The 144,179-nt window shown below is 43.5% G+C and overlaps 1 protein-coding gene across 1 annotated transcript; it reads left to right on the forward strand.

Annotated features, from left to right (window-relative positions):
- The first annotated feature begins 341 nt into the window (after nt 1-341).
- On the forward strand, nt 342-104,017 carry LOC143769022 (uncharacterized). The gene is made up of 16 exons (XM_077257624.1): nt 342-389; nt 15,752-15,862; nt 25,223-25,337; nt 27,226-27,312; nt 30,231-30,383; nt 51,619-51,673; nt 53,502-53,553; nt 54,058-54,149; nt 65,861-65,998; nt 77,072-77,125; nt 78,004-78,144; nt 84,719-84,786; nt 85,213-85,267; nt 85,488-85,551; nt 85,641-85,714; nt 103,868-104,017. The coding sequence occupies exons 2-16, from the start codon at nt 15,760-15,762 to the stop codon at nt 103,889-103,891; spliced, it is 1,275 nt and encodes a 424-aa protein (XP_077113739.1). The 5' UTR covers nt 342-389; nt 15,752-15,759; the 3' UTR covers nt 103,892-104,017.
- Nucleotides 104,018-144,179: the final 40,162 nt, after the last annotated feature.

Here is a 144,179-nt window from a genome sequence, read left to right on the forward strand (position 1 = left end):
TAAATAGAAGAAATGCCTAGACATGATATACTGTTAAAATTGGACATTCAATTGAATGTCCAATGATTTTGTGTTTCTCCTGTTTTTGCAATTTTGCTGTGGAGTACAAGTCCATAAAGTCTTCTTTTTCTTCTTTTCTAACAGTAAAGTTATTACAAATCCAACTGTAAGAGTTTGCCAAAAGGCTAGGTAAACATGACATTTACTTATCTTTTTTATTGGAACAGCATCAATGGTCATAAAGATAATCATAACTTGATATTATATATACTTCACTGAACAATTGTTTGCATTTTTATTCCTGTGTATATATTAAATGAAATAGTAAATCTCTTGTTCCAAAAGAGATTGGCACAAGAGAAAGGCACAAGAAGTCTGGCCCGTGAGAGGTTGTATGTTCTTGTTTAGTTATTTGCTATAGTTTTTGTTATCATACATAATACAAATTAATTTAACATAGTAGCTTACTAAGCGGCTTTCTGTGAATAATTGTCTATAAATTAATTCAAATAGTAAAGTAAATCATAAATCTAGTTACAATTGTTTCGTATTTGGTTGGACTTTGACAAAAATAAATATTTAGAGGGTTTTTTGACTAGGATCAATGCTGTGAATGAGCATGGTCCTGGTAGGGTTCTTCAAGACTGTCAGGGAAATAGAAATCCTGGTTATAGCAGAGATTGTATTCCTACTATGATGTAGTGGACCTATACTGTAATATACTGGGGCCACCAATGATCCTGAGAACCAGGGCACTGAAGAGCCATGTGGATTTCTACTCCATTTGTTCTTATGGGAGCGAAAAAGACCAAAGCCCAGCTGAGCACAAATGCTCCGCTATCTCTGGCAGTTCCATTAAGAGTTAATGGAGCAGCAGTTTTGCAGTGCCTAGTTTTTGAGATGAGAGGAGGTCCCACTGGTCAGACCTTCATTGATCTGGAAGTTATCCCTTATCCAATGGATAACATATAACGTCAAAACGTCAAAAATTGAAAATGTCCTTTTAAGGGCTTATTCACACGAGCGTACAACATGGCAAAGTGCTAGCTGATTGTTTTATTGGATAGCAATCAGCCCAATGTTATTCTATGGCGCAGAGCAGATCTGTGATTTTTTTTCTCTTGACGATTCGCATGCTGCGAGTGCATCCGATGATCACATCACAGACAACCATATATGTCTATGGGTGTGTGTGAAATGCCAGACTGCACTGGAATATCATCCGAGTACAGTCCGACATACGCGAACACAGAGAATGGAGAAGATGGAGAATTTAAGTTCATCTTCTTGGCACCTGTGCTGCGATTCTCTAATGCGAGAGTACCGGATCACATTAAGGTGACACTCGGCTCAAACTCTGAGAGTTTGATCTGAGTGACATGAGCATAATCAGCTCCATTCTCTTGTATGAGAGAATTTATGGCCGTGTGACTCCAGCCCAAAGAAGAGGGTGGCAGAGATGAATGAAAAACAAGTGGCAAACACAGCAACAAATTGTGACACTAAGGGGTCAATTCATCCATGTTATTACGCTATAAAACTGTTGTGAAACCTTTGAAAAAAATGTTTAGCATCTTTTTTTGCTATTTTTTGTGTTTCCGCATCGGTTTACACAACTCAGCTGTATATCCATGCCCACCTGACCAATTCATTAAAAATGTCTGTTTTGTACACTGGAAATGCTACTCAAGCCGTTGATTGGAGTAGCAGTTCTGGCGAAGTGCACACAGAATATCCCTTTCATTGACTGTTCTTTTCTGGCTTTACTGGAACCAGAGGAGGGAGGAGATGAACTAGTAGGTGGAAAAATGTACCGAACTGCCCTGTCTTGCCCATGTCATTACACCGAGCACCTCATCAGCAGTTTTGAACAGAGACCAATTTCTGGCAAATGCAGCGAAGGATTTCAACTCTAAAGGTACAATTTTTATTAGGGCTGTGCTATAAGGTGCTATGATTGGATCGAACAGTCACAGTCTCCAAGTTTTCTGAATGCCTAAACTTGTTTGAAAGTGGTGTAAGACTGGGATGCTAAAATAACATTGCAATTTTAAATATCTACTGTACCTTAGTAAATATTCCAATAATTTAAATATTATGGTAGTGTAAGCTACTTTACAATTCATTTATGGAAAACAAATTTTATTCTTATAATATTACACACACAATATTATAATAAATATATATGGACAAAAAAAAAAAGGTGATTGGAAAGGCGTGCCAACAAGGCCACCAGCAATGATGTAACTAAATGCTGGGGAGGGACACACAAAGTCCAGGCGTCCTAACTGCCCACCCACGCCAGGGTATGACCCTAGTTCAATAAATATAATCGATAATACAGAAAAAATAGAAAAAATAGCACCGATGATCAACGCTCCGTAACAGAGAGGTAAATAGTACCCCCATGGAGTTGGTACCCCAAAGTAACAAGGAGCCTATTCTATAAGTATAGTAGTGCTACATGGGAACAGGGCATACAGTTGTATCAAACACCGGCACCTCCAGGACCTAATAAAAGTGCATGCATACTGACGCTAATAGAGGAACATTACCTTGGGACACGCCTCCTGACGAAGCCCGCAACGGCGAAATGTACATCGAGGCTCCCCTCTGCTCACACCACGCCGGCACTAGGCTACCACCATGTCCCAAGGTAATGTTCCTCTATTAGCGTCAGTATGCATGCACTTTTATTAGGTCCTGGAGATGCCGGTGTTTGATACAACTGTATGCCCTGTTCCCATGTAGCACTACTATACTTATAGAATAGGCTCCTTGTTACTTTGGGGTACCAACTCCATGGGAGTACTATTTACCTCTCTGTTATGGAGCGTTGATCATCGGTGCTATTGTGACGCCCGGGAGACCGAGGTACCCAGCACCAGATCAATGAGGTCCATCTCTTGAGGGGGATGTCACTAGTGGCTTGACCCGGTGCTGTGGCCTCAGGCGATGCACAATGCAAGGGATATCATGAAGGAACAGACACTTACTTGATCAGCAGCAGGTCCTCTCAGCTGTGATGACCCCGATCCTGGATCGATGGCTATTGTCCAAATGAAAGACTGAGGTGCTGAAACATTTAACCAGTTTACTTCAACAAAAAGGGATTTGCAACCAATACTGTCACCGGAGTCTGTTTAAGAACTCTGAATTACTTTGACCCTGCCAGGATTTCCACCTCTTATTATGCGCAGTTTCTGTATGGCCCTGCTGCTGTATGTGAACTGGCTGCCGACCCAATCTGTCTCTCCTGTGCTCTGGTTCGACGGACAACCCGAGTCCTTTTTTGTCGGCTTACCCCCTCTGGGAGTACCGCTGAACTCTGTGTCTGTTGCTGCGTCTTACCCTAGTGAAGCCGATATCACCTCACTTCCTTCCGGTTGCTGTATTATATATAATGAATATAGCCACAGATCCGGTATCCATCTCTGCGCCTATTCTGGGTAAAGGTTATTGCTACCCGGTTCTCACAATGTCCTTTTTCTCTATTCCTCTTTTCCTACTATGGGTATTACGGGCCTATAATCCGTCATAGGGCTGTTAGAAGTTCAGTTATACGACCTCTCACTTTCAGCTCCTCAACCCAACTGCCAGTCCCTCTCTCAGACCAGAATAGATCAAGGGGAGTCTCTGGAGCTCCCCCTTCTGGCCGGAGATGGTAGTGCAGTCTTGTTATTTTAATATTTGTATTTGGTGTCAATAACTATTTTGGTGGCAAATACCCCTAGGGGCGCCACATTCCCCCTTAGTTAAGAACAGTACTCCGGGACTGTGGGATGATAACATTTTGAAATAACAATTGATATGTACAGAGTCTTAAAAATGAACAGTTACAAAAACCACTCAAAGAAACAAAAAAAAAATGGAATTCTGTAAAAAGTCACTTCAAATAGCGTCCATTAATACAGTTCTATCCTTGAAGGTACTAGGAAGTAAAGTTCACAAAGCAGTCTTTCCAGAGCTTTGATTTAGTGTTTCCGGGCTGATAAAAAGTTCAAGAATATGCAAGAAGTTCATACAGGTAAGTCTCTGTAGGTACTGGGCTTAAACGTTACAGAACGATAACAATAACTATAGTCTTATAGTTGGTAATCCGCATACCTGGCCGGCAATTGACCCTGGGTACTACGCTGGGATCTACGTAATAGCGGTGTCTCTTTATGTGGTGTACTACTGTCTACTGCGGATATAATATCTGCCCTCTCTGCTAAAGATAATTCCACCACTATGGGGTTGGCAAGTCCACCGTGAATGGGATCACTCTGATCAGGAATCTGTTCTTCCTGACCTGGAACCTCTTGTAGTACGGGGTCAGCTTCTTCCTGTCTTGGGACTTCTAATATTGGATTCGGTGTTGGATAAAAGGCCACCATGGGAACCACTACTGCACCATGGTATGTTAGTAGGGTTTTGGGAAAGTCTCCTATACAGGTGTGATACATTTCCTCCTCTTTTTCCTTTACTGGTTGAACCTGTATAGGTTGAATAACTTCTGATTCTGGCTGGACAACTTCTGGCTTTTCAATGTTTCCGGACATAATTTAAGATTGTCTCTTGACACTAGTACAGATGTTAAACCTCCGTTTTTGCTAATGAGACACATTTTAGGATTATCCATTCTTGTTGGTAAAACTGTGTAGGGTACGGCTTCCCATTGATTATCCAGTTTATTGGTTCGACGATTCCTCTTGAGTACTTGGTCACCCGGTCTTAATGGAGTTGCTAGAGCATTCTGGTTGAAAGTTCGCTCTTGTCTTTCTCTGGTTTGCTGGAGGCTTCTTTCCACACTCTCTTGCACTTGGCGATACTGCTTTTGCCGTACGACATCCCAATTGGAGTCTTGAACTTCTACGTCTGGTTTCAGAATTCCCATTTCTAGATCTATTGGCAATTGGCCGGGTCTTGCACGCATAAGATAAGCTGGGGTGCAGTTGGTAGAGCTCACCGGGACATGATTATACAGATCCACCAAGTCAGGCAATTTCTCTGGCCATACATTCCTTTCCGTTTCAGGTAAAGTCTTTAGTAGGTCTATCACAATATGGTTCATCTTCTCACATAAGCCGTTTGTTTGCGGATGATAGGCCGTCATCCGGATCTTTTTGCAACCATACATATTACAGAATTCTCTGAAGATTTCTGATTCAAAGGCTGTACCCTGGTCAGTGAGAACCTGTTCCGGATATCCATGGGGTCTACAAAAGTATGTTTGGAATGCTTTGGCTGCTGTTTTTGCAGTCAGATCTTTTACAGGTACTACTACCAAGAAGCGCGAATAATGATCCACGATGGTCAAGGCATAGACGTAACCGGACCGGCTGGGTGTCAACTTCACGTGGTCCATGGCTACCAGTTCAAGTGGTTGTTTGGTGATTATGGGCTGCAGTGGTGCTCTTTGGCTCTTTTGATCGTTCCTCCTGAGGTTGCACGGGCCACAGTTTCTACACCACTGTTCGATTGATTTTCTCATCCCGACCCAATAAAATCTTTCTCTCAGAAGTACTTCTAGCTTTTTCCAACCAAAGTGACCAGCACCATTGTGGTAAGCCTCGAGGACCATCTTCACATCTTGTTTAGGCACGATAATCTGCCAAACCAATTCATGTGTTTTTGGATTGGTGTATCTTCTACAGAGTTTCCCTTGATACAGGAACATTTTGCCTCTCTCTTTCCAGAGTTGATGCGTCTCTTCTGGGGCATCCTCATCGGGATATGCACTTTGCTCAGTCAATAGTTCCTTCACTAGCTTCACAGCCGTATTGCTATCTTGGGTGTCAGCCCATCTATGGTGTGCTAACGGATTAAAATTCACTTCTTGTTGTTTCTGATAGGTATTTGACTGACGATGTTTTACCTTGGGCTGATGAAAGGCTGGTAGTTCAATTTCTTCAAGCTCCCCCGTTTCTTCTTCTACATCTCTCAAGTGTGGCACCCGGGATAGAGCATCGGCATTTCCATTTTTGCGACCAGCTCGATACTTGATCACGAAGTTGTAATTAGATAACCGGGCTATCCATCACTGTTCTAACGCACCTAATTTAGCCGTGTCTAGGTGGGTCAATGGATTGTTGTCAGTATAGACAATAAATTCTGCACCGGTCAAATAGTGTTTGAAACGTTCAGTCACAGCCCAAACTACTGCCAGTAGTTCCAATTTGAAGGAGCTATAATTTTCAGAATTTCTTTCAGTAGGCCGAAGTTTTCTACTTGCAAAGGCGATGACTTTCTCCCGACCTTCTTGCTTTTGTGACAGCACCGCTCCCAATCCCACATTACTGGCATTGGTGTAGAGGATGAAAGGTTGATGGTAATCCGGGTACGCCAGAACTTCTTTTCCGGTTAGTGCCTTCTTTAGTTGTTCAAAGGAGTCTTCTCTTTCGTCGTTCCACTGAAAAGGAGGGTTTCAGTTTGAAGGTTTCTTCGTCTGCCCTATCAAAGCATCTTGCAGGGGCGCTGCCAATTTGGTAAATGCTTTTATAAATCTACGATAGTAACCCACTAATCCCAAGAATTGCCTCACTTCTTTTGCGTTGGTAGGTCTTGGCCAATCCCTTATGGCAGTTATTTTCTCGGGATCCGGTGCTACTCCCTCCGAACACGATGTGCCCTAAGTATTGTACCTTTGGCTTGAGAAGGTGACATTTGGATGGTTTGATTTTCATACCATACTTGGATAAGGCTTCGAACACCTCTGCCAGGTCTGTTAAGTGCTGTTCATAAGTCTTTGAGTAGACGATCACATCATCTAGGTACAGGAGGACGGTCTCGAAGTTCTTGTGTCCGAGGCAACATTCCATTAGTCGCTGGAAAGTACCGGATGCGTTGAAGAGTCCGAACGGCATGCGATTAAATTCGCTTAGATCCATTGGTGTGGTGAATGCCGTTTTTTCTTTATCTCTCTCAGCCACAGGGACTTGCCAATACCCGCTTGTTAAGTCTAAGGTGGAAAAATAATTAGCAGATTTCAAAGCAGTCAAGGACTCTTCTATCCTAGGCAAGGGATAGGCATCATTATGGGTGATGTTATTAATCCGCCGGTAGTCTATGCACATTCTCATGGTTCCGTCCTTTTTTTTGACAATCACCAGAGGGGCCACCCAAGGGCTACAACTATCTCTTATTACCCCGGCCTGTTTCATCTCTCTCAGCATGTCCTTCGCGCATTGATAGTGAGCGGGCGGTATGGGTCTATATCTTTCTTTTATCGGGGGATGGTCACCGGTGGGGATTGTATGTTCCACCCCTTCTATCCGTCTGAAGTCCAATGGGTGTTTACTGAAGACCTGTTCATATTCCGTCACTAATCTATACACCCCTTGTCTTTGATGGGTAGGTGTTGTATCTACACCCACGTCTAGCTGTTGGCACCAATCCTCCGATTCTCCATCTGAGCCGTTATTTTCCACCTGACAGGTCGATTCTAAGGGCTCAACGGTTGTGATGGCATTGTTGTCAACAGTATATAACTTTGCCACTGTAGCGTACCTTGGCAAAGTGACCTCTTCCTCTCCACAGTTCAAAAGTCGTACCGGCACCCGTCCCCGATGTACCTCGACCACCCCTCGTGCCGTGAGTATAGTGGGCCTGCTGTCGGTGTACGCTGGTTCTATTAAGGCTTGATAGTCTCGTCCTTTAGTACCAATGGCCGCTCTACACCATCCAGCATTTCTGTTTTTGGTGGGATTACAATAGACGTTGGATCACTCACCCTCACACTGCCAATTTCTCCACCTGCAACTTCTATCTGTTGCCTTAACATTAATACTTTTATTTCCCTCCGGAGAACTCTCTGCTGGCAGGATCGGGCAGTTTCAGCAATTTGTTGTAAGACAGAAATAACATCGGAAAAGCAGTTCTCTAACACATTCATTCCTATCAATACAGTTGGTTCACAGTTCTGTCGGTCAACATCAACGACAATTATACCCTGTTTCTTCAATTCTGCTTTACCAATCTTTATGGTCATCTCCCTGAATCCTAGTTTCGGTACCAACTTACCATTACTGGCCCATATATCTAGTTCAACATCAGAGGGTCCATTATCAATATCTACCTCAGCCCAGTACCTCTTATAAAGGATATATGGTATAGATGAAATCTGGGAACCTGTATCCAGCAAAGCGTTGAGGGGAATTCCGTCCAGCACGATAGGGATGATGGGTCGTCCTCCGATGTACCTGTCGTGCCAGGGTGTTGGGCCTTGAAAATTCATTCCTGCGAAGCGGCCCGCATTCCCAGGGGATTCCCATTTAAATCACAATTTCGTGCAAAGTGGCCTGGCTGCTGGCAACGGCCGCAAATGGGCTGTCCATCCGGTTGGTAGCGGTCACGGTGTCGTCCTCTCCATGTCGGGTATCTCCGTGACCTCATCCATGGAACATCCTCTCTACGGTTTGCCAACTCCATCTTGGGTTCTCTCATCTCCTGCATGGTTTTAGCCATTGAAGCAACAACATCAGTTAAAGAGTCAAGCTTTTGCTGAAGATCCTCATTAGTAATGGGCCCCAGGGACTTAGCACTGGCACCGGACGTAGTTGATGTCACTGGCATTCTCCGTTGCTGAAGTGCATCTGCCATGGTTTGTGTGAGATCCTGATCCCGAGGTGCCTCTGCCAGCTGGAGACGTATAGCGCTCTCCTTTAATTGGGCAAATGTCAATTCAGGGTTCTTAAAAACAAGCATGCTCACATGCCCCCGGTGAGAAGGGGTGTAGAGTCCCTCAATAAATTGGTCTCTTAGCAGTTTATCGGCTCCTGTGTTAAAAATGGGTTCAGCCAGTGTAAGTGATTTAAGGGCTTCCTTCAGGTTTAAGGCAAAATCTCTCACGCCCTCATTAGCTTTTTGTTTGCAATTAAAGAATCGTACTTTAGCTTTGCTGCTGGTAGTGGTTTCAAATGTAGCTTTTAATCCAGCAAATAAGCGTTCAACAGTACCTTTTAGATCAGTTGCCCATGCCGTGACTTCTCGCTTAGCATGGCCACTTAACTGCATCATCAGGAGACTAACACGCTGAGCTTCACCCACGGGGAACATATCAAAATGAGCCAGCATCTTTTCCCTGAAACCGACAAGGATATTAGGTTCACCTTCATACATTGGAAGCCATGGGCCACCCGGGGTATATGGCATCAACACCGGCATGATGGGCGCCACTCCTTGCACTGCTGCGCTGCCAGGCTCTCTATCGACACTCTGTCTTTCAGCTGCATTAGCGTCGTCGGGTGCTGCGGCGTCTCCGTGCTGCGACATACTGTACCCCCTTAGTTAATCCAGACCCCTCCGGTCCCAGCTTCCGTCTAGATAATGTAGATTCGTTCCTCTGTGCAGCAGGATGACAATGACACGCCCCCTGATGGCTCTAACTGCCGCACGCTCTGTGATGGTGGATTTTGAAGTTTTTCAGTTAGACTGGGGCTTGGGTAATGACGTAGCTCGATTAACAGTTTTGTGCCTAACGGTTATGAGATGATTACATCAGGGGATGGCCATTTTTACCCCATTATAACCAATGGAGAAAAGTCACTTTCAATAGTTTTCAATGGGGAACGGGATTTTCTTTAACAAAGTCAATTTCCAAGATTTTTCATCCAAATTTTCACAGTTTCAGACTCCAATTACGGCACACAATACACGGTGTACGGGCTGGCCCAATCCTGTTGTGACGCCCGGGAGACCGAGGTACCCAGCACCAGATCAATGAGGTCCATCTCTTGAGGGGGATGTCACTAGTGGCTTGACCCGGTGCTGTGGCCTCAGGCGATGCACAATGTAAGGGATATCATGAAGGAACAGACACTTACTTGATCAGCAGCAGGTCCTCTCAGCTGTGATGACCCCGATCCTGGATCGATGGCTATTGTCCAAATGAAAGACTGAGGTGCTGAAACGTTTAACCAGTTTACTTCAACAAAAAGGGATTTGCAACCAATACTGTCACCGGAGTCTGTTTAAGAACTCTGAATTACTTTGACCCTGCCAGGATTTCCACCTCTTATTATGCGCAGTTTCTGTATGGCCCTGATGCTGTATGTGAACTGGCTGCCGACCCAATCTGTCTCTTCTGTGCTCTGGTTCGACGGACAACCCGAGTCCTTTTTTGTCGGCTTACCCCCTCTGGGAGTACCGCTGAACTCTGTGTCTGTTGCTGCGTCTTACCCTAGTGAAGCCGATATCACCTCACTTCCTTCCGGTTGCTGTATTATATATAATGAATATAGCCACGGATCCGGTATCCGTCTCTGCGCCTATTCTGGGTAAAGGTTATTGCTACCCGGTTCTCACAATGTCCTTTTTCTCTATTCCGCTTTTCCTACTATGGGTATTACGGGCCTAAAATCCGTCATAGGGATGTTAGGAGTTCAGTTATACGACCTCTCACTTTCAGCTCCTCAACCCAACTGCCAGTCCTTATCTCAGACCAGAATAGATCAAGGGGAGTCCCTGGAGCTCCCCCTTCTGGCCGGAGATGGTAGTGCAGTCTTGTTATTTTAATATTTGTATTTGGTGTCAATAACTATTTTTGTGGCAAATACCCCTAGGGGCGCCACACTATTTTTTTCTATTTTTTCTGTATTATCGATTATATTTATTGAACTAGGGTCATACCCTGGCGTGGGTGGACAGTTAGAACACCTGGACTTTGTGTGTCCCTCCCCAGCATTTAGTTACATCATTGCTGGTGGCCTTGTTGGCACGCCTTTCCAATCACCGTTTTTTTGTACATATATATTTATTGTAATATTGTGTGTGTAATATTATAAGAATAAAATTTGTTTTCTATACCTCTTTTGCTTGGTTGCAAACTTTGTATACATATTTTGCATATACCTGCTATTCCATCTCGCAACCCAGTGTGTTTTTTATAGGTTTATATGGTTTGGCTGAGAGGTATGCCCTCTGTTGGCCGAGAGGGCAATTTTGGTTTAGGTATCCTTTACAATTCATTTACCTGCTTTGGTTGTTGGTATTGGAAGGTGGTGCCATTAGGACTGCCCACTGAAAACACAGATATCAGCTTTTCTCATAGGAATGCTATTCGTATTTTACATGGATGTCTCTCGTACCCATAATAGTGAATGGAGCTGTTCACATATCCATGGTTTTTCATCGACCTAGCAGTCTGTGCAGAATCACAAAAACACGTCCAATATTAATCCAAGTCTCGGATCCAAATCGGCAATACAAGTTTATGGGTCCGTAAAAAATTTGGACAGATGAGTGTGGTCCAATATTCACACTCTGCTAGATAGGAAAAAGAGCCAAATTTTTAGTTGTTTCCAAGTATGAGAAAAGTTGATGAATCTCAGATCAAATTCTGATCAAATTATTTTGCCCAAACAAAGTATTCAAAGACAAAAGACATAAAATGATACCACTTTATTAATAATTATAAAAACATGATTCCACAGAAGAATTATAATATGAAATATACATACATACAGGAAACAGTTGATGTCACAAAAAAAATTATTATTAAAAATTTTTTAGCATACAATGCAATTAAAAAATAGAATATATGTCAATAAATGTGTAGAAGGGGAAAAGGAATGGCAGACTGAGTGGTAAAAAATAATATGAAGATATAAAAAATGAGATAAAATGTGGAGTAATGCACCAGCTAAATTAATGACTATATCCAATTAGACATGACAAAGTATATACAAAAGTGAAAAAATATAGAGTATTAAGTGATACAAATGTATACAAAAGTTATAATGTGCACATCAAAATATAAATTAATCAATCAAAAATATATGTGAATCATAAATAAAGAATAAAGATTGATATCCAAATGAAATAGTCATAGTGGGGCATAAAAGAAAAAAATAAAGCCCAAGAGTATAAAATTCAAGTGAATAATCTATGCGAACAAGAAAAAGAAAAAGCCAGCTCACCTAATGAAACACCAGTGCACGGAAGTCCATCCTGGTCAGATGTAAATGCAGAGCAAAAACAAAGAGATTCACTTCCAGCTCCTGGGATAAAATTCAAAGCTTCTTTATTTGATAAACATTACAATTCCATAGGAAATTCTGGGACAAAGAATATTGGACAGATGAAAGAGCGACGCGTTTCGATCAACAAAGTGATCTTTGTCAATGCTGAATAATCTATGCGCCACAGTAAATAAATCAAAGATATAAAATTAATGACATTTTTATAATGTACATGTTCTGACCAAAATAAATGAACCAATGAATAAAGCCATATATCAAATATAAATTAATAAGGAAGTATAATGGCTATTATGCGAATCAGTGATACTGTGATTAAACCAGCCAAAGTGCCAAAAGTGAAATTAATCCCAGTGTAAGTGAATAATACCAACCAGCCTGAGATTCCACTGTCCCTGCACACACCACTCCAACGCAAGTTTCGCTACCGCTTTTTTTTTTCAAAGTCTGATCCAAAAATTCTGTCGCTTTTTCTCGTATGTAGAAATATTGATGTCTGAATGAGCCCTTATATGAAATATTTTCACACCAAGCAATATACAGTATAAGCCCTCCCTCGCATATTTCATAACAATTGATAAATATTAAAACATCGTGAGAAAAAAAGAAAGAAAAGAAAAAAGGGGAAGAGGAGAGGAGAAGGGGGGCAAGATGTGGCTTCCTCCTGGATTTGCTACTCCTCCTCCATCCTGCTCCTGCATGTCTTTCTGACTCCTTGGACACAGCCAGCCTTCATATTTTACCAGCCGACAGCTTCATACCGAAGGTCCAGTGAGCAACGTATTTTGTAGACAGCGCAACGCTGCACAATCAATAAGCAATAACTGACACAATCGAGCAATTAACATTATATTTGGAAAAGGCACCATTATTGGATTTGAGCTATCTTTACGCGGAGCACAGTGTTAATATTCACTGTGGGAGCACGCAGATTAAATTACATTTTCAGCAGGACCACCACTTTTTATTATCACTGTTTTTTTTTTCCTTGGATAATCAACGAACTAAAAATCATTAATTGTACTTTGTCTTAATAGGTCTGCTTTGCATGTATAATTAAATTTCTTGCTTAACATTTTATAACATTTTGATTCTATTTTTGTATTTACTTTGTGCCGAGTGAGCAGCGTGACAGATTCTCTCTCAGGTTATCCTTATCTTCAGGACGTTAGTATATACTGTATATATATATATATATATATATATATATATATATATATATATTTATAATTATAAATATTGTTTCCCCATAATATGTTTATTAAAATTACTTGGGAGGCAAAGTTTTGAAACATTTGCTTAGAATCGGGCCACCATCTAGTAGAAACATAAATTTGTTGAATTTGTGATGTTTTTTTTAAAACCTAGACACTGCATGGATGGTCTCCACTGCAGACATAGGATATTATAATGAGGTTATGCGGAATTAGTCAGTTCATCAAAACATAGTAGAACAACAATAGTCAAGTATGGAGGACATGTTGGACCCCATTAATTCACCCCTGGGCTGCGACAAAAAAATATATACAGTATATATTGAAAATATAGAAATAACAAAAACAGGCAGGACTCTAAATATGGTAATGCTAAAATGTGGGTTATTTATTGACCCTATATACATTTCCAAATTGTACAGTAGTTTTACTAAAGAACATAAAAACATACTAGCAGACGGCTACATCCTACAATATACAGTCATATGAAAAAGTTTGGGCACCCCTATTAATCTTAAGCTTAATGTTTTATAAAAATTGTTTATTTTGCAACAGTGCATAACGCCTTTTTGTATTACCAAACAACTCAATCTTGGTTTCATCAGTCCACAGGACCTTCTTCCAAAAAGAAATTGGCTTCTCCAAATGTGCTTTTGCATACCTCAGCCGACTCTGTTTGTGGCGTGCTTGCAGAAACGGCTTCTTTCGCATCACTCTCCCATACAGCTTCTCCTTGTGCAAAGTGCGTTGTATAGTTGACTGATGCACAGTGACACCATCTGCAGCAAGTTGATGCTGCAGCTCTCTGGGGGTGGCCTGAGGATTGTCCTTGACTGATCTCACCATTCTTCTTCTCTGCCTTTCTGATGTTTTTCTTGGCCTGCCACTTCTGGCCTTAACAAGAACTGTACATGTGTTCTTCCATTTCCTTACTATGTTCCTCACAGTGGAAATTGGCAGGTTAAACCTCTGAGACAGCTTTTTGTATCTTTCCCCTGAACAACTATGTTTAATAATCTTTGTTTTCAGATCATTTGACAGTTGTTTTGAGGAGCCCATGATGCCACTCTTCGGAGGAGATTCAAACAGGAGAACAACTTGCAAGTGGCCACTTTAAGTAGCTTTTCTCATGATTGCATACACCTAGCTATGAAGTTCAAAGCTCAATGAGGTTACAAAACCAAAAAAAGTGCTTTAGTAAGTCAGTAAAAAGTAGGTAGGAGTATTTAAAACAAGAAAATGATAAGGGTGCCCATACTTATGCACCTGTAAAATTTTGTTTGAATGCAGATTGCACATTTTCTGTTAGTACAATAAACCTCATTTCAAGGCAGAAACATTACTGTGTCCAACAGTTATTAGATATATGAAACTGAAATAGCTGTTGCAAAAAAAACAATTTTTATAAAACATTAAGCTTAAGATTAATAGGGGTGCCCAAACTTTTTCATATGACTGTATCTGATTGACCAATATTTGGAATAAACTCTATCTGGTTCTTGACTACATCACAAACAAATAAATGAAACCACACAAAAGCAATGATCTAAAGTCAATCTGAGGAGAGTTTAGCTCCAGCTTTAACAAGTGTATAAGTATTGCTCTCATGTGGAAGTTTGTTGGCGTTAGCATCTTACAAGAATACATTTGCCTCCTGTTGTCCTTGCTTGGCTATCTGCCATTAGGTTTATATTAATCAAAACAATTACATTTTTAATCACAGTCATGGGTATCATGAGTAGCTTAGGTACCATTTCTAACAAGGAGCAATTTCTGGATGCTAATTGTTGGAAATGCCAGCTAATAAAATTTGCAAACTATTGCTCGGTAAGTGCCCAAATTTGTGGTGGCAAACTGACTATACACAAGTAGCAAATTGACAGTGGTTTGCTTTATACTTTACCCATATATTGACATTATCACTACGATTTTGTGACAAGTAACACTACATAGGTGGGGTACAACAATGTTCTATTGGTTGATCCAATTAATTGATCAAATGAATAATATTACGAATAGTATTACCAAATTTGTTACTTATATGTTGGAATATTTTGTGAATAACAGATGCATCTTAACTGCTTTCCTGACTTACACAAGTTCAACTTTAGCTCAATTTAAAAAAAAAAAAAATTGGATAGAAAAGCAGCACAAGTCTAGATGTATTTTTGAACTTGGTATAAAGGGGTTATTTTTATAAAACAACTGCTATACTCACCTCTGATGCAGTTTCTGTTCCAGCGATGTCAGCACTGGTTTTCCCAGAGCTCATGTGACATTGTTTTGTTGCACAATCTCTGCACTCGCTCTCCACTGCACAGAAAAATCAGACATCCAAAGAAAGTTTGAGCTGCGGCTGGTGGTGAGAGTGAAGCGGCCGCTGATTGGCTGCAGGGATCGCATGACACAATAATGTTACACAAGCCCTGGGAGAGCTAATGCTGGCACTGCTGGAATGGCATTGGCACCAAATAGGGCTTCTATTATTTTAGAATTGAGGAACATAGCGATTGCGAAGGGGTTGTCTTAGTAGTGAACAACCTTTTTAAACAATATTTTGTTTCTCATCTAAAACAGCTCTCAAGATGATGAAAATCATAGTGATTGGGCTTTTATATAATTTTCTCCTACAAGCATCTTGTGAACCCATGGTGAAGATGCAGCTTTGCAATGATATGTTTATAAAAGGTAAATGTTACCAGTGTCCTTATATGTATGTATATAATGTTACTTGTGTCACTTATACCCAATAAAGATATACTCGAATATCTGTAAAACACACATCTATATCTGAATATAAAACTTCACTAAACATTAGATACTTGCCCGTCTTCTTTAAGACCTCTTTAAAAGGATACCTTTTAATTTTGCTTGTAATAAAGGCATAAAATTGTAAGAGAGTGTGTGCATTGGAGTGGATTTCTTGGGAATCACGTATGTAACCCAGGCAATGATGCGATAAGTGAATTCACGCATAAGTTGCAATAATAAATGTATATGTGTGTGCTAGCATTATATATACAACTATATATATATATATATATATATATATATATATATATATATATATATATATATATATATATATATATATATATATATATATATATATATATATATATATATATATATATATATAAATATATATTGTGGTGCAGTGACCAATGTTACAGCCAGGGGGCGCTGTGTGTGTGCTTCAAGATGCGCTTGGAGGCATAAATGTGATGAGAATAAGTCCGGCAGGATTATAAATGGCCGGTATGTGTGTCGCAGAGGAGGTCACTCTGCGCTGTCAATCTGCAGTTAAGTTGGTGTGCTGGGACCTGTAGTCCCACAAATAGTTGTCTAATGCTAATGGGAGATTGGCAGGGCTAGTTATGAGAGATGGGAGGGTCGAACTAGCCACACACACCCACACTCCCACCCATGGGAGTGGTTACAAGTATGTAATGTAACCAGGGTGTGGGTCACATGTGCCTGGGAGGTTCCTGTGCAAGGTCCTAGACGGTCAGTGTTGGATTGTCCTGGTATGGACTGGAGTCCTGGAACCACTGTGAGACCGTGGACCTGATGGAAATCGTGCCTGAGTGCTTAAATCCCATGCTAAGCGAGTGTCCCCCAACACACTCAGGTAGCGTATCACCACAATATATATATATATATATATATATATATATATATATATATATATATATACAGTACAGACCAAAAGTTTGGACACACCTTCTCATTTAAAGATTTTTCTGTATTTTCATGACTATGAAAATTGTAAATTCACACAGAAGGCATGAAAACTACGAATTAATACATGTGGAATTATATACTTAACGAAGAAGTGTGAAACAACTGAAAATATGTCTTATATTCCAGGTTCTTCAAAGTAGCCACCTTTTGCTTTGATGACTGCTTTGCACACTCTTGGCATTCTCTTGATGAGCTTCAAGAGGTAGTCACCGGAAATGGTTTTCACTTCACAGATGTGCCCTGTCAGGTTTAATAAGTGGGATTTCTTGCCTTATAAATGGGGTTGGGACCATCAGTTGTGTTGAGCAGAAGTCTGGTGGATACACAGGTGATAGTCCTACTGAATAGACTGAATTTGTATTATGGCAAGAAAAAAGCAGCTAAGTAAAGAAAAACGAGTGGCCATCATTACTTTAAGAAATGAAGGTCAGTCAGTCTGAAAAATTGGTAAAACTTTAAAAGTGTCCCCAAGTGGCAAAAACCATCAAGCGCTACAAAGAAATTGGCTCACATGAGGACCGCCCCAGGAAAGGAAGACCAAGAGTCACCTCTGCTTCTGATGATAAGTTTATTTGAGTCACCAGCCTCAGAAATCGCAGGTTAACAGCAGCTCAGATTAGAGACCAGGTCAATGCCACACAGAGTTATAGCAGCAGACACTTCTCTATAACAACTGTTAAGAGGAGACTTTGTACAGCAGGCCTTCATGGTAAAATAGCTGCTAGGAAACCACTGCTAAGGACAGGCAACAAGCAGAAGAGACTTGTTTTGGGCTAAAGAACACAAGGAATGGACATTAGACCAGTGGAAATCTGTGCTTTGGTCTGATGAGTCCAAATTTGAGATCTTTGGTTCCAACCTCCATGTCTTTGTGCAACGCAGAAAAGGTGAACGGATGGATTCTACATGTCTGGTTCCCACCGTGAAGCATGGAGGAGGTGGTGTGATGGTGTGGGGGTGCTTTTCTGGTGACACTGTTGGGGATTTATTCAAAATTGAAGGCATACTGAACCAGCATGGCTACCACACCACAGCATCTTGCAGCGGCATGCTATTCCATCCGGTTTGCGTTTAGTTGGACCATCATTTATTTTTCAACAGGACAATGACCCCAAACACACCTCCAGGCTGTGTAAGGGCTATTTGACCAAGAAGGAGAGTGATGGGGTGCTACGCCAGATGACCTGGCCTCCACAGTCCCCAATCGAGATGGTTTGGGGTGAGCTGGACCGCAGAGTGAAGGCAAAAGGGCCATCAAGTGCTAAGCATCTCTGAGAACTCCTTCAAGATTGTTGTAAGACCATTCCCGGTGACTACCTCTTGAAGCTCATCAAGAGAATGCCAAGAGTGTGCAAAGCAGTCATCAAAGCAAAAGGTGGCTACTTTGAAAAACCTAGAATATAAGACATAATTAATTTCAGTTGTTTACACTTTTTTGTTAAGTATATAATTCCACATGTGATAATTCATAGTTTTGATGCCTTCAGTGTGAATGTACAATTTTCATAGTCATGAACATACAGAAAAATCTTTAAATGAGAAGGTGTGTCCAAACTTTTGGCCTGCACTATATATATATATGGAGTGGCTTGCGAAAGAAGTCACTCCCTTCACATTTTTTGTGTTTTGCTACTTCACAATCTGGAAATTCACTGTTTTTTTATGGTTTGCATCAGTTCATGTAAAGAACAGGCCTACGACTGTGAACATTTGGTTTTCTTTTTTGTGAAGCAAACAACAAATAGGACACAATAACTGAAAACTACAGTGTGCATAACTTCTCATCCCCCAAAACTCAGTACTTTGTAGAGCCTCCTTTTGTGGAAGTTGTAGCTACAAATCACTTTGGATAAGTCTCGATGACCTTTCCACATCTTGCCCCTGGGATTTTTGCCAATTCCTCAACACAAAACTGCTCCAGTTCCTTCAAGTTCGATGGTTTCCTCTGGTGAACAGCAATCTTCAATTCTGTCCAGAGATTCTCATTTGGATTGAGGTCTGGGCTTTGACTAGGCTACTCCAAAACATTTTACACATTTCTCCTTGCACCACTATGTGGCTTTAGCTGTATGCTTTGGGTCATTGTCTTGTTGGAAGGTGTCCAAGTCTCAAATCTCTGACAGATTGAAACAGGTTTTGCTCATAAATATTTTTGTATTTCGCACCATCCATTTTCCCCTCGACTTGGACCATTTTCACTGTCTCTGCTGATGAAAAAGATCCCCACAGAATGATGCTGCAGGGATAGTCTTCTTGGGGTGATGAGCTATGTTTGGTTTGGTGCCAGACATAGTGTTTGCCTTGGTCACCAAAGAGTTCAATTCTGGTCTCTTCTGACCACAGCACCTTCCTCCATACATTTGAGAAGTCTCCCACATGTCTTTTAGCAAACTCAAAATGAGCCTTACAATTTTTGTGTGTAAGTAAAGGCTTTTTTTCTGCCTTTTCTTCCACAAATGCCACCTCTATGGAATGTACGGTTTATTGTGGTCATATGGACAGATACTCCAGTCTCTGCTTGGGAACTCTGCAGCTCCTTCACGCTTACATTTGGTCTCTGTGCTGCCTCTCTGATTAATGCCCTTCTAGCCTGGACTGAGAGTTTTGGAGGTGTCCCTCTCTTGGCAGGTTTGTTGCTGTCCATGTCCTTTCCATTTGATGATAATGGATTTGATTGATGGATTTGTATGGTAATTTAATTAAAAGAAAGCTGACTGCCAATCATTTTGCATATACTATTTATTGATCTCAATAAGGGGCCAGTCGGTAGACTACAGGGTTAAGGCCCCGTCTCACATAGCGATTTACCAACGATCACGACCAGCGATACGACCTGGCCGTGATCGTTGGTAAGTCGCTGTGTGGTCGCTGGGGAGCTGTCACACAGACAGCTCTCTCCAGCGACCAACGATCAGGGGAACGACTTCGGCATCGTTGAAACTGTCTTCAACGATGCCGAAGTCCCCCTGCAGCAGCCGGGTAACCAGGGTAAACATCGGGTTACTAAGCGCAGGGCCGCGCTTAGTAACCCGATGTTTACCCTGGTTACCAAAAAAAACAAACAGTACATACTCGCCTTTCGGTGTCCCTTGCCGTCTGCTTCCTGCTCTGACTGAGCCGCCGTACAGTGAGAGCAGATCACAGCAGTGACGTCACCGCTGCGCTCTCACTGTACGGCGGCTCAGTCAGAGCAGGAAGCAGACGGCAAGGGACACCGAAAGGCGAGTATGTACTGTTTGTTTTTTTTGGTAACCAGGGTAAACATCGGGTTACTAAGCGCGGCCCTGCGCTTAGTAACCCGATGTTTACCCTGGTTACCAGTGAAGACATCGCTGGATCGGTGTCACACACACCGATTCAGCGATGTCAGCGGGACCTCAGCGACCAAAAAAAGGTCCAGGCCATTCCGACACGACCAGCGATCTCGCAGCAGGGGCCTGATCGCTGGTACGTGTCACACATAGCGAGATCGCTACTGAGGTCGCTGTTGCGTCACATAACTAGTGACTCAGCAGCGATCTCGCTAGCGATCTCGCTATGTGAGACGGGGCCTTAAACCTATGCGAGGACCTAGAAGGGACCCAAGTAGCGAGGTGCAAACTTAGTGGACTCAACAAGCAGCCTGATGTTACTGGCGGAAAGCCACACTAAATCACCAGAAGCAAAGGTCGGAGGGGGCGCCGGTGTGCATCTATGGAGAACCTCATTCTCGCCTTGGAAGCCCGGATGGCATCCTGAGTATGGTCCCAAATGTCCCTTTCCTCCACAGCCCAGTCTGCCACCCTGGAGTCAGCGGAAGACACGGGCATGGGCACAGGAACCCGCGGATGTTGACTGTAATTAAGGAGAAATGGGGTCTGGCCAGTGGAGTCGGCTATGGCATTGTTCAGCGCAAACTCCACCCACTGTAGCAAGGATGCCGTCATCCTGCCTGGCTGAAAAAAAATGTTGCAGAAATGTGACCAAGGTCTTGTTGGCCCTCTCTACCAACCCATTCGTTTCGGGATGATATGCAGAAGAGAGATTCAACTCAATACTGAGTAGTCGACAAAGCTCTCTCCAGAACTGAGACGCAAACTGGGGACCCCGGGCACTGACAATCTTGTCCGGCATACCGTGTAGGCGGAAAATATGTTTTACAAATAATGCTGCCAGAGCCCGTGCAGAAGGTAGCCATGGAAGAGGCACCAAGTGCACCATTTTAGAGAAATGGTCGGTGATTACCCAAATGATAGTGCAGCCACGAGACTTGGGTAAGCCCACCACAAAGTCCATCCCAACCATCTCCCAGGGCCTGTCTGCCACCGGTAAAGGATAAAGTAATCCGGCTGGCCGTTGTCGAGGAGACTTATTCTTAGCACAGGAAACACATGCCCGAATATAGTCCCATTCATCACGAGCCATATGCGGCCACCAGTATGTTCTCGCCAGCAGCTCAGATGTCCTCTTGGCCCCAAAATGTCCACCCACTCGAGACGAATGAGCCCAAGAGAGAACCTCCGGTCGCAAATGGGATGGCACAAAAGTCTTGTCCGGGGGCACAGACTCTAGCGAGATCAGGGCCACAGTTCTCAGGCTCTCAGTGGGGACAATAAGCCGAGGCTCCTCTTCCTCCTCCACAGAAGACACAACGGAGCGAGAGAGAGCATCGGCATGAATGTTCTTCTCCCCGGAAAGAAAATGGAGTGTGACATGGAACCGGGAGAAGAACAAGGACCATCAGGCCTGGTGAGAATCTAGCCGCTGGGCTGTCTGTAAGTATACCAGATTTTTGTGGTCAGTAAAAACTTGGAAGGGAAAGCAAGCCCCCTCCAGAAGATGTCTCCACTCAGAGAAAGCCAATTTCATGGCTAGCAACTCCCTGTCCCCGATGGAATAATTCCTCTCCGCTGGTGTGAAGGTCTTGGAAAAGAAGAAGCAAGGATGCTTCTGACCTTGAGCATCCTTTTGGAAGAGGACTGCTCCAGCAACAACGGATGAGGCATCCACCTCCATTATAAATGGCTTATCAACATCGGGAAGATGTAGAATGGGAGCGCTAGCAAAATGAGATTTAATTGAGAGGAAGGCCTTGGAGACCTCTTCTGACCAGAATTTGGGATTTGCTCCCTTCTTGGTGAGGGCTACCAAGGGAGCTACTAAAGTTGAGAAATGTGGAATGAACTGGTGGTAGTAGTTAATGAACCCCATAAAGCGCTGCACCGCTTTGAGAGAGTGGGGTTCTTGCCAGTCCATCACAGCCTGTAGTTTGGCAGGATCCATAGCGAATCCCTGGGTGGAGATGATATAACCAAGGAAAGGCAAGGACTCCTGCTCAAACACACATTTCTCCAACTTTGCATAGAGGAAGTTTGCCCGTAGGAGGTCGAAGACTTTGCAAACATCCCTCCGGTGAGAGTCAATATCTGGAGAGTAGATGAGTATATCATCCAGATAGACTAAAACTGATTTGGAGAGCATATCCTGGAAGATGTCATTTACAAAGTCTTGGAAAATGGCTGGGGTACTGCAGAGGCCGAAGGGCATCACCAGATATTCATAGTGACCATCCCTGGTGTTAAATGCCATCTTCCATTCGTCCCCCTCATGGATGCAAATCAGGTTGTAAGCACCACGCAGATCTAATTTGGTGAATACCCTTGCTCCCCGTAGGCTATCGAAGAGCTCAGATATCAGGGGCAAAGGGTACTTATTGTTAACAGTGATGGCTTTAAGACCCCTGTAATCTATGCATGGATGAAGTTCTCTGTTCTTCTTCTGCACGAAAATGAACCTGCCCCTGCGGGTGACACTGACTTCCTAATGAACCCTCTAGCCAAATTCTCCTGAATATATTGAGTCATAGCCTCCATCTCTGGGAGGGAGAGAGGATAGACCCGACCCCAGGGAGGCTCTGCTCCAGGCATGAGATCAATAGGACAGTCATAGGGATGGTGAGGCGGAAGGGTCTCCGCAGCCTTCCTGGAGAACACGTCTTCATAGGACCAACAGCACTTGGGGAGAGAAGTAAGATCGTCGGGTACCTCTGTAGTAGCAACCTGAAAGCACTCCCTCATACACCTGCCCTTACAGGATTCACTCCAACCCAAAATTCTCCCTGAGGACCACTCTATATGAAGAGAGTGAAAACGTAACCAGGGCATCCCCAGAAGAATCTCATCCATTCCCTCGGGAATGACAAACAGGGAGATAATCTCCTGATGTGAAGAAGACATGGATAACGTGAAAGGGATGGTCTGATGTGTAATTTGTGTGGGTAGTGTTGACCCATTTACCACTCGAACAGTCACTGGCCTGGCAAGCATCACCAGGGGTATAGAGTGGCGTTGGGCGAAGGCAGAGGACATAAAATTCCCCTCCGCCCCAGAGTCCACACAAAGCTTGACTGTGAGAGTGAAAGAGCCTAAAGTGATTGTCCCCTTAAAGGACAGCTTGAAGGAAAATACCACTGTGTCTAGTGAACCTCCTCCTATGGTTACTAGACGCGATCGTTTCCCAACCGCTGAGGACATTTATTGGTATAATATCCCTTCTGCTGGCAGTTATTACAGGCCACGGGTACTCGAGCGGCCCGGGACTTAGGTCCCGCTCCAGAAACCTCCATGGCCTCATGGGAGTCGGACACCTAAATGGGAGATTCCAGAGGACTAGCAAAGGTATGAGCCAACCGGAACCTCTGCCTACACTGGATCCACTCCAACCTCCGCTCGTTAAGACAGAGGTCGATGCGGGTGGATATAGTTATGAGGTCCTCCAGTGTGGCGGGAATCTCCCTGGTGGCCAAGGCGTCCTTTACATGGTCAGCCAGTCTCCTTCAGTACACAGGAATAAGGACTTTATCCGGCCACTCCATCTCTGATGCCAAAGTCTGTCAGTGAATGGCAAATTGGCTGACCCTGTGTTAATGCCAGCAGTTGGAGCGCCATATTGTGGGTAACATGAGGTCCTAAAAAGACCTGTCTCAGAGAGTCCAGGAAGCAAGGAGCACTCTGTACCACACGATCATCACGCTCCCACAGCGGCGTTGCCCACTCCAACACCCTGCCCGACAGAAGGGATATGATAAACCCCACTTTAGCCCATTCTGTAGGAAAACATGCAGCCAGAAGCTCAAGATTTATGTGCACTGGCTCATGAATCCCCGACAGAGCTTACTGTCACCAGCAAACTTGTCTGGAAGTGGAAGTCGGGATAAACTTGGAGCAGGGGTGGCAGAGGACCACCTGGCTGCAGCTACACTAGCAGCCTGTACAGCGACTGTGGTGACATCCACAGCCGAGGTTGTGCGCTCAAGAGCCGCCAACCTACCCTCCAGCTGTTGGATGTACCTCTGTAGACGCTGATCGTCCTCCACTTTCTAGCCAGACCCTGGTGCTAGTATTATGTTAGGGTTGGTGGAATGCAGTGAGTATATATATGTAATAATTGGAGCGTTCGCAACCCGGGGTCCACCGTGCAGGAGAGTAGCCTGCAGCTAGAATTGGTGGCACTATATGGTGGTATAAGCGAACTCTGTTACTTCACAGAATAGCATAGATAGGAAAACGCTGTACCCTGTTAACCTCACAGAGGATGAAAGTTTCATTATTAACCTTACTTTAATGGATGTGTTTAAACATTTTCTAAGAAATTCAGTCTTGTCAAAATTTTGGAAATTGTTCTTATTTTAAGTGAGATATTGTTTAAAATCTTAATTTTCAAAGGGTGTGTACTCATTTATGCTAAGCACTGTATATATAAAATAAACACTTCTATGTCTTTAAGGCAAAACTTTCTGTTCTGTGCTCCTGTGTTTAGTGTTAGTACAGGGACATAGTGTTGATTAAATTAACCATTCATATCAAAGTCTACACACAGACATATACAGTAGAAGTGGTACACTTAAATTGACATATTAGTTATGGTTATTACTTTACAAGTCTTAAATCAAATTGAATAACGGAAACAAAGAAACTCCTGAGAGAAGAGAACACCCCTGTTAAATCCATAAAATATATGTGAAAAGAAGCTAGGGGTTAATTGTTATTGGATTTATATCAAATACTGGTTTTCTAATTTGTAGAATGTGATGATCCAGAAATGAGAATTAGAGGCCAGTGAATTGTATATTACTAAGCTGTATTTGCCACATGAGACAATGAAAACGACATGAGAACCGATTCTTTGTTTTAGATTTAACAAATGCAGCTTTAAAAAAAGAAAATATGCAATTAGAATAATACTACTGTACAAATAGTGATAGTAATTAGTAATGCCTTCATTACTCTACTGAATTACTGTTTCTTCTTAATAACTATTTTAAAGCCATTGAAATGTCTCTGAATCAATTCAAACTGTCTGAGCTGAAGAAATACATCGGAGATTACAGTGCAGAATCTCGTTATGGTTATGGTCCCCGTGCAAAATACTATGTAAAAGTGTAAGTAATACCACTCCCTTATAAAGAATAGTTAAACTTCGAACATTTAAAGAAAAATATTCTTAGATACTGTAATTGCTTCTATATCAGTGAAGGTCCAGATACGGAGACACCAGCCGATCACTCATATGAATACTTACAAGTTTTGAGTAGTCGACCTCGTGTGAGTGAATGTACAGTGCAGAGTATGTATTCCATAAAAAGTCATCGGGTCCGATTAATCAAGACACAATCGCACTGTGCCAATCTTACTAAAATAGATGGCGCCAAATTCATTAAGAGGATTATGCCACTTAATGAATTCTGTGCCTTCTTCTAAGTGGCGAGTGCCTGGACTAGCTTTTCTTGTATACCGAGTGCTGGGCGGTTTTTATTAAAGGGGTTGTCCACTAATAGGACAACCCCTTATTGATCTTAATGTTTGGAGCAGATAAAATTAAAAAAAAGCTTATGCTCACCTCCTGTGCGGACGCCGTTTCAGTGGTGTCGGCACTCATTCACCAGGGGCTCTTGTGCGGTTGCGTCCAATCAGCACTGTCCATGCCTTCGAATGAATTTAACGTGAAAAGGAAACCAGGGCTGCAGCTGCTCCCTGACTTTCTCTTCATTTTCAATTTGTCCGAAGGTGGGAACAGTTAGACCAACGCTGATTTGGGCGCCTGGCACCACGTGTCATAGAAATATTAATGTAACGAAAACAAGCTCTGGAACTGCAGAGGAATTTAGGCATTATTATTATAATCAATATGTCTCTCAAACTTAAGCCTTTCTTAGGAATCTTGCATATATATCCGAATACTAAAAGTATAAGTATATAGAAGAATTGTGTGGGTATTTGGGAAACTGACTCCTTAGCCCAAGTCTATGAATAAGAAAATACCATCTCATTATTTTCAGACAACGGACTTCATTAAAGTGATTTTCTTAACATTGCTGTTCAGTAGCGCACTACTCTCTAGTTTCCAGGCTTCCTTTTTGACAGGGGCGGAGCGCTCATGCTTAACCGCCAGTTTGAATGAGTGGCATGATTGGGGCTCTGGCCCAAACTGTGCACTTTCTAATGCTGCTTTGGGCATTTGGATAGCCTAGTCTTTGCAGCATTGGAGAAGCACATGAACAATGAAAACAATGGTCTAGGCTAAACGCTACACTGCTTTCCATGGAGATGGGTCAGCGCTGATAGACAGCAGTGGTGGCATGTAACCAAAACAACAGACAGCAAACAACAGAAATAAAAATGCCTCCATTCTTAAGAACTTAGAGGATTTTTGAAACAAATAAATTTACTCCTTTAAGATGTTGAAATAATACTTTTAATACAATTACTAGTTACATCAATAACATTTTCCATGTTTAGTACTTAGAATTGAATACTGTGCTATTTAAAGGGGTTATTATCTAATCTTCAAAAAATTGATGGCCTCTCATTAGAATAGGCCATCAATCTTAAACCAGTTGGGGTCTGACTATCGGAACTCTTGCCTATCTTCTGTTTGAAGGGGCTATCAATGCTCTTTATTGTTTTCATTAGGTTGAAAGCTTTCGTGAATATTTCCTGGGCCTTGCTTTTGTTAGTGGTGGTGCAAGATATTTTATTGTTGTCCCGTTCCCCTGAATGGGACATTACTGTAATACTTAGCATGTTTGCTACGATAAGGGCTTTGGTTATAAAGACTTTGAATTAGCCCATTAAACAATAATACTTGTTAATACTGTTGTTTCCTTTGAACATTTTCATAAATGTTCTCCAAAACTGTTTGAAGTAATATTGAATTTTACGAGAGGGGGCAGTTGTATTTGGGTATGTTAAAAGCTGTTTTATGCTAGATGGATTAGAGCAACCACAGAATTGTCATGTTATCATGCACAATCTCTTTTTGTGATTCAGAATACCAATCACAAGCGTCAAGTTTGAAGATTTAGAAATTATGAAGCCAACAAACATTAAAATTGTAATAACATATGGAGAAAAGACGTAAGTATAATATTTTTTAACATTCTATATAGATTCGGGAAAATTCAATATAAGAAAAAACCAAATAGAATATTCAACCAAGGTTTAAAAAACTAAGCAAAACCAAAAGAAACCTTGTATCTTAACAGATCATAGATAAAACCAAATCTTTATTTCTCACTTTAAAACATTAGACAAACAATCAACATGCAAACAACCGAGCTAGGCTGAAACTGCCCCTCACACTGTTAATCCTAGATTACCCTGCCTTGCAGCGGAGGTTGGCACCCCACACATATATACGAGATAGGCGCCCCCACTCAACAGTGGCTGTCCCTCTGACTCCTGTATGTCAACTATAGATAATGTGATGCATTTCAACCACCATTCTGACATAACAGGAAAAAATGAAAAATGTTTGCCAATCGATATCTTGATACATTAGTGGCACTCATAGGACAGTGTGAAAAGGGTGAGTAACAAAATGACATAAAGTGCAAAAAGTGCTTGATACACACACTAGGTACCTCTCTATAACTGCTCCCTGCTGATCTTAGATAGACTGTCTATTTAAGCCTCCTGACCTGATGAGCCACATTTGGTGAAAGGCGTTGAGGCGTTCGTTTATGAATACATCAGAAATGATAAGTACCCCATTGTTATAACTGATATATATACATATCGTAGAATGGGATCACAGTTGTGCATCAGTACTGTACCCATATAGCCTGCCTGAATTCTAAGGTGTTTATAATATTTGGGGCCATTTGATGTGATACCTGTTTTGAGGGATTAGTGTATTCTGTAGGGCTTGCTGTTAGGGTAAGCCGACGTTGAGTGGGGGTGCCATATCCGCTGAACAGTAGGGCGCCAACCCCCACTGACAGGCAGGAGGCAGATCAGCAGGGAGCAGTTATAGATAGGTACCTAGTGTGTATCAAGCACTTTTTGAACTTTATATCATTTTGTTACTCACCCTTTTCACACTGTCCTATGAGTGCCGCTAATGTATCAAGATATCGATTGGCAAACAATTTTAATTGTTTTCTATACGCTTGCCTTTTTGCTGTGCTACATTGGTCAGGAATATAAACTGCTCTTTGTTTCAGTGTAGCCCATTCTTTCAGCGCTTCTCAATACATCACTACAGACTGCTCATTCATTGAGTGCATTTGATCCTTTGTGAAGTCCTTATGAGTTCTAATTATGCGTCCCAGTACGTCACCTGCCTTTGCAGTCACCAGATTCTCTAGGTCTGCCCAAGTGCACTTATAGGTCCACTGTATTATTGTGATTTGTCTGTAATGGGAGGCAGTTTGGTTCTAGGGATCAGGCAACTGTATCATCATATCTAGCTGATCAGAGGGACTCCATGGAATAGTTCTGTGTTTGATTCTAGTCACACTGCTTGGTCCTAGTATGGCCGCTGGTGTGGTTGTCATTCAATGGCATCCTACACGTCCCTCCCTCTCAGGGTTACTGTCAGTTTCCTCCCCAAAAGCCAATGCTTCCACTCCTTCCATGTCAGCATCATCTGTCACTACACATGATCTTATCTGAGCAGGATTTAGCATGACTTGCTTAGGGAAGGGGGCACCACACAGCACACAAGTATGTCTCCAGTGTGGGTTTTGCTGTCCACAATGTTTGCAAGTCCATCCATCCGGTCTAAGTTTCTGTTAGGAAGGTAGGACAATATTAGTCATGGTCTTATCTTTTGAAGTATCAAAACCTTCAGAATACAAGAATACACCATATGTCCTATTGTGGTCTCTCAACACTCTACTTGGAACATGCTTACAACCTTACTCAGAAACCCAGGGAAATTATTAAGAGAGTGAAACAGACGTATAAGAATGAAAGGTTTCTTACCGTGCTGCAGCAGGAAGTTTTACTTTCTCAGGAATTCACTGTGCGGCTTCTGAATATTCTGGTTAACCACAGTCATTGTTCGGCTGCCAACAACTGTTGTAGCTGTTTTGTTCTGACCCAAAGGCAGACTAAAGGATCAGCAGTGAGTCCTAATTGAGGAACTAGGCCCACTTAGTCATGAGTCAGAGAAAAAAATTCACACTGGTTGTGAGCATAAGCAATTCTGTCTATTGCCCTGTTAGCAGTATTCTTACACCATTTACAGACGAAATAACACTGCATGCAAAGTTCCCATTGGAGGTTCTACCAGCTGCCCCTTCTCAGAAGTAAGTCATAATAACTTTTAGCCATCATGTCTTTCCCAGTGTATTACCCATATTACTCAGTTTCACAGAACATCATGTATGATATTTTAGACAAAATATGAAACTTTGAAAAATCTTAAACATGATATGAGATGACTTAATATTGAGCAAAATAAAGAACTGAGAAAAAATATTAACCCTTCTATATCAGCCACAATAGTGCAGAAGAACTGATTCACTACTGCAAAAGCTTGCAAGGTAAATGTGAAGTAGAGTACTGAGCACCGCTACTGTCCATCAAACCCACTCTCCTATTAGTAGGATAACTGCCCCAGCAATTAGCCGGTCAGTCAGAATGATCTTTCTTTTAATGTTTCTTCATACAAATATTCATGGCTGAGCAACAAATCAAACCACATAGAAATAAAATTGATTCCTGAGTGTAATGGGTAGCAAGGGCATTGATCATCAGTGACCTCACCTCCCCTGATGTTAGTGACCCCGCTACAGCAGAGGCAGCCATAATAAAAGGTAAATCTGTCACAGTTTTCAAACAAAAACTACAGAAAATCAAACAAAAATAATAGTAAAAACTACACAATTGAATACATCTGTATAACAATTTCTCTAAAAATTCAGAATCAGATTTTTTTTCCCAAAAAATTATTTAGTATAATACTTTCTAGATAATCTGGCAGATAGAAACATTATATAATAGTTGGTTATATAGTTGATCAGAAAGTTTGTATTTTGTTTTCGTAGGTTACAGAAGAACAATCTAAAAAAGACAGAAAACAGTTACCTCTTCTTGACTATAGACATATTAACAGCTCTGCATGTAATAGTAAATAAGGGGAAAATTGGTTATTTCATGCAGGATTGTGAAGTCTATCTAAGCGATTATGAAACCGATATGTAAGTATCAAACAAAAAAACTGTCATAAACATTTGTTTTATTGACCTGCAGCACCTGTTTTTAACTTCATAATGAGACAGCCTAGTTTGGTACTTAAACCCTTCACCCCCAAGGGTGGTTTGCACGTTAATGACCAGGCCAATTTTTACAATTCTGACCACTGTCCCTTTATGAGGTTATAACTCTGGAACGCTTCAACGGATCTTGGCGATTCTGACACTGTTTTCTCGAGACATATTGTACTTCATGATAGTGGTAAAATTTCTTCGATATAACTTGCGTTTATTTGTGAAAAAAATGGATATTTGGTGAAAATTTTGAAAATTTCGCAATTTTCCAACTTTGAATTTTTATGCCCTTAAATCACAGACATATGTCACGCAAAATACTTAATAAGTAACATTTCCCACATGTCTACTTTACATCAGCAAACTTTTGGAACCAAATTTTTTTTTGTTAGGGAGTTATAAGGGTTAAAAGTTGACCAGAAATTTCTCATTTTTACAACACAATTTTTTTTTAGGGACCACATCTCATTTGAAGTAATTTTGAGGGGTCTATATGACAGAAAATACCCAAGTGTGACACCATTCTAAAAACTGCACCCCTCAAGGTGCTCAAAACCACATTCAAGAAATTTATTAACCCTTCAGGTGTTTTACAGGAATTTTTGGAATTTTTAAATAAAAATGAACATTTAACTTTTTTTCACACAAAATTTATTTCAGATCCAATTTGTTTTATTTTACCAAGGGTAACAGGAGAAAATGGACCGCAAAAGTTGTTGTACAATTTGTCCTGAGTACGATGATACCCCATATGTGGGGGTAAACCACTGTTTGGGCGCATGGCAGAGCTCAGAAGGAAAGGAGCGCCATTTGACTTTTCAATGCAAAATTGACTGGAATTGGCATGGAACGCCATGTTGCGTTTGGAGAGCCCCTGATGTGCCTAAACATTGAAACCCCCCACAAGTGACACCATTTTGGAAAGTAGACCCCCTAAGGAACTTATCTAGATGTGTGGTGAGCACTTTGACCCAACAAGTGCTTCACAGAAGTTTATAATGCAGAGCCGTAAAAATAAAAAATCATATTTTTTCACAAAAATGATCTTTTCGCCCCCAGTTTTTTATTTTCCCAAGGGTAAGAGAATAAATTAGACCACAAATGTTGTTGTGCAATTTATCCTGAGTACGAAGATACCCCATATGTGGGTGTAAACCATTGTTTGGGCGCAGGGCAGAGCTCGGAAGGGAAGGAGCGCCATTTGACTTTTCAATGCAAAATTGACTGGAATTAAGATGGGACGCCATGTTGCGTTTGGAGAGCCCCTGATGTGCCTAAACATTGAAACCCCCCACAAGTGACACCATTTTGGAAAGTAGACCCCTTAAGGAACTTATCTAGATGTGTGTTGAGCACTTTGACCCAACAAGTGCTTCACAGAAGTTTATAATGCAGAGCCGTAAAAATAAAAAAATCATATTTTTTCACAAAAATGATCTTTTCGCCCCCATTTTTTTATTTTACAAAGGGTAAGAAAATAAATTAGACCACAAATGTTGTTGTGCAATTTGTCCTGAGTACGACGATACCCCATATGTGGGTGTAAACCATTGTTTGGGCGCAGGGCAGAGCTCGGAAGGGAAGGAGCGCCATTTGACTTTTCAATGCAAAATTGACTGGAATTAAGATGGGACGCCATGTTGCATTTGGAGAGCCCCTGATGTGCCTAAACATTGAAACCCCCCACAGGTGACACCATTTTGGAAAGTAGACCCCTTAAGGAACTTATCTAGATGTGTGTTGAGCACTTTGACCCAACAAGTGCTTCACAGAAGTTTATAATGCAGAGCCGTAAAAATAAAAAATCATATTTTTTCACAAAAATGATCTTTTCGCCCCCATTTTTTAATTTTCCCAAGGGTAAGAAAAGAAATTAGACCACAAAAGTTGTTGTGCAATTTGTCCTGAGTACGACGATACCCCATATGTGGGGGTAAACCACTGTTTGGGCGCATAGCAGAGCTCGGAAGGGAAGGAGCGCTATTTTACTTTTTAATGCAAAATTGACTGGAATTAAGATGGGACGCCATGTTGCGTTTGGAGAGCCCCTGATGTGCCTAAACATTAAAACCCCCCACAAGTGACACCATTTTGGAAAGCAGACCCCCTGAGGAACTTATCTAGATGTGTTTTGAGAGCTTTGAACCCCCAAGTGTTTCACTACAGTTTATAACGCAGAGCCGTGAAAATAAAAATTCCTCTTTTTTTTCACAGAAATGATTTTTTAGCCCCCAGCTTTGTATTTTTACAAGGGTAACATAATAAATTGGACCCCAAAAGTTGTTGTCCAATTTGTCCTGAGTACGCTGATACCCCATATGTTGGGGTAAACCCCTGTTTGGGTACACGGGAGAGCTCTGAAGGGAAGGAGCACTGTTTTACTTTTTCAACGCAGAATTGTCTGGAATTGAGATCGGATGCCATGTCCCGTTTGGAGAGCCCCTGATGTGCCTAAACAGTGGAAACCCCCCAATTATAACTGAAACCCTAATCCAAACACACCCCTTACCCTAATCCCAATGGTAACCCTAACCACACCCCTAACCCTGACACACCCCTAACCCTAATCCCAACCCTATTCCCAACCGTAAATGTAAACCAAACCTTAACTTTAGCCCCAACCCTAACTGTAGCCTTAACCCTAGCCCCAACCCTAACCCTAGCCCTAACCCTAGCAATAACCCTAACCCTAGCCCTAGCCCTAACCCTAGCCCTAACCCTAACCCTAGCCCTAACCCTAACCCTAGCCCTAACCCTAGCAATAACCCTAGCCCTAACCCTAGCCCTAACCCTAGCCCTAACCCTAACCCTAGCCCTAACCCTAGCCCTAACCCTAACCCTAGCCCTAATGGGAAAATGGAAATAAATACATTTTTTTTTTTTTTTTTTTTTTCCCTAACTAAGGGGGTGATGAAGGGGGGTTTGATTTACTTTTATAGCGGGTTATTTAGCGGATTTTTATGATTGGCAGCCGTCACACACTGAAAGACGCTTTTTATTGCAAAAAATATTTTTTGCGTTACCACATTTTGAGAGCTATAATTTTTCCATATTTGAGTCCACAGAGTCATGTGAGATCTTGTTTTTTGCGGGACGAGTTGACGTTTTTATTGGTAACATTTTCGGGCACATGACATTTTTTGATCGCTTTTTATTCCGATTTTTGTGAGGCAGAATGATCAAAAACCAGCTATTCATGAATTTCTTTTGGGGGAGGCGTTTATACCGTTCTGCATTTGGTAAAATTGATAAAACAGTTTTATTCTTCGGGTCAGTACGATTACAGCGATACCTCATTTATATCTTTTTTTTATGTTTTGGCACTTTTATACGATAAAAGCTATTTCATAGAAAAAATAATTATTTTGGTATCGCTTTATTCTCAGGACTATAACTTTTTTATTTTTTTGCTGATGATGCTGTATTGCGGCTCGTTTTTTGCAGGACAAGATGACGTTTTCAGTGGTACCATGGTTATTTATATCTGTCTTTTTGATCGCGTGTTATTCCACTTTTTGTTCGGCGGTATGGTAATAAAGCGTTGTTTTTTGCCTCAATATTTTTTTTTTTTTTTCCCACGGTGTTTACTGAAGGGGTTAACTAGTGATATAGTTTACCTAATTTATAGGTTGGGTCGTTACGGACGCGGCGATACTAAATATGTGTACTTTTATTGTTTTGTTTTTTTTATTTAGATAAAGAAATGTATTTATGGGAATAATATTTTTTTTTTCTTTATTTAGGAATTTATTTTTTATTTATTTTTTTACACATGTGGAAAAATTTTTTTTTACATTTTTACTTTTTCCCAGGGGGGGACATCACAGATCGTTGATCTGACAGTGTGCATAGCACTCTGTCAGATCGGCGATCTGCTGTGCAGGGCTGCAGGCTCTGAGCAGGCACTCGGTAAGCCACCTCCCTCCCTGCAGGACCCGGATGCCGCGGCCATCTTGGATCCGGGACCTGCGGCGAGGAGGGAGGTAGGAGACCCTCGGAGCAACGCGATCACATCGTGTTGCTGCGGGGGTCTCAGGGAAGCACGCAGGGAGCCCCCCCCGTGAGCGCGGCCGATCACGTATGACGTACTATCCCGTCGGTGGTCATACGGGCCCACCCCACCTCGACGGGATAGTACGTCAGATGTCAGAAAGGGGTTAAAGAGTTTTTTACCACTTCATCCAGGGGTTTGCTGGCAAATGTTAGCGAGGGGGAAAGCACACAACAGTGGTCCATGAGTCGCAGCCCATCAGTATTATAATTACCTCTGGCTGCTTCATAAATTAGTGGTAACAAGACTTTGAAAAGACAAAAATTGGTTGTGTAATTATTACCTTATCACTAGTTATCTGTACTCAGTGTAAAGGTACCTTCACACTAAACGATATCGCTAGCGATCCGTGACGTTGCAGCGTCCTGGATAGCGATATCGTTGTATTTGACACGCAGCAGCGATCAGGATCCTGCTGTGATATCGCTGGTCGTTGAACAAAGTTCAGAACTTTATTTGGTCGTCAGACCGGCGTGTATCGTCGTGTTTGACACCAAAAGCAACGATACCAGCGATGTTTTACACTGGTAACCAGGGTAAACATCGGGTTACTAAGCGCAGACAGTACATACTCACCTTCACGTCCCCTGGCGTCCGCTTCCCACACTGACTGAGCGTCGTAAAGTGAAAGTGAAAGTACAGCACAGCGGTGACGTCACCGCTCTGCTGTTAGGGCCGGCGCTCAGTCAGTGCAGGAAGCGGACGCCGGGGGACGCGAATGTAAGTATGTACTGTTTGTTTTTTTACATTTTACGCTGGTAACCAGGGTAAACATCGGGTTACTAAGCGGGGCCCTGCGCTTAGTAACCCGATGTTTACCCTGGTTACCCGGGGACCTCGGCATCGTTGGTCGCTGGAGAGCGGTCTATGTGTGACAGCTCTCCAGCGATCAAACAGCGACGCTGCAGCGATCGGCATTGTTGTCGCTATCGCTGCAGCGTCGCTTAATGTGAAGGTACCTTAAGGCTAGAGTCACAAGGCAGTTTTTCGCACTGTCTGATGAGAAAAAAGGTCCAGTTTTGCTATTCAGAGTTTGATCAGAGTGAGATCTGATTTTCTCAGAGGTGAAGAGAAAAAAAAAGTATTTACACCTTCTGCATTATGTCAATCCATGATATTTTTGACGGACCCATAGACTAGACTGGCCGACTACCATCTGATTCCTGGAGGCAAATCGTCCATGCAGCAATTCTTTTGTTGTGCCACTCAGTCCAAGGAAAAAAAATCTGACATGTGGGCAGCCTCATAGAATAACATGTGTACAAGTGCTACCATGGATAGCTCTCGTCTGATTTAAATAGTTGTGTGCAGAGACCTAAAGGGGGTCATAAGTATCGTAGTTTTACAGCAGACCATTGTAATCTATGATTTTGTAAAGAGGTAGCTCTGAATATCTTATTTGTGATTTTTCAAAGTTACTCGCTTGGTCAACTTACAAATGCACACCTCAATTCTACAACACGAAAAAAGGTTATAGAATAAAATATCACATATTAGGGCTCATGCAGACATCTGTGGATCATCGACTGCAATGCATAGACTGGTATGATGATATACAGACATGAGATGTCATATTCTTGTATAGCATCTGATGGTATATATTATACTAAGAGTATAGAACATCAGATGTTATACCATCCACATATTAACTTATATATATACAACTTGATGTCTGAACACATAATATATTACATACTGTTGCTGCAGAGTAGACATCAGATGATATACATAGGATATTATGTGACTCTTGCATATTATACTATGACAGACATCATATATTACACCAGCGGCATTTTATCCTGCATATAACATAGGATGTATGTGCACAACCAGCATATGGAACAATATGTGACTGTTATATACTGTGGCTACCGGCATCAGACAGCATATGCAGGATAATATGTGATGGTATATACCAAGGATGGGCAATACATTTTCCTGAGGAGCCACATGAGAGACCATGAATAATTAGGCTGAAATTAATTGTGCTCAAAACTATTAATAACATATGAATTATAATTATTTATATTAATATTATCACTTCATATTGAGCAGAATTACAGTGGCATGTAAAAGTTTTGGCACCCCTGGTCAAAATTACTGTTGATGTAAATAGTTAAACAAGTTGATGATGAAATGATTTCTAAAAGGTCTAAAGTTAAAAATGACACATGTCCATTGTATTTTGGCAATTAAATATATATATATATACACTCACTGGCCACTTTATTAGGTACACCTGTCCAACTTCTTGTTAACACTTAATTTCTAATCAGCCAATCACATGGCGGCAACTCAGTGCATTTAGGCATGTAGACATGGTCAAGACAATCTCCTGCAGTTCAAACCGAGCATCAGTATGGGGAAGAAAGGTGATTTGAGTGCCTTTGAACGTGGCATGGTTGTTGGTGCCAGAAGGGCTGATCTGAGTATTTCAGAAACTGCTGATCTACTGGGATTTTCACGCACAACCATCTCTAGGGTTTACAGAGAATGGTCCGAAAAAGAAAAAAAATCCAGTGAGCGGCAGTTCTGTGGGCGGAAATGCCTTGTTGATGCCAGAGGTCAGAGGAGAATGGGCAGACTGGTTCGAGCTGATAGAAAGGCAACAGTGACTCAAATCGCCACCCGTTACAACCAAGGTAGGCCTAAGAGCATCTCTGAACGCACAGTGCGTCGAACTTTGAGGCAGATGGGCTACAGCAGCAGAAGACCACACCGGGTACCACTCCTTTCAGCTAAGAACAGGAAACTGAGGCTACAATTTGTACAAGCTCATCGAAATTGGACAGTAGAAGATTGGAAAAATGTTGCTTGGTCTGATGAGTCTCGATTTCTGCTGCGACATTCGGATGGTAGGGTCAGAATTTGGCGTAAACAACATGAAAGCATGGATCCATCCTGCCTTGTATGGAGCATCTTTGGGATGTGCAGCCGACAAATCTGCGGCAACTGTGTGATGCCATCATGTCAATATGGACCAAAATCTCTGAGGAATGCTTCCAGCACCTTGTTGAATCTATGCCACGAAGAATTGAGGCAGTTCTGAAGGCAAAAGGGGGTCCAACCCGTTACTAGCATGGTGTACCTAATAAAGTGGCCGGTGAGTGTATATATATATATATATTTTTATCTTTTACATTTTAAAAAAATTAAAAAGGGAAATGGGCCAATGCACAAGTTTTGGCACCGTTGAAGATTTGTGTGTTCAGATAACTTTGATCAAGATTTCAGACCTTAATTAGCCTGTTTGGATTATGGTTTATTCACTATCTTCATAAGGAAAGGCCAGGAGATGCAAATTTCCCAGCTCTATAAAACCCCAGCCTCTTCTAACCTTGTGCCAAAATACAGCAAGAGAGGCAGTATTGACATCCCCCTGTATGCCGTATGAGCTCGCAAACAGCCCCTTATATACTGAAGGAGCTACCACATAGCCCATTACATATAGTACGAACTGCCACATAGCCCCTTGATATACAGTATGAGCACCCACATAACCCCCCATATACAGTATGAGCCCCACATAACCTCCAGAAAAAATACAGTGTGAGCCCCCACACAGCCCCTTACATACAGTATAAACCCACACATATCCTGTCTATATACAGTATGAGAATCCACATAGTTCCTCTATATACAGTACTAGCTGTACTACCCGGCTTCGCCCGGGTTAATGACTGCTGTTAGCAAAATAGAATGTGTTAACAAAAATTTATTCTGCACACAAAAACCACAAAACAAATAGATAGAAATGTAATTATTAAAAGGCAAAAACTAAGCAAATAGAAGCATTTCACAACATATATTAGCTTTGTTATACTGAGAATGTCTTTGTTGCCTATATTAACCAATCAGAGCTCAGGTTAATTAACTGTAGCAAAATAGAAGCTGAGCTGTGATTGGTTGCTATTGGCAGCCTGATAAATCCCCAGCCAACAGGAAGCCCTCCCCCCTGGCAGTATATATTAGCTCACACATACACATAATAGACAGGTCATGTGACTGACAGCTGCCGTATTTCCTATATGGTACATTTGTTGCTCTTGTAGTTTGCTTATTAATCAGATTTTTATTTTTGAAGGACAATACCAGACTTGTGTGTGTTTTAGGGCGAGTTTTATGTGTCAAGTTGTGTGTGTTGAGTTGCGTGTGGCGACATGCATGTAGCGACTTTTGTGAGATGAGTTTTGTGTGGCGACATGCGTGTAGCAACATTTTGTGTGTTGAGTTGCATGTGACAGGTTAGTGTAGCAAGTTGTGTGCAGCAAGATTTGTGCATGGCGAGTTTTGCGCGTGGCGAGTTTTATGTGTGGTGCATTTTGAGTATGTGCAAGTTTTGTGTGAGGCAACTTTTGCATGTGGTGCAACTTTTGTACATGTGGCAATTTTTCTGTGTGTGCAAGTTTTGCATGAGGTGAGTTTTCCATGAGGTGAGTTTTGCACGTGTGGCGAGTTTTGCGTGAGCCTAGTTTTGCATATGGCGAGTTTTGCATGTAGCGAGTTTTGAGTGGTGACTTTTGTGTTTCGACTTTTATGTGGCGAGGTTGGTGTGTGTGTGTGGTGAAATGTGTGCTGAGGGTGGTATATGTGTTCAAGCACGTGGTAGTGTGTGGCGCATTTTGTGTTTGTGTTCATATCCCCGTGTGTGGTGAGTATCCCATGTCGGGGCCCCACCTTAGCAACTGTACGGTATATACTCTTTGTCGCCATCGCTCTCATTCTTTAAGTCCTCATTGTTCACATCTGGCAGCTGTCAATTTTCCTCCAACACTTTTCCCTTCACTTTTTCCCCATTATGTAGATAGGAGCAAAATTGTTTGGTGAATTGGAACGCGCGGGGTTAAAATTTCACCTCACAACATAGCCTATGACGCTCTCGGGGTCCAGACGTGTGACTGTGCAAAATTTTGTGGCTGTAGCTGCGACGGTACAGATGCCAATCCCGGACATACACACATACATACATACACACATTCAGCTTTATATATTAGATATACCTGTATGTAATCTCCTGTATATAGTATATACCTGTGTGTCATCTCACCTATATATAGTATATATCTGTGTGTCATCTCCTGTATATAGTATATACCTGTATGTCATCTCCTCCTATACATAGCATATACCTGTGTCATCTCCTCCTGTATATACTATATACCTGTAGGTAATCTGCTCCTGTATATAGTATATACCTGTGTGTCATCTCCTCCTGTATATAGTATATACCTGTATGTCATCTCCTCCTGTATGTAGTATGTACCTGTATGTCATCTCCTCCTCTATATAGTATATACCTGTGTGTCATCTCTCCTGTATATAGTATATATCTGTGTGTCATCTCCTCCTGTATATAGTATATACCTGTGTGTCATCTCCCCTGTAAATAGTATATACCTGTGTGTCATCTCCTGTATATAGTATATAGCTGTATGCCATCTCCTCCTGTATTAGCCCTCGTTCACACGTTATTTGGTCAGTATTTTTACCTCAGTATTTGTAAGCTAAAATGGCAGCCTGATAAATCCCCAGCCAACAGTAAGCCCACCCCCTGGCAGTATATATTAGCTCACACATACACATAATAGACTGGTCATGTGACTGACAGCTGCCGGATTCCTATATGGTACATTTGTTGCTCTTGTAGTTTGTCTGCTTATTAATCAGATTTTTATTTTTGAAGGATACCAGACTTGTGTGTGTTTTAGGGCGAGTTTCGTGTGTCAAGTTGTGTGTGTTGAGTTGCGTGTGGCGACATGCATGTAGGGACTTTTGTGAGATGAGTTTTGTGTGGCGACATGCGTGTAGCAACTTTTTGTGTGTCGAGTTGCATGTGACAGGTTAGTGTAGCAAGTTGTGTGCAGCAAGTTTTGCGCATGGCGAGTTTTGCGCGTGGCGAGTTTTATGTGTGGTGCCTTTTGAGTATGTGCAAGTTTTGTGTGAGGCAACTTTTGCATGTGTTGCAACTTTTGTGCATGTGGCAATTTTTCTGCGTGTGGCAATTTTTCTGCGTGTGCAAGTTTTGCGTGTGGCGAGTTTTGCACGTGTGGCGAGTTTTGCATGTGGAGAGTTTTGCGCGTGGCGAGTTTTGAGCGGCGACTTTTGTGTTTCTACTTTTATGTGGCGAGGTTGGTGTATGTGTGGTGAAATGTGCACTGAGGGTGGTATATGTGTTCGAGCACGTGGTAGTGTGTGGCGCATTTTGTGTGTGTGTTCATATCCCCGTGGTGGTGTGATTATCCCATGTTGGGGCCCCACCTTAGCAACTGTACAGTATATACTCTTTGGTGCCATCGCTGTCATTCTTTAAGTCCCCCTTGTTCACATCTGGCAGCTGTTAATTTGCCTCCAACACTTTTCCTTTCATTTTTTCCCCATTATGTAGATAGGGGCAAAATTGTTTGGTGACTTGGAAAGCGCGGGGTTAAAATTTCACCTCACAATATAGCTTTGACGCTCTCAGGGTCCAGACGTGTGACTGTGCAAAATTTTGTGCCTGTAGCTGCGACGCCTCCAACACTTTTCCTTTCACTTTTTCCCCATTATGTAGATAGGGGCAAAATTGTTTGGTGAATTGGAAAGCGCGGGGTTAAAATTTCACCTCACAACATAGCCTATGACGCTCTCGGGGTCCAGACGTGTGACTGTGCAAAATTTTGTGGCTGTAGCTGCTACGGTTCAGATGCCAATCCCGGACATACATACATACATACATACATACACACACACACACACATTCAGCTTTATATATTAGATAAACACCCACATAACCCCTATATTCAGTGTGAGCCCCACATAGTCTCCTGTATACAGTGTGATCCCCCACATAGCCCCTATATACATGCAAACATCCATTACACATATGAATAAAAAAACAAACACATACTTCACTCTCTTTTCCCCGGCGCTTTGCTCCTGTCTCCAATGCACTGACATTCTGTACAGAAAACGTTATGTAGTGACTCATGTCTGCTGTTTCACATGCTGATTGGTGGAAGAAGGATTCGGCGACTCCCCCACCCATTGATATTGGGAAGCAGGCAGTGGTGCAAGGGCATTGCGCCTCCCTTGGGCCACTTTTTTCAGCTATTTGGCTGTCTCAGTCTGGACTGTAGCAGCCAGAGAGTCGGACGTGGCTTGCGGGCCATAGTTTTCCCAAGCTCTGGCATATACTACACTATGAGTGCAGACATTAGATATTACATTAGACTAATTTTATCCTGTATTTAACATTGGATGTCTGTACACATCCAGTGTATGGAATATTATGTGACTGATATATCAAATGCTATGATACAAACATCAGATGTTATACAGTGTATAGATTGTAATATATACATACAACAATGTATATACTGTATAACATCTGAAGACTATAGTCACAGTACGCTATATAATAGAACTGTATCCTGCATATAATAAATTATGCAGACAGATCCTGCATCAGCAACCAGACATCACATTGTATAGATAGGAGTATATATACTGCATATAATTTGTGATGTCCTGTAGTTGGAGCAGGATCAGCCCTGTGCAGGGGTCTGAATAGTCAGATCTGCAGTGTCTCTGGGGTGCGATCTGATTTGAACATTCATACACAATCTGGATCCACTTACTTCACACTGTCAGAGAGTCCCCAATGTGCATGAAGGGTCAAACTACTATAATAAATATTTCTGATCCTAAACAGACATGCCATAGAAAAGATTTAGTATCCGGGTAATTAACTTGTCAGGAGGTGAGCAGCCTCTTGCCAGCTCCTTACTCTACAAAAAGCATAAATCTTCTGCCCCACTATCTGGAATCTAGACTAAGGGTACCGTTACACTAAACGACTTACCAACGATCACGACCAGTGATACGACCTGGCCGTGATCGTTGGTAAGTCGTTGTGTGGTCGCTGGGGAGCTGTCACACAGACAGCTCTCTCCAGCGATCAATGATCAGGGGAAGGACTTCGGCATCGTTGAAACTGTCTTCAAAGATGTCGAAGTCCCCCTGCAGCACCCGGGTAACCAGGGTAAACATCGGGTTACTAAGTGCAGGGTCGCGCTTAGTAACCCGATATTTACCCTGGTTACCATTGTAAAAGTTAAAAAAAAAAAAACACTACATACTCACATTCTGATGTCTGTCACGTCCCCCGCCGGCGTCCACAGGGTTAAAACTGCTTTCGGCAGGAGCGCTTGCTAATGCTGCGCTGCTGCCGAGAGCTTCCCTGCACCGAATGTGTCAGCGGCGCCGGCAGTAACAGCGGTGACGTCACCGCTGTGCTCTGCTTTACGGCCGGCACTTTACGGCCGGCGCTGACACAGTCAGTGCAGGAAGCTCTCGGCAGCAGCGCAGCATTAGCAAGTGCTCCTGCCGAAAGCAGTTTTAACCCTGTGGACGCCGGGGGACATGACAGACATCAGAATGTGAGTATGTAGTGGGTTTTTTTTAACTTTTACAATGGTAACCAGGGTAAACATCGGGTTACTAAGCGCGGCCCTGCGCTTAGTAACCCAATGTTTACCCTGGTTACAAGTGAACACATCGCTGGATCGGCGTCACACACGCCGATCCAGCGATGACAGCGGGTGATCTGCGACAAAATAAAGTTCTGGACTTCTAGCTCCGACCAGCTGCTGCGTGTCAAACACAACGAGATCGCTATCCAGGACACTGCAACGTCACGGATCGCTGTCGTTCTCGTTGGAAAGTTGCTGAGTGTGACGGTACCTTAAGGCCCCTTTCACACATCAGTTTTTTGCTATCAGTCGCAATCCATCAAATTAAAAAAAAAATAGATCTGGTGACTAGAGTTGAGCGACTTTTACTTTTTTCGGATCGAGTCGGGTTTTGCGAAACCCGACTTTGTCAAAAGTCGGGTCGGGTGAAATCAGACGATTATTGCAAAAAGTCAGGGGCCGACTGAAACACGAAACCCAATGCAAGTCAATGGGGAATCAAAGTCGGCAGTGAGTGGAGGACAGGAAAACACCTACAGTGCCCATTTTAATGCCAAAAACATCAATTCTTATTACTTAAGCTAGTCAATCTTAATTTACTTTATAATAATAGTTAGGCATTGAAAACTGGGGGTCATTTGGCTAAAGTTGTGGGGGGGTAGGGCTGGCTCAAGATTTTCGTGGGCCCAGGAAATGCGGAATACATCACGGCGGTGGAGCAGGGAGAGGTAAGTATTTCAACTTTGCAAGTGCTGTGATCCTGAGCAAGCAGGGGGGGGACCCACTAGTTGGCACTGGCACAGGGCCCCTCATAGTACAGCGGTGTGTTTGATGGCGGGGGGCGCCTCCCACTGGCAGAGACACTTTTGCGTACTATGAGGGGCCCTGTGCCAGTGACGTCGCCAACGAGTATGCCCCCCACCTGATGACGGAACCTGCACTTTCATCTGCATCTTCCTCTTTGTCCCCGTGTAAGGTGGTATAGTATGCGGGAAGGGGAACCTGACTTTCAGCAGGGTCAGATTCTGGCTGTGTAGAGTGCAAGGCGAATGTAGTGGTCTGGGTCAATGTACCAGCAGACTCATCTAGCAGTGGCTGGGCAATGGGCAGGATGAAGAGGAAACACAGATATAGGCCCAAATAATACAGTAGGCTAAATGCAGTTCAAAATTGGTAACAGGACTAAACAGGCAGCATTGTTTTGTTCAGTGGAGGAAAACTGTAATGAGTGGCAGACACAGTTAGTAGGCCCAAATAATAAAGTAGGCTAAATGCAGTTCAAATGTTGTAACAGGACTAAACAGGCGGCATTGCTTTGTTCAGTGGAGGAAAACTGTAATGAGCGGCAGACACAGTTAGTAGGCCCAAATAATAAAGTAGGCTAAATGTCTGCCAAAAAATTGTTCATAAATAAACAGGTGGCATAGCTAGGTACAGGGGTGGGCTCCTCTGCTGAGTAGCAGACAGTGGTAGTAGGCGTAAAGTATTAACTGGTCTAAATGGAGGCCAGGGCCCCTGTATATTTTAACTATCATCTATCATTTCAACAAATTTGTATTGGCAGTGCCATTGAAGGATTTAACAGCACAGACTACACAGTGGTGGAGCAGGGAGAGGTAAGTATTGCAAGTGGTAGAGCACTGCTCAAGCTGGGGGGGAACACTCTCTCATGGGTGGCGGTACTGGCACAGGGCCCCTCATATTACGACGGTGTGTCTGACGTTGTTTGTACACCACCACAGTCAGAGACACTTCATTGTACTATGAGAGACCCTGTTTCAGTGCCGTCGCCCAAGAGTGGGCCCACCCACCTGTCCAGGCAAACGGAACTCGCACGGGTGCTTGCGCCAGGTGGTGACCACGGCCCTGTGGGGGGAGTCAGCCCATTTAGGGAGGTATAAAAATGGCCTATGGTGGACATTCAGCAGCTGCAAATGGAAGAATTGGAGAAGTCAGTAAACAAGGTAGAAGGTGTATATAAACTTGTTGAGAATTTAAATCTCCCTTTTTTGGGGGGAGACTGAACCAAAACTCAGGCCCTGTGCATAAAACAACAAAACAACACAATGTACGTGGCAGAAAGTGGCTGGCTGATATACGACAAACTAACAGGACTGAAGTATATCCACTTTGTGAGAATTTGAATTTCACTTTTTTTTTGGAGACTGAACCAAAACTCAGGCCCAGTGTATAAAACAACACAATGTAAGTGGCAGAAAGAGGCTGGAAGATATATGAAAAAATACAAGGACTGTAGTACAATTTCAATCTCCCTACAATGATCTCAGGACAAGTATGGCAGCAATAAAAAAGACTGCTGCACACAAAAGTGTGGACAAATAAACAAGATAACTGTGCAGAAAGGAGCAACAGGATTTTTGCTTTTAAAAAAGCAGTTGGTTTGCACAGCAGAGTGCAAACAGCAATGCAGCTATCAGGGAGCCTTATAAGGCAGGCTAATAAGCTGCAGAGCTGATGCTCAAAGATATACCCTCCATTGTCCCTGCAAAACAAAGGTGGTGTTGGATAGTGGAAATCGCTACAGCACAAGCAGTTTGGGGGTTAATCTTCCCTCCCTAACTATATCCCTTCTTCTGATGAAGCTGCAGCAACCTCTCCCTATGCTGAGATCAACAGAAGTAAGATGGCGGTCGGCGTGCACGCCCCTTTATAGCCCCTGTGACGCTGCAGAAAGCAAGCCAATCACTGTCATGCCCTTCTCTAAGATGGTGGGGACCGAGACCTATGTCATCACGCTGCCCACACTCTGCGTCCTCCTTCATTGGCTGAAAAATGGCGCTGAAAGCGTCATATGAAACGCGACTTTTGCGTGCAGATTGCTGACCTCATGGCCGATCCCACACTAGGATCGGGTCGGGTTTCATGAAACCTGACTTTGCCGAAAGTCGGCGATGTTTTAATTTGTCCGATCCGTTTCGCTCAACCCTACTGGTGACTGTTGCCACCGGATCCGTTTTTTTTCTCATAAACTTGTAATAGTGACACATAGCAACGGATGGCCTCACGTTTCATCCATCGTTCGCCGGATCCGTTGAAAATTGTTTGTCCGGCAGCAGGAGACAACGGACAAAGTAACTTTTCTTGTCTCCGTCGAAAAAATGGACAGCGTCGGATCCATCGTCACCCGTCGTTTGCTAGAATGGAAGCCTATGGGAGCCAGATCCATCAAATGATGGAATCCGATGATGGATTCCGTTTTTTTAACTGAGCATGCTCCGCTTTTTTCAGATCCAATTAGCCAGTCCCCCTAGTCTGATCCGTCAAAAAACCGAATCCGTCGCCTCATTTTTTTACATTCTGCGACAGATCCGTCGAGCCAACGAATTGTGACTGATGGCAGAAAACTGATGTGTGAAAGGGGCCTTAAACAAGGATGAAGCAATGTTTGACCTCCTGTACTTATCAGCAGCTGAAGCCTCTCTACTGCAGACAGAAGATCGTGCCGGCTAGTGTCTGCTGTGCTGTGATGCAGCTCTCCAGGCCAATACATGTACACATTTAAAGATACATTGTCCTCCTGCGTTCTCTAAAGCAGCAGATGGCTAGGCCACCCTCAACAGCTGCTGGGAGTCCGACCCGGGGGTGGGGGGACATGTGCCCCTCTGTCCCCCAGCCCATCCTTAACCCCATCAAATGATCGCTTCTTTTTATTGGCTTGAAACCAGCTGTCAGTAACATTTGCTGACAGTAAAATTTAAGTGCTTAGATACCCAGGCTGTGATCTCAGAGGTTAGACAAAATTGCTTACAGCAGTAACTTCCAAACAGATGCATATTACACTGCAGGTCCCCTCAAAGTGGAAAATTCGTCACTGCTCACATAACTTTTATAGAACTCAAACAGTGGGTGGTCTGTAGTATTCATCACATAGGAAACACTGAGACTGCTGTATAGCTGTATATAAATCACAGCATCACATAGGATAAACTGAGACTACTCTATATGCATCACATAGGAGACTCCAACATTCCTGAATATACATCACATAGGAGGCACCGAGACTGCTATGTATACATAACATAGGAGACTCTGAAACTGCTGTATATACATCATGTAGGAGACACCAAGACTGCTGTACACATCACATGGATACATTGAGTCTGTTGTGTGAATATTATAATGGAGACAATGAGACCTCTGTATACATCACATAGGAGACACCAAGATTGCTGTATACACATGACATAGGTTACACTGAGGCTGCTGTATATACATCACATAGGATACACTGAGACATCCGTCTATGCTTCTCATAGGACAAACTGAGACTGTTGTATACACATAGTATATACTTGGACTTGTGTACATACAACACATAGCAGATACTAGGACTGGTGTATATGCCTGACAAAGGATGCTGTATGTATTACATAGGCTGCTGTATGCATTACATAGGAGACACTATGATTGCTGCCTTCATCAACGGGATGGGAAAAGCATGCAAGCTCCATCCTCAAAGAACATCCTGACTGAGGCCAAAGTCAGGATGCAATCCTTTGTTACGTGCACCGCAGCATTCAGTCATTGAGACTGCTGATTGAACATTACATATGATACACTGATACTGAGGTATAGATAACATAAAATACACTGAGACTGCTGTATATACATCACATTAAATGTACCCAGACTGCTGTACAGGGTCGGACTGGCCAACCGGGAGATCGGTTGATGTAACTAGAGTGGGGCTTGTATAGGAAAGATGATGAGGGGCTGTGTGGAGAAGGGGAGATGATAATGACGGGCTGCATGGAAAAAGAGTCATGATGAGGGGCTGTGTGAAAAGGGGGATGATGAGGAGCTGTGTGGAGAAGGGGGGATGATGAGGGGCTGTGTGGAAAAGGGGGGGTGATGAGGGGACTGTGTTAAGAAGGGGGTGATGAGGGGACTGTGTGAAGAAGGGGGGATGATGAGGCTGTGTGGAGAAGGAGGGATGATGAGGCTGTGTGGAGAAGGGGGGATGATGAGGCTGTGTGGAGAAGGAGGGATGATGAGGCTGTTCAGGGGCCCAGCTGGGAACACAGCCTCAGTGACCTGCCGTAACCTCGATGAGGATAGCCGACGCCAGTGATCGGAGGTAAACTTTATACCTCCGATAACAGCTGCGGGCTCACATCATTTGACAGTGTGTGGACCTCAGCTGTCTGACTGGCGGGGATGATTTTACCGCCGATCAGAAGCAGTTTTTGCTGTGCTGTCTTGCACCTCACAGAGTGGTAAACACTGGATGTTAGGGCCCCCCATTCAAGTGAATGGGGTCCGGGTACTGTTCTGTTCCCGAACCTGGACTTTTTTTTAGCTGTTCGGCCGGACTCGAACATCCAAGGGTTTGCTCATCTCTAACCCTGTGTCTAGTGTGTGACTGGTGTTTGTATGCTGTATGAGTGTGTCATGTGTCTAGCGTGTGACTGGTGTGTGTCACGTGTATGTATCCTGTGTCTAGTGTGTGACTGGTGTGTATCACGTGTATGTATCCTGTGTCTAGCGTGTGACCAGTGTGTGTCACGTGTATGTATCCTGTGTCTAGCGTGTGACTGGTGCGTATGTGTCATGTCTAGTGTGTGTATATGAAAGGGTATATTTGGTGTGCACTCAGCCTGAGTACAGGTGAGGTGCTGGTGCAATGGACCGGTGGTCTCAATAGCAGAATAGTTGAAATTCACCGCACACTCATGTGGATTGGTTTATGCAAGGATTATATTAGTTTATTGGGAGCGTAACAGAATATTACAGTATATGCGATAAACAACGTTTCGGCTCAACCAGAGCCTTTGTCACGTGCACCAGAGCACAGCGCGGGAGCGCCGCTCTCATACAGGATTAACACAGGTCCACACCGTCCAAAAGGGAACCTCTATAGATATAGACGTACCTTATACATTGCTCAAGAACGCCTATATTGCACCGCTGGGACACTTCCCTCTCTGCGCACCAATCTATTATCTTATAAGCAAACACATGACAAAGGCTCTGGTTGAGCCGAAACGTTGTTTATCGCATATACTGTAATATTCTGTTACGCTCCCAATAAACTAATATAATCCTTGCATAAACCAATCCACATGAGTGTGCGGTGAATTTCAACTATTCTTCTAGTGTGTGTATATGGCACATGTCTAAATAATAAAATCTTTGTTCTTATAGAATATCATTGTTCTCGGCAGCACTTGTCTTGTTTACCCAAAATTATCTGCTGCAGATAAGGGTGCTTGACTAGATGGAAGCTAAGGGAAGACTCTGTGGCTAGTACCCCTTAAGCATGGTGGGCCCTTAGAATGATGTTCTCTGGTGGGCCCAAGCTACTCCAGCCCGACGCTGCTGCTGTATATACATTATAAAGAATACACTGAGAATACTGAATATACATTGCATAGTAGACACCGAAACTGCTGTATATACAGCATATATGAGACATTGACTGGCGTATATACAGCACATACAGTAGGAGACACTGGGGCTGGTGCATATACAGTATATAGGAGACACTGAGACTGCTGTACACACAACACATTGGAGACACTGGGACTGGTGTTATAAAGCACATTTGAAACACTGAGACTGCTCTATACAGATCACATGGGATACACCAAAACTACTGTATATACATTTATAGCACATAGAAGACGCGGACTGGTGTATATACAGCACATAGGAGACACTGGGACTGCTATATATACAGCACATTGCAAACACTGTAACTGCTGTACATAAAGCACATAGGAGACACTGGGTTCATTGTATATACAGCACATAGGAGACACTGGGTCCATTGTGCATACAGCACATAGGAGATACTGGGTGAGGTAATATACAGCATATAGGAGACACTGGTGTATATACTGCACATAGGAGACACTAGGACTGGTGTATATGCAACACAAAGGATACACACACTGCTATATGCATTACATAGGAGACACTGTGATAGCTACCTTCATCATCAGGATGGGATTTCATTAAAGAGTTTAAGTTTTCATGACAGATTTGGCCAGAACCACCAAAATGGCAGAGTTGAGGAGTACCTGGGGCACGCTGGTTGTGGCAACAGCCAACCCACAACTTCATTAATAGTTGCCAGTCTTTGCCTGCAATAAGATATCTGGCAAGGCACTTACAAGTATTAAGATGAACCTAATTCAATAGAAGGCTTGTGCCTCTTAACAAATTAGGCAAGTCTTATTCCTGTACAGTATAACCCTCATTAAGACTGGTGCATGAAAAGCCAGCCTAATAAATCAGAACCTACTGACTGTGGTTAAGTGAATGGAGTCCATCAAAACTACAACATGGCTCATAAAAATCACCCCTCATGTGGCTATGTCAGCACAATGAAAACAGTTATGTCTCTTAGAAAACAGGTCGGGAATAAAGAAGTGAAAAAGAAAAAAAAAAACATTCACAGTGGGAAGGGGTTAATGACACCCTATTTTTGTTATCTATCTCTGCATTTTAAATATTCATACTCATATGAGAGCTTTTTTTATCAGGATAAGTTGCATTTTAAAATGGAACTATTTTGTAGTACACAACATATGTATATTTTGCAATTCTGTCAATGTTTGGGTTATGTTATTACAGAGTTTACAATATTTTTAACAGTTTATGTTTTTCTACTTTTGCACTGGACCAATGTTAAGTAGGCCCCTGACTGCCATGACAAATTATTGGAAACTCATTTGCCACCACTCAGTCTCATTCTTTCTAACCACTAAGAAGCAACAGCCATCATTTCATCATAAAAGGGAATTTGTCACAAGGTTTTTGCTACTCCATCTTAGAGCAGAGTAACGTAGGGTCCAGGGCCCCGACTCTAGCAATATATCACTTATTTTATTGGGTGTTGCAGTTCTTTAAATTGTAAGCGCTGTATAGCCCGGCTCACACCACTGATTGGCAGCTTTCTATGTACACTATGCATAGGCAAAAAGCTGCCAATAAGTGGTTGGGGCGCGGTTGGACTACCTGTCAGCGGGTTTACTGGTCCCCTGGTGATAGTGTCCTGCTAATAAAACAATAATTTAATAAAAACTACTCTAAGCAGCCAGTAAGTAATACCTAGCTGGTATCAGGGTTTCTGCCTGCACATTATGCTGCCCGTAGATTAGGTAGCAAAACCTGGTGACAGATTTCCTGGAGCATCTAACTTGTGAAATGGCCACCATCAGAACTACCTTAGATCCTAGCCTTTATAGCATGAAATCAGCTATATAGTACAGCTGGTACCCTTATGTATTGGCATATGAGCCAGGTTTATCACTGTGCCATAATAGTATGGTGGCTTTCGGGAATTCGATTTTTTCTAATCTACACTATTCCTACAGGGAGTGGTAAAAACACTAAAAAGCTTTGTCTGGTTTGGTCCGATGAGTATAGATAATCATAGTATGCACCACTGCCGAAACCCCCAGTGATTAGATATGGGCGAATTTTGCAATACATTTTAAATTTCCCTGCACTTCAGGAAAATAGGAAGGAACGGACTGGCCATGTAAAGGTATTGCTGGACTTGTCTTTGGACATATAGATAGTTTGAGATGTTAAATCCTGTTGTGATTTGTAGATTGTATTTATAAGAATATGGAATATGGTCTCCATTAGCTATTTTGTGTTATTTTGATCTTTTCATCTATACATTTTATTAAAGATTAGAAGACCTTGATATGGATACGGCGAAAGTTAGAAGACTATTAAAATTAAAGGTAAACTAAATGTTTCTATATATCCTTCTCACAATGCCATTGGTCCACTCCCTATAGAATCATTGTTTTCTAAATGCACTGCATATAAATAATTTAATGATAAAATTCACTAGGACTACAGCCGTACAATGCGGATAGGTAAGGTACCTACTGCCAAAAAAAGCTGCTATTTTGCTAAACTGTCTCTAGAGGTAGCTACTGTATATTCATCTTGCAGTTGTTAATTTGACCGTGTAGCTTGATGAAGGAGTATAGAACTCTATATTGGAAAAATTAGGATCCAGCCCTTATAGAGATGTATTATTAAAGTAATACAAAAAGAAGGCTGGGTCTAAAATTACTTTTAAATATGTAACATGACTTTAAACATTCACTTATTCTAGTGTCCATACACAAAGTACTGTTTTTGACTCTTTCATCATCTACTGTACCTTAGTGCAATATCTTGTAAATGTACAGTATGCACATCTGGAGCACATACTGCACATTATGTCAAACCCTGCAATTATAATAGAAGGGGTCCCACATCAGTTACCCCATTTCAGTGCCCCAATCTTTACACATAGAAGAAATTGGCTAAAGGTACCTTCACACGAAGCGACGCTGCAGCGATAGCGACAACGATGTCGATCGCTGCAGCGTCGCTGTTTGGTCGCTGGAGAGCCAGCGTAAAATCTAAAAAAAACAAACAGCACATACTTACATTCACGTCCCCCTGCGTCCACTTCCTGACTGACTGAGCGCCGTACAGTGAGAGCAGAGCGGTGACGTCACCGCTGTGCTGCTTTCACTTTCACTTTGCGGCGCTGAGTCAGAGGAGGAAGCAGACTGCAGGGGACGCAATGTGAGTATGTGCTGTTTGTTTTTTTTACATTTTACGCTAGTAACCAGGGTAAACATCGGGTAACTAAGCGCGGCCCTGCGCTTAGTAACCCGATGTTTACCCTGGTTACCAGTGTAAAATATCGCTGGTATCGTTGCTTTTGCTTTCAAACACAACGATACACAGCGATCGGACGACCAAATAAAGTTCTGGACTTTATTCAGCGACCAGCGACATCACAGCAGGATCCTGATCGCTGCTGCGTGTCAAACGAAACGATATCGCTAGCGAGGACGCTGCAACGTCACGGATTGCTAGCGATATCGTTATAATGTCGTTTCGTGTGAAGGTACCTTTAGGGAAGGGGTTTCTCCCTCTGAAAGATCCAATGTTCATAAGCACTCCATTGACATTGATGAAAACTACGAAAAGTTGTTTTTTTCCTCTCCTATGGAGGTGTCACTGAAGAATCAAACAATTTCTAGTGTCAGCTAAAACATTAGGTTGAAAAAAATTGAACACTTTAGGTTTGTCAGGAGTGATCTCATTGACAGTGACTATAGGAACATCTCTGTATTCTCCAAATACTCATTATATTAATAAAGTACCATATGACTATATCATAGACTTCATAGAGCTGCACTCTATGTACACTATATGTGAAAGTACTTCTCCTTTAGCTGCCATCAATGAGGTCCTAAGTGTGAAAGGTACATTACAAAGTGATTTTCAAACCTCAGACCCCTTTCTAAAATAACCAATATTTAAGTTGAGTATTTATTGTATGGAATTCACAGCAATGAAGTATGCAGCAAAAGGGTACAGCAAAATTGAAAAAAATGGTGTATATCCACTGTCCATGGCTATAAATAGACAACTATCCTTCAAATGTACATTAGAATCAGGTCAAATGTTTTATACACTATGTACTGAAATATTTTTTCCATTTCATTTTAGCTCTCCATCGAACCATATTTTCTTCACTAATATATTGATTTTTTTTAGCTTTGCAGTATTGCTCGCCAAACGGTTGTCAATATGAATGAAAATTGGAAGGGTACGTAAAGTCATTGGAGGACAAAAATCAAGCTCACAAAGCACTACAATAACTGTCAGATAGTATGTGACCCTTATAGCATCAGTTGGAGGTCACCTCTGCTCAAGGTCCTGATACTAGAACATCTATCCTTAAATTAGAAAACTAGTACAAGTAGAGGCAGAATGAGAGCAGCCCGGACCTTCAGCGGACCCTTCCCAATTATGTAGTCATTGTTAGTATGCAGGTCTTTAACCCCATGTGCCAGAAAGGAGTGCCAACTAGCCATTCTGCCTTGAAAAGGGGATTTAAACATAGGGCTATGGCAGAAAACAGAATTTTTGTACAAGGTGAGGCAAGTAACTGACTGTGATTGCATTCATGAATTACATGTTCAACCACTCCATTTCTGGTAAATTTATTTCATAGAGTCAGTTTTATGGCAACCAGTACAAATAAAGATATAAATGGTGTAAGCAGCTTTGCACAGGCAGTAAAACAATTCTTCTGTTATTTTTTTTGCAGATTATTTGATCATTGATCCCACAGGTGATAAAAACCTAGTTATTAAATATATTAGCCAAAGCGTTCCTGGCTGTATGGAATTACGATTTAATGTAAGTATGAAATGGACACTTCAAAACGCATATCATGAAAATATAGGTGGGCATTACGATGGTAACACAAGCCTCACCAAACCATAAACCGAATAAACTATAAACAACACAAGCAAGCTTATATGGATAAATATCGTCACAATGTTTCTTAAAGGTAACATCAATAAAATAATTAGTTTAGTTTCAATATTAATAATAAATAAACTACATTTAATTAATCAAAAAATTCAAAATTTACTATGTCGGCCCTAACTCAATTAGGGTGACTAACCTACAAGCTATCTAGCCAGCTACTTGGCACTCCCAAACACCGCAGCACTTTCTCAACCATATTTTGAATTCCGACATTAAAAAGATCAATGCCTACATCAGAAATGTGGACTAAATCTACTCTGTAAAGCCTCCCCGCGAATCCTCCAAATCCCGATGCCAATAGGAGAAACAACCTGTAACTCTAGAAAACTTTCTAACTATCTGTTCGCTCTTTTCCTATTTTTTTCCAAAAAGGCCAACTGTAACAACTCTGCTGGCATCACTGCATGGCCTCTCATCTCTCACACTATCTTACCCACTGCCTCAGGTCATGTTGTGGTTACTGTTTCTTGCCATCTCCATATTCTGTGCCTCTGCTCTCTGCATGCTTCCTGGCTGTGTACATAGGGGGGCGACGCCTGAACTCTCTGGTTCTTATAGGAATCAGGTGTACCTGTCTAATCTGTTCCTGACCAATTACCAAGAGGCCTCCAGTATTTAGTGCAGCTCCACCCAGTGGACTGGGCCTGTGCAATGTGTTAGCTCAGTTTGTGTTTAGCTTCTGAGCTGCCAGGCCTTGCTCTGTGTCTTGCCTTCTCTGAAGGCTGTTCTCCTTGCTTTGCCTTGTATCTTGTTTGTCTGCCCTCCAGGAGGCTGTATATCCTGGTCCCTGTGTCTTTGTTCTTAAACCTTGTCTTGTTCCATTACCTTGTCTGAACTTTGTCCAATCTCTGTCTCCTTGTCTGTGGTTTCTTTCCCTGCAGTGCCTCTCTGCTCTGCTCTTGGCTCTGCACTCTGTGACCTTGCTTTGCTTCTTACTCTGCTACCTGTGACTTTGCTCTGCACTCTGGGGCTTGCTCTGCTCTTGTCTCTGCACTCTGTGCCTTTGCTTTGCTCTTGGCTTTTGGCTCTGCACTCTGTGCCTTCACTCTGCTCTAGGCTCCTGGCTCTGCACTCTGTGCCTTCACTCTGTTCTTGGCTCTGCACTCTGTGACTTCACTCTGCTCTAGGCTCTTGGCTCTGCACTCTGTGCCTTCACTCTGCTCTTGGCTCTGCACTTTGTGGTTCTACCCTTGTCTCTCTGTGGCTTTGCCTCTGCTCCGCACTCCTGCGGTTCTGCTCCATTCTACTCTGCTCCGCTCCTGCTGCTGCAGAAATCTCTTGCTGCAGCTCCCCTCTGCATTCCTTGCAGTTCTGCTCTGCTTAGCTTCTGCAGAAATCTAACTGCAGCTCCTCTCCACATTCCTTGCGGTTCCGCTCTGCCTAGCTTCTGTTTCTGCTCTGTCTCTTGCTGCTCTACCGCTCCTATCCGCAGCCTTGCGGTTCTCTTCCTGAGTGAACAGGTCCCAACCTGTTCCTTCATACTCCTTTCCTTTCGGCCTGTTTCCTTACCTGCACCTCCTGTGTGAACAGGTCTCAACCTGTTCCTTCATACACAACACCAGCCTGCCCTGTGTCTCTGCCATACCTGCCAGCCCTGTGTCTCTGCCGTACCTGCTAGCCCTGTGTCTCTGCCGTACCTGCCAGCCCTGTGTCTCTGCTGTACCTGCCAGCCCTGTGTCTCTGCCGTACCTGCCAGCCCTGTGTCTCTGCCATACCTGCCAGCCCTGTGTCTCTGCCGTACCTGCCAGCCCTGTGTCTCTGCTGTACCTGCCAGCCCTGTGTCTCTGCCAGCCCTGTGTCTCAGCCATGCCAGCCTACTCGTCTGAGTTTCAGCCGTGCTCTTCTGCCAGTCCTGCCTGATGCCTGAACCTGTACTTGTGTTCCTGTTCTCCAACTGGGATCAGCAGTCACAGCCAGACACCACCCTGGAGTAGCACCTGGCAGCTGCCTGCCAAGTCTGACCTCACCATCAGAGGCTCCAGCGAAGACCAAGGCAGCTGTCATAGTCACTCCCCTTACAGGGTAGTTTGGTTCATGGCACAGTGGGGTCACAAACCCCCTTGGCTCACGCTCATCAGTCAGGGCGTGAGCGTAACACCAACTTTTTAACATGCCAAGGCAATCTAGCAATTATCTTGAAAAAAATTACAACTGTTTTGGGTAACCAACATTTAATTAGCAAAATGTCATTCTTTGTTTCCTTCAATAGATCTCAAGTTTTTACTTTGCCTAAAGAATAGATAGGCCAATAATTCTTTAATTCGCTGAACTCTTGAACAACACCTGTTTATCTAAGACCCTTGATACCAAACCAAATTAACTTACAAACTGGTGTCAGACAGATTCTCTGCATAACTTCTTACAGAAGCCCTCTTCTGGGCCCAAAATAGGAAAGAATGTCCTAATGTCCAGAAAATTAGCTTCTTGCCTACAAGAAAATTGATAGTTAAACTGTAATTATAAATTCGGCTTGATATATATTTTATAAATTTCAGAATCCCAACATCCCAAATTTCATAATTACATCTTTCTCTTAACCCCTTCATTCTGTTTCGGTAGTTGCTCTTATCCAAAAAGGAATGAGTACAGTTTTTCAAAGACCCTAAATTTAAGTGGTCTAGACATCTTGATGCAGCAGAAAGGCACCTTCGACCTTAGACCTAACTAAAAGCCACTTCCTAGTTGTTTCTACCAGACATAAGTCTGAACTGACATTTATTAATTGTAATCCATTTATGGTACTTTTTCCTGATAGATCTGTTTTGGACCTTTTTATAAAAATACTAATATACTCTGATTTCAGTAACATGTCCTCCAATAACAAAGGATCCTTCCAACCTTTAGCTTTCACCTAATCTTAAAACTGCAAAAAATGTCTTAACAAAATCCGTTTTGAACAACTGTGACTCATACCAAGATAGACTTTAGTGGGGGAAGAGCATAATTCATACAACAAATCCAATGATATGGGCCTTCTTTTTTCTTGGACTAGAACATTCCTACAATAACCTTTGATCATTTATTTTACTGCAAAACAACTTGAGAAGGACTGAAAACCAAACATTTTTAGAAAAAATTGCACACCTGCGATCACCTTTAACATGGAGGAATAACCCAATTCCTTTTTCATTAGAGAATAAATAAACAATATTGCTACAGTGGGTACGGAAAGTATTCAGACCCCTTTATATTTTTTACTCTGTTTCATTGCAGCCATTTGGTAAATTGAAAAAATCTTCATATTATTCTCATTAATGTACACTCTGCGTCTTGACTAAAAAAAAAACAGAAATGTAGACATTTTTGCAAATGTATTAAAAAAGAAAAACTGAAATGTCACATGTTCATAAGTATTCAGACCCTTTGCTCAGACACTCATATTTAAGTCACATGCTGTCCATTTCCTTGTGATCATCCTTGAGATAGTTCTACTCCTTCACTGGAGTCCAGCTGTGTTTCATTAACCTGATAAAACTTGATTTGGAAAGGCACACACCTGTCTATATAAGACCTCAAAGCTCACAGTGCATGTCAGACTAAATGAGAATCATGAGGTTAAATGAATTGGCCAAGGAGCTCAAAGACAGAATTGGGGCAAGGCACACATCTGGCCAAGGCTACAAAATACAGTACTCAAAGTTCCTAAGAGCACAGTGGCCTCCATAATCCTTATATGGAAGAAGTTTAGGACCACCAGAAGTATTCCTAAACCTGGCTGTCCAGCCAAACTAAGCAATCATGGGAGAAGAGCCTTGATGAGAGAGGTAAAGAAGAACCCAAGATCACTGTGGCTGAGCTCCACAGATGTAGTAGGGAGATTGGAGAAAGTTCCACAAAGTCAACTATCACTGCAGCCCTCCACCAGTCGAGCCTTTATGGCCGAGTGGTCCGACGGAAGCCTCTCCTCAGTGCAAGACATATGAAAGCCCACATAGAGTTTGCTAAAAAACAGATGATAAACTCCCAGACTATGTGAAATAAGATTCTGTGGTCTGATGAGATGAAGATAGAACTTTGTGGTGATAATTCTAAGCAATATGTGTGGAGAAATCCAGGCACTGCTCATCACCTGCCCAATACAATCCCAACAGTGAAACATGGTGGTAGCAGCATCATGCTATGGGGGTGTTTTTCAGCTGCAGGGACAGGATGACTGGTTGCAATTGAAGAAAACATGAATGCGGTCAAATACCGAGATATCTTCCAGAGTGCTCTGGACCTCAGACTTGGCCGAATGTTCACCTTCCAACAAGACAATGACCCTAAGCACACAGTTACAATAACAAAGGAGTGGCTTCAGAACAACTCTTGACCATTATAGACTGACCAAGCCAGAGCCCTGACCTAAACCCAATTGAGCATCTCTGGAGAGACCTGAAAATGGCTGTCCACCAACATTCACCATCCAACCTGATGGAACTGAAAAGGATCTGCAAGGAATAATGGCAGAGGATCCTCATATCCAGGTGTGAAAAACTGGTTGCATCATTCCCAAGAAGACTCATGGCTGTACTAGTTAAAAAGGGTGTTTCTACTCAATACTGAGCAAAGGGTCTGAATACTTAAGACCATGTGATATTTCAGTTTTTCTTTTTTTTTAATTTGCAAAAATGTCTACATTTCTGTTTTTTTCAGTCGAGATGGGACGCAGAGTGTTAGGCACCAGGATTCTCCTGCTGAACAGGGTAGATCCCAAGCCTTTCCTGCATCAGTGGTCTCCCATTCAGCTTTGGTCGCTGCGGGTGCTGCTGAGCATAGACGTCGGTCTCAGCATCTTGCTCAGGCTTGTGCTGTCGTCTGATTACTGCTGGCTCTTCAGCCAAGCTTATGGTAACCAGTGGTAAGCAGCAACGAGTGAACAATCTGGTGACTACGTCCAGAGATCACTCTACTGAGCATGCTCGTGATGTGGCGACGTCTCATTGGTGGTCGGTCGTCAGCTGCTCTGGTGATGTGGCAGCTCCAAATTGGTCCGCGAGCAAGGTCCTGTCCGACTGGACATGAGCTGGACATATAAAAGAGTCTCAGAGGTGCACGCAGGCGCTCTAGTATCAATCTTTTTAAGTGTGTATGGGACTTTGCAACAGTGTGGTCTTTAACAGCATGTGCTCAGGGTCGGAGGTAAGCCATTAGAATTCCGGTTCTCCGGAGAGAAGATTGTCTGAATGAATTCAGGGCTGGCATCTAGCCATTAGAATTCCGGCATCTCTAGAGAGGAGTTGGTTGAGTGCTTTTGCTGACTGTGTGTCCACTGTTTGCTTCTTACCCCATGAGCAGGCTTTGCTCCCCTGTGAGGGTAACAGGGATCATATCTGGTGTCATTCCTTTTCCGTTTCTGTGTGCGAGTGACACAGCTCTAAAGCAGAGCATCTATTCCGTTACTGTGTGCAAGTGACACAGCTCTATAGCAGAGCATCTATTCTGTTACTGTATGTGAGTGACACAGCTCTATTGCAGAGCATCTATTCCATTACTGTGAGCGAGTGACACAGCTCTATAGCAGTGCATATATTCCGTTACTGTGTGCGAGTGACACAGCTCCATGTGCTGTTCACTGAGTGGCATTTAACTCAGTGTGTGCAAGCAATCACTCGCTGTGTGGTCCGTCATTGTTCACACTAGCTGCAGTTTTACTGCACGGTGGACCCCAGGTTGCGATTGTTCTTCTCTATTACATTTATTTAGCGCAATCCACCAACCCTAACACAGAGTGTACATTAATGATAAAATAATGAACTTTTTTGAATGCACCAAGGGCCTGCAATAAAACAAAGAGTGAAAAATTTAAAGGTGTCTGAATACTTTCTGTACCCATTGTATATTCACATTGCCTTGCAGATATGTAGTATTCAAATTTTCACATATTTGAGTCCAAGCCTCCCATGCAACCGAGTAAGTGATCCATGTTTCTAGAGCTAATGAACTCATATTATTTTGCATCAATTTATTATCAGGTTCCATAAATGATCTCAGCATGATTTGCTTTCCTTCTCCACTCTTGAGTCCAAATCCCGGAATTCCTTTCACTGGCAATAAGACAGTGTCAGCTATCTTATTCTCATAATTTTCAAAAAAATTTGGCATTCAATCAAATGATTTGCTTCTTGCAATAGAGTACCAATTGCCTAATTAGTTTTATTACCTCAATAGACATAGAAGACAACCTCAAAAATGAAACCCCTATTGTTCGAGTGTAATAAAATTCTCCTATTCTGGAAATTGTGATAGTCTAGTAATAATGATATCAAAACTGGGAAAGTTCAATTCAAACAATGTTTGTTTTCAAACTTTTATAACCCAAGAATGAGACCAGCATTCAGCTGACCATTCCCCTTCATAATAAGCATCATACCCTAATGAACATACTGAGCTCGTAAACCAAATAATAGCCTCTGCCACAACAAAATCCCATTGCCAAAGACAATGTCCATTGTTATAGAAAATACTAAGATCCATAAAACAGCTTAAGTGAGGGGCCATTCACTCCCCTCCTCTCTCACACAGAATCTATCTAAAGGAACAAGAGCTTACACTCCTAAAGTAGAATTACACAGTTTATCATATGGGAACTGAGGAAATTACGTATGGCAGAGAGATGAGGAAACTAATTAAAACACCCTTTGAAGCAGAGGACTCCTGCAGGGCCAAGCATGATATCTATTGTAGGTAAACTGAGATTTATAGATTGGAGAGAAAAAGAAGCAGGGAACCTAAAACCATTAGAAGGAACTTTACTCCTGCAGATATTTGTTTAGGCACCCATGGGAAGTTATGAATATTGGGGTTTGCATAGGTCAGATATTTGAGATACAAATTTTCGGCATTGTAGCAAGGGTACGGACGTGACACACAGCCTTTTATTGCCATATAAAGCCTTCTAGAAAAGAATATTCCTGTGGGAATTACCCTAGATGTAAAATTAAGGAGCCCCAATAACTCCCTTAAGGACATCTTTTCTTTTGATAGAGTCACCATTATAACTGATCTAATTCTTAATAATTTATCTGGGGGTATGCAACATTCCATTTCCAAAGTATCAATTGCAATTCCCACAAATTCAAGACAATGAGAAGGAAGTAGTGTCTTCCCATCTGCAAGCAGGATGCCAAAATAACCTGTTATTTTTATAAATTTATTCAACTTTCCCAAACAATCAAATATTCCAACAAACAAAATATTGTCTCCACTGCCCAATGAATAAAAGATGCAAATACTTTAGCATAAAAAAACGAAAGAGAAAACCCATAGGTAGGCATCTATCAAAATAATATGCATTATCAAATTGAAACCCTAATGAATTAAAACATGGCGGTGATATTGGAAGAAGTCTAAAAGCTGACTATATGTCAGCCTTTGCTTACAAGGTCACCCGACCAAGCCTTTTCAATAAACTGAGAGCCTCAAAGGATGCATAGCTGGCGGAAGGAGACGATTTAGCCAGCTCATCATTAAGTGCATGCTTTTCAGAGTATGATAAATGATGGATCAATGTGATCTAATCTTTTTTGGAACCATATATGACGGCAATAGTCTAAAATTGTTGAAAGGAGGTGAACTGAAAGGACAAGCAATTCCACATAAATCCAGATCTTTATTCGACTCGTCTCTGACTATATATTTAAACATTGAAAGCGATTTCAGAATGTAAATCCATACACAACCAAACCTCTAAAAAAAAAACTAGGTATAACAAACTAGTTTTCTCTTTGTCTGGGTAAATTTCTAACCACGGTACCATTCTTGACAGTATCAGGCAGGTTTCACATTAGTGTTTTGAGGAGCTGCGGAGGGCTGTGGACTTCCTCCGTGAAGCCCCGCCCTCGGCCACACCTCCGCCGCTAGCTCCACCTACTTCTGCATGCGGCCTGCATGCATGCGGCCTGCGTACCTATCTTTAACATTAGGTAAGCAGGTCGTGCGGCTGTATGCGGATGCTTCCGCATGCGTCATTTTGACGATGCGGCGACCAGCGTAGGACGCAGCTGGTTGCAATTTCTTTTTTTCGCCGCATCGTCAAAATTAGTAGTCAATTAGGGAAGGCTCCAGGCTGACTTTCATGACTTTGATGTAGCAACATCAAATGGAATAAACTAGAACTCTTATAAATCCTGCAAAGCTCACCCTAACATGACATCAATGGATAGAAACCAAAATACAAAGGAAAGGGGGAGAAACCAGCATATACCAAAACAGTATATTTTGGGGTGGGTGAGGCTGTTTTGCCATGTTCCCTCCCTGTCAAAGGCCAGTGGAGGGACCTTTGCCATGGTGTGAGCCCAACCAGTATCAAAGAAACCAATATGATGCCAATACAACATATTGGTAATAGTAGATTACTGACCAGTCTAAGCAGGATGCCGAAAACCGTAGCAATGAGCAAAATGCTTGTATGTTGGCTGAAATATTTTATAAGATTGCTTAAAATTCATTTCCCCAGCACACATCGCCCTATGTAAATAATGATATTTCATGCACATAGAATTAAGTGCGCTCAAGCACACAGGCTTCCAGTGTCCATTGTTTCAGATGCTGGGGTCATCTGAAGGCAGTTGTCTATGCTGTGAAGATACGAGATGTGCAGCATTTGAAACAATGGATACTGGAAGCCTGTGCTCGCATTTCTTCTGCGGTGTTGCTATCAGTGTGTCAAGAGTGGGAGAAGAGGGTTGCATTGACAATCCAACACAACAGGCAGCACTTTGAACACATTTTATAAGTGGTCATAAACTTGTAAATAACTCACGAAAGAATAAAGTTATGTTAAAACCAAGCACACACTGTTTTTCTTGTGAAATTCTCAATAAGTTTGATGTGTCACATGACCCTCTTCTCATTGGAAAAAATAAAGTTGGATCCAAAATGGCAGACTTCAAAATGGCCGCCATGGTCACCACCCATCTTGAAAAGTTTTCCCCTCCCATATACTAATGTGCCACAGACAGGAGGTTGATATTACCAACCACTCCCATTTTATTTAGGTGTATCCATATAAATAGCCCACCCTGTACATATATACACTCACCGGCCACTTTATTAGGTACACCATGCTAGTAACGGGTTGGACCCCCTTTTGCCTTCAGAACTGCCTCAATTCTTCGTGGCATAGATTCAACAAGGTGCTGGAAGCATTCCTCAGAGATTTTGGTCCATATTGACATGATGGCATCACACAGTTGCCGCAGATTTGTCAGCTGCACATCCCAAAGATGCTCCATACAAGGCAGGATGGATCCATGCTTTCATGTTGTTTACGCCAAATTCTGACCCTACCATCCGAATGTCGCAGCAGAAATCGAGACTCATCAGACCAAGCAACGTTTTTCCAATCTTCTACTGTCCAATTTCGATGAGCTTGTACAAATTGTAGCCTCAGTTTCCTGTTCTTAGCTGAAAGGAGTCGTACCCGGTGTGGTCTTCTGCTGCTGTAGCCCATCTGCCTCAAAGTTCGATGCACTGTGCGTTCAGAGATGCTCTTAGGCCTACCTTGGTTGTAACGGGTGGCGATTTGAGTCACTGTTGCCTTTCTATCAGCTCAAACCAGTCTGCCCATTCTCCTCTGACCTCTGGCATCAACAAGGCATTTCCGCCCACAGAACTGCCGCTCACTGGATTTTTTTTCTTTTTCGGACCATTCTCTGTAAACCCTAGAGATGGTTGTGCGTGAAAATCCCAGTAGATCAGCAGTTTCTGAAATACTCAGACCAGCCCTTCTGGCACCAACAACCATGCCACGTTCAAAGGCACTCAAATCACCTTTCTTCCCCATACTGATGCTCGGTTTGAACTGCAGGAGATTGTCTTGACCATGTCTACATGCCTAAATGCACTGAGTTGCCGCCATGTGATTGGCTGATTAGAAATTAAGTGTTAACAAGAAGTTGGACAGGTGTACCTAATAAAGTGGCCGGTGAGTGTATATATACACACAGTACAGACCAAAAGTTTGGACACACCTTCTCATTTAAAAATTTTTCTGTATTTTCATGACTATGAAATTTGTACATTCACACTGAAGGCATCAAAACTATGAATTAACACATTTGGAATTACATACTTAACAAAAAAGTGTGAAACAACTGAAATTATGTCTTATATTCTAGGTTCTTCAAAGTGGCTACCTTTTGCTTTGATGAATGCTTTGCACACTCTTGGCATTCTCTTGATGAGCTTCAAGAGGTAGTCACCGGGAATGGTCTTCCAACAATCGTGATGGAGTTCCCAGAGATGCTTAGCACTTGTTGGCCCTTTTGCCTTCACTCTGCGGTCCAGCTCACCCCAAACCATCTCGATTGGGTTCAGGTCTGGTGACTGTGGAGACCAGGTCATCTGGTGTGCCCCATCACTCTCCTTCTTGGTCAAATAGCCCTTACACAGCCTGGAGGTGTGTTTGGGGTCATTGTCCTGTTGAAAAATAAATGATGGTCCAACTAAACGCAAACCGGATGGAATAGCATGCCGCTGCAAGATGCTGTGGTAGCCATGCTGGTTCAGTATGCCTTCAATTTTGAATAAATCCCCAACAGTGTCACCAGCAAAGCACCCCCACACATCACAACTCCTCCTCCATGCTTCACGGTGGGAACCAGGCATGTAGAGTCCACCCGTTCACCTTTTCTGCGTCGCACAAACATACGGTGGTTGGAACCAAAGATCTCAAATTTGGACTCATCAGACCAAAGCACAGATTTCCACTGGTCTAATGTCCATTCCTTGTGTTCTTTAGCCCAAACAAGTCTCATCTACTTGTTGCCTGTCCTTAGCAGTGGTTTCCTAGCAGCTATTTTACCATGAAGGCCTGCTGCACAAAGTCTCCTCTTAACAATTGTTGTAGAGATGTGTCTGCTGCTAGAACTCTGTGTGGCATTGACCTGGTCTCTAATCTGAGCTGCTGTTAACCGACGATTTCTGAGGCTGGTGACTCGGATAAACTTATCTTCAGAAGCAGAGGTGACTCTTGGTCTTCCTTCCTTTGCCACTGCACTTGGGGACACTTTCAAAGTTTTCCCAATTTTTCGGACTGACTGACCTTCATTTCTTAAAGTAATGATGGCAACTCGCTTTTCTTTACTTAGCTGCTTTTTTCTTGCCATAATACAAATTCTAACAGTCTATTCAGTAGGACTATCAGCTGTGTATCCACCAGACTTCTGCACAACACAACTGATGGTCACAACACCATTTATAAGGCAAGAAATCCCACTTATTAAACCTGACAGGGCACACCTGTGAAGTGAAAACCATTCCCGATGACTACCTCTTGAAGCTCATCAACAGAATGCCAAGAGTGTGCAAAGCAGTCATCAAAGCAAAAGGTGGCTACTTTGAAAAACCTTGAGTATAAGACATAATTTCAGTTGTTTCACACTTTTTTGTTAAGTATATAATTCCACATGTGTTAATTCATAGTTTTGATCCCTTCAGTGTGAATGTACAAGTTTCATAGTCATGAAAATACAGAAAAATCTTTAAATAAGAAGGTGTGTCCAAACGTTTGGCCTGTACTGTATATATATATATATATATATATATACCATATAAATATCACACTATTTTGTATTTTTTGTATTACATTCCAGCTTGCTGTTAGAAAAACTGAATTGACGTCAGCACAAAACCATGATGTTTTGGAAGGTAACAGAATAAGTTTTGTGAAGGATTATATTGCCACCATGCTCCCTCTAGATGTCTATGTGAAACAACTCAACAACATTTTGGTAAGTTGATTCAACACTATTTATTAGTGATAAAAGTATTTTTAACCCCTCCCTGCTGCAGTTTGGACTTTCGTGGTCAATCACTACCGCTTCTACCAGTTTGTTATGAATAACACTCGCTTGTGACACAAATGCCTCATATGCTACTGTAAAGGGGGACTAAGCTTCCTTCACACATTCATGCACTCATCTATCTCAATAGGCTGACAATGAGCTAAGCGCAACCACAGGCAGTTCACACATCCACAGCACACTTTTCACTGCCACCACTCATCGTTTTGATAGGTCGGGGACATGCCTGCACTGGGTCACAAACTAGCCCACATGCCAACCAGCTTTCCCCAACACTTGATAGCTACTCTTCTTGCACTCTGGCATATGCAGGGTAACACAACCAAGCTATTCTCGCCCTCCTCAGGGTTTGTGGGTACATTTAGAACAGAAATTAATAAACATAATATATTTTAGATTTAAAGGGGTTTTCCCACAAACAAAAGTTCATTGTAATCAATAGATCTTATAATAATAATAACTTCCTGTGCTGAGATAATCTTATTCATGTGCCCCTGCTATGTAATATGTAATAGCTGTGTCTGACCATACAGGGACATGGTCTGATCATACCACAGCTCCTGGGCAGGAGAAGCAAGCAAAAGAGACATTACACCATCAGGGATCATATTGCTTCAATTACCTGTTCACAGCAGGCGGTGCAGGGAGTGATCTAGTGGCCCCAGCCTTTGATATGTACAACTATAAATCCATTTATGACAATGAACAAATCCCATTTTTTAAATCTGATGTGTCACCTAATTTGGTAATAGCTCTGCAATACTTAAACTTATCCCAGTGATTGTGAATATATTTTCATGTCACATTGTACTTCGACGCAACATTTGAAAAATTAGATCAATTTTCACACTTTTAATGCTCATACTTTAGATGCTATAGGCTATGTGCACACGCTGTGGATTTTGCTGCGGATCCGCAGCGGATTTGACGCTGCGGATCCGCAGCTGTTTTCCATGCGTTGTACAGTACCATTTAAACGTATGCAAAACAAAATCCGCAGTGCACATGCAGCAGATAAAAACGCGCGGAAGTGCAGCTGTGTTTTTTCCGCAGCATGTCAATTCTTTGTGCGGATTCCGCAGCAGTTTATACCTGCTCCTCAATAGGAATCCACAGGTGTAAACCGCAGGTGAAATCTGCACAAAAAAACGCGGAAAAAACGCGGTAAATCAGCGGTAATTCGCGGTAAATCCGCAGTGCGGTTTACCTGCGGATTTACCAAAATCAGTGCAGAAAAATCTGCACACCATTCCAGACCGTGAGCACATAGCCTAAACCTTCAAAGGAAATTATCATACCACATAAAATAAGTAAAAAAATGAAATAAATTTGCATATTTCTTCATTAATTCAGCATAGTTTTTCAAATGTCTCTTTATTTTGTTAGGATGTTGGTAGGGTTAAAATTTAGCACCAATTTTTATTTTCTTCAATTAAGTTTACAAATCTATTTATATATGAAGTGACTTTGCTGGGCTTAGAGTGGGGAAAATAAGTATTTGATACATTGCTGATTTTGCAAGTTTTCCTACCTACAAAGAATGGAGAGGGCTGTAATTTTTATCATAAGTACCCTTCAACTGTGAGAAACAGAACGTAAAAATAAAAAAAATAGAAAATCACATTGTATGATTTTTTAAATTGCATTTTATTGCATGAAATCCCGTATTTTTCTGACTATAAGATGCACCGGACCATAAGACACATCTAGGTTTTAGAGGAGGAAAATAGAAACAAAATTGAAACAAAAGAATGTGGTCAATACTGTACTAATATCCTCCATCCTGGTAAATATATGTCCCCAATCCAGGTATACATGGCCCCATCATCCCTATCCTAGTATGCATGGAACCCTGATTCCTATCCTGGTACGCATGGACCCCTCATCCCTATCCTGGTATGCATGGCCCCCTCATCTCTATATTGGTATGCATGGCCCCATCATCTCTATATTGGAAGGCATGGCCCCCTCACACCCATCCTTGTATGCATGGCTCTCTCATCCTTATCCTGGTATGCATGGCCCCCATCCTCATTCTTGTATGCATGACCACTATCAGAAAAACATAAAAAAACCATAAGCCAGTCTACTTAAATTCCCTGTGCTCCCTCCCAGCGTCCTGTTCTGATGTCAGCAGCTAATTTCAGCTTGTAAGCCGCGCATAGCAGTGACATCATGCACTGCTTACTAACCGAGGACAGATGCCGGAATACCCACTGCTCCCCATGCCCGGGACTATGGGCATGTGAAGCAGTGTATATTAATTTCTCTTTAATAGCAGGCACACTGCTAACCGCAGCCGATGGCTTCCTGCAGCGGCTGGGCGATCACATGGGCCCGCTACTGAAGGAAATTAATATTCACTGCTCTCCACTCCCATGAGCATGGCGAGCAGTGAATAATTATTCTCTTTAATAGAGGGCACAAAAGATCGCCCAGCCACTGCATTAAGCCAGCGTCTGCGGCTACCGTGCCAGCTCTTAAACAGAAACCAATATTCACTGACCCATACGCCCATAGGAGTGGAGAGCAGTGCATATTCATGGTCTTTAGTAGCAGGCACACTTGATTGCCCAGCCACTGCAGAAAGTCAGCGGCTGCGGCTAACAGCGTGCCCACTATTAAAGAGAAATTAATATTCACTGCTCCCATAGTCCCTCCCACCTCTCAGTGCCAGCTTCAGTGCATAGAGGTGGGAGGGATTATGGGCGTGGGATGCATGCAGTGAATATTAAAGTCTTTTTAACAGCGGGCACAGAGGTTAGCTGTAGCAAGTGGTTTCTGCCTCTTGTGACCCACTGCTTTGCTGCTGATGCACCCACACCTCCCCATCAGGCGCCCCTCAGTTACTATAATCCACCCTCCCATGGCACCCACCTGTGTGATGACAGTCTAAAGCTTAGAGATATTGTTATCCCTTTTGCATCCTCCTCTGCTTCCTCCTCTTACTCTGGGACCACGACCTCCTTCCGCAGACAATTCAAAAAGTGCTCCAGAATGTAGATGAGCAGAATAGTGATGCTAGTGCTAACCATCTTAGTAGCCATTTCTAAACTGTGGAGAAGGGTGTGAAGCGCCCAAACTGCCGCAGGGCCGAGGGGTACCCGGTACCGGGCCTCTCTGTCTTGGTTCTGGGGTTGTCACGGTGGCTAGACCCGGCCCGTGACCCTGCTGAGGGTCGTCCAATGAAGGTGGAGAGTGATGCTGTTGTGGTGTGGTGTCGGTCGCAGTAAATAACAAGGACACCAGGTTGCAGTCTCTTTACCTCTTTACTGAAGGCTTCCGGATCCTCAGTCCGGAATACGGTTAACCGGGCTGCGTGAGTCCAGCCGGTCCGATGGCACCTCCAGAGTTCCCTTTGCAGGTGGAAATCTGTGCCTACCTTCTAGCGCTTGTGTGTTGTAGTCCTTCCCTGCTGTGCTTACGGGATAGTCCTCACAACTGTTGTGTCTGTTTCTGAAGTTCCCTCACAACTCGATTATGATGTTCTGTTTCGTCCCCCAGATGATATGGCTAGGACGCACCCGTATGACGGGTAGGCTCGGAGGTCTTCCGGGACTTTAGAGTCACCCCTCTCCAGATGTTGCCCCCTGTGTCTGCTTAGGTGATGTTGGGTGAGACAGCCTGCCTATAACTGACTGTACTGCCGTAGGTTTGAAATAAGGCCTGGAGCTCAATACTTCCTCGGCGTTCCGGCCACCGGCTACGCGCCTCAGTAGGATGTTGCCTCGTCTTACAGCACGACTCCTACTGGTGTTTCTCCTTGTTGCGTTGATCTCGTTTCTCACTCAGCACAATAAACCTCGCTTCTTGTCCTTTCTTGGGGTACCGCCGCGATGAAGCGCAGGCGCGGTCCCGTAACGTTCTTTCTGTTCGCTAGGCCTCTGTCAGGATCCCACCCCTGACAGGGACCCCCCTGAATCTTCCCCTGCAACACCCTCTGCCACACCCTCTGCTTCTCCCTAACTTCCTCTCTAACCCCCAGTTTTACCAGATTGTGAGGAGTGGCCTAATACATAGCACCCTTAGCTCCCCCTGGAGGCCAGACTGTGAAGTGTATTGGTGTCTGTGATACCTGGTCAGGTGAACTCCTTCAGTGCCATCAGACGTACCATAGCCCCCCTTAGCGGCGGAGCATCAGTACTGCAACAACCAGGACTCTGGGGTGCTGCAGGTGCAGAGGTCCTACATCTGTGCCGACTCCATAAGCATGATTTGCACCACGACCCTACTGCGCTGGCCTAGGCTATGCAAAAGGACATACTGCATCAGTGCTCATTGCTGCTGCAAAAGTCACTGCAACATGTGTAGAGTGGAATTACAAATCTAACGGTTAACTGGTAGGCCAAAAGACCTCTGTAGCAATGCAAGTCGATGACCTGCTGGGTGTGATCATCAGAAGTGAGAACCGTGCCTTCTGCAGCAGCTCATCCACACCAAGATAGTGGTAGAGAAATTTCTGTACCACCAGGTTGAGGACATGAGCAATACAAGGCATGTGTGTGAGTACGGCCGACACAATGTTTGCATTGTTATCCTTCCCTGCATCCAGGATTAGTGGAGACCGCCATTGCACTGTTGGAACACGTCTCATTAAGGGAGAGGTTGAGGGTGCAGGTGGAGGCCCTAGAGGAAGTGGAGGAGCCAAAAGCATTGGAAGAACTATTAGATACAGAAGTTTGTCCCACAAGCCTTGGGGATTCCAAGATTTGTTGTCTAGTGACACCTTGGTATCTAGTGTTTTAGTTCACCATTAGTGATGAGCAAGTATACTCGTTACTCAAGACTTTCCCAACATGCTCGGGTGGTCTCCGAGTATTTGGGTGTGCTCGAAGATTTAGTTTTTGTCGCCACATCTGCATGATTTGCGGCTGCTAGACAGCCTGAATACATGCAGTGATTGTCTGTTTGTTAGGGAATTCTCACATGTATTCAGACTGTCTAGCAGCCGCAAATCATGCAGCTGCGGCGACAAAAACTAAATCTCAGAGCATGCCCAAATACTCGGAGACCACCCGAGCATGCTCGGGAAATCTCGAGTAACGAGTATACTCATCACTATTCACCATCCCTTGGTGTGCAGTGGTTTAGTTCTCCATCCCCTGGTGTGTAGTGGCTCCTCCAACGCCTGTTGTCTATTAGTTTAGTTTTCCATTTTTTGGTGTGTAGTGGTTTAGTTATCCAACTCTAGGTGTTTAGTAGTTTAGTTCTCCAATTTTGTTTTTGTTGTCTAGTAGTTTAGCTCTCCAATTTTTTTTGCAAATTTGGCAGATATCATGAGTTGGGTCATCCTTTGCGGTCTCCAAAATGGGCTAGGCTAAGTAACCCTTGCTGTGAAATACACATTCACGACTGGTGCTGGCCGCAGCCAGAGTTGTGGCCGAATATGCAGTGCTTGTCATGGTTGCATTGCCTCATTTCTGTGTGGTAAGCTACAACATAACCTTCTCATCTTTCTCCTCCACCTCTCCTGCTGAACTGCTCAGCTGTGTACCTCTGGGTTCACACGAAGTGGGATTGTGAAGAAACCAGAGTATATCTTAATTACCCAAATGACTATGTTTTTGCGAGCCAAGAAGAATTGACTTTTGGCTTTTGGATTTGGGTGTTGATTTCTGGTGGGTCAGGAGGACAGACTTGCGGGCTGATGTACCATTTAACATACTGTGTAAGTCTGTAATAGTGACTTCTTAGTTGATAAACACACACTATGTTATATGGTATATCTTTGTCTATTGAGATATGCTGATATGCTAATTGTGCATTGCATTCTGGAACCAGTTTGTTGACTTTGAAAGTAGAGAGGGAAAGAATGTGAGGGTGGACTGAAGGACACTGAGTAATTCTAAAAATAGCTTACATGCCTCGGGTATAAAAAGACTCAGAGATCTCATCACACAGAGCTACCAGTCGGACATTTTGCAAAACACTCAACCAACGAGAGACAGGAATGTAGCCAATTCATCATGGCACCATCACGAGGGACACGGATCTAATATTCTAAAGGAAACAACCCTACGCTTGTCGTTACCTCTTCTCTGTGTGTGCATCTCAGGTGGAATAGTGACCCTGGGAGCTCTGACGTATCATCTACCATTTTCCCGGCGAGTCAGCGGAAGGGTGAGAACCTGTAATGTGCACCATCATGGGGGTAATTGTTGGGACTGTTCTGTTTGCTATTGTGTGTTTTGGTTCAATAAAGTATTGTCACACTGTTTTACCCTAACCCTGTGTTGTCTGTGTAGCATTATGCCCACCTTAACGGGAAAGCGGTCATTATACGGGACGATCCCTAGTCTATGTGGTTTCGGCTTGAGGACCTTGGGCACCCATCGACCCCCGTTTCCCCACAATTGGTTGCAGCAGTGGGACACTCAGCCCAATGGAACTGGGGGAGTGGCAGGGAGCTGTTGTTCTCACACTCCGTCCAGGGCTTCACAACAAGGGAGGCATACAGACAGACTCAACAGACCAGTGATGAGGCATGCACTGCAGGTTTTGGATGCTACGATGTCCAACCCCACCAACTCGGCCTTGGGAAGAGGACCAGAGTGGATATATGACCTCAACAAGAAATGGAAACTACAGGAGATGTACCAGCTTCAACAGATTGAATGGGATTTAATCCAGGAACTATGGAATGTGGAGGAAGCCATGCGTGGACCCAATGGATACCAGTTGTTACTCTTCAATTATGTGTGGAGTATTTTTTCATAAGGAGGACATTGAATATGCTCTGAGGCAACTGGATGATCGGAATCCTATCATGTCTGGCCAATTAAGATGGGGGAGCAATGTGAAGAAGCCAGAGTATATCTTAATTACCTAGATGACTATGTTTTTGCCAACCAAGAAGAATTGACTTTTATCTGTATATTGGCTTTTGGATTTGGGTGTTTATTTCTGGTGGGTCAGGAGGACAGACTTGCGGGCTGATGTACCATTTAACATACTGTGTAAATCTGTAATAGTGACTTGTAAGTTGATATACCATATTAGATAGTGTGTGTTTATCTTTGTCTATTGAGGTGTGCTGATATGCTAATTATGCATTGTATTCTGAAACCAGTTTGTTGACTATGAAAGTAGAAAGTTAAAGAATGTGAGGGTGGACTGAAGGACACTGGGTAATTCTAAAAATAGCTTACATGCCTTGGATTAGTAAATGGGGCCTCATGCTTAACCCTTATATTAGGCCTAACAATTTTTAAGAGGAAATGGGTCTTCTGATTCCTCATTGCATCACAGTTTTTTTAAAAACGATTTTGATTAGCAAATGGATCCTTTGGGACCCCAACACCGTTTTAGCACAATTATTTATTTATTATTATTATTTATTGTTATAGCGCAATTTATTCCATGGTGCTTTACACGTGAGGAGGGGTAAACATAATAAAAAACAAGTACAATCTTAATAGAAGTCACGACTGGTACATAAGGAGAGAGGACCCTGCCTGCAAGGGCTCACAATCTACAAGGGATGGGTGAGAAAATAGTAGGCGAGGGTAGAGCTGGATGCTCAGTGGTTTGGTCGACCGGTGGTTATTGCAGGTTGTAGGCTTGTTGGAAAAGGTAGGTTTTCAGGTTCTTTTTGAAGGTTTCCATGGTAGGCGAGAGTCTGATGTGTTGGGGAAGAGAGACACAGTATGGGGGATGCGCGGGAGAAATCTTGTATGCGATTGTGGGAAGAGGAGATAAGAGGGGAGTATAGAAGGAGACCTTTTGAGGATCGGCGGTTGTGTGCAGGTACAGTAAGTACCAGGAGATGAGGGCACAGATGTATGGAGGACACAGATTGCGGATGGCTTTGTATGTCATGGTTACGGTTTTGAACTGGAGCCATTGGGTAATGGGGAGCCAGTGCAGGGATTGACAGAGGGGAGAGGCTGGGGAATAGCAAGGGGACAGGTGAATAAGTCAGGCAGCAGAGTTTAGAATAGATTGGAGGGGTGCAAGAGTGTTAGAGGGGAGGCCACAGAGCAGGATGTTGCAGTAGTCAAGGCTGGAGATGATGAGGGCATCGACTAGGGTTTTTGCAGATTCTTGGTTGAGGAATGTATGGATTCGGGAAATATTTTTGAGTTCAAGTCAGCAGGAAGAGGAAAGGGCTTGGATATGTGGTTTGAAGGAGAGATCGGTGTCAAGGATTACCCAGAGGCAGCAAGCTTGTGAGACTGGGGAGAGTGAGCAGCCATTTACTTTAATTGATAGGTCTGTTGGGGGAGTCGAGTGAGATGGGGGAAAGATGATGAATTCTGTTTTGTCCATATTAAGTTTTAGAAATCTAGCGGAGAAGAAGGATGAAATAGCAGACAGACATTGTGGGATTCTGGTTAGTAGGGTGGTGATATCTGGTCCAGAGATGTAGATCTGTATCAGGACCCTGTCAGCACCGGCGCGCTGCCACGGCTGAGCAGGGTGACTCACCCACACTGCGGGAGAGCCCGGGGTCAGATGGCCCAGGGAAAGCTCAGGCAGACGGGACCTGCGCAGCGTGCTGAAGGTAGCAGAAAACAGAAGGACCTACGATCATGTGACCACAGGGGGCGGGGCTTAGCGTCCTGCTACTGGAGATACGTGCAGGATTATACAGGCACCCTGAAATAGAGGAAAGGAAAACTCAAGTCATACAAACGGACACGGAGAGGGCGGCGCGGTACAGAAGGGGCGAGCAGAGAATTGTCAGAACGTAAGCAAGTAGTCATACACAGAGATAGCAGCGCAGTGCAAAATGGACAGGCAGAACTCTAAACGGGGACAGAACCAGATCAGAACCACACAAGCATAAAGTAGCACAGGCGCAAAGCACAGGCACAAAACACAGGCACAAAACACAGGCACAACAGGGTCACACACACTCGGCCAAGAGTCAGAGTATAAGCGACAGAGGATGGCTCCACAATGAGGCTATAAAAAGCCTCCCAGAATCCCAGAGTGAGACCATCCAAGTTAACCCTAAAACCACCTAATCCCAGAAACTCAGCAGACCATGACAATCTGTGTGTCGTCGGCATAGAGATGATACTGAAAGCCATGGGACTCTATGAGCTGTCCGAAGCCAAAAGGTATAGATGGAGAAGAGCAGAGGCCCTTGGAATGAACTTTGCAGGACTCCGACAGATACGGGCCCAGGTGAGGAGGTGGTGTGCGAGTGGGGGATGCCGAATGTCAGGTCTGTTATGTACGAGGAAATCATTGGTGCAGATAAGATCTTTTTAACACCCGTGGTTGCAATTTAATGCAATGTTGCGGCGACCAAAAAAACTTAATTCTGGCCTTTTGACTTTTTTCTCACTACACCATTTATTGATCAGGTTAATCCTTTTTTATATTGATAGATCAGGCGATTCTGAATGTGACGATACAAAATATGTGCATGTGTAGCTTTTTTATTGTTTTATTTTGAGTAGGTTGAAAGGGGGATGATTTGAACTTTTATATTTTTTAATTTTTTTATATTTTTAAAAACATTTTTTCTTACTTTTGACATTCTTCAATAGTCTCCATGGGAGACTCGAAGCTGCCATAACCCGATTGGCTCTGCTACTTATAGGCGAAGATCAGATTGCCTGTATGTAGCAGAATTACTCACCACCGGGCGGCGCTCATAGCAATCCGGCAGTAACAACCATAGAAGTGTGCAGGAGACCTCTGGCTGTCATGCCAACCCATCAGTGACCCGCGATCACGTGACGGGGGTCATTGATGGGCGGATTTCCAATGCAATTGCCTGAAGCTCATGTTAAATGCCACTGTCAGAGTTTAAAACAGCTGACATGTGTAGGGAAAGATGTGGGCTCAGCGCTGGAGCCCACATCAAAGGGAGGGAATCCAACATTGGTGTACTATTATGCCCGATGTAGGAAAGGGGTTAATATTTGTGCCACCTGAACATGGCTGAGAATAAAAGCACTTTGAGCTGTTGCATGAGGTGTCAAGGCTCCAAGCACAGCAGGCTTACACACTGGTCCCTTACTCAACTCGTCTTAATTTAAACTTTAATTAAAAGTTGTAAAGGCTGGCCCAGACCCTGGTACCTCATGCATGGCCAATGGCTGACTGCTCCTGTGACATCAAATTTCTACTGTGCTTCAATTAATTAAACTTTTCTTGGTATCTGCCCCTAATTTGAGTTGTTTTGGCAGCTTTTTTGCAACCCCCCCCCCCCCCCCCCCCCGAAGGTGTTGCTTGTTGTTGAATTCAATGGGGATTCGCATATGTTCATTAAACTGTTTGACGAACATGAGGACATTAACTGAATCTGAACTGAATCATGAAGGGTTTTACTCATCCCTATTTGTAAGCCAAAACCAGGAGTGGGTAAAAAATGCAAAAGTGGTGCATGTGTTTCTATTATACTTGTCCTCTGATTGTTCGACTCCTGATTTTGGCTTCCATGGAAGTGGAAAATACTGACTAAATACTGAACGTGTGAATGTAACCAAAATGTCACCACCAGGCACTGCTCCAGCTCCTGCAGAATTCCCAGGGACATACCCCTTCCGTGCCATTCCGGATCTCCACATGCATTAACCATAGTCCATACTGGGAATTTCTCCAGATTTCTCTACACTGCATCTCCGTTTTACTATTCCTATCCTCTTTCAAGTCAGGTTTGACAAAGACCGACCACGGGGTCGAAACGTTACCTACTTACCTACTTTATACCTACCATGGAGTCCCTCTCCTAATTGCCTTAACATTGTGGTGACTTGAATAAACTTTTTGTTCCTGTTATGCATTCAAAAAATCCAAACCTGAGTGTGGCTGTTTTCTTCAATATATGACTTTGTTTGGATCATTTCTACATTCAGCCAGCACCTATCTGATCATACACTGAGTGCACGCCTTCTTCTCTGTAATGTAACCAAAACATAGTCATAACATGGTCAAACGTAGAAGTAAACTTTACATTGACATTCTAACAAATATTCCTTTGTCCAATGTAATATGAAACTGCAACCACATATAGATAACATGTTTTTCACATTGTCTCTTCAGGAGGAAGAAAATGTAGAGTTTTCACCTGAACAACTCAACCGTTTAATTTCTGGTGTAAGTCTACAGTTCATTCTTACTCTCATAGAACTCTACATTCATGGCCACATAAGAGTATTTGCACAGAGATTTGTATGTGGATTTGTTTGGCTGAAAAGCCACCTTAAAAAATTCTAACTTTTTGTTGTGTTTTCCTGAGTGGTTTTGTTTTTTATGTGTTTCTTTTTTGCATGGTTAATTTTTTTTCCAATTCAATTGATTCAGAAGCCATATTTGGACAATTTTTTTGCCAATCATAAGTGCCTCAAGAATTGACATAATGCATCATTTCTCATGTGGAATAGTGTGAAAAAAATAGCACCATGTGCAGTAAAGGGTTATTTTCTCATTGCGATTATTAGGAAGCTTATTCAGAGAGTATTTGGACCTTTTACTCATGAGGATTTTGGAGCAGAATCTGCTCCAAAATCCACATCAAGAAGCTCTTATGTTAATATACATTTAAGCAATGGTCATCTAAAAAACTATTTTGAAATGCTTTATTTTAACTGCGGTTTTGTACAAACATGTTTTTTACTGTTTGATGCAAATTTTGAACCTTTTTTCAGTGTTTTTTTTATATGTTTCTAAGCGTAATATAGGGTTTAGGAATTGGATGTGATTTTTGTTTTGCTTCTGCCACAAAAGCTAGTCAAATACTGCAATAAAAACTGTGGTAAATATGCAGATTTTGCCACGATTTATGCATAGAAGCATGTCAATGAATTAAATATGCTTTTTTTACACAATGTAAAAAACAAGAAGAAAATGTGACTAATTCAAATTAATGGGAAGCTTGTATAAGTATTTTTTATAAGTAGATTTTGGTGCGGAATCCGTACCATCAAAGAACTCAGTGTAAGCATACTCTTTTATGTAAAATCTCTTATTTTCAGATGTTTGAAACAGAACCAACTAGTCTGAAAATCACTGTTACAGAGATGAAATTGAATGTGGAAAATGAAACTATGACAATTAAAATGAAATTGCAAGGTTTTTCTTCAAAATCAGACGAATATGTCTTGGAAGTCATATTTGTAAGTAATGGATGTATAGAAACCTAGTCTAGTTGTGTTAGTAGGGTTTGTATGTCAAGTATAGCCTACTGAAGTAAATGAAAGGCTATTGTCATGCAATTTGCTATCTAAAGAGAAAGTCCATCTGTTCCACTGTAACCCCAATAACCAATAACTGAACACATTAGATATACAGCTTAGGCTCCACATTTTGTTATACATTAGCCACAATTATAGATATAAACAGAGTCTCACAAAATATTACTTACTCTTGTGTGTGGAGTTAGTGCTGTGTCCCTCCACCCCGACGCGCGTTTCATCCACACATCTTCAGAGGACTTCTTTGCGGCTAATGTATAACAAAATGTGGAACCACTGAGCTGTATATCTGATGTGTTCAGTATATAGGCGTTATTTTGTAAAAAGACGCCATATACATATAGTATCATGTGGCTCCTTTATGTATATTGTTATTTAAGGAATTTAATATAATTAGCCCTAGAAAAACAGTGTTTATTACACTCCATATACTCCATGGTGTGTTTAAAGGAGTTCTTAGCACGTAGTGTCCCTCATTACTTGAGGTTTTCATAGATTTGTAATAAAATTTTATTGTCAATAAAATGTGTTTAGTTAATTCTAGAGACAAATTTTGGACTTTGTGTTTATTCTGTCCACTCCATGGTTATTGAGGTTATAGTGGAACAGACGAGCTTTCTTTCTTGAATTGTACACAAAATAATTTTTTGGAGGACATTGATTGAGATAATTGCTATCTAAAGAGTATAGCATGAGCAGAGTGCAAAATAAATACTCCTAGACATGTAATCTTGGAGGTACAATATGATGCACAGTATGTGCTACAGATACATTTAAGACCTGAACCAGATAAAGAGTATGGGCCGGACTCATTAAGACTGATATTTTACAACACAGTCTTAAAGAGAATCTGTCACCAAGTTTGTGCTAATTAAATCTGAGAGCAGCATGATGTTGGGAAACAGAGCCTGATTCTAGCAATGTGTCACTTACTGGGCTGTGTTTTGCTGTTTCAATACAATCTGTGCTTTATCAGCAGGAGATTATCAGTACAGGACAACTGCCCTGTGTCTCCTAGTCTAATCATGCCTGCAGCACAGACTAGCAGCCCACTGTCACTAAGCAATGTATACAGAAAGCTGCTAATCAGTGGTGTGGGCGGTTATATACTGCTCAACATCTCAGTTCTTCTTAATTGGAACGTGTAAGGGTACCGTCACATTAAGCGACGCTGCAGCGATAGCGACAACGATGCCGATCGCTGCAGCGTCGCTGTTTGATCGCTGGAGAGCTGTCACACAGACCGCTCTCCAGCGACCAACGATGCCGAGGTCCCCGGGTAACCAGGGTAAACATCGGGTTACTAAGCGCAGGGCCGCGCTTAGTAACCCGATGTTTACCCTGGTTACCAGCGTAAAAGTAAAAAAACAAACACTACATACTCACCCAGCGTCCCCCAGCGTCTGCTTCCTGACACTGACTGAGCTCCGGCCCTAACAGCACAGCGGCTTTCACTTTCACTTTCGGGCCGGCGCTCAGTCAGTGTCAGGAAGCAGACGCTGGGGGAGGTATGACGCTGGGTGAGTATGTACTGTTTGTTTTTTTTACTTTTACGCTGGTAACCAGGGTAAACATCGGGTTACTAAGCGCGGCCCTGCGCTTGGTAACCCGATGTTTACCCTGGTTACCAGAGTAAAACATCGCTGGTATCGTTGCTTTTGGTGTCAAACACAACGATACACGGCGATCGGACGACCAAATAAAGTTCTGGACTTTATTCAGCAACCAGCGACATCACAGCAGGATCCTGATCGCTGCTGCGTGTCAAACTAAACGATATCGCTAGCCAGGACGCTGCAACGTCACAGACCGCTAGCGATATCGTTTAGTGTGACGGTACCTTAAGGTCCCCCATGCCCTTCAACCCAGCAGCATTCACATACATATGACTAAATTACCTGCCTAACGGCTCTGTATAATGCTATTCAGTTTAATTCATGCTTAAAAAATGCATTCATAAGTCTGCTTTTCCTATGCTAATTAGAGCTTTGACTAGTCGATGGGGCATTAGTTTCCTCAAACTAGTCAGCCCTCTTTCCATATTATCACGCTCCTGTGTCTGTCTCTGGAATCAGAGTCTCAGTCCCTACCTCATCCTTTTGTTAATCTAGTCAGTAGCAAAAGCCTCCTGACAGATTCTTTTCAATGAATGAAGCGTTGGAGTAAGATGCATCTATATTTGATGAATATATTTAATGAATTAGGCATCTCTTACATCTGGTGTTTGTTTTTGCCAGACACGTTACTAGTACATTTTGATCATAATTTACGCCACTAAAATTTGCATAAATTACCAGACGGGAAAACTTCCTACAAACTTCGGTAGAGAAGTTTCAGAGTAGACTTAAGGAGAGGAAACACTCTCAATTCACAAGGGACTTGGGTGAATTTAATGAGAATAGGGCATACGACTATCAAACCCCAAACACTGTGGAAATATCTTCGCCTGATATTGATACGTCAGATACTGAAAGGTCTGAACAGGGTTCTACCACGTATCAGGATAGAGTCTCTTACAACAGATGGCGTGCACCCAGAAACCAACACAAACAAAAAGGGAAGGGGGAGGGATACAAAGGGAGCCTCGGGCACTACCTCTGTAGGAGTATCTTCATCACAGAGGTTTTCCTCCTCACCTTCATCGTCTTTTTTAGACAGGAAACCATCAGCAACATACAATCTGAGGAAAAGGCCCTAGTAATACAGGGTCAGAAAATTAATTTGACCCCACGGGAGTTTTCAAGAGAGGAATATGCGGTTTTACAAAAGGGACTCAACTTCGTCCCAACAAACTCCTTCAATTGTTTCAACTGGGTAAAGGATGTCAATCTATTTGGGCAAAATCTCAAATGGAAACTATTTTCCCCAAACAATTGCTGGGAGCAATGCAAGGAACAGGGATTAACGGAGGATGACCTGGAGGGTTATCAAGCTTTAGTCGGCCTCTTACATGAAAATGAGAGGAGTAGAGGCTTAGGACCTTTTACTAACCTTAAAAAAAAGAGCACAAGAATGCCACCAATTATTGATGTCACCAGCGTGGATATATTTATGAAGCTGGTGGAGGCCGACCTATTTAGAATTTTTAATGCAAACCCTGGAAGGAGTATTGAGAACAAATTAACAAAAAATGAGTCTCTGGCCCTAAAGAAATTAGAGGAAAATACTAATCTAATATTTAAGGCATCAGATAAAGGAGGTAATCTGGTGGTCATGGACCACCCACAATATCTTGATATGTGTGGACTACTCCTTAATGACAAGGAAATGTATGAAATTTTACCAGGTGACCCAACAAAACGGTACTAAAATGATCTGATGTGTATCTTAAATTCAGCCAAGGAGAAGGGCCTAATATCACAAAATGAATACACCTTCCTTGCCCCTGGCACTCCAGTCATACCATCTTTTTATGCCCTCCCTAAGGTCCACAAGGGTTTGACCCCTTTAAAGGGTCATCCTATTGTAGCTGGTATAGATTCTCTCTCCCAGAATGTTGGTGTTTACATTGATCAAATTTTGAGGCCCTTTGTATTATCACTGCCATCATATGTGAGAGATACTTCCCACCTGCTGGGTCTATTGGAGGATATCGTGGTGGAGCCTCACATTAAATTAGCATCGATTGATGTGGAAGTGCTATATAGCAGCATTCCACACGACATCGTTATTCAGGCAGTGGACCACTTCCTCAGGACAAAAGCTGTGGAATGTCTTGAACATAACATCTTTGTTAGACAGCTTCTCCACTTTACTCTCACAAAAAAATAACTTTATTTTTAATGGGAAGTACTTCCACCAGATCAGGGGCACGGCAATGGGGAGCCCTTGTGCTCCCACTTATGCCAATCTGTTCCTGGGCTGGTGGGAGGAAATTACCATCTTTCCTGAGGCGGAGAGATAGTGGCAGTCATTTATCTGTCTCTGGGCCAGATATATCGATGACATCCTGATTTTGTGGTCTGGCTCAGAGGCAGAGTTTAATCGGTTTGTTGAAGAGATCAATGTAAACAATATAGGGATGAGATTTACCTCTGAATGCCAGGATCAGAGCCTTGCTTTTTTAAACCTTACTATTACCAAAAATCGAGGGGGAGGGATCATCACCCAGACTTATCGCAAACCGACGGCGACGAACAGTTTTCTACAGTGGGAAAGTCATCATCCTACACCCCTTAAATGTGGGATACCAAAAGGGCAGTTTCTTCGGATTAGAAGAAACTGCACCGATATGGGCAGTTTCAAACAGCAGGTTAAAGATTTACACCACAGGTTTAGAGACAGGGGTTATTCGTCTGCTGTTTTGAGGAAATCTTACAATGAGGCCCTAGGAAGAGACAGGTCTGCACTCCTTAGGGAAAAAAATTTATTGACAATCATTAGGAGGTCTCATTATTGCGCCAGTTAAGATCAAGAATCTGGCGTTTAATAACACATAAAACAACAGAGATCTATAGCTCTTACGTAACCGCTCTGAGACACTGCGCCATGTATCCTTATAAGATGCTTAGCAACAGCCTAACGCGGCGCATGCGCATTGCCGCGCTCTAGTGGAAATGTATTTGTCACACGCTAGAGCACAGGGGGAAGTCCTAGAAATGGGAAGTTCTGTGACGTCTATCCGGGCAGTACAGGAGATGGCTTGCGTTCCAGGCTGGAATGCTATGTGTATTCTGAGGTATCCGTCCTTCAATTTAATGTATACACTGTTACGTTGTTCTCTGATCTTAGGGCCGGTTGGGGATATGCTCCGGTTTATGGACTATTAAAGCGTATTGGATTATAAGAGTCATCATTAAAAAAACACCTGGTGCACCCTGGGAAATGGGGCGTGCTCTCAATAGCTGACCATGATCGGTCCTCTGACTTTGGTTTGAGATATTTAAACCAGCCATGTATAGGTCTTGACAGGTCTGTCTCTTCATCGTGGCACCTCACATCTATGGAGTAGCTGGTTCCATATTGCACCTCCTGATGAACCGCATGAACGGGGAAACACGTCGAGGCTGGAAGCTAAGTTCTCTGGGCTAATTCCCAGTTGCGCTTTTTCAACTACTTGGGTCCCCCCAATTTTTGACAACCAGCCTCATGGTGCAGCCCTGAGATCAGTGAGTTCACCACAGTTCACCGTGAGAACTTTTTTGGTGAACTCACTGAGCTCAACACTGCACCATGAGACTTTTTCTCATGGTGCTAGCTGTGATGTCACTGAGGTCACTGTAGTTCACACAGTCACAGTGAAGTGAGCTGGGAGCACAGCCTCAATGACCTACAGTAACCCCTTGGTTTTCACCCTTGATGGTCACATTTTGGCACCGTCCAGGTTGAAAACCACATTTTGCAGACATGGATTATGGTGTAGAACAGTACGTTGGACAGGTGAGGGATATTGCTTTTTTTTTTTTTTTACAGGAGACTAGGGCCTCAATAGAATGGGCATTAGGTGAGTATTGCTGTGGTTTATTATTTTCTGCTTTTTTACATGGGGCAAGGGCATGAATAGAATAGATGTAAGGTAAGTATACCTTTTTTTAATAAAAAGTAAAAACAGTATTGTTATTTCAAATAAAGAACTTTATTCTCTCTGTGTTTATTTACAATTGACTATGGGATTAATAATGGATAGGCGTATTATGGACACCTCTCTATTTCTAACCTGTGGGCTTGATGTCATCTAAGAATACAAAGGTGACATCAACCCCACAAATATGACCCCACTTGCCACCGCCACAGGGCAAGTGGAAAGAGCCTGACAAAAGCATCAAAATTGGTGCGTCTAATAGATGCACCTTTTTTGAGGTGGCTACAGCCTGCTTTAGTCTGAAGGGAACAATATCCATGGCCCCTTACCAGCCTGAGAATACCAGCCCCAGCTGTCCGCTTTAGCTTGGCTGGTTGGCAAAAATGATCTCAAGCTGTTTTTTAAAATTATTTAGCTAAATAATTTTAAAAACCAGCGTGAAGACCCCTTTTTATATTTTAATAATTTATAGCACAGGCGCTGAATGATAAATATGTCCATCAGCCAGCGCCTGCACCTTTCCTCACTCACATTCCTTCTCCACTTAAGCACTCTGGACTTCCTCTTCCTGTCACTAACCTACAAACCCCAGTATTGTCCTGCCCTAAAGTTAACCCTGACATGACTGTCTCTGTTTCACTGTTGCCGGTCAAACTTAACCTTTCACCTAGTTCTGCACAAGAGTAAAAAGGATGATAGTTACATCTTGTGGCCTTTATTTAGTACTGCATCCCACAGAAAAATTAACACTTGTTACCACAAAAAAACATATTGCACACAACAGTAACCATTACCATTGTGCCTCAACATCTCCTGAGGGGGAATAGAACTCATTGTCTACTCCCTTACACATCTTCAGTAAATTTTAGTTGACTTCCTACTACTAAAGATGCCATTTCTTTTCATGGAATAATACAAATATACTGTATGTCTTATGTCTTGCTGCCTTGATTTTCTCCCACTGTTATTTTCCAGGGGGAAAACCTGACAGTAGAATATTTGTTAACCAATGGAGAACTGAAATTAAATTTACTGCCATCTGGGTACGTGTGGCTCTTACAACATATTAGCTTGTAAAGACATGATCATCGATGTCTTCTGTAAAGCAATTCATGAATGAGTAGTCTAGCCTAGTCAATCCCTTTTTTGATTTTGAAGTATTTTTGTAATGTTTAGTTACTCTTACAGATTGAGCATTTTAGAAGAAAAACTTTACTGTCACACAAACACTGTCTTCTCTGTTTTGAGATTCCAAAGTCCATTGCTGCATTGCATATTGAGAAGTGTCATTTGAGAAGTGACATATTGAGAAGTGTCAAAAGTGCTTTTTAGCATTGTGGCAAATTACTTGTAATGGAAGTGAGTGATGTTGCTTGCTTTTACTGTGCCACATGATGCACATTAGAAACAGAATTTGGGAACAGAATTACTACAAGTTAATCTATGATATATGATATTTTGTATTTTAGACACGAAGTTATATACGATTGGAAGAGTGAAATTGGAAATTCTGGTGATCTTGATGTAAGTGACAAAAGTAGCATGATTTATCGACAAAATTCTAAGAGAACATTCATTATGTGCCCAGGTTAGGATTACCCCACTCCCCATTTCAAAAAACTTCTATAAGGTTTCCAAAGGTGGAGGTTTTTTTTCTGGCAAACACTATTTTAACGTTTTTCCAGATGTGTTCTTTTTTTGTTTAGTTTTACATATTACATTTTGAAAGTCTTTGTTTTTACAGTATGAATACCTTAAATTGCTTATAACAAGAATGAACCACGAAACAATTTATCCTGCCATGAAAGGTAAGTTTACGGTAACATCCGAGAGATTTCACTTTAAAAATCAAAATCAAAATATTTCAAGTGTTTCTAATATAGTGTGGTTATTACAGATCCTTCCCTAGATTTGTCAACCCGTGTCAGAATACCGTTTGGGAGTCTTTGCTCACAAGTAGTTGGGAAGTTGGTAAGAGCTTTGTTTCCTATGACTATAGATTCCAAGTGAACATGAATTTTCAATAAAAATTGGACACAATGTTAATAAAAATAACAAACAAAAAGTATGCGATATTATATATAGGCCAAAAGAAAAATTTAATTATCGTAAGTTACAAACATCTTAATATATCATATTAAAACTAAGGGTTTATGTACTAAATATTATTCAAGAGCCATATCACGCATAGCTGGAATATGGTATATGATTGGGACATGCATTATGGACACAAGTATTATATTATTAATTACATCTACAGTAGCTTTTATGACATAGGCATTAACCCCTTAACCCCCGGGCCATTTTCTGTTTTTGTTTTTTGCTCCCCTTCTTCACAGAGCCATAACATTTTTTATTTTTCTGTCAAAATGGCCATGTGAGGGCTTGCTATTTGTAGGACAAATTGTACTTGGAACGACACCATTGGTTTCAACATATTGTGTACTAAAAAAAGTGCTGTGAAATTGCAAAAAAAGAGTTGTGCAATTTCTCCTGAGTACACTGATACCCCAATTGAGGGAGAAAACTATTGTTTGGGTGCAAGTTAGGGCTCGAAAGGGAAGTAACATCATTTGACTTGAATGAAAAATTTGCTGAAATCATTAGCGGATGCTATGTCCCGTTTGCAGAGCCCCTGACAGGCTCGGACTGGCCCACCGGAGAATTCTCCGGTGGGCCCAGGCACTGACACCTGCTGGCATACTGGCCAGCAGCTGCCTAGGGCCCCCACTGCTCCAGGGGCCCCCAGCCAGTGGCTATGGGGCCCCTGAGTCAAGGGGGCCCACCCTGTGCCAGTGTAGCAGCAGCTGGAGACAGGATCCTGTCCCCGCTGCTAAAGCAAAATGAATATTCACGTTTCCCCATTCCCCTATGGGCGTGGAGAGGTGTGAATACCATTTCTGTTTAATAGCGGGTAGCGTTAGCCGCAGGGTGCAGCTAACACTGCCCGCATGTAAAGCCGCACCGCACACAGGTACAAAGCACCGCCCACACACACACAGCACTGCACACATACACACACATGCAGGCACACAGATTCACACAGAGCAGCTCACCACCCGGCGTCCTGCTTCCTTTCTGAGACAGCCCAGCTGGATGACGTCATCATCCAGTGTGCTGTCTCAGACAGAAAGCTTCCAGCGAGGTAGAGGCTGCTGGGATGAGCTGCTGCTGTGGGGAGTGTCATGATCTCTGCAGGCAGAGATCATAGCAAGCCTATAGAGGGACAAGCTCTCGGAAGATGGAACTATACTGACCATGAACTAAGCCTGCCGCGCAACTAGAAATAGCCAGGTAGCATGTCCTATTTATCGCTAGATGCCCAGCTCTGGCCTAAGACCTAAATAGCTAGCAGAGGGAAATATAAGACCTGGCTCACCTCTAGAGAAATATTCCAAAGAAGACAGTAGCCCCCCACATATAATGACGGTGAGTTCAGATGAAACAACAAACGCAGCAGGAAAATAGTCTTAGCAAATTTGAGGTCCGCTTACTAGATAGCAGAAGACAGATAGTATACTTTCATGGTCAGCAGAAAAACACTAACAAAACACCATCCAGAGATTACCTTAAACTCTGGCATTAACTCATAACGCCAGAGTAGCAATCCCTGATCAACGAGAGCTTTCCAGACACAGTAACAAAACTTCAGCTGTGAACTGGAACAAATAGGCAAAAACAAAACATGGACAAAAGTCCAACTTATCTAGTAGTTGTCTAGAAGCAGGAACAAGCACTGAGAGGCATCAGATAACATTGTTGACCGGCAAGAAACCACCAGAGAAATGAGCTTAAATAGCGACACCCACTACTGATGGAACCAGGTGAAACAGGAAAGAGGATGACAAGTCCAATTCCACAAGCGGCCACCGGGGGAGCCCAGAATCCAAATTCACAACAGTACCCCCCCCTCAAGGAGGGGGCACCGAACCCTCACCAGATCCACCAGGGCGACCAGGATGAGCCCTATGGAAGGCACGAACAAGATCAGAAGCATGAACATCAGATGCATTGACCCAAGAATTATCCTCCTGGCCGTAACCCTTCCAGTTGACCAGATACTGGAGTTTCCGTCTGGAAACACGAGAGTCCAAAATTTTCTCCACAACGTACTCCAACTCACCCTCAACCAACACCGGAGCAGGAGGCTCAACTGAAGGTACAACAGGTACCTCATACCTGCGCAATAACGACCGATGAAAAACGTTATGAATGGAAAAGGACGCAGGGAGGTCCAAACGGAAAGAAACAGGATTAAGAATCTCCAATATTCTATAAGGGCCGATGAACCGAGGTTTAAACTTAGGAGAAGAGACCCTCATAGGGACAAAACGAGAAGACCACACCAAATCTCCAACACAAAGCCGAGAACCAACACGACGATGACGGTTGGCAAAACGCTGAGTCTTCTCCTGGGACAACTTCAAATTGTCCATAACCTGCCCCCAGATGTGATGCAATCTCTCCACCACCGCATCCACTCCAGGACAATCCGAGGATTCCACCTGACCGGAGGAAAATCGAGGGTGAAACCCCGAATTACAGAAAAACGGGGACACCAAGGTGGAAGAGCTGGCCCGATTATTGAGGGCGAACTCTGCCAATGGCAAAAAAGCAACCCAATCATCCTGGTCAGCAGAGACAAAACACCTCAGATATGTCTCAAGGGTCTGATTAGTCCGCTCGGTCTGGCCATTAGTCTGAGGGTGAAAAGCAGATGAAAAAGACAAATCTATGCCCATCCTAGCACAGAATGCCCGCCAAAATCTAGACACAAATTGGGTACCTCTGTCAGAAACAATATTCTCAGGAATACCGTGCAATCGGACAACATTCTGAAAAAACAGAGGAACCAACTCAGAAGAAGAAGGCAACTTGGGCAGAGGAACCAAATGGACCATTTTAGAGAAACGGTCACAGACCACCCAGATGACAGACATCTTCTGGGAAACAGGCAGATCTGAAATAAAATCCATCGAGATGTGTGTCCAAGGCCTCTTAGGAATAGGCAAGGGCAACAGCAGTCCGCTAGCCCGAGAACTACAAGACTTGGCCCGAGCACAAACGTCACATGACTGCACAAAGACTCGCACATCTCGTGACAGGGAAGGCCACCAGAAGGATCTTGCCACCAAATCCCTGGTACCAAAAATTCCGGGATGACCTGCCAATGCAGAAGAATGTACCTCAGAGATGACTCTGCTGGTCCAATCATCCGGAACAAACAGTCTATCAGGCGGACAACGATCCGGTCTATCCGCCTGAAACTCTTGCAAGGACCGCCGCAGATCAGGAGAAACGGCCGACAAAATTACTCCCTCCCTAAGGATACCTGTGGGTTCAGAATTACCAGGAGAGTCCGGGTCAAAACTCCTAGAAAGGGCATCTGCCTTAACATTCTTAGAACCCGGTAGGTATGACACCACAAAATTAAAGCGAGAAAAAAATAAAGACCAGCGCGCCTGTCTAGGATTCAGGCGTCTGGCAGTCTCAAGATAAATCAAATTTTTGTGGTCAGTCAATACCACCACCTGATGCCTAGCCCCCTCGAGCCAATGGCGCCACTCCTCAAACGCCCACTTCATGGCCAAAAGCTCCCGATTCCCAACATCATAATTCCGCTCTGCGGGCGAAAATTTGCGAGAAAAGAAGGCACAAGGCCTAATGACGGAGCAGTCGGAACCTTTCTGCGACAACACTGCCCCAGCTCCGATCTCCGAAGCGTCAACCTCAACCTGAAAAGGCAGATTCACATCAGGCTGATGCAACACAGGGGCAGAGGCAAAACGGCGCTTAAGCTCCTGAAAGGCCTCTACAGCATGAGGGGACCAATTAGCAACATCAGCGCCTTGTCTGGTCAAATCAGTCAGTGGTTTAACGACATCCGAAAAACCAGCAATAAATCGGCGGTAAAAGTTGGCAAAGCCCAAAAATCTCTGAAGACCCTTAAGAGAGGAGGGCTGAGTCCAGTCACAAATAGCTTGCACCTTGACGGGATCCATCTCAATGGAAGAGGGAGAAAAAATATACCCCAAAAAGGAAATTTTCTGGACCCCAAAAACGCACTTAGACCCCTTCACACATAAAGAATTAGACCGCAGAACCTGAAAAACTCTCCTGACCTGCTGGACATGAGAGTCCCAGTCATCAGAAAAAATCAGAATATCATCCAGATATATTATCATAAATTTATCCAGAAAATCGCGGAAAATATCATGCATAAAAGACTGGAAAACTGAAGGGGCATTAGAAAGACCAAAAGGCATGACCAAATACTCAAAGTGGCCCTCGGGCGTATTAAATGCGGTCTTCCACTCATCCCCCTGCCTGATCCGCACCAAATTATACGCCCCACGAAGATCAATTTTAGAGAACCACTTAGCACCCTCTATACGAGCAAACAAATCAGTAAGCAATGGCAATGGGTATTGATACTTAACAGTGATCTTATTCAGAAGCCGATAATCAATACATGGTCTCAAAGAGCCGTCTTTTTTTGAGACAAAGAAAAACCCAGCTCCCAAGGGAGAAGAAGATGGACGAATATGTCCCTTTTCCAAAGACTCCTTTATATATTCCCGCATAGCAGCATGTTCCGGCACAGACAAATTAAACAAACGACCCTTTGGATATTTACAACCCGGTATCAAATCTATGGCACAATCGCACTCACGGTGCGGAGGTAACGACCCAAGCTTGGGTTCGTCAAAGACGTCTTGATAATCAGAGAGGAACTCAGGGACTTCAGAGGGAATGGACGACGAAATAGAAACCAAAGGTAAGTCCCCATGAATACCCTTACATCCCCAGCTCAACACAGACATTGCTCTCCAGTCCAAGACTGGGTTGTGAGACTGCAACCATGGCAATCCCAGTACCAAATCGTCATGTAAATTATACAGCACCAGGAAACGAATAATCTCCTGGTGATCCGGATTAATACGCATGGTTACTTGTGTCCAGTATTGTGGTTTATTATTAGCCAATGGGGTGGAGTCAATCCCCTTCAGAGGAATAAGAGTCTCCAAAGGCTCTAAATCAAAACCACAACGATTGGCAAAGGACCAATCCATAAGACTCAGAGCGGCGCCAGAGTCAACATAGGCGTCCGTGGCAATGGATGACAAAGAGCAAATCAGGGTTACAGACAAAATAAACTTAGACTGAATGGTGCCAATGGAAACAGACTTATCAAGCTTCTTTGTACGCCTAGAGCATGCTGATATAACATGAGTAGAATCCCCACAATAGAAACACAATCCATTCTTCCGTCTAAAATTCTGTCGCTCGCTCCTGGACAGAATTCTATCACACTGCATACTTTCTGGCGTCTTTTCCATAGACACCGCCAGATGGTGCACCGGTTTGCGCTCCCGCAGACGCCTATCAATCTGAATAGCCATTGTCATGGACTCATTCAGACCTGCAGGCAAAGGGAACCCCACCATAACATCCTTAACGGCATCAGAGAGACCTTCTCTGAAAGTTGCCGCCAAGGCGCACTCATTCCACTGAGTAAGCACAGACCATTTACGGAATTTTTGGCAGAAAACTTCAGCTTCGTCTTGCCCCTGAGATAGTGCCATCAAAGTTTTTTCTGCCTGAAGTTCCAAATGAGGTTCCTCATAAAGCAAGCCCAAGGCCAGAAAAAACGCATCCACATCGCGTAACGCAGGATCCCCTGCTGGCAATGAGAAGGCCCAATCTTGAGGGTCACCCCTGAGCAAGGAAATCACAATCCTAACCTGCTGAGCAGGGTCTCCAGCTGAACGAGACTTCAGGGACAAATAAAGCTTACAATTATTTCGGAAATTCTGGAAGCTAGCTCTATTCCCTGTGAAGAACTCCGGCAAAGGAATTCTCGGCTCAGATACCGGAGCATGTACCACAAAATCTTGTAAATTTTGTACTTTCGTGATGAGATTATTCAAACCCGCAGTTACACTCTGGAGATCCATTATTGTCAGGTGCACACAGAGCCATACAGAGATTAGGAGGAGAGAGAGAAAAAAGACTGCAGCAAGGCAGACTGGAGGAAAAAAAAAAAAAAAAATTCCAGCAGACTTCTTATAACTCTCCTTTCTCAACCTGGGTCTTTAACACTTTATTGGCCGGTCAAACTGTCATGATCTCTGCAGGCAGAGATCATAGCAAGCCTATAGAGGGACAAGCTCTCGGAAGATGGAACTATACTGACCATGAACTAAGCCTGCCGCGCAACTAGAAATAGCCAGGTAGCATGTCCTATTTATCGCTAGATGCCCAGCTCTGGCCTAAGACCTAAATAGCTAGCAGAGGGAAATATAAGACCTGGCTCACCTCTAGAGAAATATTCCAAAGAAGACAGTAGCCCCCCACATATAATGACGGTGAGTTCAGATGAAACAACAAACGCAGCAGGAAAATAGTCTTAGCAAATTTGAGGTCCGCTTACTAGATAGCAGAAGACAGATAGTATACTTTCATGGTCAGCAGAAAAACACTAACAAAACACCATCCAGAGATTACCTTAAACTCTGGCATTAACTCATAACGCCAGAGTAGCAATCCCTGATCAACGAGAGCTTTCCAGACACAGTAACAAAACTTCAGCTGTGAACTGGAACAAATAGGCAAAAACAAAACATGGACAAAAGTCCAACTTATCTAGTAGTTGTCTAGAAGCAGGAACAAGCACTGAGAGGCATCAGATAACATTGTTGACCGGCAAGAAACCACCAGAGAAATGAGCTTAAATAGCGACACCCACTACTGATGGAACCAGGTGAAACAGGAAAGAGGATGACAAGTCCAATTCCACAAGCGGCCACCGGGGGAGCCCAGAATCCAAATTCACAACAGGGGAGGTGAGCTATGTTGTGTGCCTGCATGCGTGTGTGTGCCTTCCTGCGTGTGTGTGTGTGAGTGTGTCTGTGCCTGCGTGTGTGCCTGCATGTGTGAGAGTGTGTCTGTGTGCCTGCGTGTGTGTGTGCCTGAGTGTGTGTGTGTGTGTGCCTGCGTGTGTGTGCATGCCTGCATGTGGTGTGATGAGCTGCGGTGAGGTGTGTGTGTGTGTGTGGTGGTGAAGGACAATTATATTGGTGGGGGGAGACAATGGAGGTGATGGGCAATGATGGTGGTGGGGGGAGACAATAATGGAGGTGATGGGCAATGATAGTGGTGGGGGAGACAATGATGGAGGTGATGGGCAATGATGGAGGTGATGGGCAATGGTGGTGGGAGGCAATGATGGAGGTGATGAAATGGGCAATGATGGTGGTGGGGGTAGGCAATGATGGTGGTGGGGGGGTGATGATGGAGGTGATGGGCAATGATGGAGGTGATAGGCAATGATGGTGGGGAGGCAATGATGGAGGTGATGGGCAATGATGGTGGTGGGGAGGCAGTGATGGAGGTGATGGGCAATGATGGAGGTGATAGGCAATGATGGAGGTGATGGGCAATGATGGTGGTGGGGGAGGCAATGATGGAGGTGATGGGCAATGATGGAGGTGATAGGCAATGGAGGTGATAGGCAATGATGGTGGGGAGGCAATGATGGAGGTGATGGGCAATGATGGTGGTGGGGGGAGGCAATGATGGAAGTGAAGGGCCATGATGGAGGTGATGGACAATGATGGAGGTGATAGGCAATGAAGGTGGGGAGGCAATGATGGAAGTGATGAGCAATGATGGTGGTGGGGGAGGCAATGATGGAGGTGATGGGCAATGAAGGAGGTGATAGGCAATGGAAGTGATAGGAAATGATGGTGGGGAGGCAATGATGGAAGTGATGGGCAATGATGGTGGTGGGGGAGGCAATGATGGAGGTGATGGGCAATGGTGGTGTTGGGAGGCAATGATGGAGGTGATGAAATGGGCAATGATGGTGGTGGGGGGAGGCAATGATGGAGGTGATGAAATAGACAATGATGGTGGGGAGGAGGCAATGATGCAGGTGGTGGAATGGGCAGTGACGGAGGTGGTGGGGAGAATGATAGGGGTGGAGGGGGAGAAGGCAATGATGGAGGTGGTGATGAGGACAATGATAGGGGTGGAGAGGGGCTACACTATACTTTATGAGGGGGCTACATTATATTCTGTGGGGGGATGCATTATTCTCAAGGGACTACACTACATTATATTATGGGGCTACATCATACTATATGAGGGGACTACAGTATACTCTATGGGGGGCTGCATTATATTCTGTGGTGGGGCTGCATTCTCTCAGGAGACTACATTATATTCTGTGGTGGGCTGCATTATACTATATGAGGGGGGCTGCATTATACCCTATGAGGGTGCTACATTATATTCTATGGTGGGGACTGCGTTAAACCTGAGGGGGTTGCATTATATTTTGTGGGGTGCTGCATTATATTCTATGAGAGGGGACTGCATTATATTTTATGAGGAGGCTACATTATATTCTGTGAGGGGGCAACCCCAACCCTTGCTACATAATTAAGACGTGAACTACCTTATATTATACCCTGATATTAGCGCTTTTTACTGCACAATTGGTGGTCTTGTATCTATTTCTATGTAGCTACATAGTGGGCCCCAAGAATGATTTTCTCTGGTGGGCCCAAGGTGCTCCAGTCCGATGCTGGCCCCTGATGTACGTACACAGTGGAATTCCCCTACAAGTGACACCATTTTGGAAACTAGGCACCTCAAGGAATGTGTTTAGATGTGTGGTGAGCACTTTGCACCCCCAGGTGCGTCACAGAAGTTTATAATGTTGAGCCATGAAAATAAAAAAAATCACTTTTTTCCCACAAAAATGTTTAGCCGTAAATTTTGAATTTTCCGTTGACAACCAGGAGCAATCGAATGCAAAATCTTCTGTGCACGTAAAATCATTTGGACGTATCCATACGTCCGAGGGCAGTAAGCACCAGGCTACATGGACATATAGATACGTCTAAGATCGGAAAGGGGTTAAAAACAATTTTTGTGCGGCTGTCATCTGATGGTGTTGAAAAGTCGGGTCTAAGCCAGGCTTCATTTATTGTTATCAGAGTGAGCCTGTCTACACTTTCTGTTGACAGGCGAAATGACCCCCCAATGGCAAAGGGAAAGCTCATGTCAGGTGTCCAGCTTTGAGACCCAATGGGTGAAGATCGCAGAGTAAGCTTATTTTGTTGGCCAGGTATTGCTTGACCATCTTTAAAAACTTTTCCCTCCTTTCTAGAATACCTGGTCAACAGGGAATGGATGCTGGAATGGTACCAGTACTCTTTTTTTGCCATGATGAATGTAACGTGAGGGTTACGAGAAAGCCAGCGGTACATAAAGTCAGTGATATGTGCCATGGTCCGTACAGCCAACACTTCCCTGTCTCCACTATGATGACTACTCTCCATGTATATTACAGTAGTCAATTTTTGTACAAACAAATGTCTACAACTGTAGCAGGTTAATTTAAGTTTTCAGTTCAAACCAACAAAATTAAACATAAACCAAGTTCTTGAGTATATGTGACAACAGACAATTTTTAAACAACAAAATTTCTACACCTCAGGCTAATTTTATTTTTTAGTTAAAACTAACAAAATTTCACAGAAAGCAGGTTCAACAGTATATACTGTATGACAACAGTACATTTTTGGAACAAAAATAATTTGTAAACTGTACCAAGTCAAGCAGTTTTTAAAAATTTTAATTGACTGTAATTTTAAACAAAGAGCGCTAAACTCTATGAATGACTAATTGAATCCATAAACCATTTTGGAGCTTTTTTTTTAGTTTTATATGCCAACATAATGTAGCAAGAACCGCATAATGATAATGAATGAATAATTGAATCCATAAAAATTTTTCAAAGGTTTTTTTAGTTTTACATATCACCGTAATGTAACACAAATCACTTATTATGCTATGGACAAATTTAATCTCAACAAAATTTGGAACGTAAATATTTTCTACATTTTCAAAATGTAGTTGATGTACTCCTACAGTCAGAAATGCTTTGCACAAAGTGTAGTGCGAGGAAAAAATGATAAGGAGGGCAATACAGTAATACTCTTCAGGTGTATGCTTCTTCTTAGCCTTTCTCAGGGGGCAAGGGGATTGCCTTCAGCTGCTTACTGGAGCCTAATTCCCAGGTGCCTAGGCTCTAAGTGATCTGGCTGTGGTTAGTGCTGGGGCCCCCGATATGTAAAAATGGGTCACAGCCCCCTCTGTCACCTACAGCATCGCCTGCTCCCTCATAAGAGGTGGGGAATCCCTAGGACAATCCGATCGCTCGGGGGTGGTAGCTTAATCTCGAAATTCCCCAAGGAACCTCTCCCAGGCATGTTCATTATGCAAGAAGGATTCATCTTGCTCCCTTCCTTCTCAGATCACACCCACCGCATAGTAACGATGTTGCATCTCCATTTTGAGGAACATGACCCTGGTTCCAGCTGTTAGCTCTTACAGCCTTTGAGGAAACTTTTCCGTCTCTACTGCCCGCTGGTTGAACGAGATGTGATGACAGGTAAAAAATTCTTCTATGGACTCCCATCTCCGCTGCCAGCCGAATGTAACAACCTCCCCCTGGGATGCCAACTGTTGGTACCCTGCAGCTTGCAGGCCCGCTAGCATTTCTCCAGCACTGGTCCTGGCTTTCCTCCTTATATCTTCCAACCAGCCTAGGACTTGCAGTCCACTCACTGGTTGCTGTATCCTGGCTCTCCAGTCAGCAGTTCGCAAAAATCGCAGCGGTGAAGGATGCGACCTGGGTGTGGGCCTTGGTGGTTCTAGGAAAGCAACCGTTTCCGAACCACAGGCTACTGTCACCTCCGCTGTCGCACCAGCTCCATCTGTCTCTGATATTCCTCCAGTTGTTGCCTTGGGACTCTCGCTGGATTCTGCAATCTGCTGGATTCTGCAATCTTTGTAACCTTGTCGCCCATTAATCATGTTGCTCTGTATGGATTACTAATTAAATTTAGGGAAAACATTGAACTTTTTTGCAGGGAATTATTTCACTGAAATGAATTCCAAATCACGTAATATTCTATAGATAAGTAATTAAATGCTGGAACATTTTTGAACACTTTTTTTGGATGGTTTTAAAATGTACTCCAGAGCATGTAACAATCTATGGATTAGGACCTGAATACTGAAAAATGTTTTATTGCTTTTTGGATGGTTATATGCAACAGAAATGTACGCCAGAACACACAATACTCTATAAATGAATAACTGAATAATGAAACATTTTTTTTATGCCTTTTTGGAGGTTTACACTCCATCAAAATGTACCCTAGAGCACATAATACTCTATGTACCAGTAATTGAATACTGAGAAAATTGTCAACACATTTTTGGAGTTTTACTTGCCACAATAATGTACCCCGGAGCACGTAATACTCTATGGATGATTAATTGAATACCATAAAAATGTTTAATGCATATTTGGAGAGTAACGTACCAAAGTAATGTCATCCCAGAGGACAAAATACTCTTTGGATGAGTAAGTGAATACATAAAAAAGTAATTGCTTTTTTGGAGTGTTATATAACACAGAAATATACCCCAGAGGAAGTAATATTCTACAGATCAGTAATTGAATACTAAAACATTTTTAAACAGTTTTTTGGAGGGTTATATACCACCAAAATTAACCCTTAAGCACATAATACAGTCTTTGAGGCAAGTATTCTGTCTTTACTGCCCGATAGCTGAACGAGATGTGATGATAGGTCCCAAACTCTTCTATGGAACCCCATCTTCGCTTCCGGTAGCATGTAACAACCTCCCCAGGGATGCCAACTTTTGGTATCTTGTGGCTAGCTGGCCAGATAGCATTTTTCCAGCCCTGGTTTTGGCTAGCCTCCATGTCTTTTCTGACCAGCCCAGGCCCAGCAGTCGGCTTACCAGTTCCTGGATCCTGGTTCTTCTATCTGCAAAAACCCTAGGGGTGAAGGCTGCAGCCTGGGTTCGGGCCTTAGAGTTTCCAGGAAAATGGCCTGCTCTGGACCACAGGCTCCTGTCACCTCTGCTGTTGCACCAGCTTGGATTGGCTCTGAAATTCCTCCTATCACTCCCAAGGGAGTCTCGCGTGATTCTGCAATCTTTGTCACCCACTAAGCATGTTACATTATATGGATGACTAAATGAATTCAGAAACATTTTTGAACACTTTTTTGCAGTGTTATAGGCCACAGAAATGTACTCTAGAGCACGTAATGCTCTATGGATGAGTACATGAACATAGAAAAATGTATCAATGCTTTTTTGGACTGTTATATGCCACTGAAATGTACCCCAGAGCACAGAATATTCTATAAATGAGTAAGTGAATACAGAAAAATGCTTCAACATGTTTTTGAAGTCTTAAATGCCACAGAAATGTATCCAGGGCACGGAATACTCTATGGATGAGTAAGTGAATACAGAAAAATGTTTAAACGCATTTTTGGACTGTTATACAAGACCGAAATATACCACAGACCATGTAATAGTATAGGGATGCATAGTCGAATACAGAAAAACATTTCAACGCATTTTTGGACTGTTATGTAACACTGAAATATACCACAAACCACTTAATAGCAAATCGATGAATAATTGAAGACAGAAAAATGTTTCAATGCTTTTTGGACTGCTATGTAACACTAACATCTTCCACAGACCACGTAGTAGTATATGGATGAGTAATTGAATACAGAAAAATGTTTCAAAGATTTTTTGGACTGTTATGTAGCACTAAAATGTACCACAGACCACGTGATAGTATATGGATGAGTAATTCAATACAGAAAAATGTTTCAACTCTTTTTGGAGTGCTATATAACACAGAAATGTTCCACAAAGCACCTAATACTCTATGAATGAAAATGTAGCTAAGGTTTTCAACCAAAAAATGAAAAATGTGGTAAACTGCCACAGCTACTATATATACTTAACAATGGACTGCAAAGCCCTAATCCCTGCCTAAAGACCGTATTCAGCCAATCTCCCTGCTCCTGCAACTCTCTTTCCCTCCCTAGGCTAAGTGCAGATTGTTTCTGGTATAAACAGCAAAGCACAAGATTAGCCTTTTTTACTCATTATACTTTGCACGCACAAGCTTGGACAACACTCCCTACATTCAATAACAAGAGTCACAGAGCTGTGCAGTGGCGTTAGTGTGCCGAGCCTGGCAGCGCCTGTCCTTTTATAGCCCTTGATGATGTCACATGGCCAGCCAATCCCAGAAATGCCACTATCACTGGCTACAGCATTACAGTGATGCACAGGCATTCTCTGTATGCTCATAGGCTGTGTAGTATGCGTCAAGCATGCGGGGCGGGATTAGAGTTTGAAATCGAGCACCGGCTAATCTACTAATGCTCGCAAAGCTAGCTCCCAGATACTTGAGTGATATTCGAGTATCACTGAGCACGTTCACCCATAACTAGTAGCTATATGAATAATCCAGTACATGCAAATGCATACACAGTAGTGAGTTCCACAGCAAAGAAAGGGTATATAGATAGTCTGCATAAGATACTGAGTCTGTCAAGCTTACAAGATAAACTATAAGTGCTTACTAGTGTTGAGTAGTGTTGAGCGATACCGTCCGATACTTGAAAGTATCGGTATCGGATAGTATCGGCCAATACCCGAAAAGTATCGGATATCGCCGATACCGATACCCGATACCAATACAAGTCAATGGGACACCAAGTATCGGAAGGTATCCTGATCGTTCCCAGGGTCTGAAGGAGAGGAAACTCTCCTTCAGGCCCTGGGATCCATACTACTGTGTAAAATAAAGAATTAAAATAAAAAATATTGATATACTCACCTCTCCGGAGGCCCCTGGACATCACCGCTGGTAACCGGCAGTCTTCTTTGCTTAAAATGAGCGCGTTTAGGGCCTTCCATGACGTCACGGCTTCTGGTTGGTCGCGTGGCGCTCATGTGACCGCCACGCGACCAATCACAAGCCGCAACGTCATTCTCAGGTCCTAAATTCCTAGAATGAGGAGTTTAGGGCCTGAGAATGACGTCACGGCTTGTGATTGGTCGCGTGGCGGTCACATGAGCGGCACGCGACCAATCAGAAGCCATGACGTCATGGAAGGCCCTAAACGCACTCATTTTAAGCAAAGAAGGCTGCCGGTTACCAGCTGTGATGTCCAGGGGCCTCCGGAGAGGTGAGTATATCAATATTTTTTATTTTAATTCTTTATTTTACACAGTAATATGGATCCAATACCGATTCCCGATACCACAAAAGTATCGGATCTCGGTATCGGAATTCCGATACCGCAAGTATTGGCTGATACCCGATACTTGCGGTATCGGAATGCTCAACACTAGTGCTTACATATGATGCAACTAGTTTCTGCATGACCCTGCCACACATAAAAAAGCATACTATACCATACTATTGGAAAAGAGGAAAGAGAACAAAACATTGTGAATATAAATTAAGATGTAACGTTTTTTCATATTTGATTAAAACTTTATTAGAGGATCCCAAGTTTCTGTTTTATAAACTTTAATACATAAAATCCTGATCTATAGGTAACACAATACAGAATTATGTTGATTGTTAATGGAAGAGAAGTGGGTGTTGCTGTCTCCTGTACTTCAATAATGCTTAGCCTCTATACAGTATTATAAAGTCTCATTCTAGATTCTTGTATCACATCAGGGTGGAGGAAAAGACATTAAAAGCGGTTGTCTACTATTCAGACAACCCTTTCTCAATCACTAGGTTCCCCCCTTATAAAATAATAACACTTATATGTACCTCAGGTGCCAGTGGCGTTCCATCTGTGTCAGCACTGATGTTTTGGGGCCTCCTGTGACATTATTAATTAATAAAATTCCGTAACCTCTCTAACCTTATACCCATTTGCCCAGCCCCCACTTCCCATGTCCCACTAACAGGAGCTCTGTGTTACGCTCGCTCTGTCTGCAACAAACTTTCCTACATCCACGATCTTTTTGTTACTACCAAACTTTCCTTCCTCGCCATCACCGAAACCTGGCTCTCCCCTTCTGACACAGCCTCTCCTGCTGCACTTTCATATGGTGGCTTCCACCTTTCTCACACACCCCGCCCCAGCAGCAAGCATGGCGGAGGAGTTGGTTTTCTCCTGTCAGATAACTGCTCCTTCACCCCAACCTCTGACCCAACCTCTGTTACTCTCCCCTCCTTTGAGGTGCACTCTGTGCACATCTATGGCCCCACCAACCTCCAACTGGCTGTCATTTACCTCCCCCCAGGGCCAGCCACCACCTTCTTTGACCACATCACCACCTGGCTACTTCATTTCCTTTCTGCGGACATCCCCACTATCATCATGGGTGACTTCAACATACCCATTGACACTTCCCTCTCAGCTGCCTCTAAACTTCTATCTCTCACTTCCTCCTTCGGCCTCACTCAATGGTCTTCTGTAGCCACTCACAAAGATGGTCACACATTGGACCTCATCTTCACCTGCCTCTGCTCCCTATCTAATCTCTCTATAACTCACCTCTTCCTCTTTATGACCACTATCTACTCACATTCTCTTCCCTCTCCACTCCTTGTCCACAATCCCCACCCCACAAACTTGCACACCCTCACAGAAATCTTAAACACCTTGATCTACATTCACTCTCTGAATCCCTCCTCCCTCTCACAGACATAAGTTCCCTACACAATGCGGATGACGCTACCGCTCTATATAACACCACAATAGCTGCAGCTTTGGAATCTCTTGCCCCTCTCACACATACCAAAGCTCGCAAAATCAACAGACAGCCCTGGAACTGCAAAGCGGAGATGGAAAAGATCCCACTCCAATGAGCACTTTATCGCATTCAAACAGTCCCTCACTACTTTCAAAACCACACTCACCACAGCAAAACAAACCTACTTCTCATCTCTCATATCCTCCCTGTGTCACAACCCTAAACAGTAATTCAACACCTTCAATGCTCTCCTCCGTCCCCCAGCACCACCTCCCTCCCCACTCATCTCAGCTGAAGACTTTGCCTCATTTATCAAGCAGAAGATTGAGAACATCAGAGACAGATTTAGTCGACAACCCCCAGAGCCCTTCCTCCCAACTACCCAGCCCTCCACCTCCAAAACCAACTTCTCCACCATTACAGAAGATCGACTCTCCACTCTACTCTCAAGATTGCATCTCACCACCTGTGCACTTGACCCGATCCCTTCCCACTTCATCCTAAACCTCACCACAGTTTTCATCCCAACCCTAACCCATCTCTTCAACCAATCACTAACAACTGGTGTTTTCCCCTCAAGCTTTAAACATGCCTCAATCACACCTATCCTCAAAAAGCCCTCTCTTGACCCATCCTCTGTATCTAGCTATCGCCCTATATCACTTATCCCCTATGCCTCAAAACTACTGGAACAACACGTCCATCTTGAACTGTCCTCCCATCTATCTTCCAACTCCCTCTTCGACTGCTTGCAATCAGGCTTCCGGTCACACCACTCCACTGAAACTGTCCTAACTAAGGTCACCAATGACCCATTAACCGCCAAGAGCAAGCGACACTAATCTATCCTCCTCCTCCAGGACCTGTCCTCTGCCTTTGACACAGTGGACCATTCCCTATTACTACAGACCCTCTCATCCCTTGGCATCACAGACTTGGCCCTATCCTGGATCTCATCATACGTAACTGACCGAACATTCAGCGTCTCCCATTCACACACCACCTCCTCCTCACCTCGCCCTTTATCTGTCGGAGTCCCGCAAGGTTCAGTTCTAGGGCCCCTGCTCTTCTCCATTTACACTTTTGGCCTGGGACAGCTCATAGAATCTCACGGTTTTCAGTATCATCTCTATGCTGATGATACACAGATCTACATCTCTGGACCATATATCACCACCCTACTAACCAGAATCCCTCAATGTCTATCTGCTATTTCATCCTTCTTCTCCGCTAGATTTCTAAAACTTAACATGGACAAAACAGAATTCACTGTCTTTCGCCCATCTCACGCGACCCCCACAGCGAACCTATCCATTACAGTAAACGGCTGCCCACTCTCCCCAGTCCCACAAGCTCGCTGTCTCGGGGTAATCCTCGACACTGATCTCTCCTTCAAACCGCATATCCAAGCCCTTTCCACTTCCTGCCACCTTCAACTCAAAAATATTTCATGGATCCGTACATTCCTAAACCAAGAATCTGCACAAACCCTAGTCCATGCCCTCATCATCTCTTGCCTCGACTACTGTAACCTCCTGCTCTGTGGCCTCCCCTCTAACACTCTCGCACCCCTCCAATCTATTCTAAACTCAGCTGCCCGACTAATCTACCTGTCCCCCCACTATTCCCTGGCCTCACCCTCTGTCATTACCTTCACTGGCTCCCTATTACCCAGAGACTCCAGTACAAAAGCCTAACCATGACATACAAAGCAATCCACAACCTATCTCCTCCATACATCTGTGACCTCATCTCCCGGTACTGTCCTGCACGCAACCTCCGATCCTCACAAGATCTCCTTCTCTACTCCCCTCTTATCTCCTCTTCTCACAATCGCATACAAGATTTCTATCATGCATCACCCCTACTCTGGAACTCTCTACCACAACATATTAGACTCTCACCTACCATCGAAAACTTCAAAAAGAACCTGAAGACCTACCTCTTCCGGCAAGCCTACAACCTGCAGTAAACACCGATCGACCAAACCACTGCAGCACGACCAGCTCTATCCTCACCTACTGTATCCTCACCCATCCCTTGTAGATTGTGAGCCCTCGCGGGCAGGGTCCTCTCTCCTCCTGTACCAGTTGCGACTTGTATTGTTCAAGATTATTGTACCTGTTTTTATTATGTATACCCCTCCTCACATGTAAAGCACCATGGAATAAATGGCGCTATAATAATAAATAATTATTATTATTATTATTAGGTCAAGCAATTCCTGCGGTCAGTCAGGGGACACATCACTCTTCAGACAAATCTAGACATCCGGAGGAAGGAGCCTCAGCTCTCACTTCCTCTGGATGTCAGTTAGCAAGGAGCAAAAAGGCATAAAATATTGCAACAACTATACATATGCTGAATGCCTTTATAACACACCAACTAAAAGGTGTTACATGGTTCCATAGACCAGTCAAGCTTTTCAACTTCACTTTTGTTACATTCAGGTTTTCTATTTTTCTTTTGCAGAAAACTGTTGAGGTTCTTCTATAAGAAAGAAAATGAGCAGATGGCTGATTTTTGGATGTAATAATAACAGAACTACTGAACAATTACAAGTAAAACTATGGATTGATGCATTAATTATGTGTTGATGATTTTACTGAAAATACAACAGTGTATCAACAATTCTAAGTTTTTGTGTATGTTATTAGTGTACATAGCATGTTCAATAGTGGGCTGAATACTAATTTTCTCTTTAAAATGAATTGGTCAGTTGTGTGGTTCTGTGTGGAGGAATCTCAGTTTATCTCTAGCTTTGGGTCAGTAATAGTGATGTCTGAATAGTGAAATATTTGGTATATATATATATATTCGGTAAAATCAGCATGAATAATTTCTAGTATCCGTGTATTTGTACTGAATAACGAATCCAATGCACGTCAATAGGAAAGCTGAATTTTTTTCTGCTGGCCCCAAAAAACAGGTCTGGGGGCCTGAGGAAAAAAAGCTGAAATGGATGGGAAAGAGCTAAAACTAAATGGGAACAGCATGGAGAAGATGCCTGCATGCCTTTCTGACTCTCATATAGTATCTGGGAATAATGTTGTCGGACTATTGTGCCGGTTTTACGGATTTATAAAAAGACCTACCCAACCGAACCCAATTGTTTTTTAAAGGGAAAAATGCTAAGAAACATTTTTTCCTTCATAATTACATGTATATAACGCAAAAAAAAAATAATTATACCTCCCTTTTAGCATATGTTTAGTTTTTCCTTTAACATTTGTGAGGGCTCTCACTGCTACATTTGGGAGATCCCTCCCTCTTTCCAAATTGTTAGCTAGATAGTGGAATCCATATTTCCCATCACTTTACAATGCCAGGTAAAACATGCCCAATTGAATTTTTGGCTTCGCCTGCCACCATGTCCACCGCCATGTCATTATGCAGCCGTGGCTTGACATTTTCAGAGGGCCAGCAGATGCTGTGAAAGCCTGAGTTTTGTAAGCTCTACAGTTCATTTTGGCCACTAAAGCCCAATAGAGACACTGTCATGGCGGGTGAAGTCACTGTAAGGTGAATATTATAAAGGAGTTGGGGAGCTGTATGATCATTATCAGTAAATTGGATTCTGCCAGACACCAAAAACATTAGAATTCGAATCTGAATACAGTCTATGCAAACGAGGACCTGTATTATGGTCAGTCTGTCAGGCCTGAAACCCATGTCAGGAACAAGTACAAGCCTCATTTTACTTGGAAGCCGCCTCCTCAAAGAAAAGAAACAGAGTGCCATTGACCAATCTGCACAAGCCTACGCACTCCTTCTGGAAACTACCCAACAAGGCTGAATGTATCTTTTGCATGGTTTTGAGCAACAATGGAGTAATTACAGGATATGTCCCAGAGAGTGATGAGGTCTGTGGAGTGTATTGCTCAGGTGACAAAGCTCAGGTAAGGGCCTTAGCGTGGCAATGACCATGTTCCAATACGTGTAAGGCTGCGGCCTAAATAGGTCTGTGGAGCATATTAACCCAGTCTCTTAGACGTGTTTAAAATGTACAGAAACTGGGCAAAACCCAAGCACTATTTTTTTTAGGACAAAAATGTAGAAAATTTAAGGGAAGCAACAGTTTAATAAAGAGACACGAGTCTCCTTTAGGAGCCTGGAAAAGCCAGCAATGGTTTTGTCCAGCACCGGACAATGTAAAGTGCTAATGAATTTGTATGCCCTATCTACCTAACAATTTGTGAAGAGACATATATGCTGACAAGGGACAACTTAACGCTGCATGGGGACAATGAACTGAACGTAGTTGCTGACTGTTGTGTCTGTGCAACTGCAGGTTATGGGCAGGAGGCATCAGCGCCTGCTTCCTGGACTGCAGATTGGGAAGGAAGTAACACAGGGGAAGAGCCAGTGGTTTCACCCTCCGACACAGATTTTGTACCCAAGCATTCTGCCCACCTACTGGCTTGCTGAGAACCATATATGGCATATGCTAACAGAGGTATTATGTTGAATTTCCCTTTATAAAGGGATGTGTGGGTAAGGTTTTCGAACTTGCAGCACATATATAGAGCATGTTTCATTTCTCATATTATTATTCTGTGTAAGACTGAAACCTGAAGAATTGTGTGGATCATATTATTGCATTGATGTTCCACAATGTCCAAGTGCAGACTCAAAAATCAACATCAGGCTCCCAGATACACAATTAAAGAAACCGTAAGAAGGGAAACACAAAAAATAGTATAATAATATAATATATAGAGATTTAGAGTAGAAATTTGACTATTGCACAATGTACAATCGTTTCCAAAAATTACCCGAAGGGGCCTATATCATACACCCTGAAAGAGACTTTCAGTTATTACAAGAGACCATGATAATACATTATGCAGTTATTATAATAGGTAGAGATGGAGAGAACAAATTTCATCATTGTATAATGTACAAAGGTTTCCAAAAATTAAAAAACATTACCCACATGGGGTATTACATAGATGACCACTAAGAACTTGTTGCAGAAGCAAGAGGAGGAGCATGTGATTTTCATAGCAAAATAGGTTTTGGATTATAAGGCATGTAAAACATTTGGGCTGCATTTATGCTACGCTGCTGTCATCCGTGGGGCTTACAAATTCGTAGGAAATCCAGCCTTTGTTCAATTTTAGAAGGGTCAGCCTGTCTGCATTTTCTGTTGACAGGCTTGTGCGCCTATCCATTATGATTGCCAAACTAAAAACCCGCTCAGACAACACACTTGCAACAGGGCATGGCAGCACCTCAATGGCGTACAAGGAGAGGTCGGGCCAAGTGTGTAAAATGGACAATCAATAGTTAAAGGGCACTGAAGAATCAGGAAGTAAGTTGTTATGGTCACTTAAGTAGTCCTTCACCATCTTAGTCAACTTCTCCCTCCTTGTCATAGTTACACCCGCAGAAAGCACTTGCTTATGTGACGGTTTCATGAAAATGGTCACGTTGGTGGACATTTCTCTCTCGTGAGTTGTACCTGGTGTGCATGGCTCTCCTCTGTAATCCTTGTTTGCCAGCAACATTGTCTGAGGGTAATTTTTTCAGCAAGTCTTCCACAACGGCTCTCTGGCATGCTTGCGCTGAAAATGGCACGTCTGCCTCCGACATGAGAGACAGAATATAGTCCTTGTACTGTGGGTCAAGAAAGGAACACAGCCAGTATTTCATGTTGGACGAAATGTGTTTCACACAAGGGTCTTGGGAAAGGCATCTGGACATGAACACTGCCATGTGTGGCAGACTACAAAGAGTCAAACTTTCAGTGTCCCCACCAGGACAAACACTAACCATTCTCTCCTCATGAAGCATCGCCTCCTCCTCCTCCTCTTCAGGCCATCCATGCTAAACAGACATTAAGCTGGGATGGGAGTCCCCTCTGTAGTGCAGACCAAAAACTCCTGTTACTCCTCATCCTCCTCCAATTCATCATCATCACCCAATGTGGTCTAAGAATATTGTGTGAGGCTGGGCTGTGTGCTATCAGCCACTGTAAAATCTTGCCCCATAGCCCCAGCATTCAAAGCTTCCTCTCTGAGATTCTGCAGTGAATGTTTTAATAGCCAGAGCAGCGGAATGATTATGCTGATAATAGCATCATCAGCGCTCACCATCTTGGTGCAGTACTCAAAGTTTTGAAGAACCTCACATATGTTAGTGATCCACACCCACTCAGAAAATTTTTGCCACTGGTAAATTGTGGCGTTTGCGTATCTCTGCAGGGTGTCCGTCAGTCATACAACTGCTAGATAAAGATATGTTATTTATTTAACCATTTATTTATTTAAAATTAATATTTTATATCGACTCATAGCAGACTCAGGGAAATTACTTGTAAATAGTGACATTTCCGTATCTCAGCAGGTTTTACCCCAGTCGTACAACTGCTAGATAAATATTAGCTATTTCAGCAATAGGAGAGAAATATTATTTAGCTTTTAAAAAGGATGTTACTATATACTGGCACTGACGAATATTATTTAGCTGTAAAAAAAAAAAATTACATGCTGCTACGCAGGATTATTATGTAGCTCCAAAAAATTGGTTTAGTATATGCTGGTACTAACTAATTTTATTTGGCTCTAAAAAGAACTGCTTTGCATTTTATGGTAGTGGATGAAACCCTGCCTATCTCTCCCCACAGTCTGTTCCTAAACTATACAACATAATGCAAACTAGCAGAGATCTTCAGCATGTACTTGCAATGATGATAACACTCAGGCGCCTGCCTTTCACTCTTCTTCGTATTAAATATCTTCCTAGTCCCGACGCTATCTCTACCTAACAAAAAAAAACCCTTCACCATCAGTAGCTCTTAAAAGAGCTTTTTGGAATCACAAATTCTCCCTATACACTGTTTTCACTCTCCCCAAGCTCACACTATGCTTTTTCTGGCTGCAATGTGCGCAAATATCCCCTATGATGCTGTAAGCCAGCTAATCACAGTAATACCACACCAAACATGGCGCTGGCAATATTGTTCATTGGCTGCAAGTAAAGCATCAAACTTGCTGGGTGTGTCACTCGAATATACCAAGGTGAATAGCAAATCACTCACCGAGTAACAAAGAGCCCGAATAGAATACTATTCATGCGAGTAATGAATAGTGCCGAATGTATTTGCTCATCTCGGTAACTTTGAGATACTGTGGGGAAAATAAGTATTTGATACATTGCCAGCAAGTTTTCCCACCAAAATAGAGTGGAGAGGTCTGTAATTTTTTATCATAGGTACTCTTCAAGTGTGAGTGACAGAATCTAAAAACAAAAAACAGAAAATCACATTGTATGATTTTTAAATAATTAAATAGCATATTATTACATTAATCCCTTAAGCCCCAAGGGTGGTTTGCACGTTAATGACCGGGCCAATTTTTACAATTCTGACCACCGTCCTTTTATGAGGTTATAAATCTAGAACGCTTCAACGGATCCTGATAATTCTGACAATGTTTTCTCATGACATATTGTACTTCATGATAGTGGTAACATTTATTTGATATTACCTGCGTTTATTTGTGAAAAAAAACGGAAATTTGGCAAAAATTTTGAAAATTTCGCAATTTTCCAACTTTGAATTTTTATGCCCTTAAATCACAGAGATATGTCACACAAAATACTTAATAAGTTACATTTCCCACATGTCTACTTTATATCAGCACAATTTTGGAACCAAAATTTTTTTTGTTAGGGAGTTATAAGGGTTAAAAGTTGACCAGCAATTTCTCATTTTTACAACGCCATTTTTTTTAGGGACCACATCACATTTGAAGTCATTTTGAGGGGTCTATATGATAGAAAATAACCAAGTGTGACACCATTCTAAAAAATTCACCCCTCGAGGTGCTCAAAACCGCATTCAAGAAGTTTATTAACCCTTCAGGTGTTTCACAGGAATTTTTGGAATATTTAAAAAAAAATGAACATTTAACTTTTTTTCACAAAAAATTTACTTCAGCTCCAATTTGTTTTATTTTACTAAGGGTAACAGGAGAAAATGGACACAAAAAGTTGTTGAACAATTTGTCCTGAGTATGCTGATACCCCATATGTGGCAGTATACCACTATTTGGGCGCATGGCAGAGCTCGGAAGGGAAGGCGCGCCATTTGACTTTTCAATGCAAAACTGACTGGAATTGAGATGGGACGCCATGTTGCGTTTGGAGAGCCACTGATGTGCCTAAACATTGAACCCCCCCCACAAGTGACACCATTTTGGAAAGTAGACCCCCTAAGAAACTTATCTAGATGTGTGGTGAGCACTTTGTCCCACCAGGTGCTTCACAGAAGTTTATAATGCAGAGCCGTAAAAATAAAATCATATTTTTTCACAAAAATGATTTTTCGCCCCCAATTTTTTATTTTCCCAAGGGTAATAGAAGAAATTGGACCCCAATATTGTTGTGCACTTTGTCCTGAGTAAGCTGATACCCCTTATGTGGGGGTAAACCACTGTTTGTACGCATGGCAGAGCTCGGAAGGGAAGGAGCGCGATTTGACTTTTCAATGCAAAATTGACTGGAATTGAGATGGGACGCCATGTTGCGTTTGGAGAGCCACTGATGTGCCTAAACATTGAAGCCCCCACAAGTGACACCATTTTGGAAAGTAGACCCCCTATGGAACTTATCTAGATGTGTTGTGAGAGCTTTGAACACCCAAGTGTTTCACTACAGTTTATAACGCAGAGCCGTGAAAATAAAAATTATATTTTTTTCCACAAAAATTAATATTTTAGCCCCCAGTTTTGTATTTGCCCAAGGGTAACAGGAGAAATTGGACCCCAAAAGTTGTTGTCCAATTTGTCCCGAGTATGCTGATACCCCATATGTGGGGTGAAACCACCGTTTGGGTGCATGGCAGAGCTCGGAAAGAAAGGAGCGCCGTTTGGAATGCAGACTTAGATGGAATGGTCTGCAGGTGTCACATTGCATTTGCAGAGCTCCTAATGTACCTAAACAGTAGAAACCCCACACAAGTGACCCCATATTGGAAACTAGACCCCCCAAGGAACTCATCTAGATGTGTTGTGAGATCTTTGAACCCCCAAGTGTTTCACTACAGTTTATAACGCAGAGCCATGAAATTAAAATTTCAAAAATTTCAGAAATTGGAGACCACACCCTAACCCCAACCACACCCCTAAGCCCAACACACCCCTAACCCTAATCCCAACCATAACCCTAACCACACCCCTAACCCTGACACACCCCTAACCCTAATCCCAACTCTAAATGTAATCCAAACCCCAATTTTAGCCCCACCCTAACTGTAGCCCTAACCCTAACTTTAGCCCCAACCCTAACCCTAACTTTAGCCCCAGCCCTAACCCTAACTGTAGCCCTAACCCTAGCCCCAACCCTAACCCTAGCCCTAACGCTAGCCCCAATCCTAACTCTAGCCCTAACCCCAACACTAGCCCAAACAGTAGCCCTAACCCTAACCCTAATTCTTGCCCTAGCCCTAAACCCTAACCCTAGCCCTAACCCTAATGGGAAAATGTAAATAAATACTTTTTTTAATTTTATTATTTTTCCCTAACTAAGGGGGTGATGAAGGGGGATTTGATTTACTATTTAGCGGATTTTTAAGATTGGCAGCTGTCACACACTAAAAGATGCTATTTATTGCAAAAAAATAGTTTTTGCGTCTCCACATTTTGAAAGCTATAATTTTTCCATATTTTGGTCCACAGAGTCATGTGAGGTCTTGTTTTTTGCAAGGACAAGTTGACGTTTTTATTGGTATAATTTTCGGGCACGTGACATTTTTGATCGCTTTTTACATAGTTACATAGTTATTAAGGTTGAAGGAAGACTTTAAGTCCATCTAGTTCAACCCATAGCCTAACCTAACATGCCCTAACATGTTGATCCAGAGGAAGGCAAAAAAAAAACCATGTGGCAAAGAGTAAGCTCCACATTGGGGAAAAAAATTCCTTCCCGACTCCACATGCGGCAATCAGACTAGTTCCCTGGATCAACGCCCTATCAAGGAATCTAGTGTATATACCCTGTATCATTATACTTTTCCAGAAAGGTATCCAGTCCCCTCTTAAATTTAAGTAATGAATCACTCATTACAACATCATACGGCAGAGAGTTCCATAGTCTCACTGCTCTTACAGTAAAGAATCTGCGTCTGTTATTATGCTTAAACCTTCTTTCCTCCAGACATAGAGGATGCCCCCTTGTCCCTGTCTCAGGTCTATGATTAAAAAGATCATCCAAAAGGTCTTTGTACTGTCCCCTCATATTTATACATTAAAATAAGATCACCCCTTAGTCTTCGTTTTTTCCAAACTAAATAGCCCCAAGTGTAATAACCTATCTTGGTATTGCAAAACCCCTAGTCCTCTAATAACCTTGGTCGCTCTTCTCTGCACCTGCTCTAGTTCAGCTATGTCTTTCTTATACACCGGCGACCAGAACTGTGCACAGTATTCTAAGTGTGGTCGAACTAGTGACTTGTATAGAGGTAAAATTATGTTCTCCTCATGAGCATCAATGCCTCTTTTAATACATACCATTATTTTATTTGCCTTTGTAGCAGCTGCCTGACACTGGCCACTGAATATGAGTTTGTCATCCACCCATACACCCAGGTCTTTTTAATTGACGGTTTTGCCCAGAGTTTTAGAAATAAGCACGTAGTTATTCATCTTATTACTTCTACCCAAGTGCATGACCTTACATTTATCCCCATTAAAGCACATTTGCCATTTATCAGCCCAAGCTTCTAGTTCACATAAATCATCCTGTAATATAAAATTATCCTCCCCTGTATTGATTACCCTGCAGAGTTTAGTGTCATCTGCAAATATTGAAATTCTACCCTGAATGCCCCCTACAAGGTCATTAATAAATATGTTAAAAAGAAGAAGGACCGGGGCGTGGCTTCGGTGCTGATGAAGAAGCACACGTGAAGAGGGAGCTTCTGGGGAAAAATCCCAAAAAGCGACTTTCAATGCATTTTTAGGAGACCCCCTGCCACATAATCCCCTTCCAATAACTCCTGATACATTTGGGAACCCATTTAATCAGGATTTGATGAACTGTGTCGCACCCTGGGGTCCAAAGCAGCACCAACCTGACTGGGCCTGGATACCCACCACCCAGAAGAACTAACAACGCAGTGAACAAGAGGATTCCCCTTCACTGCCTCCCACCCCCTGGGATAAAGACCAGAGTAGAGTCCCCCCTCGGGAAGAGCTTTCAGCTACAAGCCGAGGACCCCCTGGCTGACCGCTTCAAGCAAGAGGACCCAGACTGCAGCCCTAAGCAACTGTGACCGGAGTGCCGACTGCAGACTGAGACTCAGGTCTCCTCCTCCTCCCAGAACGCAGCGCCGCCAAGAACCTTTCATCAGCGCCTGTCAGGCACGGCCGGTGAGAGCGGTGCTGCAGCGGCGCCGCCAGCTATCCAGGTACAGCATCGGCTCTGAGCCCCCAGGCGCCGGCGCCCTAGGTCCGGCGGGTCCCGCTCCTCCACACCGGAAGTGCGGCGGTTGGCGGCTCTCCAGGAGATCTGCCGCCAACTTCTCTCGGGCCAGTCCCCCTCTACTCAGCAGCCCCGACCCTGGTGGATAATCTCCGCAGCGCTCTATTGCGGGGTCGGCAGGTCGCTGGATCGAGCCCCTTCTCCTCCCAGGAGTCCTTAGGGGAAAATAACAAAAAATAGTCCCCCTATATTTATGTATATAAAGCAGTTAATGCTATTGTGAGGAGAGCTTGCCCAGCAGTGGTCCCCCTAGAAACTGCCCCTACAATAAACAAGATAAGGATCACCAACATCTCCAAGTAATTCCCAAACGCATATAATAAGCGTTTATGGAAAGTAGATCCGGCTGCCTCAACCAGAAATCACTCCGCCGGCGCCATTTTGTTGTTTACCACTAGAAGCTGACAACAGAAAGCAGTAGCTGAAAATCTGAGCCATCGCATTCAAAATAATAAAGACAATTTCATAAGAATCTCCCCATATTGCTCTCATAACTACCAGCTGTAAAAAAAGGGGAACATAAATCCTACTAATACCGAGTTATTGCATTCAAGACAAGGAAAAAAAAACAAAAAAAACTGCAACTAAACTCTTAAAAGGATAATAAATAAAGAGCGCACACTCCTATTGTCCCTACAAAAATCTCACATCTGTAAAAGAATAGGAGTACTCTCTCTTAATTCCAGCTGCACGTAACATACGAGGAGTTATAGCACTATCTGCTCAACATATTGAAATCTGCTCTACTTGCTCTTCTTAATTGCAATTATGAATAACACAAATCTTAAAGGGAAAGCAGCCCCTACCACCTCAGCGAAATCCCAATATAGCCAAAAACAAGACAGGACCCAAGGCCGCAGGGATCAGGAAAGAGTCAGACATAATACCCTCTCCTCTTCTAGACGTAGATCCAGATCCCCCAGGAGAGATCTACCCAACTTATTGGAATACGAGTCATTTACCAAATCCCCAATCAGCAAATCCTCTCCTATTAAGATAGACTCATCTTCCAGCTTAAAGAGATCGAACCCAGGAGCAACAAGTGAAAAATACATCTCTGCTGGAAACTACTCGGAAGCTGAGGAGGAGGCTGATTCCAGTGACATCTCTCCTAATCCAACACCCTTGAAGAGCAAAACAAAATATGACAGCCCTGACCTTCATGCAGGCCCTAACCCGCCAGACTATGAAGACCTATTTAACAAATTATCGACCAAAATGGACGAAAAACTAAATCTTCTTGTCAAAACACTGAAAATGGAAATGGATAACAATTTCCAAAAATATTGTGACAAACTGGACAATATTGATAGACAATTGTCAAAGCATGAAGAGAGGATCAATAGACTTGAGCACAGGTCATCAATCTCTTTCGACGAATTAGACCGGGTCAATATGGAGATGAAACACCTACGCTCCAAGATGGCTGATCTTGAGGACAGAAGTAGGAGGAATAATCTGAAAATAAGGGGCATTCCAGAGGATGTACCCCAAGACCAGCTGTCACTTCACCTCAAAAACATATTCAAATCAGCCTTGCCCAACCTCTCGGATTTAGATTTAACAATTGATAGGGCCCATCGGCTGCCCAAGCCCCCCAAAGTCCCCGCAGATCTTCCGAGGGACACTATTCTTAAACTTCACTTTTTTAAAACCAAGGAATCTATACTTTCCTACCTGAGAGATAGGAAATCCTTTCCGGAGCGCTTCAAGGACCTAAAAGTCTTCCCTGACTTCTCAAAAGACACTCTGGAGGGTCGCAGAGAATTTAGGCCTGTTACTGCAGCCCTACGTGACAAAGGTGCCAACTACAAATGGGGCTTCCCACTGAAACTTTTAATCTCTCACCGGGAAAAAAACATCCCGATTTTTTCTGTCGAAGAAGGCATGAACTTCATCAGATCGTTGGACTGCTGAACAACTACTTATCCAACATATGGTTAATTCTCTTTTTTCATTCTCACAATGTTAGGGGTCTCCCTTTTGATTCATATTGGGATATATCCCCTATTCCCGCCCACTTGTATTAACCCCCTTTTTTCTTTCCAGGTAGCTTAGTCGACCTACCGGTATAGTTTTTGTAACACCCTTCTTCCTTAGGTATCTACTAAGATTCGGCGGACTCAAGAATTCCTAGGGAAAAGTTACAATACAGTCCCTAAGTCTTTACAACAATTATCTCCCCACTTGTTTTTTCTATTTTAGGTTACAGCAACTCTAAGACTCTTAGTGTTCAAGTTGTTTTGTTCTAATAAAATGTCGTTTAAAGTTTTATCTTATAATGTCAGAGGGTTAAACAGTCCCCAATAAAGACATGCTTTATGGAGAGAATTGATTAAACTACAAGCAGATATTGCATGTATCCAGGAGTCGAAATTTCTGGCAGGAAATCACCTCTACTTTAAACACCGCAGCTTCCCTCATGTTTTTGAAGCCTGCAATTCCAGTAAAAAAGCGGGGGTGATCACCCTGATCAGAAATACAGTCCCATTTGAGTTCCTCGAGGAACATCTTGATTCCAAAGGCAGATACCACATATTGGTTTGCAATATCAATGGCCAAGCATGCACTCTGATCAATACATACACCCCAAACAGAAACCAGGTTGGTTTCCTGTCTAAGCTTCTGAGGAAAATTAATAAGGTAAAAAGGGGAAATCTCATTTTCCTGGGAGATTTCAACACCACCCCAGACAGGTCATTAGACTCCTCTTCTGGCTCCAGACCTGCCTCAGAGGACCTGAATTGGTGGTTGGACAAGAATGAGCTTTATGACACTTTTAGATGTCTTAACTCCACATCTAGAGAGTATACCCATTTTTCTTCAGTCCACCAATCAGCATCCAGGATTGACCTGATACTTTCAGACATCTTCTCTCTTGAGAAATTCAAAAATGTAAGTATTGGAGACAGGACACTGTCAGATCATTCCCCTGTTATTGGAGAAATTCTCATTGGCCCTTCCCTAAAAAACACTAAGATGTGGAAATGTAGCTCCTCCATCATTCACGACTCCATCCATATGTCCATGGTTCAAAACGCTATAATCTATTTCTTCGATGAAAACCCCCCAGAAATCACTAATCCATCAATCAACTGGTGCGCTCATAAGGCTGTCATCAGAGGCACCTTAATAAACATTTCCACAAAAATCAAAAAAGAAAAGAGGGAAAAAATACAAAAGCTTCAGAAAGATATACGAGATCTGGAAAAAACCTTAATTGGTCTCCCCTCCCCCTCGCCTAAAATCCAATCTGACTTAAATTCCCTTAGACAAGATTTAAGAACCCTTCTCTTCTCCCCATACGAAGCAGCTCTCAACTCCTCTAAGTACAAGGTATATACCTCCCTGAACAAGCCTACTAGGTACATGGCAAATAGAATCAAAAAATTTTCATAACAAAATAAACAGAATTTCCTCCCTGACAGATAACACTATTTTATCCCACCCCCAAGACATAGCCAACAAATTCTCTAAATATTACTCTAAACTCTATAATTTAAACTCAGATCCCTCCTCTCCCCCTCCAAAAGAATTGGACATTAAAACCTACCTCGCTAGCATTAATCTCCCTTCTTTATCGAAAGAAGTAGAATCTTTATTAGCCCCCTTCTCCTCCCCAGAGGTTGAAGAAGTCATCAATCACCTCAAAGTTCAGAAATCTCCTGGGCCAGACGGATTTAGCAATGCATATTATAGAGCCTTCGGAAAAATTTTAACTCCCCATCTGGTAAAACTTTTCAACTATGCCACTGAATCGGGTTCCTTTCCACCAGAGATGTTGGAGGCATCCATCGTCCTCATCCCTAAGCAGTCAGGCGATCCCACATCTCCTAGTAGTTATAGACCAATATCTCTCCTGAACTCAGACATAAAAATATTTTCAAAAATATTAGCCAACAGACTCAGTCTTTTCCTACCTAAATTAATAGCGAACGACCAAATGGGCTTCATTAAAAATAGACAACCAGCCGATGCCACTAGAAGGATTCTAAACTCAATTAAGCTCACTAACCTATCCAAGTCCCCGACAGTTTTCATATCACTCGACGCTGAAAAAGCCTTTGACCGCATCGACTGGAGTTTCCTTAAACAGGCCCTACTTAAATTCGGCTTTAACAGCAACCTCATCTCCACGTTTATGTCACTATACAAAGGCCCCACAGCTAGAATCATCTGCAACAATCATATTTCAGATACGTTTGAAATCAACAACGGTACGAGACAGGGATGCCCCCTCTCCCCATTGCTCTTTAACTTGGCTCTTGAGCCCCTTGTAGAACGTATTAGACAAAATATCAACATCTCGGGCATAATTTCCAAAAAACGCCACCACAAGCTCAGCTTATTTGCGGATGATATAATTTTAACCCTTACCAACCCAGTAACCTCCACATTGGAAACCCTTAAAGAATTGGAGTACTTTGCAGGCCTCTAAATTCAAGATTAATAATCTAAAATCCAATATTTTACCCATCCATGTCAGCAAAAAAGAAATCAACCTTTTGAAGAATTCAATATCATTTAATTGGTGTAGCGAGGAATTTCCCTACCTAGGGATCATCATTAACAAAAATCTAGATAAAACTGCCTCATCAAATTTGAAAAAACTCAATGAGTTACTTATAAAAGATAGCATCATTTTCAAAGATAGAGACTTATCCTGGTGGGGGAGAAATTTAACAGTTAAAATGTTTACACTACCAAAAATTTTATATATTCTTACATGTATACCTCTTCCCGTCTCCGTGTCCTCTCTGACAGCGATCCAAACACGATTGAACAATTTTATCTGGAACTACAAAAAACCTAGAATAAATACCAGATCTCTTTATAAAAAGAAAACACACGGAGGAATGAACCTTCCGAATGTCATTGCTCATTACAATACGCTTTTACTAAAACAGAGCTCATTTTGGTTCTCAGACCAAAATGTGCCCGCATGGCTCGACTTAGAGGAGGAAATCAACGGAGGCAAGCCCCTCAAACCCCTAATTTTCAAGGCCATAGCTAACTCTCCCCAAAAAAATCCTCATGCACCCAATATTTCAAGCGATCTCCCTTGCGTGGTCCAAAATCTCAAAAATAAGGGAACGCAGTCAAAATGGACCCATACAGCACAAACTAACCCTATCCTTTATCTACTCAATTCTGAATCAAGATTTACCCCCCCTATGGGGTGACCTAAAAATTCAAACCCTCGGCGATATTTCTAACGGATCTAAATTTCTAGACTTTAGTTCCCTAAAAAACAAATTTAATGCCCCCTCGTCCTCTTTTCTCGACTATATGACATTGAGGGAGAATTTAAAACTTTTCTTAGATCTCAAATTGAGATTCTCAGAATCCTCTTTAAAAATCCTAACTAACCTAAACCACTCAATTTTTTGGAGTCACAAGTTCATCTATGACAGCTTCAACAAGGACACATCTCTTGTTAAAAATGCATTTCTTATAACCTGGGAGAAATCCCTCAATTATTACGCCACCATAGATGATTGGGAAGAAGCCTTCTCAGCATCATACCATTCAACAATCTCTATGTCCCTTCTGGAGTCACACTTTAAGGTGTGCTCCAGATGGTACTACACCCCAGCGAGACTGTCTCACATCAGTCCATCCAACTCTCCCCTCTGTTGGAGAAACTGTGGCCAAGGAGGAGACGTACTACACATCTTTTGGAATTGTCCCACTGTAGCCCTTTTTTGGCTTGAAATCTCCTCAATAATTTCCAAATTGATAGGATCTCCCTTCACCCTCCCTCTACAACTAGCCCTTCTTTCCTTGGACACTAACCTCATTGACAGGTCTTTGTTACACATAACCTTGCACTTATGTATGGTAGCCAAAAACTCCATTGCCTACCACTGGAAAAAAACTACACTACACAACGCAGCTTTTATTATCAAATTAATGATGCAACACAGAGAACTTGAACTTAAATTTGCCTTGTTCAACAACGAGTTTGGCAAATTCTATCAAAAATGGCATAAATGGGAACAATATTTTCCTCCCTGATCACTCAGCACCCTAACCCCCTTTTTTTCTCCAAGTTTATTCTCTGACTTGTTCTGTTTATGTCCCATCTGGATAACCTCAGTCGTATTGCCTTTCATGGCAACTGCTCTCCTATAGGAGACTTATTACAGAGATTTAGTCCCTAGCTTTGCTTAAGGTAAAAGTGTTCAGTCTCCCTACCCTTTATGTAATCTGCTCGCAGCCTAGTTTCTACATCTCCAATACCACTTTACCTTCCTTCCTACCCCGTCAAGATTTTCTCTCCCTTCCTTTCTCTCGTTAACCTCTGGTTTTGTAGTTGCCAATTACAATTAAGCTCTCCACAAGGGTTAGATCCCTTGCTTTATTAGGCTACATTGTTGCCGATTTGTATTCCGCCTATGTGATAAATTTATTTTAGTTGTCAGCACTAGGGTTGAGCGAAACGGATCGTTCATTTTCATAAGTCGCCGACTTTTGGCAAAGTCGGCGTCTCATGAAACCGACCCGATCCCTGTGTGGGGTCTGCCATGCGGTACGCGACTTTCGCGCCAAAGTCACGTTTCAATGATGCTAAAACCGCCATTTCTCAGCCAATGAAGGTGGATGCAGAGTGTGGGCAGCGTGATGACATAGATCTCAGTCCCCACCATCTTAGAGAAGGGCATTGCAGTGATTGGCTTGCTTTCTGCCACGTCACAGGGGCTATAAAGGGGCGTTCCCGCCGACCGCCATCTTACTGCTGCTGATCTGAGCGTAGGGAGAGGTTGCTGCTGCTTCTTCAGAAGCAGGGAGAGCGTTAGGCAGGGTACATAAAGCCACAAACCGCTTGTGCTGTAGCGATTTCCACTGTCCAACACCACCTTTTGTTTGCAGGGACAGTGGAAGCTACATTTTTTTCCCTCAGCCCTGTAGCTCATTGGGCTGCCCTAGAAGGCTCCCTTATACACTCACCGGCCACTTTATTAGGTACACCATGCTAGTAGCGGGTTGGACCCCCTTTTGCCTTCAGAACTGCCTCAATTCTTCGTGGCATAGATTCAACAAGGTGCTGGAAGCATTCCTCAGACATTTTGGTCCATATTGACATGATGGCATCACACAGTTGCCGCAGATTTGTCGGCTGCACATCCCAAAGATGCTCCATACAAGGCAGGATGGATCCATGCTTTCATGTTGTTTACGCCAAATTCTGACCCTACCATCCGAATGTCGCAGCAGAAATCGAGACTCATCAGACCAAGCAACGTTTTTCCAATCTTCTACTGTCCAATTTCGATGAGCTTGTACAAATTGTAGCCTCAGTTTCCTGTTCTTAGCTGAAAGGAGTGGTACCCGGTGTGGTCTTCTGCTGCTGTAGCCCATCTGCCTCAAAGTTCAACGCACTGTGCGTTCAGAGATGCTCTTAGGCCTACCTTGGTTGTAACGGGTGGCGATTTGAGTCACTGTTGCCTTTCTATCAGCTCGAACCAGTCTGCCCATTCTTCTCTGACCTCTGGCATCAACAAGGCATTTCCGCCCACAGAACTGCCGCTCACTGGATTTTTTTTCTTTTTCGGACCATTCTCTGTAAACCCTAGAGATGGTTGTGCGTGAAAATCCCAGTAGATCAGCAGTTTCTGAAATACTCAGACCAGCCCTTCTGGCACCAACAACCATGCCACGTTCAAAGGCACTCAAATCACCTTTCTTCCCCATACTGATGCTCGGTTTGAACTACAGGAGATTGTCTTGACCATGTCTACATGCCTAAATGCACTGAGTTGCCGCCATGTGATTGGCTGATTAGAAATTAAGTGTTAACAAGAAGTTGGACAGGTGTACCTAATAAAGTGGCCGGTGAGTGTAGCTGCGTTGCTTTGTGTGTACGCCGCTGTGCAAACCAACTGCTTTTTTCAAAGAACAAATCCTGTTGTTCCTTCCTTTCTGCACAGCTATCTCGTGTGTTTGTCCCCACTTTTGTGTGCAGCAGTCCTTTTTATAGCTGCCTGCCATACTTTCCTGAGATTACTGCAGGGAGATAAAGATTGGCAAGTCTGCCTCTGTGCCAGTCCTGTGTGTGGCATCTGTCTCTCATTGTGTGCCACCGAAAACCACTGTGTAATACTTGGCCATTTATTTTTTGGGGTAAATTCTCCCTGTAAAAAAAAAAATAATTAGTGGGAGATAAAGATTGGCAAGTCTGCCTCTGTGCCATTGCTGTGTGTGGCATCTGTCTCTCATTGTGTGCCACCGAAAACCACTGTGTAATACTGGGCCTTTTTTTTTTTTTTTTTCTAAATTCTCCCTGTAAAAAAAAATTATTAGTGGGAGATAAAGATTGGCAAGTCTGCCGCTGTGCCAGTCCTGTGTGTGGCATCTGTCTCTCATTGTGTGCCACCGAAAACCACTGTGTAATACTTGGCCTTTTTTTGGGGGGGGGTAAATTCTCCCTGTAAAAAAAAAAATAATTAGTGGGAGATAAAGATTGGCAAGTCTGCCTCTGTGCCAGTCCTGTGTGTGGCATCTGTCTCTCATTGTGTGCCACCGAAAACCACTGTGTAATACTTGGCCTTTTTTTGGGGGGGGGTAAATTCTCCCTGTAAAAAAAAAAATTATTAGTGGGAGATAAAGATTGGCAAGTCTGCCTCTGTGCTATTGCTGTGTGTGGCATCTGTCTCTCATTGTGTGCCACCGAAAACCACTGTGTAATACTTGGCCATTTATTTTTTGGGGGTAAATTCTCCCTGTAAAAAAAAAAAAATTAGTGGGAGATAAAGATTGGCAAGTCTGCCTCTGTGCCAGTCCTGTGTGTGGCATCTGTCTCTCATTGTGTGCCACCGAAAACCACTGTGTAATACTTGGCCATTTATTTTTTGGGGTAAATTCTCCCTGTAAAAAAAAAATAATTAGTGAGAGATAAAGATTGGCAAGTCTGCCTCTGTGCCATTGCTGTGTGTGGCATCTGTCTCTCATTGTGTGCCACCGAAAACCACTGTGTAATACTGGGCCTTTTTTTTTTTTTCTAAATTCTCCCTGTAAAAAAAAAAATAATTAGTGGGAGATAAAGATTGGCAAGTCTGCCGCTGTGTCAGTCCTGTGTGTGGCATCTGTCTCTCATTGTGTGCCACCGAAAACCACTGTGTAATAGTGGGCCATTTTTTTTGGGGGGGGGTAAATTCTCCCTGTAAAAAAAAAAATAATTAGTGGGAGATAAAGATTGGCAAGTCTGCCTCTGTGCCAGTCCTGTGTGTGGCATCTGTCTCTCATTGTGTGCCACCGAAAACCTAGTGTGTAGTATTGTTTTTTTTTTGTTTTTTTTTTAATTCTCCCATAAAAAAAAAAATAGTGGGAGATTAAGATTGGCATTTCTACTTGAGTGCTGGTCCTGTGTGTGCCATCTGTCGCAAATTATTGGGGCACAGAAAACCTAGTGTGTAACATTGGTCCTGATTTTCCTTTCAGTGTCAGGCACCTATAAAGGTATATATAAATCCAACAGAAGTTTGAGTTCACCTTATAAGTTGTTTTACAGTAACAAATACCGTTACTTTGGTTACGTTTTGCAAACAATGAGGAAGTCTAGTGGAAGAGGTCGTGGCCGTGGGCGGTCATTGTCAGCTGGTAATGATGGTAGTGGTGGTGGAGCATCAGGTGGTCGTGGTAAAAGCAGTACAGCACCTAAGTCTCGAGTTGTTGAGCCAGGTTCGTTGTCTGGCTACACAAGGCCTCGAATGCTCTCTTTTCTGGGAGTAGGAAAACCACTTTTGAAGCCGGAGCAGGAGGAACAAGTATTGCCTTTCATTGCTGACTCTGCCTCTAGCTCTTTCGCCTCCTCCTCGGAAAGTGCCAAATGTCAGAGCAGTGCATCGTCAGTGGATGCTCCCAGTCAGGAGCAAGTCGCTTCCTTGTGTCCTTCACCCAGAACAACAGTGAAGGATGCATCAGTTGACAGAACAGGTTACTCCATGGAGCTCTTTACACATACCGTTCCTGGGTTAGACAGTGAAACAGTTAACAGGCCATGCCCATTCGAAGTTGAATCGGACATGGAGTGCACAGATGCACAGCCACAGCCAGATTACTATGCTGTTCCTTTGACTCAGACCAGAACATTGCCCTCGCAGTGTACTGAGGCAGAATCAAACCCAGCGGAGACTATGGTGCCCCGTCACGAACGCAATACCACCGGCTTACACGGTGACACAGACGAAGTTGCACACGACATAGAAGAGGAGGTCATAGATGACCCAGTTGTTGACCCCGATTGGCAGCCATTGGGGGAACAGGGTGCAGGCGGCAGTAGTTCTGAAGCGGAGGAGGAGGAGCCACAGCAGGTATCAACATCACAACAGGTTCCATCTGCCGGGCCCGTATCTGGCCAAAAACGCATGGCAAAACCAAAACCAGTTGGAGGACAGCGTGGCCATCCAGTTAAAGAAGCTCAGTCTGCAATGCCTGAAAAGGTATCCGATAGTAGAAAGAGTGCAGTCTGGCATTTTTTTAAACAACATCCAAATGATCAGCGCAAAGTCATCTGTCAAAAATGTTCAACTACCTTAAGCAGAGGTCAGAATCTTAAAAGTCTAAATACAAGTTGCATGCATAGACACTTATCCACCATGCATTTGCAAGCCTGGACTAACTACCAAACGTCCCTAAAGGTTGCAGCACCCTCGGCCAATGAAGCTAGTCAGCAAAGCTACATCCCTTCCCTCACTGTAAACCCACCATTTCCCGCACCACCTGCAGTATCTGTGCAGCTTTCGTCGCCAGGCCAAAGCAGTCAGGGAATCACCAGGTTTGCAGTAGGAAACACTGCATGTAGGGCACCGGCAAGAATACCATCTCCAACCCTCTCTCAGTCACCCATGTCCACCGGCACCACCGCTAGTTCCACGATCTCCAGCTCTCCAGTCCAGCTCACCCTACATGAGACTCTTGTTAGGAAAAGGAAGTACTCATCCTCGCATCCGCGTACACAGGGTTTGAACGCCCACATTGCTAGACTAATCTCATTAGAGATGATGCCCTACCGGTTAGTTGAAAGCGAAGCTTTCAAAGCGCTGATGGACTACGCTGTACCACGCTACGAGCTACCCAGTCGACACTTCTTTTCTAGAAAAGCCATCCCAGCCCTCCAACAGCATGTTAAAGACCGCATCGTCCATGCACTCAGGCAGTCTGTGACTACAAAAGTGCACCTGACAACAGATGCATGGACCAGTAGGCATGGCCAGGGACATTACGTGTCCATCACGGCACACTGGGTGAATGTGGTGGATGCAGGGTCCACAGGGGACAGCAATATTGGGACAGTTCTGCCTAGCCCACGGTCAAGGAAAGAGTTGGCTGTAGGCGTTCGCCCCCCCTCCTCCTCTTCCTCCTCCTCCTGCAGAAGCGAGAGCTCGTCCACAGACCGCAGTCGCACATCCACTCCATCCGCAGCTGCCACTGTTGCAAACCAGGTGTGCCATTATGGGACAGCTAGTGGCAAGCGTCAGCAGGATGTATTGGCAATGAAGTGTTTGGGCGACAACAGACACACCGCGGAAGTTCTGTCCGAGTTCTTGCAGAAAGAAACTCAGTCATGGCTGGGCACTGTACATCTTGAGGCAGGCAAGGTAGTGAGTGATAACGGAAGGAATTTCATGGCTGCCATAGCCCTTTCCCAACTGAAACACATTCCTTGCCTGGCTCACACCTTAAACCTGGTGGTGCAGTGCTTCCTGAAAAGTTATCCGGGGTTACCCGACCTGCTCCTCAAAGTGCGCAGACTTTGCTCGCATATCCGCCGTTCGCCCGTACACTCCAGCCGTATGCAGAACTATCAGCGTTCTTTGAACCTTCCTCAGCATCGCCTAATCATCGATGTTGCAACAAGGTGGAACTCCACACTGCACATGCTTCAGAGAGTGTGCGAACAGAGGCGTGCTGTTATGTATTTGTGGGAGGATACACGGGCAGGCAGTTGGATGGCAGACATGGAGTTGTCAGGTGTGCAGTGGTCGAAGCTACAAGACCTGTGTCAAGTCCTTCAGTGTTTTGAGGAATGCACACGGCTGGTTAGTGCAGACAACGCCATAATAAGCATGAGCATCCCCCTAATGCGTCTGCTGATGCAAAGTTTGACGCACATAAAGGAGCAGGCATCTGCAGCCGAGGAAGAGGAAAGCCTTGATGACAGTCAGCCAGTGTCTGGTCAGGGCCGAGTAGAGGACGCGGTAGCGGGCGAAGAGGATGAGGAGGACGAGGAGGATGATGGGGATGAGTACTTTTTTAATGAGGAAGCTTCTCCTGGGCCAACAGAAATTAGTGGCGTTGCAAGGCCGGGTTCTGGTTTTTTAAGGGAGACAAGTGACGTAGATTTGCCTGTAACTGCCCCTCAAACCAGCACAACCGCAGATTTGACAACTGGAACTTTGGCCCACATGGCGGATTATGCCTTACGTATCCTCAAAAGGGACCCACGCATTATTAAAATGATGACCGATGACCATTACTGGTTGGCCTGCATCCTTGACCCTCGCTATAAAGGCAAATTGCAAAATATTATGACACATGAGAACCTCGAACAAATATTAGCAACTAGTGTTGAGCATTCCGATGCTGCAAGTATCGGGTATCGGCCGATACTTGCTGTATCGGAATTCCGATACCGGGATTCCGATACTCTTGTGGTATCGGGTATCGGGTATCGCAACAACATTAATGTTAAAATGTGTAAAAGAAAGAATTAAAATAAAAAATATCGCTATACTCACCTGTCCGACGCAGCCGGGACTTCAGCGAGGGAACCGGCAGCGTTGTTTGTTTAAAATTCGCGCTATTACTTGGTTACGTGAATTCCCGGCTTGTGATTGGTCAGGTCGGCCACGTTGCCGGGACGCGGACCAATCACAGCAAGCCGTGACGAAATTACGTCACGGCTTGCTGTGATTGGTCCGCGTCCCGGCAATATGGCCGCCCTGACCAATCACAAGCCGTGACGTCACGGGAGGCTGGACACGCGCCCATTTTAAAATGAGCGCGTCCAGCCTCCCGGCTTGTGATTGGTTGACCGCGGCGCAACCAATCACAAGCCGTGACGTCACGGGAGGCTGGACACGCGCCCATTTTAAAATGAGCGCGTCCAGCCTCCCGGCTTGTGATTGGTTGACCGCGGCGCAACCAATCACAAGCCGTGACGTCACGGGAGGCTGGACACGCGCCCATTTTAAAATGAGCGCGTCCAGCCTCCCGGCTTGTGATTGGTTGACCGCGGCGCAACCAATCACAAGCCGTGACGTCACGGGAGGCTGGACACGCGCCCATTTTAAAATGAGCGCGTCCAGCCTCCCGGCTTGTGATTCGTTGACCGCGGCGCAACCAATCACAAGCCGTGACGTCACGGGAGGCTGGACACGCGCCCATTTTAAAATGAGCGCGTGTCCAGCCTCCCGTGACGTCACGGCTTGTGATTGGTCAGGGCGGCCATATTGCCGGGACGCGGACCAATCACAGCAAGCCGTGACGTAATTTCGTCACGGCTTGCTGTGATTGGTCCGCGTCCCGGCAACATGGCCGACCTGACCAATCACAAGCCGGGAATTCACGTAACCAAGTAATAGCGCGAATTTTAAACAAACAACGCTGCCGGTTCCCTCGCTGAAGTCCCGGCTGCGTCGGAGAGGTGAGTATAGCGATATTTTTTATTTTAATTCTTTCTTTTACACATTAATATGGTTCCCAGGGCCTGAAGGAGAGTTTCCTCTCCTTCAGACCCTGGGAACCATCAGGAATACCGTCCGATACATGAGTCCCATTGACTTGTATTGGTATCGGGTATCGGTATCGGATTGGATCCGATATTTTGCCGGTATCGGCCGATACTTTCCGATACCGATACTTTCAAGTATCGGACGGTATCGCTCAACACTATTAGCAACCAAACAAGCAACTCTTGTAGACCGTTTGATTCAGGCATTCCCAGCACACAGCGCCGGTGATGGTTCTCACACGAGCTGCAGGGGGCTACAGGGCAGAGGTGTTAGAGGTGCACAGATCAGAAGTGGCGTTGGACAGAGGGGTTTTCTGACCAGGTGGTGGAGTGATTTCGCAATGACCGCAGACAGGACAGGTACTGCAGCATCTATTCAAAGTAACAGGAGACACCATTTGTCCAGTATGGTTACAAACTATTTTTCATCCCTTATCGATGTTCTCCCTCAACCGTCATTCCCATTTGATTACTGGGCATCCAAATTAGACACCTGGCCTGAATTGGCAGAATATGCATTGCAGGAGCTTGCTTGCCCAGCAGCTAGTGTGCTATCAGAAAGAGTATTCAGTGCTGCTGGTTCAATATTAACCGAAAAAAGGACTCGTCTGGCTACCCAAAATGTGGATGATCTCACCTTCATTAAAATGAACCACTCCTGGATTTCAAATTATTTTGCCCCACCTTTCCCGGCTGACACCTAGCTTTCCTATAAAAAGGTCTTGCTTGTGGACTGGTCTTACTGAGTGTTCCAATCTCTTAATTTGCAGAAGCTGTTTGTCCAGCATACGACATGTTTACACCTCCCTCAATGGGAAAATTCCCCCCACGGGGCCGTGGTCTCGCCACTTGGCGCAAACACCCGTTACAGTGCTGTTTGTCTGAAGAGGTGGGTGTGCCCGCTTTTGGTCGACGGCACTGGCACTGGGTCCCTCATAGTACAATGAAGTGTCTCTGGCAGTGGTGGTGCGCACCCAACGTCAGACACACCGTTGTAACATGAGGAGCCCTGGGACGGTACCGCCGGCCACAAGAGAGTTCACACCCCCAGCTCAAACTGTGCTCTAACACGTGCAAAATTATCATGCACAGCTCCACCAATGTTTAGTCTATGCGCTGACATCATTCAATGCCTGGCACTGACAATACCAATTTGTTGACATCTATGATGCTAGTTAAAGTAGTCTGGGTCAGTGTCCTATATTGACACCAGTAAATACTTACTGCCAAATTACTTTGTCAGAAACTCAGCAGATGAGCCCACCCCTGTACCTAAGTATGCCACACTTTTTTTTTTGTTGTTTTGCGAGACATTAACATCTATTTATTTTTTGTGAGTGAGTACTAACTGTGTCAGACACTCCTTGCAATCCTCCTCCGCTGACCGCAATGCTGCCTGTGTATCCATGTAACCGATTTAAAACTGCCATGAGCCTATCTTTTGTTATTTTAGGCCTTCATTAGCCTGTCTGCTGGCCTTCGTTAGCCTGTCTGCGGTCCCACCTTGCAATACTCCTCCACTGACCACAATGCTGCCTGTGTATCCATGTAACCGATTTAAAACTGCCATGAGCCTATCTTTTGTTATTTTAGGCCTTCGTTAGCCTGTCTGCGTTCCCTCCTTGCAATACTCCTCCACTGACCACAATGCTGCCTGTGTATCCATGTAACCGATTTAAAACTGCCATGAGCCTATCTTTTGTTATTTTAGGCCTTCGTTAGCCTGTCTGCGGTCCCTCCTTGCAATACTCCTCCACTGACCACAATGCTGCCTGTGTATCCATGTAACCGATTTAAAACTGCCATGAGCCTATCTTTTGTTATTTTAGGCCTTCGTTAGCCTGTCTGCGGTCCCTCCTTGCAATACTCCTCCACTGACCACAATGCTGCCTGTGTATCCATGTAACCGATTTAAAACTGCCATGAGCCTATCTTTTGTTATTTTAGGCCTTCGTTAGCCTGTCTGCGGGCCTTCATTAGCCTGTCTGCGGTCCCTCCTTGCAATACTCCTCCACTGACCACAATGCTGCCTGTGTATCCATGTAACCGATTTAAAACTGCCATGAGCCTATCTTTTGTTATTTTAGGCCTTCGTTAGCCTGTCTGCGGGCCTTCATTAGCCTGTCTGCGGTCCCTCCTTGCAATACTCCTCCACTGACCACAATGCTGCCTGTGTATCCATGTAACCGATTTAAAACTGCCATGAGCCTATCTTTTGTTATTTTAGGCCTTCGTTAGCCTGTCTGTGGTCCCTCCTTGCAATACTCCTCCACTGACCACAATGCTGCCTGTGTATCCATGTAACCGATTTAAAACTGCCATGAGCCTATCTTTTGTTATTTTAGGCCTTCGTTAGCCTGTCTGCGGTCCCTCCTTGCAATACTCCTCCACTGACCACAATGCTGCCTGTGTATCCATGTAACCGATTTAAAACTGCCATGAGCCTATCTTTTGTTATTTTAGGCCTTCGTTAGCCTGTCTGCGGGCCTTCATTAGCCTGTCTGCGGTCCCTCCTTGCAATACTCCTCCACTGACCACAATGCTGCCTGTGTATCCATGTAACCGATTTAAAACTGCCATGAGCCTATCTTTTGTTATTTTAGGCCTTCGTTAGCCTGTCTGCGGTCCCTCCTTGCAATACTCCTCCACTGACCACAATGCTGCCTGTGTATCCATGTAACCGATTTAAAACTGCCATGAGCCTATCTTTTGTTATTTTAGGCCTTCGTTAGCCTGTCTGCGGGCCTTCATTAGCCTGTCTGCGGTCCCTCCTTGCAATACTCCTCCACTGACCACAATGCTGCCTGTGTATCCATGTAACCGATTTAAAACTGCCATGAGCCTATCTTTTGTTATTTTAGGCCTTCGTTAGCCTGTCTGCGGTCCCTCCTTGCAATACTCCTCCACTGACCACAATGCTGCCTGTGTATCCATGTAACCGATTTAAAACTGCCATGAGCCTATCTTTTGATATTTAAGGCCTTCGTTAGCCTGTCTGCGGGCCTTCATTAGCCTGTCTGCGGTCCCTCCTTGCAATACTCCTCCACTGACCACAATGCTGCCCGTGTACCCCTGGAACCTATTTAAAAGTTCATAGAGCCTATTTATATATTTTATTTAATATTAATAAAGCCATGATGGACTACGCTGTACCACGCTACAAGCTAACCAGTCGACACTTCTTTTGCGAGAAAAGCCATCCCAAACCCTCCACCAGCATGTAAAAGACCGCATTGTCCATGCACTCTGGCAATCTGTGAGTACAAAGGTGCACCTGACAACAGACGCATGGACCTGTAGGCATGGCCACGGAAGGTTACGTGTCCATTACGGCGCAATGGGTTAATGTGGTGGATGCATGGTCCACAGGGGACAGCCTACTAAGTCTGTCTGCAGTCCCAAATTCAAATTGTCCTCCACTGTCTAAATCAGAGCTTCAACCTTCTGGCTCTCCTTAAGTGCTTTTTTAAAAAAAATTGGTGTTTGTGGCCTAATACCTCTGTTTGCCGCTCCCTGGTGTTTGTCCTCAACTGTATAAAGCTGAGCTTCAACCTTCTGGCTTTCGGCCTATAGTATCAGATATTAAACTGCATTTGGCCTTCAACTTTGGTTAGGGCCTACTAACGGTGTCTGCCCCTCCCTGGTGTTTGTCCTCAACTGAATAATTCTGAGCTTCAACCTTCTGGCTCTCATTAAGTGCTGTTTTTTAAAAAATTTGGTGGTTAGGGCCTACTAACGGTGTCTGCCCCTCCCTGGTGTTTGTCCTCAACTGAATAAAGCTGAGCTTCAACCTTCTGGCTTTCGGCCTATAGTATCAGATATTAAACTGCATTTGGCCTTCAACTTTGGTTAGGGCCTACTAACGGTGTCTGCCCCTCCCTGGTGTTTGTCCTCAACTGAATAATTCTGAGCTTCAACCTTCTGGCTCTCATTAAGTGCTGTTTTTTAAAAAATTTGGTGGTTAGGGCCTACTAACGGTGTCTGCCCCTCCCTGGTGTTTGTCCTCAACTGAATAAAGCTGAGCTTCAACCTTCTGGCTTTCGGCCTATAGTATCAGATATTAAACTGCACTTGGCCTTCAACTTTGGTTAGGGCCTACTAACGGTGTCTGCCCCTCCCTGGTGTTTGTCCTCAACTGAATAAATCTGAGCTTCAACCTTCTGGCTCTCATTAAGTGCTGTTTTTTTAAAAAATTTGGTGGTTAGGGCCTACTAACGGTGTCTGCCCCTCCCTGGTGTTTGTCCTCAACTGAATAAAGCTGAGCTTAAACCTTCTGGCTTTCGGCCTATAGTATCAGATTTTAAACTGCATTTGGCCTTCAACTTTGGTTACGGCCTACTAACTGTGTCTGACGCTCCCTGGTGTTTGTCCTCAACTGAATAAATCTGAGCTTCAACCTTCTGGCTCTCATTAAGTGCTGTTTTTTAAAAAAAATGGTGGTTAGGGCCTACTAACGATGTCTGCCGCTCCCTGGTGTTTGTCCTCAACTGTATAAAGCTGAGCTTCAACCTTCTGGCTTTCGGCCTATAGTATCAGATATTAAACTGCATTTGACCTTCAACTTTGGTTACGGCCTACTAACGGTGTCTGCCGCTCCCTGGTGTTTTCCTCAACTGAATAAATCTGAGCTTCAACCTTCTGGCTCTCATTAAGTGATGTTTTTAAAAAAATTTGGTGGTTAGGGCCTACTAACGGTGTCTGCCCCTCCCTGGTGTTTGTCCTCAACTGAATAAATCTGAGCTTCAACCTTCTGGCTCTCATTAAGTGATGTTTTTTAAAAAATTTGGTGGTTAGGGCCTACTAACGGTGTCTGCCCTTCCCTGGTGTTTGTCCTCAACTGTATAAAGCTGAGCTTCAACCTTCTGGCTCTCATTAAGTGCTGTTTTTTTAAAAATTGGTGGTTAGGGCCTACTAACGGTGTCTGCCGCTCCATGGTGTTTGTCCTCAACTGTATAAAGCTGAGCTTCAACCTTCTGGCTTTCGGCCTATAGTATCAGATATTAAACTGCATTTGGCCTTCGACTTTGGTTACGGCCTACTAACGGTGTCTGCCGCTCCCTGGTGTTTCCCTCAACTGAATAAATCTGAGCTTCAACCTTCTGGCTCTCATTAAGTGATGTTTTTTAAAAAAATTGGTGGTTAGGGCCTACTAACGGTGTCTGCCCCTCCCTGGTGTTTGTCCTCAACTGAATAAATCTGAGCTTCAACCTTCTGGCTCTCATTAAGTGATGTTTTTTAAAAAATTTGGTGGTTAGGGCCTACTAACTGTGTCTGCCCCTCCCTGGTGTTTGTCCTCAACTGTATAAAGCTGAGCTTCAACCTTCTGGCTTTCGGCCTATAGTATCAGATATTAAACTGCATTTGGCCTTCAACTTTGGTTACGGCCTACTAACGGTGTCTGCCGCTCCCTGGTGTTTTCCACAACTGAATAAATCTGAGCTTCAACCTTCTGGCTCTCATTAAGTAATGTTTTTTTAAAAATTTGGTGGTTAGGGCCTACTAACGGTGTCTGCCCCTCCCTGGTGTTTGTCCTCAACTGTATAAAGCTGAGCTTCAACCTTCTGGCTCTCATTAAGTGCTGTTTTTTTAAAAATTGGTGGTTAGGGCCTACTAACGGTGTCTGCCGCTCCCTGGTGTTTGTCCTCAACTGTATAAAGCTGAGCTTCAACCTTCTGGCTTTCGGCCTATAGTATCAGATATTAAACTGCATTTGGCCTTCAACTTTGGTTACGGCCTACTAACGGTGTCTGCCGCTCCCTGGTGTTTTCTGTCATGTTCCCAATGGCAGGGAATTAAACACATAACACGGGCAAAACAGGACGAGCTCTAGGGTGATGGAACCTGAGCTGACCGCGATCCTGAACCTCAACACTCAACTAACAGCAGCCGGGGAACGTTCCTGGGGGGACTCTAGACGTCTCGCGCCAGCCGGAGATCTAGCTACCCCTATCAGAAGAATCACAGACCTATCTTGCCTCCAGAGAAATATTCCCACAGAAATAGCAGCCCCCCACATATAATGACGGTGAAATGAGAGGAAGGCACAAACGTAGTTATGAAAACAGATTCAGCAAAATGAGGCCCGCTTAAGCTAGATAGCAGAGGATACAAAAGGTGAACTGCGCGGTCAGCTTAAAACCCTTCAAAATACCATCCTGAAATTACTTGAACTCATGTGCCAACTCATGGTACATGAGTGGTAATTTCAGCCCACTAGAGCAACCAGCAGCAGAGAATTACATATCTGCAAGCTGGACTAAAAACATGAAAGCAAACATGAAACAGGGAAATCCAGACTTAGCTTGTCTTGAAGGCCTAGCAGCAGGTAGCAAAGGTAACAGAGACACACTGATACATTGATAGCCGGCAAGGGAATGACAGGAAAGCCAGGTTAAATAGGAAACACCCAGCCTCTGATGGACAGGTGGAAACCAGAGACCGCAACCCACCAAAGTCACCCAGTACCAGCTGTAACCACCAGAGGGAGCCCAAAAACAGAATCCACAACAGTTTTCCTCAACTGAATAAATCTGAGCTTCAACATTCTGGCTCTCATTAAGTGATGTTTTTTAAAAAAATTGGTGGTTAGGGCCTACTAACGGTGTCTGCCCCTCCCTGGTGTTTGTCCTCAACTGTATAAAGCTGAGCTTCAACCTTCTGGCTTTCGGCCTATAGTATCAGATATTAAACTGCATTTGGCCTTCAACTTTGGTTACGGCCTACTAACGGTGTCTGCCGCTCCCTGGTGTTTTCCTCAACTGAATAAATCTGAGCTTCAACCTTCTGGCTCTCATTAAGTAATGTTTTTAAAAAAATTTGGTGGTTAGGGCCTACTAACGGTGTCTGCCCCTCCCTGGTGTTAGTCCTCAACTGAATAAATCTGAGCTTCAACCTTCTGGCTCTCATTAAGTGATGTTTTTTAAAAAATTTGGTGGTTAGGGCCTACTAACGGTGTCTGCCCCTCCCTGGTGTTTGTCCTCAACTGAATAAATCTGAGCTTCAACCTTCTGGCTCTCATTAAGTGATGTTTTTTTTAAAATTTGGTGGTTAGGGCCTACTAACGGTGTCTGCCCCTCCCTGGTGTTTGTCCTCAACTGAATAAATCTGAGCTTCAACCTTCTGGCTCTCATTAAGTGCTGTTTTTTAAAAAATTGGTGGTTACGGCCTACTAACGGTGTCTGCCGCTCCCTGGTGTTTGTCCTCAACTGTATAAAGCTGAGCTTCAACCTTCTGGCTTTCGGCTTATAGTATCAGATATTAAACTGCATTTGGCCTTCAACTTTGGTTACGGGCTACTAACGGTGTCTGCCGCTTCCTGGTGTTTTCCTCAACTGAATAAAGCTGAGCTTCAACCTTCTGGCTCTCACTAAGTGCTGTGTTTTTTAAAAAATTTGGTGGTTAGGGCCTACTAACGGTGTCTGCCCCTCCCTGGTGTTTGTCCTCAACTGTATAAAGCTGAGCTTCAACCTTCTGGCTTTCGGCCTATAGTATCAGATATTAAACTGCATTTGGCCTTCAACTTTGGTTACGGCCTACTAACGGTGTCTGCCGCTCCCTGGTGTTTTCCTCAACTGAATAAATCTGAGCTTCAACCTTCTGGCTCTCATTAAGTGATGTTTTTTAAAAAATTTGGTGGTTACGGCCTACTAACGGTGTCTGCCCCTCCCTGGTGTTTGTCCTTAACTGTATAAAGCTGAGCTTCAACCTCCTGGCTCTCAATAAGTGCTGTTTTTTTAAAAATTGGTGGTTAGGGCCTACTAACGGTGTCTGCCGCTCCCTGGTGTTTGTCCTCAACTGTATAAAGCTGAGCTTCAACCTTCTGGCTCTCATTAAGTGCTGTTTTTTTTTAAATTGGTGGTTAGGGCCTACTAACGGTGTCTGCCGCTCCCTGGTGTTTGTCCTCAACTGTATAAAGCTGAGCTTCAACCTTCTGGCTTTCGGCCTATAGTATCAGATATTAACCTGCATTTGGCCTTCAACTTTGGTTACGGCCTACTAACGGTGTCTGCCGCTCCCTGGTGTTTTCCTCAACTGAATAAATCTGAGCTTCAACCTTCTGGCTCTCATTAAGTGATGTTTTTTTTAAATTTGGTGGTTAGGGCCTACTAACGGTGTCTGCCCCTCCCTGGTGTTTGTCCTCAACTGAATAAATCTGAGCTTCAACCTTCTGGCTCTCATTAAGTGATGTTTTTTTAAAAATTTGGTGGTTAGGGCCTACTAACGGTGTCTGCCCCTCCCTGGTGTTTGTCCTCAACTGTATAAAGCTGAGCTTCAACCTTCTGGCTTTCGGCCTATAGTATCAGAAATTAAACTGCATTTGGCCTTCAACTTTGGTTACGGCCTACTAACGGTGTCTGCCGCTCCCTGGTGTTTTCCTCAACTGAATAAATCTGAGCTTCAACCTTCTGGCTCTCATTAAGTAATGTTTTTTAAAAAATTTGGTGGTTAGGGCCTACTAACGGTGTCTGCCCCTCCCTGGTGTTTGTCCTCAACTGAATAAATCTGAGCTTCAACCTTCTGGCTCTCATTAAGTGATGTTTTTAAAAAAATTTGGTGGTTAGGGCCTACTAACGGTGTCTACCCCTCCCTGGTGTTTGTCCTCAACTGTATAAATCTGAGCTTCAACCTTCTGGCTTTCGGCCTATAGTATCAGATATTAAACTGCATTTGGCCTTCAACTTTGGTTACGGCCTACTAACGGTGTCTGCCGCTCCCTGGTGTTTTCCTCAACTGAATAAATCTGAGCTTCAACCTTCTGGCTCTCATTAAGTGATGTTTTTTAAAAAATTTGGTGGTTAGGGCCTACTAACGGTGTCTGCCCCTCCCTGGTGTTTGTCCTCAACTGAATAAATCTGAGCTTCAACCTTCTGGCTCTCATTAAGTGCTGTTTTTTTAAAAATTGGTGGTTACGGCCTACTAACGGTGTCTGCCGCTCCCTGGTGTTTGTCCTCAACTGTATAAAGCTGAGCTTCAACCTTCTGGCTCTCATTAAGTGCTGTTTTTTTTTAAATTGGTGGTTAGGGCCTACTAACGGTGTCTGCCGCTCCCTGGTGTTTGTCCTCAACTGTATAAAGCTGAGATTCAACCTTCTGGCTTTCGGCCTATAGTATCAGATATTAAACTGCATTTGGCCTTCAACTTTGGTTACGGCCTACTAACGGTGTCTGCCCCTCCCTGGTGTTTTCCTCAACTGAATAAATCTGAGCTTCAACCTTCTGGTTCTCATTAAGTGATGTTTTTTAAAAAATTTGGTGGTTAGGGCCTACTAACGGTGTCTGCCCCTCCCTGGTGTTTGTCCTCAACTGAATAAATCTGAGCTTCAACCTTCTGGCTCTCATTAAGTGATGTTTTTTAAAAAATTTGCTGGTTAGGGCCTACTAACGGTGTCTACCCCTCCCTGGTGTTTGTAATCAACTGTATAAATCTGAGCTTCAACCTTCTGGCTTTCGGCCTATAGTATCAGATATTAAACTGCATTTGGCCTTCAACTTTGGTTACGGCCTACTAACGGTGTCTGCCGCTCCCTGGTGTTTTCCTCAACTGAATAAATCTGAGCTTCAACCTTCTGGCTCTCATTAAGTGATGTTTTTAAAAAAATTTGGTGGTTAGGGCCTACTAACGGTGTCTGCCCCTCCCTGGTGTTTGTCCTCAACTGAATAAATCTGAGCTTCAACCTTCTGGCTCTCATTAAGTGATGTTTTTTAAAAAATTTGGTGGTTAGGGCCTACTAACGGTGTCTACCCCTCCCTGGTGTTTGTAATCAACTGTATAAATCTGAGCTTCAACCTTCTGGCTTTCGGCCTATAGTATCAGATATTAAACTGCATTTGGCCTTCAACTTTGGTTACGGCCTACTAACGGTGTCTTCCGCTCCCTGGTGTTTTCCTCAACTGAATAAATCTGAGCTTCAACCTTCTGGCTCTCATTAAGTGATGTTTTTAAAAAAATTTGGTGGTTAGGGCCTACTAACGGTGTCTGCCCCTCCCTGGTGTTTGTCCTCAACTGAATAAATCTGAGCTTCAACCTTCTGGCTCTCATTAAGTGATGTTTTTTAAAAAATTTGGTGGTTAGGGCCTACTAACGGTGTCTGCCCCTCCCTGGTGTTTGTCCTCAACTGAATAAATCTGAGCTTCAACCTTCTGGCTCTCATTAAGTGATGGTTTTTTTTAAATTTGGTGGTTAGGGCCTACTAACGGTGTCTGCCCTGTCATGATCTCAATGGCAAGAGATCATAGCATAAGCATATATAGGAACTAGCTCTTGGAAGATGGGAACTGAGCTGACCATGAACTAAACCTAACGCACAACTAGCAGTGGCCGGGTAGCATGCCTACGTTGATTCTAGATGCCCAGCACCAGCCGGAGGACTAAATAATGCTAGCAGAGGAAAATATAAGTCCTAGCTCACCTCTAGAGAAATACCCCGAAAGGAGACAGAGGCCCCCCACATGTATTGGCGGTGAATAAAGATGAAATAACAAACGTAGTATGAAAATAGGTTTAGCAAATTTGAGGTCCACTTACTACATAGCAGAAGACAGAAAGGACACTTTCAAGGTCAGCTTAAAACCCTATCAAAACACCATCCAGAAATTACTTTAAAACTCTGGCATTAACTCATAACACCAGAGTGGCAATTACTGTTCACAAGAGCTTTCCAGACACAGTAACGAAACTACAGCTGTGAACTGGAACAAAAATGCAAAAACAAACATGGACAAGAGTCCAACTTATCTAGTAGTTGTCTAGGAGCAGGAACAAGCACAGAGAGGCTTCTGATAACATTGTTGACCGGCAAGCAACTAACAGAGCAGCAAGGTTATATAGCGACTCCCACATCTTGATGGGAACAGGTGAACAGAGAAGATGAAAACACCAGTTCAATTCCACCAGTAGCCACCGGGGGAGCCCAGAATCCAAATTCACAACAGTACCCCCCCCTCAAGGAGGGGGCACCGAACCCTCACCAGAACCACCAGGGCGATCAGGATGGGCCCTATGAAAGGCACGAACCAGATCAGAGGCATGAACATCAGATACATTCACCCAAGAATTATCCTCCTGGCCGTATCCCTTCCACTTGACCAGATACTGGAGTCTCCGTCTGGAAACACGAGAGTCTAAGATTTTCTCCACAACGTACTCCAACTCACCCTCAACCAACACCGGAGCAGGAGGCTCAACGGAAGGCACAACCGGTACCTCATACCTGCGCAATAATGACCGATGAAAAACGTTATGAATAGAAAAGGATGCAGGGAGGTCCAAACGGAAGGAAACAGGGTTAAGAATCTCCAATATCTTATACGGGCCGATGAACCGAGGCTTAAACTTAGGAGAAGAGACCCTCATAGGGACAAAACGAGAAGACAACCACACCAAATCCCCAACACAAAGCCGAGGACCAACACGACGGTGGCGGTTGGCAAAAAGCCGAGTCTTCTCCTGGGACAACCTCAAATTGTCCACCACCTGCCCCCAGATCTGATGCAATCTCTCCACCACAGCATCCACTCCAGGACAATCCGAAGATTCCACCTGACCAGAGGAAAATCGAGGATGAAACCCCGAATTACAGAAAAACGGGGACACCAAAGTGGCAGAGCTGGCCCGATTATTGAGAGCGAACTCTGCCAATGGCAAAAAAGCAACCCAATCATCCTGGTCAGCAGACACAAAACACCTCAGATATGTCTCCAGGGTCTGATTAGTCCGCTCGGTCTGGCCATTCGTCTGAGGATGGAAAGCGGACGAAAAAGATAAATCTATGCCCATCCTAGCACAGAATGCCCGCCAAAATCTAGACACGAATTGGGTCCCTCTGTCAGAAATGATATTCTCAGGAATACCATGCAAACGAACAACATTTTGAAAAAACAGAGGAACCAACTCGGAAGAAGAAGGCAACTTGGGCAGAGGAACCAAATGGACCATCTTAGAGAAACGGTCACACACCACCCAGATGACAGACATCTTCTGAGAAACAGGCAGATCTGAAATAAAATCCATCGAGATGTGCGTCCAAGGCCTCTTAGGAATAGGCAAGGGCAACAATAATCCACTAGCCCGAGAGCAACAAGGCTTGGCCCGAGCACAAACGTCACAAGACTGCACAAAGCCTCGCACATCTCGTGACAGGGAAGGCCACCAGAAGGACCTTGCCACCAAATCCCTGGTACCAAAAATGCCAGGATGACCTGCCAACGCAGAAGAATGAACCTCAGAGATGACTCTACTGGTCCAATCATCAGGAACAAACAGTTTATCAGGTGGGCAACGATCCGGTCTATCCGCCTGAAACTCCTGCAAGGCCCGCCGCAGGTCTGGAGAAACGGCTGACAATACCACTCCATCCTTAAGGATACCTGTGGGCTCAGAGTTACCAGGCGAGTCAGGCTCAAAACTCCTAGAAAGGGCATCCGCCTTAACATTCTTAGAACCCGGTAGGTATGACACCACAAAATTAAACCGAGAGAAAAATAATGACCAGCGCGCCTGTCTAGGATTCAGGCGCCTGGCGGTCTCAAGATAAATCAAGTTTTTGTGGTCAGTCAATACCACCACCTGATGTCTGGCCCCCTCAAGCCAATGGCGCCACTCCTCAAAAGCCCACTTCATGGCCAAAAGCTCCCGATTCCCAACATCATAATTCCGCTCAGCGGGCGAAAATTTACGGGAAAAGAAGGCACAAGGCCTCATCACGGAGCAGTCAGAACTTTTCTGCGACAACACTGCCCCAGCTCCGATCTCAGAAGCGTCGACCTCAACCTGAAAAGGTAGAGCAACATCAGGCTGACGCAACACAGGGGCAGAGGAAAAACGGCGCTTAAGCTCCCGAAAGGCCTCCACAGCGTCAGGGGACCAATCAGCAACATCAGCACCCTTCTTAGTCAAATCGGTCAATGGCTTAGCAATATCCGAAAAACCAGCAATAAATCGACGATAAAAGTTAGCAAAGCCCAAAAATTTCTGAAGACTCTTAAGAGAAGAGGGCTGCGTCCAATCACAAATAGCTTGAACCTTGACAGGATCCATTTCAATGGAAGAGGGAGAAAAAATATATCCCAAAAAGGAAATCCTCTGTACCCCAAAAACACACTTAGAACCCTTCACACACAAAGAATTAGACCGCAAAACCTGGAAAACCCTCCTGACTTGCTGGACATGAGAGTCCCAGTCATCCGAAAAAATCAGAATATCATCCAGATACACAATCATAAATTTATCCAAATACTCGCGAAAAATATCATGCATAAAGGACTGGAAAACTGACGGAGCATTTGAAAGACCAAAAGGCATCACTAAATACTCAAAGTGGCCCTCGGGCGTATTAAATGCGGTTTTCCACTCATCCCCCTGCCTGATTCGCACCAAATTATACGCCCCACGAAGGTCAATCTTAGAGAACCACTTGGCCCCCTTTATGCGAGCAAATAAATCAGTCAGCAACGGCAATGGGTATTGATATTTTACAGTGATTTTATTCAAAAGCCGATAATCGATACATGGTCTCAAAGAGCCGTCTTTTTTTGACACAAAGAAAAAACCGGCTCCTAAGGGAGATGACGATGGACGAATATGTCCCTTTTCCAAGGACTCCTTTATATATTCTCGCATAGCAGCATGTTCAGGCACAGACAGATTAAATAAACGACCCTTTGGGTATTTACTACCCGGGATTAAATCTATGGCACAATCGCACTCTCGGTGCGGAGGTAATGAACCAAGCTTGGATTCTTCAAAGACGTCACGATAGTCAGACAGGAACTCAGGAATTTCAGAGGGAATAGATGATGAAATGGAAACCACAGGTACATCCCCATGAGCCCCCTTACATCCCCAGCTCAACACAGACATAGCTCTCCAGTCGAGGACTGGGTTGTGAGATTGCAGCCAAGGCAATCCTAGCACCAAATCATCATGTAGATTATACAGCACCAGAAAGCGAATAATCTCCTGGTGATCCGGATTAATACGCATAGTTACTTGTGTCCAGTATTGTGGTTTATTATTAGCCAATGGGGTGGAGTCAATCCCCTTCAGAGGAATAAGAGTCTCCAAAGGCTCTAAATCATACCCACAGCGTTTGGCAAAGGACCAATCCATAAGACTCAAAGCGGCGCCAGAGTCGACATAGGCGTCCGTGGTAATAGATGACAAAGAGCAAATCAGGGTCACAGATAGAATAAACTTAGACGGTAAGGTGCAAATGGAAACAGATTTATCAAGCTTTTTAGTGCGCTTAGAGCATGCTGATATTACATGAGTAGAATCACCACAATAAAAACACAACCCATTTTTCCGTCTAAAATTCTGCCGCTCGCTTCGGGACAGAATTCTATCACACTGCATACTCTCTGGCGACTTCTCAGTGGGCACCGCCAGATGGTGCACTGGTTTGCGCTCCCGCAAACGCCTATCGATCTGAATAGCCATTGTCATGGACTCATTCAGACCCGCAGGCACAGGGAACCCCACCATAACATCCTTAATGGCATCAGAGAGACCCTCTCTGAAAGTCGCCGCCAGGGCGCACTCATTCCACTGAGTAAGCACAGACCATTTACGGAATCTTTGACAGTAAATTTCCGCTTCATCTTGCCCCTGAGATAGGGACATCAAAGTTTTTTCTGCCTGAAGCTCCAAATGAGGTTCGTCATAAAGCAACCCCAAGGCCAGAAAAAACGCATCCACATTGAGCAACGCAGGATCCCCTGGTGTCAATGAAAAAGCCCAGTCTTGAGGGTCGCCCCGGAGCAAGGAAATCACAATCCTGACCTGCTGTGCAGGGTCTCCAGCAGAGCGAAATTTCAGGGACAAAAATAATTTGCAATTATTTCTAAAATTCTGAAACCCAGATCTATTCCCCGAGAAAAATTCCGGCAAAGGAATTCTCGGCTCAGATACAGGTGCATGAAAAACAAAGTCTTGCAAATTTTGTACCTTCGTGGCGAGATTATTCAAACCTGCAGTTACACTCTGAAGATCCATTACAAACAGGTGGACACAGAGCCATTCAAAAATTAGGAAAAAAAAAAAATAAAAAAAAAATTCTCAGCAGACTTCTTATTTCTCTCCTTTCTCAGCCAAGGAATTTAACCCTTTAGTGGGCCGGTCAAACTGTCATGATCTCAATGGCAAGAGATCATAGCATAAGCATATATAGGAACTAGCTCTTGGAAGATGGGAACTGAGCTGACCATGAACTAAACCTAACGCACAACTAGCAGTGGCCGGGTAGCATGCCTACGTTGATTCTAGATGCCCAGCACCAGCCGGAGGACTAAATAATGCTAGCAGAGGAAAATATAAGTCCTAGCTCACCTCTAGAGAAATACCCCGAAAGGAGACAGAGGCCCCCCACATGTATTGGCGGTGAATAAAGATGAAATAACAAACGTAGTATGAAAATAGGTTTAGCAAATTTGAGGTCCACTTACTACATAGCAGAAGACAGAAAGGACACTTTCAAGGTCAGCTTAAACCCCTATCAAAACACCATCCAGAAATTACTTTAAAACTCTGGCATTAACTCATAACACCAGAGTGGCAATTACTGTTCACAAGAGCTTTCCAGACACAGTAACGAAACTACAGCTGTGAACTGGAACAAAAATGCAAAAACAAACATGGACAAGAGTCCAACTTATCTAGTAGTTGTCTAGGAGCAGGAACAAGCACAGAGAGGCTTCTGATAACATTGTTGACCGGCAAGCAACTAACAGAGCAGCAAGGTTATATAGCGACTCCCACATCTTGATGGGAACAGGTGAACAGAGAAGATGAAAACACCAGTTCAATTCCACCAGTAGCCACCGGGGGAGCCCAGAATCCAAATTCACAACACTGCCCCTCCCCGGTGTTTGTCCTCAACTGAATAAATCTGAGCTTCAACCTTCTGGCTCTCATTAAGTGCTGTTTTTTAAAAAATTTGGTGGTTAGGGCCTACTAACGGTGTCTGCCCCTCCCTGGTGTTTGTCCTCAACTGTATAAAGCTGAGCTTCAACCTTCTGGCTTTCGGCCTATAGTATCAGATATTAAACTGCATTTGGCCTTCAACTTTGGTTACGGCCTACTAACGGTGTCTGCCGCTCCCTGGTGTTTTCCTCAACTGAATAAATCTGAGCTTCACCCTTCAACCTTCTGGCTCTCATTAAGTGATGTTTTTTAAAAAATTTGGTGGTTAGGGCCTACTAACGGTGTCTGCCCCTCCCTGGTGTTTGTCCTCAACTGAATAAATCTGAGCTTCAACCTTCTGGCTCTCATTAAGTGATGTTTTTTAAAAAATTTGGTGGTTAGGGCCTACTAACGGTGTCTGCCCCTCCCTGGTGTTTGTCCTCAACTGTATAAAGCTGAGCTTCAACCTTCTGGCTTTCGGCCTATAGTATCAGATATTAAACTGCATTTGGCCTTCAACTTTGGTTACGGCCTACTAACGGTGTCTGCCGCTCCCTGGTGTTTTCCTCAACTGAATAAATCTGAGCTTCAACCTTCTGGCTCTCATTAAGTAATGTTTTTTAAAAAATTTGGTGGTTAGGGCCTACTAACGGTGTCTGCCCCTCCCTGGTGTTTGTCCTCAACTGAATAAATCTGAGCTTCAACCTTCTGGCTCTCATTAAGTGATGTTTTTTTAAAAATTTGGTGGTTAGGGCCTACTAACGGTGTCTGCCCCTCCCTGGTGTTTGTCCTCAACTGTATAAAGCTGAGCTTCAACCTTCTGGCTTTCGGCCTATAGTATGAGATATTAAACTGCATTTGGCCTTCAACTTTGGTTACGGCCTACTAACGGTGTCTGCCCCTCCCTGGTGTTTGTCCTCAACTGAATAAATCTGAGCTTCGACCTTCTGGCTCTCAATAAGTGCTGTTTTTTTAAAAATTGGTGGTTAGGGCCTACTAACGGTGTCTGCCGCTCCCTGGTGTTTGTCCTCAACTGTATAAAGCTGAGCTTCAACCTTCTGGCTCTCATTAAGTGCTGTTTTTTTTTAAATTGGTGGTTAGGGCCTACTAACGGTGTCTGCCGCTCCCTGGTGTTTGTCCTCAACTGTATAAAGCTGAGCTTCAACCTTCTGGCTTTCGGCCTATAGTATCAGATATTAAACTGCATTTGGCCTTCAACTTTGGTTACGGCCTACTAACGGTGTCTGCCGCTCCCTGGTGTTTTCCTCAACTGAATAAATCTGAGCTTCAACCTTCTGGCTCTCATTAAGTGATGTTTTTTAAAAAATGTGGTGGTTAGGGCCTACTAACGGTGTCTGCCCCTCCCTGGTGTTTGTCCTCAACTGAATAAATCTGAGCTTCAACCTTCTGGCTCTCATTAAGTGATGTTTTTTTAAAAATTTGGTGGTTAGGGCCTACTAACGGTGTCTGCCCCTCCCTGGTGTTTGTCCTCAACTGTATAAAGCTGAGCTTCAACCTTCTGGCTTTCGGCCTATAGTATCAGATATTAAACTGCATTTGGCCTTCAACTTTGGTTACGGCCTACTAACGGTGTCTTCCGCTCCCTGGTGTTTTCCACAACTGAATAAATCTGAGCTTCAACCTTCTGGCTCTCATTAAGTGATGTTT

The sequence above is a fragment of the Ranitomeya variabilis genome, chromosome 4 (assembly GCF_051348905.1).
Source record: "Ranitomeya variabilis isolate aRanVar5 chromosome 4, aRanVar5.hap1, whole genome shotgun sequence".
NCBI lineage: Eukaryota > Metazoa > Chordata > Amphibia > Anura > Dendrobatidae > Ranitomeya > Ranitomeya variabilis.

Excerpts from the sequence above, each read along its gene's own strand:
- LOC143769022 (XM_077257624.1), top strand. The coding sequence starts at position 15,760 with ATGATGAAAATCATAGTGATTGGGCTTTTATATAATTTTCTCCTACAA. Across the intron at positions 65,999-77,071 it reads AACAACTCAACAACATTTTG|GAGGAAGAAAATGTAGAGTT; the intron begins GTAAGTTGATTC and ends TTGTCTCTTCAG. Across the intron at positions 85,715-103,867 it reads CACAAGTAGTTGGGAAGTTG|AAAACTGTTGAGGTTCTTCT; the intron begins GTAAGAGCTTTG and ends TTTCTTTTGCAG.